Here is a 144,179-nt window from a genome sequence, read left to right as displayed (position 1 = left end):
GTCAGTCAAGCTTAGAGATTTCGGTTATGGAGAGGCATGATAACTTAAAGTGTAACTTTAAACATGATACGTTAGTAAGAAGTAACTATAATCAACTAGATTTACTGTAATACAAAATCGAGTTATCTTTTATGTCAGTAAAGATGTTATAAGTTTATTTCAGGGATCCTTACTTTCATTTCTCCAGCAACCCCCTGTATGAGGAACACTCAATGTGACAGGTTGGATTCCCATTAATTTGATGGTATTATTCCATCAAAGGCCCTTTGAAGTCTTCTTCATGCATTCATTCACAATTGTGATGATTCAAGATGGATAATTGCGTGAAAGACCTAGGGGTGAATTAATCCATTCTGGCCACCTAGTGGCCACCGTTTGATGGGCTCTGAACAGGCAAGACCTATCCTCCAGATACTGTATAGTTTCTTCATAGTAATAAGAGGTGGAAAAAGCACAGACGGTTCAATTGCATTTCCTATCAGGTTATTACCCTGTTTTCCGTTTTCTCTATACTTCTTTGTCCATAAAATAGCTTTGAAGACCAACTGAAATGTTGAAAGAAAAAAAAATCCCTCAGGACTGGAGTCCATGTAGGCCTATCTGGCTGTTTGGTGACATGATACAGTGCATTCAGGTATTCAGACCCCTTCGCTTTTTCCACATTTTGTTAAGTCACAGACTTATTCTTAAATGAAGAAGAAAATAAAATCCTTCACGCAATACCCAGTAATGATAACGTGAAAACAGCTTTTATGACATTTTTGGAAATTTCTTAAAAATAAAAAACAGAAATACCTTATTTACATAAGTATTCAGACCCTTTGATATGAGACTCGAACTTGAGCTCAGGTGCATCCTGTTTCCATTGATCATCCTTGGGATGTTTCTACAACTTGATTGAAATCCACCTGTGGTAAATTCAATTGATTGGTCATGATCTGCAAAGGCACATACCTGTCTATGTAAGGTCCCACAGTTGACAGTGCATGTCAGATCAAAAACCAAGCCATGAGGATGAAGGAATTGTCTGTAGAGCTCCAAAACAGGATTGTGTCAAGGCACAGATCTGGGGAAGGGTACCAAAAAAATATGGCATCATTGAAGGTCCCCAAGAACACAGTGGCCTCCATCATTCTTAAATGGAAGAAGTATGGAGCACCAATACTCTTCCTAGAGCTCGCCGCCAGGCCAAACTGAGCAATCAGGGGAGAAGGGCCTTGGTCAGGGAGGTGACCAAGAACCCGATGGTCACTCTGACAGAGCTCAAGGGTTCCTCTGTGGAGATGGGAAACAACCATCTCTGCAGCACTCCACCAATCAGGCTTTTATGGTAGAGTGGCCAGACAGAAGCCAATCCTCAGTAAAAGGCACATGACAGCCCGCTTAGAGTTTACCAAAAGGCACTTAAAGGACTCTTAGACCATTAAAAACAAGATTCTCTGGTCTGATGAAACCAAAATTGAACTCTTTGGCCTGAATACCAAGCATCACGTCTGGAGGAAACCTAGCACCATCCCTGCGGTGAAGCATGGTGGTGGCAGCATCATGCTGTGGGGGATGTTTTTCAGCGGCAGGAACTGGGAGACTAGTCAGGATCGAGGGAAAGATGAACGGAGCAAAGTGCAGAGAGATCCTTGATGAAAACCTGCTCCAGAGCGCTCAGGACCTCAGACTGAACCGAAGGTTCTTCTTCCAACAGGACAACGACTGTCACAAATGTAGCCGTGTTGAAGAGACCAAATCGCAGCGGGTATGTGCATACTCATAGTTTTTTTAATAAACAAAAGTAAAGCATCCACAGGGAAAAAACAATAAATGATACTCACGACAGCAACAGTTTTGCAGGCTATACAAACGCAGTGCAAAAACAACTACCCACAAACACAAAGACAAACACACCCTATTATATAGGACTCCCAATCAAAGGCAACTCAACACACCTGCCTTCAATTGGGAGTCCCATCCCAATTAACTATACATAGAAAACAAACCTAGAACCTATACCCACAACTAACTAACTAAACATAGAAATACATAAACACAGAGCAGTGCCCAAAACCCCCGGAATACATAAATAAAACGACCTACTACCTACACCACCCCAAACCATATAAAACAAATACCCTCTGCCACATCCTGACCAAACTCCAACAACAAATAACCCTTAACTGGTCAGGACGTGACAGTACCCCCCCCCCCCCCCCCCCCAAAGGTGCAGACCCCGGAATGCACCTAAAAGAAAAAACAAACCCCCAAACAAAAAATATCCCCCTAAACAATAAGGGAGGGAAGGGAGGGTGGCTGCCGTCAACGATGGCACTGTGCTACACCCTCCCTCCCCAACCCACCTGTCCTGGAGGTGGCTCAGGTGCAGGACGTGGACCTCGCTCCACCTTCGGCGTCGCCCACTTCGGTGGCGCCGATAGCTGCGCCGGGCAGATGGGCCACTCGGGCTGACCCTGGCAGACGGACCACTCGGGCTGGGCCGGAGGACATGCGGGCCACTCGGGCTGGACCGGAGGACAGGCGGGCCACTCGGGCTGGACCGGAGGACAGGCGGGCCACTCGGGCTGGGCCGGAGGACAGGCGGGCCACTCGGGCTGGGCCGGAGGACAGGCGGGCCACTCGGGCTGGGCCGGAGGACAGTCGGGCCACTCTGGCAGCTCCGGGCAGTCGGGCCGCTCTGGCAGCTCCGGGCAGTCGGGCCGCTCCGGCAGCTCCTGACTGGCGGGCGGCTCCGGCAGCTCCTGACTGGCGGGCAGCTCTGGCGACTCTTGACTGGCGGGCAGCTCCGGCGACTCTTGACTGGGGGGCAGCTCCGGCGACTCTTGACTGGCGGGCAGCTCCGGCGACTCTTGACTGGCGGGCAGCTCCGGCGACTCTTGACTGGCGGGCAGCTCCAGCGACTCTTGACTGGCGGGCAGCTCCGGTGACTCTTGACTGGCGGGCAGCTCTGGTGACTCTTGACTGGTAACCCTTAACTGGTCAGGACGTGACAACGACCCTATGTACACTTCCAGGATTGGCTTCGGGACAAATCTCTGAATGTTCTTGAGTGGCCCGGCCAGAGCCCGGACTTGAACCCGATCCAACATCTCTGGAGAGACCTGAAAATAGCTGTGCAGCGATGCTCCCCATCTAACCTGACAGAGCTTGAGAGGATCAGCAGAGCAGAATGGGAGAAACTCCCCAAATACAGGTTTGCCAAGCTTGTAGCGTCATATCCAAGAAGACTCGAGGCTGTAATCGCTGCCAAAGGGGCTTCAACAAAGTACTGTGTAAATGGTCTGAATACTTACGTAAATGTAATATAATTTTTTTTTTCAATAAAAACCTATTTTTGCTTTGTCAATATGGGGTATTTTGTATAGATTGATGAGGGGGAAAAACCTATTTAATCCAGTTTAGAATAAAGCTGTAATGTAACAAAATGTGTAAAAAGTCAACGAGGTCTGAATACTTTCCCAATGCACAGTAAATGGTAGCTTTTGTATGTCTCCAACTTCATTAATTAGCCAATAACATGGGCAGTGTGATGCCATTGAAAATAACATTAAAAACGTTGTTTCACTCCCCTGTTCCTCTGATTGTATTAAGCATAGCCCTTGTAGCTTTACTACTGTCAGAATTTCCATTAAACTGATTAAGTAGATATTCCCTTAACGGGGTATATAAATCTTAACTTAATCATGAATATGTTTTAATACAGTACAGTAATGACCATGTGTGATCTGTCACAACAAAGGCTCTGGTATTCTTCCCTCAAATGATTGATTACAGGAATGGCCACACGCATGAGCTTGTTTTTGCAATGGTAAAACAGTTTTATTTTGCTCTGCCAGACTTCAAAATACATTCCTTAGAATCCTCAACCTGAGTTGAAATCAGGACATCCAGAAACAAAGACAAATCTTTTGCACATGACATTTCCAGCATGGTGGGCATGTCCAACATAACAAATCCATACATTCTTCTTTCTGTCATCTCTGTTGTATATTTATTTGATTGGATTTGGTTGGATTTTGAAGGGTTGTGAATTGCACAGAACAATGTGTTTGGGGCTATTTGTGAGGCCTGCCTGTTCACAGAGAAGCAGCTGCTTCTCGAACTACTGGCACCGTCCCAATCTTGAAGTAGTTGATTTCCAGATGTTTCTTGGCGCTCTGACTTATGTAAGTAAAGAACACTTCACAGTGGGAGAAAGCATTTTCGAAGGTTGATCCAGTCTCAGTGCACCATTTACAAAGTTCTCCTTATAGTACATACAGCCTATTGTGGATCAACTCATTGCCCTCCCACCAACACTGCAATTTCTCAAGTATGGTGTTTATCTACCCACCACTCGCTGAATGTTTACACTTTCCAACACTGACCTCATAACCTCAAAATAAGTCGACATACTGTACAATGTCATGCCTTTTGCCTGGTGAAGACCCTCACCAATAGCAACTCAAATGAATTTGCTGCGTGAGTACGTTCTTACGGTGGGCCAGTCAATCTATGTTTTCTTGACGCATTTTGACAAGACTGAAAGAAAAATAACAACGCTTGCCGAAATCACTTGTACCTTGTCTGCTAAGACACAGCTGTGTAGGTTTGGTTGACACACCTGTCTAGACCTTATACTAGACTTGCAACCGCCCTGAACAGGTGTTGTCGCTTGACTTGGCTAAATGGCCACAGCTGTTTACTCTAACAACACCAGCCTGGGAGGAGCCCAGCCACGGATGACATCACTGGCTATATGTCTCTTCACACTTATTCACTACTTTCCTTCACTACAGACCTTAGAACAGAGCTGCCATGGAACAGCTTTTGCAATATAGAACTAAAATACTTATTCAGGGTTATGAGTCAATTGACTTCATTGATGAAAAGAAGTGCTCTAATTTAAAGAAATGAACAACGGTATGGTATTAATGGAATGAATCAACTCTGTTATAGAAACACCACCCAGGTATGGATGGTTCTTGTTTGATTGTTCTGCCATGTAATAATGGTAAATAGCCCACTAGAGGGCAATGGACATTGTATAACTATGCATAGACCAAAATGAAAGTAATTTAGACTGAAAGGTTACCACTGAGCAGTCCAGTCCACTATTTTCAAGTAATTGCATGTAACATAAAAAAAAATTCTCGTAATTTTCAGCGTTACCACATTCTTGTATGCGTTTAGTATACATTGTAGTATTTTTAAAGACCAAAAGCATCAACAAAATTGGTTTTACAATCTTACAAATGATCAAATGATACAAAACAACATGTCAGATCATCCTGGCTTCTTTATTTACATTTGTGCAAGGCCACGTCTGACGTCAGTCTCTTGGGAGAGTGACCCACATTCTTGCTAGGAGGATTCCAGCCACTTCCGACCACAGCAGAGCAGACATCACCCTCAACTAGCAGAGCTCTCCACTGTCACCTCTGGCCCTCTCTGCACTCTATTATCAGACAAACCTGGGTTCAGATAGGATTTGTTTCCTTCAAAATACTTTAGCTGTACTATAATGAGCTTGTCTGGTGCAGTGTAACCAATTGATTAATACAAAAAGTGCAAACCCTGTCCATCCGGCAACCCAGGCAGGCTCAAGCCAACATTCAAAGTATTTGAAGGGTTTCAAATACTATTTGAACCCAGGTATGTTACCAGCACACATTAGAATAGCCATTGGTGGCCCGGTTTAGTCAAGCAAGAGGACTTTCACTGACGTCCGTTATAGAAAGGAACTCTGGTTGTTTAACTGCAGAGAGAACAGCAACAACATACACATTCTAAACATCATGTCATTTTAAATCTTTATAAACACCACAAATCTTTCGAAACACCATAATCATGCACTTTCATTTGCTCCTGGTAAAATGTACACTACCGGTCACAAGTTTTAGAACACCTACTCATTCAAGGGTTTTTCTTTATTTTCACTATTTGCTACATTGTAGAATAATAGTGAAGACATCAAAACTATGAAATAACACATATGGAATCATGTAGTAACCAAAGAAATGTTAAATAAATCAAAATATATTTTAGATTCTTCAAAGTAGCAACCCTTTGCCTTAATGACAGCTTTGCACACTCTTGGCATTCTCTCAACCAGCTTCATGAGGTAGTCACCTGGAATGCATTTAATTAACAGGTGTGCCTTCTTAAAAGTTAATTTGTGTAATTTCTTTCCTTCTGAATGCGTTTGAGTCAATCAGTTGTGTTGTGACAAGGTAGAGGGGGTATACAGAAGATAGCCCTATTTGGTAAAAGACCAAGTCCATATTATGGCAAGGACAGCTCAAATAAGCAAAGAGAAACAACAGTCCATCGTACTTTAAGACATGAAGGTCAGTCAATATGGAAAATGTCAAGAACTTTGAAAGTTTCTTCAAGTGCAGTCGCAAAAACCATCAAGTGCTATGATGAAACTGGCTCTCATGAGAACCGCCACAGGAATGGAAGACCCAGAGTTACCTCTGCTGCAGAGTTACTAGCCTCAGAAATTGCAGCCCAAATAAATTCTTCACAGAGTTCAAGTAACAGACATCTCAATATCAACTGTTCAGGGGAGACTGTGTGAATCAGGCCTTCATGGTCAAAATGCTGCAAAGAAGCCACTACTAAAGGACACCAATAAGAAGAAGAGACTTGCTTGGGCCAAGAAACACAAGCAATGGACATTATGAACATTTTTTTTAACAGGACAATGACCCAGCACCTCCAGAATGTGTGAGGGCTATTTGACCAAGATGGAGAGTGATGGAGGGCTGCATCAGATGACCTGGCCTCCACAATCCCCCGACCTAAACCAATTGAGATGGTTTGGGATGAGTTGGACCGCAGAGTGAAGGAAAAGCAGCCAACAAGTGCTTAGCATATGTGGGAACTCCTTCAAGACTGTTAGAAAAGTATTCCAGGTGAAGCTGGTTGAGAGAATGCCAAGAGTGTGCAAAGTTGTCATCAAGGCAAAGGGTGGCTATTTGAACAATCTCAAATATAAAATATATTTTGATTTGTTTAACACTTTTTGGTTACTACGTGATTCTATGTGTATTATTTAATGGTTTAATTGTCTTCAATATTATTCTACAATGTAGAAAATAGTAAAAAAAATATATATATATTAAATGAGTAAGTCTTCTAAAACTTCTGACCAGTAGTGTATGTCATGAGCACTTCCTTGCAAATAGTTGTAAATCTCTCAGTTTAATAACTACATTGCTATGCAGTTATTTTGGGCTCCCGAGTGGCGCAGCAGTCTAAGGCACTACAGACCCTAGTTTGATTCCAGGCTGTATCACAACCAGCCATGATTGGGAGTCTCATAGGGCGGCGCACAATTGCCCCAGCGTTGTCCGGGTTAGGGTTTGGCCGGGGTAGGCCGTCATTGTAAAATAAGAATTTGTTCTTAACTGACTTGCCTAGTTAAAGAAAGGTTAAATAATAAATAAATGTAGTACTTTTGGAGAAACGCAACAGTCTGTGATTAAATAAAGCAGATGTTGGGTAAACAAAAACCGATACAGTAGTGATGTAACATGTTACTCTGTCTAAACACACAACTGGGTGGAATGTCTGTTTTGGCAGATATACATATTGAGGTATAACATATGCTTTTGGTTAACACTTTATTGGTATATTGCTTTATTACTGGTTGTAAGCATTTATTACCCTTTATAATGTGTTACTGGATGTGTTATGTCTCTTTGGTTAGAAGTGGAAGTGTGCTGAATACTTAGGTCATTTTCAGTTTTTTTTTAAATTCCAGTGAAGGCAATATCTGAAGTCTGATAAGCTATGATGTAATTCAGGAAATACCAAAGGGCAAGCCATTTGCACGTCATCTTGACTTGTATTGAACTATCATTCACAAAAAGGGGGGACACTTGCACAATTGCCATACTCCCCATAATTCATCTTGTTTTGAGTTATGCACAATACAACTATGTTGGTGATTTTCTGCCAAGTGGAGATTGACCCCATCTTGCATGATAAGGATTATCAGGTTTCATTAAATTTATTAGGTTTAGACAGAAATCCATGATTAGTAGACCCTACTGTCAGTCTGCTACTTAGTGGTGAATTATTATTACTGGATCATGGAATATCCATAGCGATGCATTGCTCTCTAACTATTTAAGTGATAATGCCCTCGAAGCCGGTGTTTGGAGGATATATTGGCCAACATATCCTCCAAACACCGGCTTCGAGGGCATTATCACTTTTATACAACGGGTTACCAACATATTCAAATAATTATTTGCATATTTTTTTATTTTTTTTAAATTTTGATACATTTTTTCATACTATTTCATCCTTCCACAAGATATAGTCCCAACACAAATCTAGGGTTGCTACTCAAGCCGGCTGGTCATTTGTTCTATCGGTTCGGTTACTAAAGACACGACCCTGTCGTTTTGTCTTTTTGCTCTGTATCTATGGACGCAAACTACAGCTAACTCTCAGTCACGTCAAAAGGTGTAGCCAGAATAACAGCAAAGTAGCTGCATTTGCATTTGTTTAAGCTGTTTTCTATTGACATTTATTTGGATACATCCTTAACAATGAGCTAATGAGAGCACCAACTGATCCGGACGACTGTGATCACGTTCTCCGTAGCCGATGAACAGGTCAACATTCACAAGGCTGCGGGGCCAATTAGTAAGTGTCTTCACTGACATTTTCAACCTCTCCCTGACCAAGTCTGTAATACCTACATGTTTCATGCAGACCACCATAGTCCTTGTGCTCAAGAAAGCAAAGGTAACCTGCCTAAATCACTACCACCTCATAGCACTCAAGTTTGTAGGTATAAAGTGCTTTGAAAGGCTGGTCATGGCTCACATCAACACCATCATCCCTGAAACCCCAGACCCACTCAATTCACATACCGCCCCAACAGATCCACAGATGACGCAATATCAATCCTACTCCACACTGCCCTTTCCAACCTGGACAAAAGGAACACCTATTTAAGAATGCTGTTCATTGACTACAGCTCAGCATTCAACACCATAGTGCCCACAAAGCTCATCACTAAGCTAAGACCCTGGCACTAAACATCTCTCTCTGCAACTGGATCCTGGACTTCCTGACGGGCCGCCTCCAGGTGGTAAGTGTAGGCAAGAACACATCTGCCACGCCAATCCTCAACACGGGGGCCCTCAGGGGTGCGTGCTTACTCTCCTCATGTACTTCCTGTTCACCCACAACTGCGTGACCAAGCACGACTCCAACACAATCATTAAGTTTGCTGACGTCACAATGGTGGTAGGCCTGATCATCGACAATGATGAGAGAGCCTATGGGGAGGAGGTCAGAAACCTGGCAGTGTGGTGCCAGGACAACAACCTCTCCCTCAACCCTTCAACGTCAGCAAGACAAAAGAGATGATCGTGGACTACAGGAAAAGGAGGGCCAAACACGCCCCCATTCACATCAACGGCATTGTAGTGGAGCGGGTCGAGAGTTTCAAGTTCCTTGGTGTCCACATCACCAACAAACTATCATGGTACAAACACACCAAGAATGTCATGAAGAGGGCATGACAATGCCTTTTCCCCCTCAGGAGACTGAAAAGACTTGGCATGGGTCCCAGATCCTCAAAAAGTTATACAGCTGCAGCATCGAGAGCATCCTGACTGGTTACAACACCGCCTGGCAACAGCTCGGCAACCGACCATAAGGCCCTACTGTACATCACTGGGGCCAAGCTTCCTGCCATCCAGAACCTACAGCGGTAAGAAAAAGTGAACCCTTTAGAATTACCTGAATTTCTGCATAAATGTGTCATAAAATTTGATCTGATCTTCATCTTAGTCACGACAATAGACAAACACAGTGTGCTTAAACTAATAACACACAAATTATTGTATTTTTCTTGTCTATATTGAATACATAATGTAAACATTCACAGTGTAGGTTGAAAAAAGCATGTGAGCCCCTAGGCTAATGGCTTTTCCAAAAGCTAATTGGAGTCAGGAGTCAGCTAACCTGGAGTCCAATCGATGAGATGAGATTGGAGATGTTGGTTAGAGCTGCCCTGCCCTATAAAAAAAGACTCACAAAATGTTTGCTTGCTATTCACAGAAGCATTGCCTGATGTGAACCATGCTTGAACAAAAGAGATCTCAGAAGACCTAAGATTAAGATTTTTTGACTTGCATAAAGCTGGAAAGGGTTGCAAAAGTATCTCTAAAAGCTTTGATGTTCATCAGTCCACGGTAAGACACACTGTCTATAAATGGAGAAAGTTCAGCACTGTTGCTACTCTCCCTAGGAGTGGCCGTCCTGCAAAGATGACTGCAAGAGCACAGTGCAGAATGCTCAATGAGGTTAAGAATAATCCTAAAGTGTCAGCTAAAGATTTAGAGAAATCTCTGGAATATGCTAACATCTCTGTTGGCGAGTCTATGATACATAAAACACTAAACAAGATTGGTGTTCATGGGAGGACACCACAGAAGAAGACACTGATGTCCAAAAGAAACATTGCTGCATGTCTGAAGTTCACAAAAGAGCAGCTGGATGTTCCACAGCACTTCTGGCAAAATATTCTGTGGAGAGATTAAACTAAAGTTGAGTTGTTTGCAGGGGTGAAAATCTGATATCAACTTTGGAGGGGACAATTACATGAAATTTTCTCAAGAGCAATTCCTGAGGGGGACACCAAAAGTAGTGCTGTAACACATAGCCTACTTTGTAATATGGTAAATGTATATTGAGGAACCAAAGAAATAAGGTGTTTGCCGTACTCCTAAATACCAGTACCCAAAACTACACAACTAATCACAACAGCAATACCATTGCCTTTAACAAATCTTAGTACAGTCACCAGTTTAAGTTGAGAGTGGGGGTATCCATGGCATTTTCCAATTATGTTCCTATTTTACAAGTCAAAAAAATTGAGAACCTTTCATAATGTTACCAAACAAAGACTCAACAAACTTACCTGAGACTCCCTGTCTCTGCCAGTCTGTCCCTGCATATCTGTCCCCAACTCTGCTGTCTGTGTGCCATCTGTTGCCTGCTCTGCCTAATGACATCATTGTGAAACATTTCCATTAGAATTTCATTTCTTTCTTATGAACATTTTATCAACTAGTCTTTGAGATATTAGGCTACTAGGGTTTTTACTATGCGTTTTGGTGTATTGAAAAATACTCTGGCTGGCTGGCTGGCTGGCTACACACACAGTGTGTAGGTTATTTACAGTAGGAGATGGGCTTCTATCATCTTCAATCATTCTAGTTGGGCTTCGATGTAAAAGGTAGCTAGCAAATGTGAAAAGGATTAAAATGACAAGAGTTGACAGCTGTATGAGTTCACCATTTACACAACATATGCTGCAACCTTTTGTAATTTTAATAGTTTCTTTCATATTGGCTGGCTTCCAAGAATAGCTGAATTTGCAAAGCTAGCGAGCACCAATTCAGTTTCAGTGGTGTTTGCTATAATCTTTGCTACCCGGGTTAAATAAAGGTGAAATAAAATAAATAAATAAAAGTTCCCTTGCGACAATTTAGCTTTTGCAACGAGACCATTAAATATATTTAAGACAATGGTAGAAGAGAGTGTAGTTCTGTTCAGTTTGGATATCAGTTTATCGCTAACCTTATCACAGGGACTTTGAAGCACTAACTTACATCATCTGCATGCTGATTCCATCTTTGACGACGCCACATAAATGGAATAGGTACTAGCTAGCTTAATAGTTAATATTTGCCCGCTAGCTCTGCATATTCAGCTAGTGTGTGTGCGCGATTGACTGGATTAACCTCACGTCAGTTACGTGCATTGAGTGCCTTTCAGACAGTAGATACGACCTCTCTGTTACCTAGCAAGCTAAGGAACAGGCAGTGGATCAAACCATTGTGAGGCAAAGGGTGGGGGGGTTGCAATCTTTTGAAACTTAAAAACGCGCTATTAAGTGTCTATAATCAGCACAATTGCTTTCATTGCGTATTATTAATATTATTTAAATTACATAGTTATGTTTCAGTGATATATTGGGGGGGACAAATCATATTTTTCCCAGGATGAGGGGGTCGTGTCCCCCCCGTTCCCCCCGGGATTTCCGCCGCTGGTTGTTTGGAAGGAACACACAACACTATGTGTGGAGATGTTACGTTCCCCAGTTTCTGTGTTGTTGTGGGTTTGTACGTGTGTATGTGTGTATTTCAGAAAATGGAATCCTGGATTCTAAGCAGCTGATTGGTCGGCCCCATCGATGATTGGAGCTATGAACTCTCCCTCTCGTCAGGGGAAACAGCTGTCTTCAATTACCAACTCCATCTCCAGCTGGATAAAAGCCAGCGTTCCTTTGTTAAAGGAGAGAGCTTCTTTGATGTCCTGTGTTGGTTGTTGCCCAATGACAGTTTTGTTGAAAGTATTTTGTAGTCACTACGTCTGAGGTATGTGTATAACAATAGGACTTAGTGGTTTTGATTATTGAAGTTGTTCACTTTAAGTTAGTAATAATTCTGTTTTTTGTTCCCATGGGGGAAGGGGAATGCACCATGGGAGTGTTTAGGCAAGAGGCCTGCGGGCATACATAACCTGTAGTATTTACTCTGTCTATGCACACTAGGTAAGACCTGGGCGGACCACCCCCTGTATTTTGGTTAGTGCACCAGGAGGTGTTAAAAGATTAGCTAAGGTAGGAGAGGGGACTCTAACTTCTACATTCTTTGCTTTGGTTCTGTCCAGACCCTTTTCCCCACATTACCGTGTTACGAATAGGCATACGTAACATGATGGGGGCTCATCCGGGATTATTAAATCCACAGGACCCTGCTGCTCTGAGCTCTCGGTGATTGAGGCGTGTTGGTAAGGTTGTGAGTTTGGATGACTTGTTTAGTTTACGTGTCTTCAGTAGGCTGCTGTGTACAAAATGGCTGTCCAAGTTTATTGAAGCGCCCCTGTTGATTGGTTGTGTAAAGTTGACCATTACGGACTCTTCGTCCCTGAGACAACCCTAAAGGCTGAGCTTTTGGTGCTAGTCGGGGAGGATTTAGTGAGAAAACAAACTTTCTCGTTGAAAGATGAGGGAGGCTTCAGGAGACGGGTAGATGGTGCAGAGGAAGGGGTTGCTCGTACCCCCTTTACATTGCCCCGATTTTACCCTTTATCTTCTGCTTCAGGTCGTTCAGACGGGACCGCTAGGCTAAAGGTGAGGCTGGCCCATTTGGAAATGGAGCAAAAAAAGAAAGAACATTAGACAGCTGGAGTTTGATTCAGAAATGAGGAAGATGGAAATAGAAGCCGACAAGGAGGTGAGGATCCGACAATTGGAACTAGACGCTGGCTCCAGTGCGACTCCACAACCTACCTGTCATCAAGCCCACTTCGAAGTGAGTAAAAATATTGCCTTAGTCCCTCCATTTCGGGAGTCGGAAGTTGATTCCTATTTCTCTGCTTGGAGCGTGTGGCCACTGCGCTGCATTGGCCACTTGCTTTGGCCGCTCCTGTTGCAATGGAAATGTAAGTTGCAACAGCAGTGTGAACGCTTATGTGATTCGGATATGCTGAAAGTTACCCTCTCAAATGGAACAGTTAGATAACGATCAAATGAATGATCTTATCCTATGATAAATAGTTTTCTCAATGTGTTTCAGGATGATCCAAGTGGCATGTCTATCTTGGAACATGCCGTGGGTGTGGGGAACGCTGCTCCTATACATCAGCATCCGTACCGGCTTAACGCTAAGGAAAGGGAGGTAATGAAAAGTGAGGTAGCTTATTTATTACAGAATGACATGGCAAAACCCAATAACTGTTCCTGGAGTTCCCCGTGTATTCTCGTTCCTAAGCCTGATGGTACGTCCCGCTTATGTATGGACTATTGTCGCCTAAACTCCGTTACAAAATCGGATTATTTTCCTCCACCTCGCTTAGATGACTGCATTGATAGAATTGGCTCTGCTGCTGACGTTAGATTTGCTAAAAGGTTATTGGCAGGTGCCTCAGACCTCTCGAGCTTCTGACATCTCGGCTTTCATTACACCTGATAACTTCGTACAATATACTGTGATGCCCTTTGGCATGTGTAATGCACCTGCTACTTTTCAGCGCCTTGTTAACATTGTGTTCGGATGTGCCAAATTGTACTGCTTACCTTCATGATGTGGTGATTCATTCGTCTACTTGGTCTGATCATATCGCCACCTTGAAGGGTGTTTCAGCGGTTGGAGAATGCTTCTTTAACCCTCAATTTGGCCACGTGTGAGTTTGGGAAGGCTACTGTGACTGACTTGGGGAAGCAGGTGGGTCGAGGTCAAGTGCACCCAATAACTGGCAGCAATTGTTGCTTTTCCTGTTCCCACAATTCGCCGCCAGTTGCACAGATTCCTGGGGATGGTAGGGTACTATTGTACGTTCTGTAAGAATTTTTCAACGGTAGTAGTTCCCCTTACATCTCTGCTTAGTCCCAAAGTACCATTTAAGTGGTCCCAGGAATGTAACTACGCTTTTGAGTCCGCCAAAGCGCTACTCTGTAGTGCTCCAGTGCTTGCCGCCCCCAACTTTGACAAACCTTTTAAGTTGAATGTAGATGCTAGTATAGTGGGGGTGGGTGCGGTTCTCTTGCAGGAAGATGAGGGAGTGGATCGGCCTGTCAGTTTCTTCTCCCTTAAGTTCAACTTGTCAGTCAAGGTACTCCACCATTGAACAAGAGACACTGGATTTATTGCTAGCCTTACAGTTTTGAGATGTATGTGGGCTCCAGTGCCTTGCCTGTTCTGGGCTTCACGGACCATAATCCTTTAGTGTTTCTTAGGCAAATGTACAATCAGAACAGCAGCCTTATGCAGTGGGCTCTGATTGTACAGGGATACAATTTACAGATTCACTATGTGAAGGGTTTGGCGAACGTGGTCGCCGACGCGCTATCACGGGTTTAGTAGCTGGGGGTGCGTGTTGGTTTTTGTTGCAAACTGGGAGATTGCACATTTTGGGGTGGGCGTGTTACATTCTCCAGTTTCTGTGTTGTGGGTTTGTATGTGTGTATTTCAGGAAATGGAATCCTGGATTCTAAGCAGCTGATTGGTCGGCCCCATTGATGATTGGAGCTCTGAACTCTCCCTCTCGTCAGGGGGAAACGGCTGTCTTCAATTACCAACTCCTTCTCCAGCTGGATAAAAGCCAGTGTTCCTTTGTTAGGAGGAGAGAGCTTTTTTGATGTCCTGTGTTGGTTGTTGCCCAATGACAGTTTTGTTGAAAGTATTTTGTAGCTGCTACGTCTGCGGTATGTGTATGCCAATAGGACTTAGTGGTTTTGATTATTGAAATTGTAAACTCAAATTAGTTTTATTTGACCAGGAAGGCCAGTTGAGAGCAAGTTCTCATTTACAACTGTGACCTGGCCAAGATAAAGCAAAGCAAAGCAGTGCGCCAAAAACAGCACAGAGTTACATGGGATAAACAAACGTACAGTCAATAACACAATAGAAAAAAAACACAATAGAAAATCTATATACAAATGTAGTAAGATTAGGGCGGTAAGGCAATACATAGGCCATAGTTGCAAAATAATTACAATTTAGCATTAACACTGGATTGATTGATGTGCAAAAATAAATAACAATTTGGGGAATGAGGTAGTTGGATGGGCTGTGTACAGGTGCAGTGATCGCTAAGATGCTCTGACAGCTGATGCTTAAAGTTATTGAGGGAGCTATAAGTCTCCAGCTTCAGTGCTTTTTGCAATTCGTTCCAGTCATTGGCAGCAGAGAACTGGAAGGAAAGGCAGCCAAAGAGGAGTTGGCTTTGGGGATGACCAGTGAAATATACCTGCTGGAGCCTGTGCTACGGGTGGGTGTTGCTATGGTGACCAGTGAGCTGAGATAAGGTGGGGCTTTACCTAGCAAAAACTTATAGATGACCTGGAGCCAGTGGGTTTGGTGACGAATATGAAGCGAGGGCCAGCCAACGAGAGCATACAGGTTGCAGTGGTGGGTAGTATATGGGGCTTTGGTGACAAAACGGATGGCACTGTGATAGACTACATCCAATTTTCGGAGTAGAGTGTTGGCGGCTATTTTGTAAATGACATCGCCGAAGTCAAGGATCGGTAGGATAGTTTGTTTTACGAGGATATGTTTAACCGCATGAGTGAAGGAGGCTTTTAATTTTGGATTGGAGATGCTTCATGTGAGTCTGGAAGGAGAGTTTAGTCTAACCTGACACCTAGAATATGTGGACAACTACAAATACCTAAGTCAGAACCGTCCAGAGAAGTGATGCTAGTCAGGCGGGTGGGTGCGGGCAGCGATCGGTTGAAAAGCATGCATTTAGTTTTACTAACATTAAGAGCAGTTGGAGGCCACGGAAGGAGTGTTTACTCTGTCTATGCACACCAGGTAAGACCTGGGCGGACCACTCCCTGTATTTTGATTAGTGCGCCAGGAGGTGCTAAAAGATTAGATAAGTAGTGGGTAGGTAGGAGAGGGGACTCTAACTTTTACTTTCTTTGCTTTAGTTCCGTACAGTCCCTTTTCCCCACATTACCGTGTTAAGGAAGAATAAATTCCCTGTAAACGCTATTTTTCTCTGCCTCTGTCATCCTTCCCCGCACCTACGATCACATACTGTTTTTCACTCCACAGGGAGTTGCGATGTAGCATTCCCTCCAAGAGGCGTACGTAATAGGAGAAAGAAAAAGCACATCAAAACCTCATCCCAACTGTAACGTATGGTGGAGGGAGCATCATGGTTTGGGGCTGCCTCAGGGCCTGGCCACTTTGGTATCATCGCTGGAAAAATTATTTCCCAAGTTTATGAAGACATTTTGCAGGAGAATGTAAGGCTTTCTGTCCGCCAATTGAAGATAAACAGAAGTTGGGTGACGCAACAGGACAATGACCCAAAACACAGAAATAAATCAACAGAAGAACGATGCCTTCTGGAGTGGCCCAGTCAGAGTCCTAACCTCAACCTGAATTAAAATGCTGTGGCATGACCTCAAGCGGTTCACACCAGACATCCTAAGAATATTGCTGAACCGGTTGAGTTTATTGCTGCCAAAGGAGGGTCAACCAGTTATTAAATCCAATTCACATACTTTTTCCACCCCACACTGTGAATGTTTAGTGTGTTCAATAAAGACAAACATATAATTGTTTCTGCGTTGTGACTTAAATGAAGATCAAATATTTGGAGCAATTTATGCAGAAATCAACTTAATGCCATACTTTTTCTTGCCACTGTATATACTAGGCGGTATCAGAGAAAGGCCCAAAAAAGGGTCAAAGACTCCGGTCACCCAAGTCATATACTGTTCTCTCTGCTACCACACGGCAAGCAGTACAGGAGCGCCAAGTCTAGGTCCAAAAGCTCCTTAACAGCTTCTACATCTAAGCCATAAGATTGCTGAACAATTAAAGTGCCACCAGGACTATTTGCATTTTTTTTAACACAATTTTCTTAACTGCATTGTTGGTTAAGGGCTTGTAAGTAAGCATTTCATACGATTTGTTTTGAGGCACGATTTCGCCTGGCATAGAAAATGTGCTTACTTGTCAGGACACTGTTGTTCAGAGCAGTTAGCCAGCAACACAGCTAACACAATCACTTCAAACTGAAGCTGGAAAGACTGCAAACTAGTTGCGCTTTGTTTCGTTCTACCTTTTTTCAATTGACATTTCTTTGTATATATCCATTAAAATGATGCCAGCTGGTTCATGATTTCGACTGGCTGAGAAACGCTGCCTGTCCAGTCCCGACTCCCGACACGTTCATTACAGCTGGAGATCCAATTTGAATATTGAAACAATGTTGCAAATGTCGGAGAGACCGACGGCAAGGTTAATACAAATCTCTGCTGTTAAACTAAATGTTAGTCTAAAAGAAATGTCTAGATCCTTTTTATAGTTGAAATCAAGGTTCTAAAGTGCCTCGCTATGGAGTTGATGACCGTGGATTGCGCAGTCAGATGAAACAGAGTAAATAGGCATTTTAAGTCATAGATTTAGCCGGTGGTAACTTGTGGAATAGACACCGGCTGGAATGGGGTTTTAACCATTCAGGATTAGACCCACCTGTTGTATAATTCTATATAGCTGTTTGATGAATACAAACACCAGGCCTTAGTTTGGAATGGGCAATATGTGTTCATCTATTGTTAACACTTTCTTAGGTTGAATCCTTTCTATGATTACCCTATTCATATTGAAGTACTTGTTACACATGGCTCATAAGGTGTTGAAAATGTAATTCTGATGCATTATGAAGATGGTATTCATATGTGTTACTGTAAAATTCAGCATACAATTTGAGGTTTGATTGTTTATTGCTAATCTGTCAGATATAATCTTTTTCCATCTCCACCTAAATCACTGTAAGAAGGTGTTGGACATTGCGGTCGCTACTTAGGAAAATAAAAGTGCTGTTCCACATTGGATTTAGGGAACAAACTTTAATTGCATTCATTACAAGAACAGTAAATCTACTTGTACATACTTTCTTAAACCCCTTGAAAACATCTTCAATATATCACTGAGCAGAATGTGTGTGGTTTAATGACGGGTCGCCACCGGCTACACAATATCAAAGTCAATATCAGCATGTGAAGTAGCTAGCTAGCTGTAAAATCGCCTAAACAAACTGCACTATAAATGTAGGAGTCTATCTCACCGAGTTCAATTTGCAGTTTGTCTCTGCTCAGAGTGAGTGCAGAATACGTTGCTATAGCAAGAACAGCCTTCCCATGTTTCCCACAGAGACACAGAGTGCATTGCGAGATGGTACTTGAGGGAGAAACTAAGTTCAATAATTTGGTACAATGTTTAGATTGAGCACACCTAACCAAAATACATATTTTGTCATGAAGATATAAACAGATGGATGTGTTCTAGACAAGTATGCCAATACCATCCTTTGACCGATTTGGCGATCTGGAGTGCAGGTAATTGTTTCAAAAGCATTAAGAAATGAGTGTGTTATGCCCCATTTCCAATGACGAAAAACCGTCTGGTATTGTATCTGCACTGTGCACATACTTGGCAGAGGTACTGTACATTTCAATCGTCTGCCAAGATGAAAAGAGCACCCCATGATTCCTGTAAATTATATGCAGCTGAGGGTGTACTATTGACCATACAGTATATGCTTGCTGACATGAAGACTACTGGAAACTGTCACAGGTGTCCTAGGTTTTTTTTTTACTGATTACTGGTGTCAGGTTTAGTTTTCCATCACTTCCCAAAAATGCTATGGAAAGAGTCTGCCGTGAAATAATGGGAAAAAAATACAGACTTATAGAACTGTGAACTTCCAATACTTTCTTATGTCGGTTTGCTTTATCATATAAACTCAGAAAAAAAAAGAAACGTCCTCTCACTGTCAACTGCGTTTATTTTCAGCAAACTTAACATGTGTAAATATTTGTATGAACATAACAAGATTCAACAACTGAGACACAAACTGAACAAGTTCCACAGACATGTGACTAACAGAAATAGAATAATGTGTCCCTGAACAAAGGGGGGTTAAAAGTAACAGTCTGTATCTGGTGTGGCCACCAGCTGCATTAAGTACTGCAGTGCATCTCCTCCTCATGGAGTGCACCAGATTTGCCAGTTCTTGCTTTGATATGTTACCCCACTCTTCCACCAAGGCACCTGCAAGTTCCCTGACATTTCTGGGGGGAATGGCCCTAGCCCTCACCCTCCAATCCAACAGGTCCCAAACGTGCTCAATGGGATTGAGATCCAGACTCTTCGCTGGTCATGGCAGAACACTGACATTCCTGTCTTGCAGGAAATTAAGCACAGAACGAGCAGTATGGCTGGTGGAATTGTCATGCTGGAGGGTCATGTCAGGATGAGCCTGCAGGAAGGGTACCACATGAGGAAGGAGGATGTCTTCCTTGTAACGCACAGCGTTGAGATTGCCTGCAATGACATCAAGCTCAGTCTGATGACGCTGTGACACATCGCCCCAGACCATGATGGACCCTCCACCTCCAAATCAATCCCGCTCCAGAGTACAGGTCTCGGTGTAACGCTCATTCCTTCGATGATAAACGCGAATCCGACCATCACCCCTGGTGAGACAAAACCACGACTCATCAGTGAAGAGCACTTTTTGCCAGTCCTGTCTGGTCCAGCGACGGTGGGTTTGTGCCCATAAGCAACGTTGTTGTCGGTGATGTCTGGTAAGGACCTGCCTTACAACAGGCCTACAAGCCCTCAGTCCAGCATTTCTCAGCCAGTTTGCGGACAGTCTGAGCACTGATGGAGGGAATGTGAATTCCTGGTGTAACTCGGGCAGTTGTTGTTACAATCCTGTACCTGTCCCACAGGTGTGATGTTCGGATGTACCGATCCTGTGCAGGTGTTGTTACACGTGGTCTGCCACTGCGAGGACGATCACCTGTCCATCCTGTCTCCCTGTAACACTGTCTTAGCAACCTCACAGTACGGACATTGCAATTTATTGCCCTGGCCACATCTGCAGTCCTCATGCCTCGTTGCAGCATGCCTAAGGCACGTTCGCGCAGATGAGCAGGGACCCTGGGCATCTTTCTTTTGGTGTTTTTCAGAGTCAGTAGAAAGGCCTCTTTAGTGTCCTAAGTTTTCATTACTGTGACCTTAATTGCCTACCGTCTGTAAGCTGTTAGAGTCTTAACGACCGTTCCACAGGTGCTTGTTCATTAATTGTTTATGGTTCATTGAACAAGCATGGAAGGCAGTGTTTAAACCCTTTACAATGAAGATCTGTGAAGTTATTTGGATTTTTACAAATTATCTTTGAAAGACAGGGTCCTGAAAAAGGGACGTTTCTTTTTTTTGTTGCTGAATTTAGCTGTGATACTAATTTCACAAATCGAGTCATCCAGAATATTTAAGAAATGCAGTGTTTTCTTTACTGTATGACTAACACACATTTTGAAATTGGTATTGGCAAGATTGGCAAGTTGTTTTATCATTATTCTAAAAATAATGATGCTGCGTATGACTATATCAAGCCACTGAGTGCCCAATCACAGTGAGGTAAAGTACTTAACTAAAAATACTTTTAAGTACTACTTAAGTTGTTTGTATGTGTCAGGGGACTCAAGCAGCAGGAGGGGTGAAGTCAGGCGCAGGAGACCAAGGTCCGTGAACACACGTTTAATAGGCAATAGTCCAAAAACTGCCAACAACATGTAGGCAGGGCAAAAATACAAATACAGAAAGAGCCCGAAAACAGGGCAGGGGCGCAGCCCAAAACACGCAGCCTTACATACACAAAAGGCAGAGGAAAATGCCTTAACCCTAACCAAACCAGACAAAAAACAATCACGCACAATACCCAAACCTAAACAGAGAGAGTAAATCCCCCCCCCACTAACGAACTAACATAATACAGGTGCACACAAAACCAGACCTAACCAAAAGAAAATGAAAAGAGGATCGGTGGCAGCTAGTAGGCTGGCGACGACGACCGCTGAGCGCCACCCGAACGAGCAGAGGCGCCACCTTCAGTCGACGTTGTGACAGTATGGGTATTTGTACTTTACTTTACTATTCATATTTTTGACAACTTTTACTTCACTACATTCTTAAAGAAAATAATGTACTTTTTACTCCATACATTTTCCCTGACACTCAAAAGTGTAGTACATTTTGAAGGTTTAGCATGACAGGAAAATGGTCCAATTCACGCACTTATCAAGAGAGCATCCCTGGTCGTCCCTACTGCCTCTGATCTGACGGACTCACTAAATACACATGCTTCATTTGTAAATAATGTCTGAGTGTTGGAGTGCGCCCCTTGGCTTTTGTAACACAATAGTCCCGTCTGGTTTGCTTAATATATGGAATTTGAAATTATTTTTACTTTTGATACTTAAGTATATTTTTGAAATTACATTTACTTTTTAAACTTAACCCTTGTGTTGTCTTAAGGGTCAAAAATAACCCAGCACTATGTTTAACAGCAGAGAAAACCCCTTAAATTATATTTTTTCAACTTGAAATTTGATTACTTTTCCTAGTGACCCCAACATTACAAAAAGTGAAACATCGCCTTTGTTCATATTTCCATGAAAGCAGTACACCACCAGGGTACAAAGATTGTCTTAGGGTCATTATGACCCGGCAGTTATAAAATCCTTTACACCCCACAAAAACCACACACACACACACACTCACACACGAGAAATTGAGATTGTGTGCTACTGATTGAACTCAGACAAAACTAAAACTTTCTTGTGCATGTGCAGCATCTCCCCTCCACGACCCCACACATGACTCAAGTTCACAGACAAAACATTTAAAAATTCGGACAAAATAAACATTTCTTGAAGGCATTGTTTACTAATGGGGAATGCAGTCAGAGGCTATAAAGTGCCCAACAGGTCGTATATCAGATTTTTTTCAGATGTCCAGGAGCAACAAGAGAACAATGATTTAGAAGAGGAGGTATCTGACGAAGATGGGGAATAATACAACCCAGAGCACAATGCATCATCTTCAGATGAAGAAGAAATCCCCCAAGCTGAAAGAGAGACATTTTTGGCAAAGAACAGCAAAATAACATGGTCATTGTCACCATATGACAACCAAATCAAATTTATTTATATAGCCGTTCTTACATCAGCTGATATCTCAAAGTGCTGTACAGAAACCCAGCCTAAAACCCCAAACAGCAAGCAATGCAGGTGTAGAAGCACGGTGGCTAGGAAAAACTCCCTAGAAAGGCCAAAACCTAGGAAGAAACCTAGAGAGGAACCAGGCTATGAGGGGTGGCCAGTCCTCTTCTGGCTGTGCCGGGTGGAGATTATAACAGCACATGGCCTAGATGTTCAAATGTTCATAAATTACCAGCATTGTCAAATAATAATAATCATAGTAGTTGTCGAGGGTGCAACAAGTCAGTAACACAAGAGTAAGTGTCAGTTGGCTTTTTCATAGCCGATCTTTGAGAGTATCTCTACCACTCCTGCTGTCTCTAGAGAGTTGAAAACAGCAGGTCTGGGACAGGTAGCACGTCCGGTGAATAGGTCAGGGTTCCAGCAGGTCTGGGACAACAGGTCTGGGACAGGTAGCACGTCCGGTGAACAGGTCAGGGTTCCATAGCTGCAGGCAGAACAGTTGGAACTGGAGCAGCAGCACGGCCAGGTGAACTGGGGACAGCAAGGAGTCATCAAGCCAGGTAGTCCTGAGGCATGGTCCTAGGGCTCAGGTCCCCCGAGAGAGAGAAAGAAAGAAAGAAAGAAAGAAAGAAAGAAAGAAAGAGAAAGAGAGAATTAGAGAGAGCATATTTAAATTCACACAGGACACCGGAAAAGACAAGAGAAATACTCCAGATGTGACAGACTGACCCTAGCCCCCCGACACATAAACTACTGCAGCATAAATACTGGAGGGTGAGACGAGGGGTCAGGAGACACTGTGGCCCCATCCGATGAAACCCCCGGACAGAGCCAAACAGGTAGGATATAACCCCACCCACTTTGCCAAAGCACAGCCTCCACACCACTGGAGGGATATCTCCAACCACCAACATACCATCCCGGGACAAGGCCGAGTATAGCCCACAAAGATCTCCGCCACGGCACAGCCCAAGGGGGGCGCCAACCCAGACAGGAATACCACGTCAGTGACACAACCCACTCAAGTGACGCACCCCTCCCAGGGACGGCATGGAAGAACACCAGTAAGCCAGTGACTCAGCCCCCGTAATAGGGGTAGAGGCAGAGAATCCCATTGGAAAGAGGGGAAACCGGCCAGGCAGAGACAACAAGGGCGGTTCGTTGCTCCAGCCTTTCCATTCACCTTCACACCCCTGGGCCAGACTACACTTAATCATAGGACCTACTGAAGAGATGTGTCTTCAGTAAAGACTTAAAGGTTGAGACTCAGTCTGCGTCTCTCACATTGGTAGGCAGACTATTCCATAAAAATGGAGCTTTATAGGAGAAAGCCCTGCCTCCAGCTGTATGCTTAGAAATTCTAGGAACAATTAGGAGGCCCGCGTCTTGTGACCGTAGTATACGTGTAGGTATGTACGGCAGGACCAAATCGGAAAGATAAGTAGGAGGAAGCCCATGTAATGCTTTGTAGGTTAGCAGTAAAACCTTGGAATCAGCCCTTGCCTTAACAGGAAGTTAAGTGTAGGGAGGCTAGCACTGGACTAATATGATCAAATTTTTTGGTTCTAGTCAGGATTCTAGGAGCCGTATTTAGCACTAACTGAAGTTTATTTAGTGCTTTATCCGGGTAGCCGGAAAGTAGAGCATTGCAGTAGTCCAACCTAGAAGTAACAAAGGCATGGATTAATTTTTCTGCGTCATTTTTGGACAGAAAGTTTCTGATTTTTGCAATGTTACGTAGATGGAAAAAAAGCTGTCCTTGAAACAGTCTTGATATGTTCTTCAAAAGAGAGATCAGGGTCCAGAGTAACGCCGAGGTCCTTCAGTTTTATTTGAGACGACTGTACAACCATCCAGATTAATTGTCAGATTCAACAGAAGATCTCTTTGTTTCTTGGGACCTAGAACAAGCATCTCTGTTTTGTCCGAGTTTAAGAGTAGAAAGTTTGCAGCCTTCCACTTCCTTATGTCTGAGACACAGGCTTCTAGTTAGGGCAATTTTGGGGCTTCACCATGTTTCATTGAAATGTACAGCTGTGTGTCGTCCGCATAGCAGTGAAATTTAACATTATGTTTTCGAATGACATCCCCAAGAGGTAAAATATATATATAGTGAAAACAATAGTGGTCCTAAAACGGAACCTTGAGGAACACCGAAATTTACAGTTGATTTGTCAGAGGACAAACCATTCACAGAGACAAACTGATATCTTTCCGACAGATAAGACCTAAACCAGGCCAGAACTTGTCCATGTAGACCAATTTGGGTTTCCAATCTCTCCAAAAGAATGTGGTGATCGATGGTATCAAAAGCAGCACTAAGATCTAGGAGCATGAGGACAGACGCAGAAACTCGGTCTGACGTCATTAAAAGGTCATTTACCACCTTCACAAGTGCAGTCTCAGTGCTATGATGGGGTCTAAAACCAGACTGAACCGTTTTGTGTACATTGTTTGTCTTCAGGGAGGCAGTGAGTTGCTGCGCAACAGCTTTTTCAAATTTTTTTGAGAGGAATGGAAGATTCGATATAGGCCGATAGTTTTTTATAATTTCTGGGTCAAGATTTGGCTTTTTCAAGAGAGGCTTTATTACTGCCACTTTTAGTGAGTTTGGTACACATCCGGTGGATAGAGAGCCGTTTATTATGTTCAACATAGGAGGGCCAAGCACAGAAAGCAGCTCTTTCAGTAGTTTAGTTGGAATAGGGTCCAGTATGCAGCTTGAAGTTTTAGAGGCCATGATTATTTTCATCATTGTGTCAAGAGATATAGTACTAAAACACTTTAGTGTCTCCCTTGATCCTAGGTCCTGGCAGGGTTGTGCAGACTCAGGACAACGGAGCTTTGGAGGAATACGCAGATTCAAAGAGGAGTCCGTAATTTGCTTTCTAATGATCATGATCTTTTCCTCAAAGAAGTTCATGAATTCATCACTGCTGAAGTGAGAGCCATCCTCTCTTGAGGAATGCTGCTTTTTAGTTAACTTTGCGACAGTATCAAAAATACATTTCGGATTGTTCTTATTTTCCTCAATTAAGTTGGAAAAATAGGATGATCGAGCAGCAGTGAGGGCTCTTCGATACTGCATGGTACTGTCTTTCCAAGCTAGTCGGAAGACATCCAGTTTGGTGTGGCGCCATTTCCGTTCCAATTTTCTGGAAGCTTGCTTCAGAGCTCGTGTATTTTCTGTATACCAGGGAGCTAGTTTCTTATGACAAATGTTTTTAGGGGTGCATCTGCATCTTGGGTATTGCGCAAGGTTAAATTGAGTTCCTCGGTTAGGTGGTTAACTGATTTTTGTCCTCTGACGTCCTTGGGTAGGCAGAGTCTGGAAGGGCATCAAGGAATCTTTGGGTTGTCTGAGAATTTATAGCACGACTTTTAATGCTTCTTGGTTGGGGTCTGAGCAGATTATTTGTTGCGATTGCGAACGTAATAAAATGGTCGTCCGATAGTCCAGGATTATGAGGAAAAACATTAAGATCCACAACATTTATTCCATGGGACAAAACTAGGTCCAGAGAATGACTGTGGCAGTGAGTAGGTCCAGCGACATGTTGGACAAAACCCACTGAGTCGATGATGGCTCCGAAAGCCTTTTGGAGTGGGTCTGTGGACTTTTCCATTGAATATTAAAGTCACCAAAAATTAGAATATTATCTGCGATGACTACAAGGTCCGATAGGAATTCAGGGAACTCAGTGAGGAACGCTGCATATGGCCCAGGAGGCCTGTAAACAGTAGCTATAAAAAGTGATTGAGTAGGCTGCATAGATTTCATGACTAGAAGCTCAAAAGACGAAAACGTCGTTGTTTTTCTTTTTTTGGTAAATTTAAATTTGCTATCATAAATGTTAGCAACACCTCCGCCTTTGCGGGATGCGCGGGGGATATGGTCACTAGTGTAACCAGGGGGTGAGGCCTCATTTAACACAGTAAATTAATCAGGCTTAAGCCATGTTTCAGTCAGGCCAATCACATCAAGATTATGATCAGTGATTAGTTCATTGACTATAACTGCCTTTGAAGTGAGGGATCTAACATTAAATAGTCCTATTTTGAGATGTGAGGTATCACAATCTCTTTCAATAATGGCAGGGATGGAGGAGGTCTTTATACTAGTGAGATTGCTAAAGCGAACACCGCCATCTTTAATTTTGCCCAACCTAGATCGAGGCACAGACACGGTCTCAATGGGGATAGCTGAGCTGACTACACTGACTGTGCTAGTGGCAGACTCCACTAAGCTGGCAGGCTGGCTAACAGCCTGCTGCCTGGCCTGCACCCTATTTCCTTGTGGAGCTAGGGGAGTTAGAGCCCTGTCTATATTCGTAGATAAGATGAGAGCACCCCTCCAGCTAGGATGGAGTCCGTCACTCCTCAACAGGCCAGGCTTGGTCCTGTTTGTGGGTGAGTCCCAGAAAGAGGGCCAATTATCTACAAATTCTATCTTTTGGGAGGGGCAGAAAACAGTTTTCAACCAGCGATTGAGTTGTGAGACTCTGCTGTAGAGCTCATCACTCCCCCTAACTGGGAGGGGGCCAGAGACAATTACTTGATGCCGACACATCTTTCTAGCTGATTTACACGCTGAAGCTACAGTATGTTGCGCTTGGTGACCTCTGACTGTTTCATCCTAACATCATTGGTGCCGACGTGGATAACAATATCTCTATACTCGCCAGTTTTAGCTTTAGCCAGCACCATCTTTAAATTAGCCTTAACGTCGGTAGCCCTGCCCCCTGGTAAACAGTGTATGATCGCTGGATGATTCGTTTTTAGTCTAATACTGCGGGTAATGGAGTCGCCAATGACTAGGGTTTTCAATTTGTCAGAGCTAATGGTGAGAGGCTTCGGCGTCTCAGACCCCATAACGGGAGGAGTAGAGACCAGAGAAGTTTCGGCCTCCGACTCCGACTCGCTTAATGGGGAGAACCGGTTGGAAGTTTCTGTCGGCTGAATAAGCGACACTGGTTGAGCATTCCTACAGCGTTTCCCTCCAGAAGCCATGAGAAAGTTGTCCGGCTGCGGGGACTGTGCGAGGGGGTTTATACTAACGTTACTATCTGTACTTACTGGTGGCACAGACGCTGTTTCATCCTTTCCTACACTGAAATTGCCCTTGCCTAACGATTGCGTCTGAAGCTGGGCATGTAGCACAGCTATCCTCGCCGTAAGGTGATCGTTCTCCTGTATATTATAAGGACAACGACTGCAATTAGAAGGCATCGTGTTAATGTTACTTAGCTTCGGCTGTTTGAAGTCCTTACGAACCATGTCCAGATAAAACCTCCGGGGTGAAAAAGTTGAACGAAAAACGTTGAGTGAGGGGAAAACTAAAAATATACAGTAATGAAAAAGTAAAAACCGTGAAGTAGTCAGGTAGCAAAGTAAGATCGGCAACAAAACGCACAGCAGCACGTAAACAAGTCTGCAAGTTGTGACCGGAAACAGGGCAGGATGGCAGCACAAAATTTCATAAGGATGACCCAGGGCCCACAAGACATGCAGTTGCCCATGCCCAGGACATCGCCTCAACATTCCACATGTTCATCACACCAGCCATTGAAAAAATCATCCTGGAGATGACAAATTTGGAGGGTTTCCGTAAATATGGAGACAACTGGAAAAGGATGGAGGAGATTGACCTGCGTGCCTACATAGGGCTGCTAATCTTAGCGGGTGTGTATAGGTCCCGAGGCCACATGTAGTCTCTGGGATGCAGAGTGGAAGGGCGATTTTCTGTGCCACGATGCCACTGAAAGTCTTTCACACTTTCTCAAGAATGCTATGATTTGATAACCGTGAGTCAAGACCTGCAGCTGGGGCAGGCAAGAGGAGGAGATGCCAATTCTGCCTCCAAAAGAAGGACTGTAAAACAAATACTATGTGCTGCACATGTGAGAAATACATCTGCAAAGTCCATCCACACCCACTTGTATACTGTCCTACATGTGCTAATTAGAGTTGATTGATTTATGTTCTTCACGTTTTAGTTTTTTATCTATTATCTTATTTTATTCTTATTTATAGTTGTTGTTTATACACCTTGTGGGTGGGGGCAATGGTTAAAAAAATGGGAGAAGACTAGTATTTTGTAGTTGAATTCCTCATTGTACAGTATATAAGAATATATCACTATGTTGCCAAAAAAAGTTTGACTTTTGTTTCCCTTCAATAAAATGCATTCAAAACTACTTTCTGCACATTTCTGCTACTTAATTAGGCTATACAAGTGCTATCTCTTGCTAAAAAAATTATGTTTACACCTATGCAGTACCTTTAGCAATAATAATAATAAACCTCTACTTTAGTAAATATAACAATTATGACAGGTGTGTTGTAATAAAAATGAGTGGTGTCCACTGATTAAATGCAGTCTTTCTGCGTTGTGAAGAGGGAAAACCCAGATATTCACAAAGTTTGTGATGAATGACAGGTTGTTTCTTCATGCTAAATAGATTTGGGGTTTAGAATTCAATGAAGCTGCTTTATTTTAGGGGTTTAGTGAAGGCGGGTCATTTTTTACCCTTAGGACAAGGGGAGTATACAGAATGTTAAGACTACACAAGGGTTAAGTATGTCTGAATCCAAATAGACTTTTACTCAAGTAGTATTTTACTGGGTGACTTTCATTTTTACTTGAGTCATTTTCTATGAAGGTACGTATCTTTACTTTTACTCAAGTATGACAATTGGCTACTTTTTTCACCAATGTCCAATCCTGACTTGGCCATTTACAGGTGCATTTTAGTGAATCTCACTACGCAAATTTGACTTCATTTCCTGAATTTACCTAAGCAGGGCATAAGAAACCATCACTGTTGGTTTCCGATCAGAAGTACTACCAGCTCCTGCAATGTGTAAAAACTGAGGAATGGCTAAAACAGTTTGAAAGTTGCAGAATCCCTCTTTAAAAAGCAATTTAAAGAATGTCAGACCGCTTATACCAGAGAGCACAAAATGGGATTGAGAATGAGAGACCACCTTCAATATTCTTACCTCATATCTATTCCCCTTGACAATGTCTGTCTGCTTCATGTCTGTGTTAACTTAACATTTAACCCAGAAGATACATATCCACGGTATCCATTTAAACACCATAACCACAGAAGACACACTCCAGAAAGAATCTGTAAATGGAGACTATGTCAAATCATTTGAGGAAAATGTTATTAACATGCGGATTAATAGCAAAGACCTCTCGGTGACCCATAATGAAAATGGATTCCTCTTCACCTTTGAAGATTAGGTTCTAATAGGACATGATCCCGCTGGCTGACGTCAAAATCAAACTCCAGTCCAATTGTGTGGATAGTGTCCCTAGCAACGGTGATCAACAACAGAATCACAATAGGAGTAAAGCTAGTACAGTCAAAGATGGAGCCAAGAACTTGATCCCAATAGTGTTACAAAAATAACACATTCTTGGAAACACTTGGGAATAGTTGAGAGGTGAGTCATGCTTTTATCGCATATCACTTTTCACTGGAAATGTCCTCTGGTCTGGCAAACAAATGCTAACTCCCTCCTCTATTACTACCACATGTACTTGATCAATGTGAGGATTCATTATAGCATGGAAACTGGCTAACTGGAAGTGGCCTAAGTGCTATCACATTATTTAATTGACCATGTATGATCAGTGTTCAATTTAATTTAACAACACAAAAATAACAGAGAACTTTACATTTGATATTTAAACTATACATAATTATTCAATGGAATTAGCTTTTCTGTATCCCACCCGGGGGTTAATCAGTTTAGTCAGGTAGAACGCGTGACAACCGTGTCAGTAACATTGACAGTGCTCATTGGTTTTAAAGTTACCATGACACTGTGACGGCAGAGACGAAATGGGATTCATAACAGATTCATAACAGCTCCAGTAAGAGCACTGCCTTTTATGATCTTCCTTATAAACTAGATGCTGTTTACAAAGATAATGACAACACCCACTGGAGGTCGAGCCTGACTTGTTTCTTTTGATCATATTGTAAACTGGTCTCAACTTCTGTCACAGGTATCATATTCAGATAGTGTTTCTAGGATTATCATCAGTCCCCCCCTGACAGTACAGCTCAATAAGATGACAGGTGGTGAAACATGGTTAGACCCTATTTTTGAGTCAGTGCTGATTTCTATCAAAATGCTTCAAACATTTTCTGTGATATTATACATCATTCTGTGTATTTTTTTCAGTATAAGTTAGCGTTTATATGCAGTTAAGTTTCTTTTTTGAGTCAATTGGCATTCAAGAGCCCAAAGGCAGTTACAGTATGTTGTTTTTACATAAATCGTCAAATCTTATTAGAGGTTTTGATTGAATAGGGCCCTTGGTATTTTCTGTGTAGGTTTCTCGGTCTGTCTCTGACGGGTTGTTAAGTGGGAGCTCTTAGAAACCAGGACCTGCTTCTCAGAAAGGGTTTCACTGGACACAACACAGACAATTGGCTGTATTGAGGCTCACAGTGCCACGATTGAGAGTGCTAAGCCTATTTCTCAGACACTGCTCCTATTTACATGAGTCCCGCATGTGCCGGATAAACCCATTAATTTCCCATAAAGCACATGCACCACAATTTATACTCAGTCATTAACATGATGTCCATATAAAGATCCAGGAAACTCTGTTCAGGAACCTGTGTTGAGACACTGACTCAACTGAAGTCTAAAAAAGCTCTAATGTTCTACAGCATTTTATTGAATTTACATTCCATTTGGCAGACTTATAGTTTGTATTTTATTTACAAATCACAGATTTTATAAGCCACAATATTCATATTTGTTTGAATAAACCTCCTTGATTGCAGAGACTGTGTGGTTTGGATGAGAAGCATCTGTTTGATCACTATGACGCAGAAACACATGAACCCCAAAATCCTGATGTGTCTCCTGCAGCCTTATAGACCCTGACTCCCAGCAGAAGCCAAGGGGACTGCACATTAGTCTGGTACAATGCATTAGCACTAATGGGATAGCTGGGCTAGGGAGTGTGGCTTTAAAACAGCTCTTTATAAATGTCAGCTCTGTTCTTTAATGTGAAGTATCATTCAGGGGTGGGGGGGCTCCCATTACTGCCACTGAATAACAGGACTCCTGCTGGTTTAATGGGGCTAGCCTTTCATTAGCGTAGCATTCAAGATACTGTTCACATGGAATCCAAGCAAACAGGCATCTATTTGATGGCGTCAACAGAAAGAAACTGAAACTTTGCTAACCAGTTTTAAGACTAGTGTTGTTGGTAAATAATCCATAATGAGTCCATGTTTACAACCAATCAGAGAGCTAAAGTTGTTTTGTTGTTTTTACACACGGTATACTCAGAGGACCTATATTCAGACTCATAAGTGGCAAGCAGGGCTCAGTGGTAGTCTTGGTAAACTCATTATTATCAATCTTTACCCTTCTCTCAGATGTACTGTACAAGACCCCTGGTAGAAAGTACTACGGCGTTGGGGTTGATATTTTAATTTCAATGTATTATCTAGATACTGAGATGACATTGTCATCAAGTCTATTACTATTGTGTTTATTATTCATAATATCAATATTATATTCACACTTTTACAGTTGAATCAGAGTATTCTATTAATTTTAAAAGCTTTTTGAACGCTAATGTGGGTATATTGCACTGATAAAAGGTTTACCTCCCTTTCGCTTTTCTGCTTTTTATTTGAGTTCTTTCCACTTTTTGTCTAGTAAACCAGTCCACTGTATATTTTTAGGAACTATCTTCCATTTCAATGACATTTCAAGATGGGCATATCTAGCTGGTCCACATTAAATACTTACCCATCCAGGCTACTGCCATTTTTTTCACGCTTTTAATCTGCATATTTTATATTATTTTACAAGCATTTCGCTACACCCACAATAACATATACTAAACACGTGTATGTGTCCAATAAAAATATGATTTGATTTGATATGCACTGAATTAACTTCTCAACCAGACCATCCTAGACAGCTTCTATCTCAGAGTTGATGATGTTTCCACATTGTAAGCTTTGCTCATAAATTACGTTTTATGAGTTTCAAAATCAGGAACAAGTTTATAGGCATCAATATGAAGTTTGGTATTCTCTTTTTATTTCATCAGATGGCCTGCTGGGCTAATACTTAGGGAGAGGTAGGCAGTAGGCAGGCCAGCCACTTGGTCTTAGTTGACTGCCTTGTTTTTTTACTTCTTTATAGTAGTTTGTATTTATGAACATCAAGACATCTCTAAACATTGTTGAGTAAGTGCAGAGCACCTCAATGAAACACACAAACTGTATTTGATCATGTATAACTTATTTTACATTGAAACCTACTGACATGAGGATGGTCATTGAAACCTACTGACATGAGGATGGTCATTGAAACCTGCTGACATGAGGATGGTCATTGAAACCTGCTGACATGAGGATGGTCATTGAAACCTACTGACTTGAGGATGGTCATTGAAACCTGCTGACATGAGGATGGTCATTGAAACCTACTGACAAAATTAATCAAATAAGAATCAATGTGGCTTATAATGAGATATGTATTTAAGATTCCCTTGAGCTCCTTAGGTCTGTAAACGTTAACCACTGACTTATTTATTGTTAATTTGTTAAAGCAAAAAACAAATGTTGCTCTCAGAATACAAGTACAAGGTAATGCAGTTTACCCTTTCCATGCCCTGTAGTAAAAGCAGACAACGAATGGTCATCTTCAGGAGTACAGGCCTGGGAACAAATCATTTGGTTTGTTTTTAGTTAATATTTCTGAGTCCTATTAGATTAAATTAAATCAAAATAAGTGGAAAATGTATTAGATCAATGATGGACAGCAACAATTTGATACATACTGTATCTCAAATACTTTTGCCTTTCTGATACACATTTTGTTAACTGTAAATAGCATAGAATATGTCTGTGTTTCCTATAAGTGCTCATTTCCACCACCTCCAGTGTGGCAGTCTACCCGTCCTAGTTCATTTTTATTTGCGCAATGCAATCTGAGCCTGTGTGATATGCAACATATGTTTGATGTGCAAGCTTTGCCTTCTGTTGTTAACTATGAGACTGTTTTCCTTCCCCAAACCGCATGTCTGAAACATAATTATTTTACCACAGTCAGCATAACCCTAACCATACAATAACCTTTGTGAATGGATCTTATTTTACTAGTTTTGCATATCACTCCCAGTTCAGTCATAAGCACTGGACCTGTTTCTGTGATTCTACAGTAGAACACAGTCTGTCGAAGTAAAAAATTGTCTGGCTAATTAAAGCCAACAAACACAAGCCAGACATGGGCACTTGACCTAGGTCCAGTTATATAACAAGAAAGTCTCTAACATTTTGCACAGACAGAATCACTCTCCCTATAGTCACAATAACAATATACAGTCCCATAACTAATGTACGTTACAGCGCTCAATTGCAAAGCACTTTTGGACTTTGTGTACTCGTATAACCACAGCCTTAAATGAACAAGTGGTTCATCAGACAATGTGACTATAAAAACCCTGGAGTGCAGTGATAGGAAACCATATTAGGCAGTGATTTGGAAGAATCCATATGGAGACTCCTGCCAGCTGGGGAGAGAGAAGAGGCTACTTGGAGAGAGCAAAGCTCTTTTACAGTCACACTCATATCAAGTTTTGCCTATACTGTATGTTCTGCTGACATATACCTAGAAAGCAGCAATAGAGTACACTCTTAGAAAAAAGGTCCTATCTAGAACCTCCTGTCCCCATAGGAGAACCCTTTGAAGAACCATCATTGGTTCAAGGTAAAACCTTTTTGGGTTCCATGTAGAACCCTTTCCACAGAGGGTTCTACATGGAACCCAAAAGGGTTCTAGCTGAAACCAAAACAGGTTCTACCTAAAACCAAAAAGGGTTCTCCTACGTGGACAGTTGAATAAACCTTTTGGAACCTTTTTTTCTAAGAGTGTTGCATTGAAATGTATGTATCTCACCCTGTGTTGAAGTTGGGGTTGTCTGTGTAACTCCAGACTGTGCTAGCCCATCTAGCTAAAGCCGACAATAACGGATTGATTTGTAGGGTCAATATTAGTCTCCAAACCCCTTGAAAAACAAAACAATCCATACCCCCTCAGGAACGTAATTCTTCAGGCTTATAAAGTTGTGTTTAAGAGTTGTATTGGCCAGCCTCATAAAACATGTTATATGACTGAACATCACCTTATTCCCAATATGTCTGAAAGGCAGAAGATGGGTGCATATCAACCCAAACATATGGCTTAGTAGCTGGAGAACAAAAAAAGGGTCTGCACCCAGGTTTACAAAATGATTATGGAAGTCCAAAACTATAAAATGGCTGCCAATGCCTACCATGCATTACCCAGATGTCCCGGGTAGGTGCCACACACGAGTAGTGAATTTATTCCCAACCTAAAGGTATGCTACAGTATGTAAGTTTAGTTGTGTATTCAATGCACAATGAATCTAAAGAATCCTGTGAAGTGTGGGAGTGGACGGACTTCCTCCTACTTCTCGCCAGTTGTGATTTTGGGCAGCTCCATGGTAAGAAGTGCAAAAACACTGTGCTATCCCAGAGCTCGAATAAATGACATTACTAAGCTGCTCCCGAATGTACTACGCCAGGACATGGACATCAATTCTATCGTAGTCCATGTGGGTTTTAATGACATTATGAAGGGCAGCTCTGAACAGTTGAAACTGGATTTTAAAGAGCTGACTGCTTCTCTGCTAGGCACTAATAAAAGACCCATCATATCTGGCACGCTTATAGGGAAGGACATTCAACAAGCACAGCACTTACTTTTTTCAATCTTGTCACTGGCTTTGAGTAAAGCCAGTGTGCTCAAAGCCAGTGTGTCTTTGTATGCGGATGACTCAACAGTATACACGTCAGCTACTACAGCGGGTGAAATGACTGCAACTCTTAACAAAGAACTGCAGTTAGTTTCAAAATGGGTGGCACGGAATAAATTAGTCCTAAATATTTCAAAAACTAAAAGCATTGTATTTGGGACAAATCATTCACTAAACCCTAAACCTCAATTAAATCTTGTAATGAATAATGTGGAAATTGAGCAAGTTGAAGTGACTAAACTGCTTGGAGCAACCCAGGATTGTAAACTGTAATGGTCAAAACATGTTGACACAACAATAGCTAAGATGGGGAGAAGTCTGTCCATAATAAAGTGTTGCCCTGTCTTAACAACACTATCAACAAGGCAGATCCTACAGGCCCTAGTTTTGTCGCACCTGGACTACTGTTCAGTCGTGTGGTCAGGTGTCACAAAGAGGGACCTCGGAGAATTACAACTGGCTCAGAACAGGGCATGTCACGTATCTCAAGGAGCAGGAAACGGGTGAGTCAGGCGCAGGAGACAAAATGTCCGTAGAATATATATTTAATAATGTCCAGAGTGAATACAACGACTAGGCAGGGTGCAAACCACAACCAAGAGGGAGAACAGCTCCAAACTCAAAAAATACACGGGGCGCAGCCCGGCAACCCTCTAGCCTATCAAAAATGTTGTGTAAATAAAACACATAGGAAGAATCATCCAGCCCTTAACCTCAACGTAACACAGAACAATCCCGCACAAATCCCAAACAAGAAACAGACAAACTAAATACTCTCCCACTAATTACAAACAAGGAACAGGTGCGTACTAAACAGACGTAACCAACAGACACATGAAACATGGATCGGTGGCAGCTAGTAGGCTGGAGACGACGACCGCCGAGCGCCGCCCGACCGGGGAGTGGCGCCACCTTCTGTGGACGTTGTGACAGGGCAGCACGGCTGGCCCTTGAATGTACACGGTGAGCTAACATTAATAATATGCATGTAAATCTCTCATGGCTCAAAGTGGAGAAGAGATTGACTTCATCACTACTTGTTTTTGTAAGAAATGTTGACATGCTGAATGCACCGAGGTGTCTGTTTAAACTACTGGCACACAGCTCGGAAATCCATTCATACCCCACAAGACATGTCACCAGAGGTTTCTTCACAATCCCCAAGTCAAGAACAGACTATGAGAGGCACACAGTACTATATAGATCCATGACTACATGGAACTCTATTCCACATCAGGTAACTGATGCAAGAAGTAGAAGCAGCTTTAAAAAACTGAGAAAATACACCTTATGGAACAGCGGAGACTGTGAAGAGACACACACACACACACACACACACACACACACACACACACACACACACACACACACACACACACACACACACACACACACACACACACACACACACACACACACACACACACACACACACACACACACACACACACACACACACACACACACACACACACGGAATAGACACGCTAGCACACACACTACACATACGTACATTATAATATTGTTGTATGGTGGTTTTATACATTGTTTATTGTAGATATGTAGTGGTGTGATAATGTTATATATGATGTACTGTTTTATATTTTGTTTTATGTATGATGCAAGTGCCTTAATGTGTTTGGACCCCAGGAAGAGTAGCTGCTGCCTTGGCAGCAGCTAAGGGGGATCCCTTATAAATACAAATACAAAGATTCAATTTTCTAAACACAGGTTTATCATATAATATGAGTAGGGACATCCTCTGAAGAATACTACTCCACCTGAAAATAATCATTTATAATAGCACAATGATAGGATGGACACTAAAATACATCAACTTCGGCATGAGCGACATTGGCCCATTTACAACAAAGCATAACAGTTTACAATTGATTGTTCATAGACAATACATCTGTGTCACAATGTAAAATAAAAAAATGTCTGGTATGCTTGGCAGGAGGCCAATTACATACACACCAGGAGTGATGGTGAGTTCAGACAAACGCTTCAGTTCCACCACGGTGTTGACTGCTTTGAAGGTCCAGCGCTGAGCCACTGTGAAAGAACTCATTGCTCTTCTCATTGAATACACATGTAACCACTGGAGCCAAGTTATGGCTTGATGAAAGGTATAGCTTCCTAGACCTATTGCCCTGATTGGAAAGGTCACGGCAGGCATTGATGACATTATATGGTTTTGCACAATAAGTCGATTTATCAGTAATATTTAAAACAGGCTGAACCTGAGCTTACAGAGGTAACATCTAATTTTGAATCGGTCTCTGGAAAAGATGTACCAAGCTGTCAGATGTTGTCACTTGTTAATTATTATGCAACTAATAGACAATCCACTCACATGTTTACCCCTGCTTCCTCCTCCTATCTCCGGGGGTCACATGTGTATCCAATGGAATTCCAACTGGAATGAAGGCTCTATTTTCCATGTCTGGCTGAAGGGAAGGTTTTCCAAAAGGGGAGAGGATTAAATTCGGAGCCATAGTGGAAAGAATTAAATAGCAAATACAATTATGAGGACTTCCAAAAATTGCTGGAAAGAGGCTTAAGTGCATGTATCCACTTAATACCCAATGTTTAGTACTGTCAGATTAAATGACTCGGGCCATGCTTTTGAGATGAAACACATTGTTCTGAAATGATCTATTGTTTGTTATTCCATTTGCAGTCTAACTTCCAGGTATTACTAAAGTATTTACATTTTTGGTTGGACAAACTACTAGACTAGATAGACTAGAAAATAAGCTTATAGGCATATTAACAATGACACAGTTGAAGTCAGAAGTTTACATACACTTACGTTGGAGTCATTAAAACTCATTTTTCAACCACTCAACAAATTTCTTGTTAACAAACTATAGTTTTGGCAAGTCGGTTAGGACGTCTACTTTGTGCATGACACAAGTAATTCTTCCAACAATTGTTTACAGACAGATTATTTCACTTATAATTCACTGTATCACAATTCCAGTGGGTCGGAAGTTTACAAACAATTAATACAATTGACTGTGGCTTTAACCTGTTATGGATAGGGGGCAGTATTTTCACGGCCGGATAAAAAACGTACCCGATTTAATCTGATTATTACTCCTGCCCAGAAACTAGAATATGCATATAATTATTAGCTTTGGATAGAAAACACTCCAAAGTTTCCAAAACTGTTTGAATGGTGTCTGTGAGTATAACAGAACTCATTTGGCAGGCCAAAACCTGAGAAGATTCCTTACAGGAAGTGCCCTCTCTGACCATTTCTTGGCCTTCTACACTCTCTTTATTGAAAACTGAGGATCTCTGCTGTAACGTGACACTTCCTACAGCTCCCATAGGCTCTCAGAAGGCGGCAAAACACTGAATGATGTCTTTGCAGGCCCTGGCTGAAAAACAGTAGCGCATTTGGATAGTGGTTGATCAGAGAACAGAGACTGGAGGCACGTGCACGAGGCGACACCATGTTTTTATTCTTTCATCTTTGAACGAAAACAACGACTCCCGGTCGGAATATTATCGCTTTTTTACAAGAAAAATCGCATAAAAATTGATTTTAAACAGCGGTTGACATGCTTCGAACTACGGTAATGGAATATTTAGATTTTTTTGTCACGAAACGCGTCGGGCGCGTAACCCTTCGTCACCCTTCGGATAGTGTCTTGAACGCACGAACAAAACGCCGCTATTTGAATATAACTACGGATTATTTGGAACCAAACCAACATTTGTTATTGAAGTAGAAGTCCCGGGAGTGCATTCTGACGAAGAACAGCAAAGGTAATCCAATTTTTCTTATAGTAAATCTGAGTTTGGTGAGGGTCAAACTTGGTGGGTGTCAAAATAGCTAGCCTGTGATGGCGAGCTATCTACTCAGAATATTGCAAAATGTGCTTTCACCGAAAAGCTATTTTAAAATCGGACACCTCGATTAAATAAAGGAGTTCTGATTCTATAATTCTTAAAATAATTGTTATGTTTTTTGTGAACGTTTATCGTGAGTAATTTAGTAAATGCACCGGAAGTGTTCGGTGGGAATGCTAGTTCTGAACGTCACATGCTATTGTAAAAAGCTGTTTTTTTATATAAATATGAACTTGATTGAACAAAACATGCATGTATTGTATAACATAATGTCCTAGGCGTGTCATCTGATGAAGATCATCAAAGGTTAGTGCTGCATTTAGCTGTGGTTTTGTTTTTTGTGACATTATATGCTAGCTTGAAAAATGGGTGTCTGATTATTTATGGCTGGGTACTCTGCTGACATAATCTAATGTTTTGCTTTCGCTGTAAAGCCTTTTTGAAATCGGACAGTGTGGTTAGATAAAGGAGAGTATTGTCTTTAAAATGGTGTAAAATAGTCATATGTTTGAAAAATTGAAGTTTTGGGATTTTTGAGGAATTTGTAATTCGCGCCACGCCTATCATTGGATATTGGAGCAGGTGTTCCGCTAGCGGAACGTCTAGATGTAAGAGGTTTTAAACAGCTTGGAAAATTACAGAAAATTATGCCACAGCTTTAGAAGCTTCTGATAGGCTAATTGACATCAGTTGAGTCAATTGGAGCTGTACCTGTGGATGGATTTCAAGGCCTACCTTCAAACTCAGTGCATCTTTGCTTGACATCATGGGAAAATCAAAAGAAATCAGCCAAGACCTCAGAAAAAAACTGTAGACCTCCACAAGTCTGGTTCATCCTTGGGAGCAATTTCCAAATGCCTGAAGGTACCACGTTAATCTGTACAAAAAATAGTACGCAAGTATAAACACCATGGGACAACACAGCCGTCATACCGCTCAGGAAGGAGACGCATTCTGTCCCCTAGAGATGAACGTACTGTGGTGCGAAAAGTGCAAATCAATCCCAGAACAACAGCAAAGGACCTTGTGAAGATGCTGTATGAAACAGGTACAAAAGTATCTATATCCACAGTAAAACGAGTCCTATATCGACATAACCTGAAAGGCCGCTCAGCAAGGAAGAAGCCACTGCTCCAAAACCACCATAAAAAAGCCAGACTACGGTTTGCAACTGCACATGGGGACAAAGGTCGTACTTTTTGGAGAAATGTCCTCTGGTCTGATGAAACAAAAATAGAACTGTTTGGCCATAATGACCATCGTTCGGTTTGGAGGAAAAAGGGGGAGGCTTGCAAGCCGAAGAACACCATCCCAACCGTGAAGCACGGGGGTTGCAGCATCATGTTGTGGGGGTGCTTTGGTGCAGGAGGGACTGGTGCACTTCACAAAAAAGATAGCATCATGAGGATGGAAATTATGTGGATATATTGAAGCAACACCTCAAGACATCAGTCAGGAAGTTAAAGCTTGGTAGCAAATGGGTCTTCCAAATGGACAATGACCCCAAGCATACTTCCAAAGTTGTGGCAAAATAGTTTAATGACAACAAAGTCAAGGTATTGGAGTAGCCATCACAAAGCCCTGACCTCAATCCTATGGAAAATGTGTGGGCAGAACAGAAAAAGCGTGTGCGAGCAAGGAGGCCTACAAACCTGACTCAGTTACACCAGCTCTGTCAGGAGGAATGGGCCAAAATTCACCCAACTGGGAAGCTTGTTGAAGGCTACCCGAAACGTTTGACCCAAGTTAAACAATTTAAAGGCAATGCTACCAAATACTAATTGAGTGCATGTAAACTTCTGACCCACTGGGAATGTGATGAAAGAAATACAAGTTTAAATAAATCATTCTCTCTACTATTATTCTGACATTTTACATTCTTAAAATAAAGTGGTGATCCTAACTGACCTAAGACAGGGAATTGTTACTAGGATTAAATGTCAGGAAATGTGAAAAAATGAGTTTAAATGTATTTGGCTAAGGTGTATGTAAACGTCCGACTTCAACTGTATATGAGGTTTGAGTGGAGACAGAACCAGAGAGAGTTGCATTGCTGAGTAGCTTGTGATTCTGAAATGGTATTAACAATATGTTTCATTAAACAAAATAGTTGTATTTTATTGTAAGAAAACCCCAATGAGACAAGGGTTGATTTAGACATTTAAATTGAGAGAAGGTTGAAGTCGAGTCAAATCATTGTCTCATCATTCTGGGGTCACCCACATAGACGTCAGCAGGATTATCAAAAGGACAGAGGGAAAGTATTGTTGAGGGAAGCTTATAGAGATGATTAGCAGCCACATGCCACCAACAGAGTGGTTGACTAGAGCAGACCACATCAGGCATCACGCCTGGGCTCCCCTTTCTACTATCCAAACACATTTGATAAAGCTGGCATTGTGGTCACCAAATCATTGAACCAGGGGGGTCAATGCAACATTTAAATGTCTCTTTTGTTTTTCAAATGACTACTTTCATAAATAAGCCATTATAAATGCTTATAAATGTTTATTCATGACAGTTATTGTAAAGTGTTAACAAAATCTGAACATCCTTATATGCAGCATTGAAATCACTGTAGAGATTTTTTTAAAGGCTCTTTAAGTTTGCATCTGATACAATTATTAAAGTTATAGTCAAATTAATGGATTAGACATTGGGGAATTGATTGGAGATGCATAACAGCTGTGTTCAACACTGTATGTTGTTTTCCTGGCAACGCAGTTTGGCTCTATCCCATCGAAGCCCCTCTGGGATTGCATGTCTACAGATAAGTCAAGAATGTAAACAAGTCATAAATGCATCTACAAACACATTCCAGGCTCTCCAGTAAAACTTTACAAGTAACGAAGCGACAGCCCAGTCTTACGTAACATTTTAATGAGGCCCACAGCAGGGGATAATACTATGGGTTTCACTAAGTAATTCACCTTTATATTCCCACACTTCTGTAGGATTTTTTTCACAACAGGGCATTTGGATAAACCCATAGCCTAGTTTTTCCAGAACATTTTAATCCAGATCAAAATGATCTGAGTTCATTACATTTACATCATATCCAGAGCGATTTACAGTGAGTGCATTCATCTTCAGATAGCTAGGTGGGACAACCACATATCACAGTCATTGTAAGTACATTTTTCTTCAATAAAGTAGCTGTCAGCAAAGTCAGAGCTAGTAAGTGCGAGTGTTAGTTCACGAAATACTTATTATATTCCTTTTTTTTTAACAGGAGAAATATGTTTCTAATAAGGATATTATTTGTTATATTGGATCTCCGATTCAGAGTTTTCCTTTCCTTTAGTCTAAAAGGTAAAAAAGGCCTAACACTTAAAGCTAGTTTATAGGGTAATACATCCACAGTAATGACTTTGATAACATAAGCTTCACTGATACTGGCCTAATTCCTCTATAAAATAAGACCAATTCGGAGTCACAAACAAAGGGACACTGAATTATACGCAGGTGGTTGGGATCATCTCGCATGTATCATAAATCTCCTTTCAATAGTCCAGACCTCACTCTATGGGCTTTCATTACTTAAAGTAAACACGCTTTCGACATAAGGTTATCTTTTGCATCTTTGTTTTCCACATTTTAATCAAAACTGTCTGTAATCTGGGACATGCACCAGTAAGCAATTACAGAGATTTGGACTGAACTGTAGTGAGAAGTCTGGATCTGAAGGGCATGTCGTTTTTTTACAAAACATGCAAGACCCTATTTATTAAAGCAATGCATGTTTGTTTTTTTACTTTCATTTACCAACCACATAATGCATCTTAGAATTGAATGCCATGAAAAGTAAAATATTTACATGCCAATGGATAATGAATCAGAATAATCAATAACAAGTATATTTGATTAACTTAATCTGTAGCCTAGAGTGCTTTTAGCAATAAACAGTGGTAAACATGATTATGAGTAGTAACCACAAACACCTTCATTAGGCAAGCGTTAAAGCAGAACTCTGTTTTTGAGCTTGGTGGGTTTTATTGTTTGGCATATAGCTAAGAAAAATAATTTATAGACATGTGCTCCAGTCAGACGTTTGCATAAGTGATGCATACCAGATACGTTGTCCTTTCATGTCCTCAAAAATAAATAACTTGGCCAAGGGGGTGGGAGTCGATGCAAGTTTTTATTTACATTTCAGTTGTTTTTTGTACTGTACAAAACACCTCTCTTCACAATATAATTGCAAACTAGGAAAAAACACAGATCAGAATTGGGAACATCCATTAACTGTATAGCAGTAGAAAGTGGTTTCATCAGTTTAGAACAGTTAATCTTGGAAATGATCTGGAAAAGTTGAACATTCAACACTTGCTTATGAAACCACAAACATTTTTGCTCTTGCACCATATGCAAATTGCATTATGGGGATGTTTAAAACTGTTAAATGAAACTACAGATTAAATATCAAAGTCACAAAATACAACATATTTTTCAATCATCCAAACTAAGTTGGAAATTAATCTACAGTATAAAGAATACAGACAGTCAACAAAGTGAACATTAAAAGGCCCACACTCCTTAAACATGTATTAAACATGTGTTTGATGTATTCACATTTAACAAGAATATCCAAAAGATGGCATACTCATAAAACAGCAATCGTAATACAAAAGTCACAAAAATATATAATGTATAACTAAGAGCTACCGTTTTGTCATATTTTCAACAAACAATATGAACCAGGAAATGTATATATCATGTACACATCGAAAAGGCATATATAGTCAATACATTTTTTAAACATTGCACATAAGAGAAGCTACATCTGGGGAACAAAGGAAAGACATGCTAATATCTGTAAAAACTTTAGTTGGAGAAAAATCAAGAACAAAACGCTGATACGTGCTGAGGTTTTAACACATCTCACCTCAACAAGGCCTTATTGAACAGCAAACAGAAGAAAGAAAACACATGCTCTCAGATTCACAGGACTTTCAAATTAACGTGCATTTCACAATCCTAGGAGTAATTTAAAAAGAATCAAATTAAAAATCAAGATGTACACTTCGTTCGTGATTTCACAGATTGAGTGGATTCTCACTTGTTTTTCTTCAGTTAATTTATCACATTGTAAGTACACAACAATACGAAAACAGTACATTCTTTTCTTTCATTATTCAGACACAAAATATAAACATAGAACCCAACAGCTTGTCCATTTATTGCACACAATAGGTTCACCAAAAATATTTGGGCACTTTAAGTTTCAACAAACAGCAGCATTTCTTTATGAAAAAGGTATATGAATACAAACAGAAACAAACACACGCAAAACACAAGCTTACTTAAGCGCTAAAATGCTCAATAGTGTGAAAAAATAAAATGACTACAGATTTTAAATTGTGCAGCTTGAAGCTATGCAAGGTCCTATATAAAGGCTATAGTTTCTCCAACGCACATGATACAGTGTCTATCGAAGTGAAAATTACATTTCCTGTGAACAATATTTCAATAGCATGGGGAAACCAAGCATGATTACCTCATTACTTTATAATGTCAACAGCAACGATAGATTAAAATGGTAGATACGCCAACCCCCAAAGGGATTGGGAACATTTGGTCCAATAGGAGACCTTGATTGTTACCCAGACATAGGGTGGTTAGGCTAAATGCCACATCTTTTAGGAAAGGTTGATTGGATGGCACGAGACAATCATAAGTCAAATCTCTGAGCACCCACTCTATGATTAGAAAACATACTTTACTTCTCTGAGCCCAAGATATGCACTGGATAAGAGCATCTGCTAAAATGACAAAACAAAATAATAACAGATTCATCACGTTAAATATCATCAAATTCCTATTTTCCTAGTAATATTTTTAATGTTACCATCAGAGTTTGCAATCTACTTTGCATTTCATTGGCACGCAAAAGTCCTTTTTTGTTTTTTTGCAGGACGACCAAGATTAATGAATTGATAAGGACTACACTTAATGAACAAATAAATATCAGTAGCATTTAATCAAAGGAGTATCACCACCTTATTATAAAGGCATGGTGATGTGCAACTGACTAGTGATGGCTCAATATAACAGGTGTCCAAGCTAGGGCAAGATTTCTGTTGAAAAGCAGTGACAAAGAAAATGTACCTGAAAATCTCAAGGTGAACCGAAAACACTATGAAGATGAAAATATCTATCGATCACACTTAAATGATACAAAGCAATGTCATGTTGGCCATGTTATTGAAGACCTCTCCTGGCTCCATATACACAGAATTACAAAACTAAACTCAAAGTAAAAGCAAGGCACCCAGCTATAAATTCTAATGTGCTGACCACTTGATTAGTACAACGTTAGTCCGAAGAATGTCACTCACATTCATGTCCAATGTAAACGGTCTGTGTAAAGTTAGGTAGAAATATTCCTACCAACACATGCTCCACCAAATGCAACATGGTCTCATTGTATGTCAAAAAAGTGACATTGAAGCATAGTAGTTATATGTCACCAAAGTTGACATATTAGTTATAAGTCACCTACGGTGACGTATTACTTCTACCTCACTGACATTTCTTATTTTATTTAACCACTAATTATAGTGAGACTCGTTTTTTTTGTCACACAGCTGACATATTACAATTATGTCAGTATAGAGATTTCCATCACACAAGAACTGCTAGGGACAAGTATTTCTAATGAAATAGGTCTGACAAATTAACTACACTTTAACTTCACATTTGAACTTAGCCTAGCTCTTCCAGATATCGGAAAGCACAGCCGCTGCAGTGCGTCTCTCTTGATGATTTAACGACTGACTTCACATATGAAATGCTGCCATGCCTTTGTGACCCGACCTTTGAGAGTCAAAGCCACAGTAGATACCTAAATTATGAACAACACCCAATACAAGTCAAGTGTAGTAGCTACAGTTCATTCATATTGCGCGTAAAGAAAGAGACAATGAGAGCTCTATAATGCAATTTCAAGTTTTCAAATAATATATATATATTTTCTTAAGGTTTAAATGTACTGTGTTCCTATTCACGAAGGAATACATACACACCGCTCACATAAATCACGACAAAATCCAACGTAGCAGTCTATTATCAAATAATATTTAGTAACACTAACAGTTTGCCTGAAGCGACGGCACTCAAGAAGTAACACAGCGTCTATCATATGAACTATCATTATGCAAAAAACAATAATCCAATAAGTAAGGAAAGAAACTACTTGTCACTGTTAGCAAAGTTAAGACCTCTAATTCTAGTGGTGCTCGTTAAAGAAGGGCAATCTCAGGCACTTTCCAAAGTCAGGGCTTTGGATTGGAAGGGGGAACGAGTGGGACAATTAGGAAGTGACGGTCACTCAATCGTAATGGAAGCCAGCTCTTTGATGTGGGCGTTCTCCTCCTCCGAGCTGTCCGGGGAGCTGTTACTGCCATTTGTCTTTGGCTCCTCTGACATGTTTTCGTCCTTCAAGGATAAAGGGTCCAGGGGGAAGGTGCTGCTCTCGCAATTCTGGGTGGAGGAGACCTGGGAGATGACCGGCATCTGGACAGACGAATTGTTGCCTTCAAAGCCGTGCTCCACCAGCTCGTACTGCCCCAGAGTCTCCTCCTCCTGCACTTGGCTCAGGTAGTCGGGCATGAGGAAATCACTGGGACCATGTGGAGACATAAGACGGTAGAAAGCTGTTGATGAAAGTGTCTCTAAACCTCCTATATGAAGTAGACTACACAGTAAATATGGTTGAAGTTAAAGCCAAAATGAAAAACGTATGGAAATCGGTACATTTTCTTGAAAAATAATACGGTGACAGATCTTTATGTGAGGGCTGTGTGAGGCCTGTGATCTGTTTTTTGAGAATCAAACTGGATCGCCAAAGAATTTTCCATACACTGTTATGATCTCAGGCATAGACATTATACTATAACATTTTAAAAAGTAAATGGCCCATTTGAGCCCTACCAACCTGTGAGGGCTTGAGTTTGATTAAGAAGTGGAAAAGTCTAGAATATATGAGCACATGTCTGCTTTATGTATAAGTACGTTAAGTACTATGAGCTATACATTTTAATAAAAGCCTTTAAACTGAGTGAAATTCCTATATGGAAAAGAAAAATTAATTCTGACAGAAATAGGTTATGTAATTTATCCAAATTGTTGCGAGACGCAAGGATTAAAAGCCCGTAGCACGTATAATTTGATACTGTATGTTTCCCAATGGCAAGCAACTAAGATAACAGCATGGAATGGTTCAATTAAGAAAATGGACAACAAAATACACAATAGTAACTCATGTAATAATCTATGCTACATTACCCTTGAGCTAAGACATATATATATATATATATATATATATATATATATATATATATATATATATATATATATATTGCCGACTATATAGGGATTTTGAGGAAAGTGGCCAAAGACTGCTTTGAACCACATATTCAGCCTGACTGATATGTGTTGTACTGTAAGTTTCACGGTATGCTCAGTTTGCAACAGTTAGTTGGGCCTGTTTAATGAACCAATTCTGAAAAGCTTGAAATAGCATATCTCCCTGAACATGGCCACTATGGGAGATTTATTTGTATTTTTTCCTTATTTCCCGTGTTACATTAAGCTGATTAAATGAAGGGACAACACCCCGGGACTCCTCACCTGCTCTGGAAGTAGTTTGCTAGTTCAGATGCCTCATGGTTCAGACTCCGCAGGTGTACAATTAAATTGCCAGAGTTGGTAAACATGGCGCCGCACGTTTTGCACTCGTAAATCCGGGGCTTGCGGATTATGTGGCGGGACACCCTCATGTGGTGCTTATATTCGCCGAAGGACGTGAATGTGGCACTACAAATCTGGCACCGGAAACAGCGTTTACCTTCGTGCTTCAGCCGGTGCATCTTTAGGGAGTAGGCCCGTGTGAACTTTTTCCCACAGCGATCACACTGGAAGGGCTTAATGCCTGTTGAAAAAGGGATGAAAAGAAAGATGACTTGTGTCGCACATTAGAATCACTACAATAGATTAACTATTAATTCTGCATTAAGATGTTGATTTTTAGAATTGTCAATGTTAAAACTATCACAAAACAAAAAAAGATGTCAGTGTTAAAAATGTATCACAAAAATATTAAGTGTGAGTGTTAAAAATAGATGTGTACAATGTCAGTGTAATAGCTACAGAAACAGGTAGTAATCATCATTGTATGACCTACAGTATAGTATGCATGCACACCAAAGAAACTGTGACAGAGGCATCCAGTCTCCAATGTCCCACATGGTTCATTGAAACACATGGGTCGCAACTAGGGATGCACGATATATCGGTGAACATATCGGAATCGGACGATATTAGTTAAAAATGCCAACATCGGTATTGGCCCGATGTCTAGTTTAAACGCTGATGTGCAAAACCGATGTCAAAGCTGATGTGTATACCTATATAGCATAGGTACATGACGTAATGACGCCACGCAAAATTTTGCACAACACAGCATTCCTAACCTAGCCCACAATGTCTGCTGTGTGGATCGAGCAGTCAACAAGTTGAGCACTCGTTTGAAAGAGTAATAACATTTCAGCGAGACAACTCAAAGGCGAAATCCATTAACACCAAGATAATGGAATTAATTTCCCTTGACAATCAACTGTTCTCTGTCATGGGTGATGTTGGCTTTCGCGACTGGTCGAGCACCGGTACACACTACCAAGTGTGCTATCGGAGTTACACAGTAATAGCGTCACTGCTATTATCTTCATGACATACTATGGAATGCCGTTTGGGTCTTTGCGTGTCAAAAAAGATACACGTCAAATAACACTGTTTGACAAGAACACTATTTGACACATCAAATAACACAGCCCCATTATAGAATGTTGTGTGTTCTGAATGTGCACGTGCAAGCCAAGCGCCACCACTACTATCAGTAGCACAGTCAAAGCTGTACAAAAAAGTCAGCAAACAAGCAAACACCGGCCACGAACGATGTGTTTACAATACCTCGTTGGTAATAAAGCATTATTTGTTCGACCGCAACTTCTGGGGTAGCTAGCTAGCTTTAGCTTGGTACCTAGCTTGCACCAATACAACCAGCCTGAAGAAAATGACCAGTAGAAACTGCAGTCATTTTCATTATTCTTAGCAATGATTTAGGAATCCTTGTGAGTAAGTATTAGCTAGGTTGCCACTTGTGGTTCGCTTATTGAAATTGAACTTCAGTTCGTGAAAATAAATAGTAGCTAGCTAGCTACTTAACCCTGTTGCCCAAAGCTAACGTTATAAGCAGCCAGCTAGCTTCATCTGGCTAGTGAGGCTCGACCGGACTGGGTTATGTGTTGTGAAGCTAGCCACAATAAGGATTAGGCACAATAGTGGAATTAGCAGTTTGCCTTCAAAATAAAAGTACCTCTTTGAAAGTGATGCAGAAGGTTACAATTGGTGGAATCATGCCATATTTAGAGTAGATAATGTTAAACAAGGTTGAAATGTGAAGCAATGAAATGGGGTATCAGTATACTCGGTGACACCCACAGAACACAACTGTGAAGAGTTTACTAAATATTAACGTTGTAGCTCTTATCGTGGGACTGTGACTGTATGAAATCACCTCCCCAGTCATCCTATTGTGTGTATTGACATTCATATTGCACTGTACAGCTTTACCTAAGGATTGGGGCTCAATGAAATGGGGTATCAGTCTACTCAATACCAAAGATATATTTTCCCGACGTCCTCCTCAGAGTTATCAGACTCCAAAACATCTTTGCAGTATTGTTTTTCCTTTGGAATAGTGCTCAAAAACATGAGCTGGAGCAAACCCAGAAAAATGTGTTTGTGTGGAGGTGCTAACTAACGGAAAATAAACTATAAACTATCAAAATAAAGAGAAATCGCACACTCCATATATAAACTCCCAGAAATGTATTGGGTATTCACCAACATTTCGGCATCACTGTGCCTTCTTCAGGGAATTGTCATGAATGCTTGAACCAGGTTATGTAGACAAACAGTGCAATTGGTGCAACCAATGACAATAGTGAGGGGTGTGTCATAATGATTAAGTTAATTAGAATGAATTAATGAAACTGTTAAAAAAAACAATAGTTTATGGCATATCAAATATATTAGGCTATTGTTATCATATAGAAACAATTAAATATTGTACATAATATTAGCATCAACACAAATTATTGTTTAATTCAATTTCACTTATTTAATTGTTTGGTATTTCATTTCAGATTTGTTACATGTAATCTTTTGGTTCAACCTTAATGTATAATAAGCATCAACAGGGGGAACATATTAGGTGTATGCTGATAAGCTGTAGAAAGAATATATCAATTTTTAAAACTTGTTCATAACAGAAAGAATAGTTCATAAGGGCCTGAGATCAAAGTCAATACTCAGACCACTAGGGGTCAATGTTTTTAGAGAGGATATCCAGTAAGCCTCCCTTAGTAGTAGTAGGATCTCCATGTTACCTCCTCTCCTTGGTAGAGCAACATGCTCAATGCATGTGTACTTGAGGGAGGAGATTGGATGGTTAGCTTCAGCAAAGTGAGCTGCTACTGGATAGTCAATGTTCTTACACCTGATTGAGCTGCGGTGTTCAGCTATGCGTCGTTTTAATTGTCTTTTCGTTTGTCCTACATAGGCTTTTCCACATGAACAGGTGATGAGATAGATTACTCCCTTGGTCTTGCATGAGGTGATACCCTTAACAGGGATTTTTCGACCTGTATGTGGGTGTCTGAAGAAGGATGTTTTTACAGTGCTATTTGCACTGTGCGCATGAGCCACATTTGTAGTTCCCATTTGGAATAGGTGTCAAGAGTGTCTGTGTGGGCTCAGGGGGCATGTCAGATGCACATAGATTGACAATAAATGTGGCTCAATTCACAGTTGTTTCAGAGTCCCGCAATAAGAGCTACGGTGCTAATGTTCTCTGGGTGTCACTGAGTAGACTGATACCCCATGTCATTCATCCACAATGAATAGGTAAGGCTGTACAGTGAAATAAGTATGCCCCCAATGCAATTCTAAAGTATAATACATCCAGTGTGATTTCAACAGATTTTGTCAAATTAACAAATTATTGTCTTTTTACTGATTTTATATAACAACATTCCAACCTCGTTTAGCATGATCTATTCAATTATGGCATAATTCTACTATTTATATTCATTTGCATCACTGTCAATGACATACTTTTATTTTGAAGGCTAACCGCAAAGTCCACTATTGTGGCTAATCCTTATTGTGGCTAGCTTCACATAGATGGGTCCGACCACCACTAATCAAATAAGAACTGTCTTATAAATTAGGGTTATTTTAGATGACACCTAGCTATATAGTTACCTAGCTAACTATAGCTACTGAAACAGATTGTCATGTTGCTATGTTTTTGGGGAAGAACATAGTTTGCATCCATGAGCTAGCTAGCTTTTTTTTATGACCAGCACTGTAGGTACGCGAGACAACTTTACCAGCATCATAACATATGTATCGATGAATCGTTGTGACATATGAAATACGAGTGATAGTGTAATCAATGAGTAATAACTACGGAAAAAATGTATGAGCGCTTTAAATTATTATGTGACGTGCAGTCATATTCAGGTCCTGATTGGTCAACAAGCTTACAAATAGTGTTATTTGACGTGTATCTTTTTTGACGTGCAAAGAACCAAACGGCGTTCCATAGAAATCCTGGTTGAGAATGAAACGACTGAACAAATGAACAAGGAAACAGCACAGCAAGTGAAAGAAATAGGTTTTGATTATGTTTAAATGGTAATGGGGACATACGTAAATGCCAACAAAATAACTTTTTGGTCATTGTGGTGTGTTTGTGTTTGTGTAACCTTTATTTACCTAGGCAAGTCAGTAAAGAACAAATTCTTATTTACAATGACGGCCTACCCCGGCCAAACCCGGACGACGCTGGGCCAACTGTGCACCGCCCTATGGGACTCCCAATCACAGCTTGGATTCGAACCAGGGACTGTAGTGACGCCTCTTGCACTGAGATGCAGTGCCGTAGACCGCTGCGTCCATGTGTGTGTTTTAACTATTTAACTGTACTAGAATGCTTAAAAGGCCGCTAAAGTTTTTTATATCGGCATCGGGTTTTTTGGCAAAGAAAATATCGGTATCGGCAAAAAATGTCATATAGGTGCATTACTAGTCGCAACAAGCATTTCTGAGCTGATCGGACCAGGGGTACAATATGAAGGGCAAAAAGGGCTTCTGTTGATTCAGTTATTTATGGCCCTCATAAACGTGCCACGACTTTAAGATTAACACTGACTTTTTTCAATGAGAAATATAAAAATACATTGACAGCTCTATGAGGCATACGTTGACGAGAACTTCCAATGAAGCTCCTTTCGCAGAGCCAGGGTAAGTTCATTTAAGCAGACGTGAACTGCATTACTTTTAACTGCATACAATACAACACTATGGGTCGAGCTTAAATGGCCCTGAAGAAAAAGACTTGGGCCCCATGAAGTCTTTTCACCCAGATAGTCAGCCCTACTCTATGGTATATTTCACTGGCCAGTTCAGAATAATAATAATACCACACAGGAGCTACGATAGTGAGCTACGGTAGTGAAAAACCTCTGGACACAGCTGCAAGGCAGAGAGCACTCCCCCTCCCCTCTTGCTTTGATGGATTACTCCATTATACCAATTTCATAATTGGGTCTAGTGGATGTGTGTATTGGCAGGGGGATAGAACCCCAATGAATACAATGGTGGTCTTCTTGATAGATGTGAGCAGTGTGTCTGAAGTTTGGAGTACCAAAGACCATTATCCCATTATATGTTGGGACACAATGTGGAGTCATTGCCTGCAGCCTATAGTTAGTGACCTTCCACATGCTGTAACCGTACATGGCTACACAAATGGGACTGTCCACATGCAAGCCTGATTACTTTTGGACAACTACTAACTGGCTTTATAGACAACTTAAAAGTAGGCATTCTCTACCACTGAGAACATCATGCTTCAAGCTTATAGCAGATATTAATGGGACATTACACTCCAAAATCAAACTTGTTGTATCAAGGGCTGGAAAAGGTGAAACAGCAACACCCAATCTCATTGAACTTAGCACTGCTTGTTTGTGATGGTAAAGAGTCAAGTTGAGATTTGTGTCGATATTTGGTTGACATAATTTCCTGTTATAATGTTCCACTGTCATCAAGCACGAGTTTGGGTATGTGTGCACTTGATGAGTGTGTTTTTCCGATGTCAGCCGAAGCGGGAGACACTAAGCCCCAAGTGTTTCCAAAATCAATGTTCCCTGGAATGCCCTTCATCCTTCTACACAGTGTGCCATGAGTCAAACCATTAACGAGCCATTCATACCATTAATCTCCGGCTCCTATCATCGGGTGAATAGAGGACGCATGGAACTACTGTAGAGGGCAATGTAAATACAGTACAAGTCACATGAGCTACTTTCCAGATGGGTACCTATGACATAAACAGATAGGACATAACAGATACCTGCTAGAGGTCGCAGAGCAGCAGTTAGTCTACACAGCCCTGTTCAACTGCATAGTGGCTGTGTGGAAATACCTACCAGAGTGGATGAGCATATGCTGCTTCAAGTTCTGTATGCGGGTGAATCGGACGCCACACGTGGGGCACTGGAAAGGTCTGTCAGGCCCGTTAGTGCCAGGGCGGGTTGAAGGGCTTATGTATAAGTGGTAAGGGTACTGGAGGCTTTCTAATCTGAAACAAGAAAGAGGATGTGGTGCTTCAGTGAGGTAGACATAAATGTGGTAGACCTTGGGGTGTCAGATCAAAACCTTCCTTTAGCTTCATCATAATAACATCAAGACCTCAAGGTTTCCATACCAGTTGGAAGGCAAAATGGAACATCTTACATAAATGCAAGATTAGCTTGAACAAAAGAAAATCAAGGTTATCAAACCTTCCAAATAAATGGAGTTGAAAACCAGGGAAGGTGATCATGATATTTCCACTTACATTTAAAAAATATAAGTCTTCAACCATTCATATTGTTACCTTTCATCATCCTCAGCATGACCTCCAGCATTGGATGTACTTTGTATTGAAGGCAACCCTTCTGTGACTCCTTCATCTATCGAACCTATGCCAAAACAAAGAAGAAATATAATTTCCACCAGTTACTAGCTCTTTCTCAGTCTGATTTCCATAAGACATGGTTCGGGATCGACCCCATACACAGATCCAATGCAAAGACTGAATAGCTTTAAAGTGGCAATCCGCAGTTGAAACAAAGCGTTCTCCCCGCCACTGTTTGGGAAAACAGCTGAGGAATGGGGCCGGAGAAACATAGCCACTCAAATTCATAGACAGAGCTATCGATGCAAGGACTGACCATCCATGATATCAAAATTATAGTTTTAAACATGTTTTAAGGCTATACAGTGTTTGTTTATATTTAGGCCTTTGTTACTTTGAGTAAAACAAGATTATATTTCAGGTTCTGATGTGGTACGACAGTTGAACAAATCTCATGAGGCAATTATAGGTTATATTCTTCAAGAATCAATGGGTAGACCTAAATAACATTAATTTATAAGCAAAAAAAGTATGTAGCAACTGCAGATTAGCCCTTTAAATTTAGAGGGAAATTACACTCCCAAAAAGTGTAAAGAGAAAAAAAGTTGGTGATCTTGTATTGAGATAAGTCCACATCCTACGTCATCCGTTATGTAGACCCAGCTACATGACGCAATCCAAAATTAACGGAAAATATATGCACACCAGATTCTGTGCTTAGGCCTGGCTCTTCCATTATTTTGGGGTCGAGGCATATAGCTATATCTACACAACTGTTGGCATGTGTTGCAGACTGAGCTTGACACAAGACTACTGTTGAGGTCTGAAAACATCTGACAAACTGACTTTGGAGTGTTTTGTCCACTCACGTGACACCCATACCTATGGAGGAGGACTGCGGACTGATGAGGAGGTCCTCCTGGACCTGTTCGCTGCAGGGCACTGTCTGCTGGTCGCTCAGAGAACTCTGGGAAGCGCTGACGGGCTGCGACAACGTCTCCTGGACCTCCTCGTCACTCAGCCTCTCCACCTTCACGCGCACATCCTCCTCGGGGCCCGCCAGCGACAGTGGCGCCTTAATAGAGCTTTCACAGGCCAGGAAGTCACTCAGCCGGCGGCTCACCTCCGAGGGCCCTGCCTGGTCTAGACGGCGTGGGCTCTCGGGAAGCTTGGGCTGCTTATCCGGGTGGAACCTCCGGTCGATACCGAAGGGGAAGGTCCACGGGAAGGCCAGGGAAGAGTCCACGGGCTGGGTGGCGGTCTCCGAGAAGGAGGAGGGTGATGGGTTGGGCATCTGCGGCGAGGTGATCTGTGAGGTGCATTTGAGTGGGCTCTCTGGGGACATCATGATAAAGCTCTTACGTTTGCGGCGCGACTCGCGACACACAGGGATGTTCCTCTCCATCACACTGCAGTCAGAAGATACAGGCGACAGGCTGCTGTCCAACGGCGTCAAAGCGCAGTGGGAGGAAGCGCTCTCGCCAAGAGCCGACTCCTGCGGTTTCTCCTGCCCCATACTCCCGGCGCTCCAGAGGATGCTGGACTTCATGAATTCTGAGCATGTGCTCGCCACGACGAACATCTGCATGTAACTGGCAGCGGCTAAAACGTCGATGATGTTCTCCGTGCTGATGGAGAGGGTGGAAGTGTAGGCGTACTCCAAAAGAGGGGTGAAGCCGCTCACCGTGACGTGGTGCAAGTCCAACACAAACTTGTCCTCCTCCTCAGGCCTGCCCACTAGTTTGGAGCGGAAGAACTCGCTGCAGCAGGCCAGCACCACCTTGTGCGCCAGAAACAACTTGTCCTGCACCCGGATGGTGACGTCGCAGAGGTGGCCCTCGTTGCGCAGGGCGTTTAGCTTTTCCAGCATCTCTTGACTGTGCGTGGGGGAACTGTGGATAAAGGTTTTGACCCCCATCTTTGTCTTAACGTACTTGCTCTGGAGGGCGTTCACCTACAGGAAGAATGGAAAATTAGCCTACAATGGTTGGCCTACATTGGGCCTTTGCTATAAAGTCAATGTAATGTTTGTAATTCCCTATCCTTATGGATGTTAAACAGTGGCTATACTAAAATAAAAAATAAAAACCTGAATATAAATCCAGTGATGGTATTGAAAAAAACTGCCACCGTGTAGTAAACCTACACTGTCAGATGATAGGATTAGAGGAGCTCAGTTTAACCTAAGTAACCACACAGACAGACAACTTAAACAAAGTGTTAACAGACAACAGTCAGTATTGTCTGGGGTGACTTTCATTTGGCCTCACAACATGGACTTAACAGAGTGGCAAAAGAAATGCACAAACAAAAACAGCGATGAAGGAGTGCAGAGCCAAGAGAAACATCCCTCTTGACATTTGGAAACCCACTGAAACGCAGATTAATTTCAGGTCTGTCAACCTCAAGTTGCATCCAAAAAAATTGAATATATAAATGTGCTACTAGCATAAACTAATGTGGATATTTAAAGCCAGAGACCATGTATTTACAGGTCTTGCAATGTTTTAGAGAGAAGATAAACAAATCTCTAAACAAACTTAACCTAACACCAAACAATCTGCATTTTTCATTGTTGATGGTTGAGGACAACTGAAGTGCTGCTTACATTATCCTACACTCCAACGAAAACCTAAAGCCCAAATTGTTCAAACAAATAATGTCATTGTGTAAAAGCATATCATTTTAACCTAAAAGATTCAGTTTGGTTTCATCCAAGAAATGACTAGGAAAGAGAGCAGGCAGCGAGGGAGGTAGTGAGAGGGTGGAGGGAGGTAGAGAGTGGTAGACAAGCGTGGAGGATAAAATGGCAAGTTATGTAACAATAATAAAAGCAAATGCATCATGGTGAAAGACAACTTCATGTGGAGTCCACTACAGCAGGTATTCCCAACCTGGGCAATGCCGTTGGGGGTACGCCAAAGAAAAACGTGATTCACATTTATTGATTTTTTTTAAATTAAAAAATTTAAATTAAAAAACACATTTTCACATTTTCAGTACATTTATATTTTCCAACCGGGCTATACATTTGGGTGTTTTTTTTCCCTCGCCTGAGTAGCCTCGTTTCACTACCAAAAATACAATTAAACCATCTAGTGTTCAGTGAAATAACAACACAATGTCAAATACAGGTAGCCTAGTCAAACAATTGACATCCAATCATATTAACCATTACTCTCGCGGGAAACCTTCACTCTTGCGCAGATATTTAGAAACGAAACATGACAATTTGAAAAATAAGCCACGGGAGTTTTTTGAGCGAGAATAAAGACGACTTTCGAGTAGTAAGACATATATAAAAGTAAGACATGCACAAAAGCAACAGATACCATTAATAAAAAGGGGCTAGAAGCGTCTTATATGGTGAGCTACAGAGTGGCTAGGACAGGCAAGCCCCATACTATTGTGGAGGACTTAATTCTTCCTGCTGCCACGGATATGGCTGGGACAATGCTGGGGGAAAAGGACCAAAAAACTATACATACAATGTCTTTATCAAACAACACTGTTTCACGACGCATCAGTGACATGGCAGGAGATGTTTTGAAACAATTACTGCTTCACATACAAGCCAGTGAATTCTATGTGTTACAGCTGGATGAGTCAACAGACATGGCGGGCCTGGCACAGCTCCTGGTATATGTCCGTTACATTTTTTGGGGGGGTCAATTAAGGAAGATATCCTCTTCTGCAAACCACTGGAAACCAGGACAACCTGAGAGGATATTTTTAAAGTACTGGACAGCTTTGTGACATCAAATGGACTTTGGTGGTCAAGATGTGTTGGTACCTGTACTGATGGCGCAAAAGCCATGACAGGGAGACATAGTGGAGTGGTAACGTGTGTGCAAGCAGTTGCTCCTGACGCCACTTGGGTAACACTGCAGCATCCACCGAGAGGCTCTTGCTGCCAAGGGAATGCCTGACAGTTTGAAAGACGTTGTGGACACTACAGTAAAAATGGTTAACTTTGTTAAAGCAAGGCCCCTGAACTCTCGTGTATTTTCTGCATTATGCAATGATACGGGCAGCGACCGTGTAACGCTTTTACAACATACAGAAGTGCGCTGGTTATCAAGGGGCAAAGTATTGACACTTTCTTTAAATTGAGAGACGAGCTTAAAGTTTTCTTGACTGACCATAATTTTCACATCTGACCGCTTGCATGGTGACGAGTTTCTAACACGACTGGCCTATCTGGGTGATGTTTTTTCTCGCCTGAATGATCTGAATCTAGGATTACAGGGACTCTCCGCAACTATATTCAATGTGCGGGACAAAATTGAGGCTATGATTAAGAAGTGGGAGCTCTTTTCTGTCTGCATTAACAAGGACAACACACAGGTCTTTCCATCATTGTATGATTTTTTGGTGTGCAAATGAACTCAAGTTTACGGACAATGTCAAATGTGATATAGCGAAGCACCTGAGTGAGCTGGGTGCGCAATTACGCATGTACCTTCTTGACACGGATGACAGACAACTGGATTCATTATCCCTTTCATGCCCTGCCTCCAGTTCACTTACCGATATCTGAACATGAGAGCCTCATCGAAATTGCAACAAGTGGTTCTGTGAAAATTGAATTTAAATCAGAAGCCACTGCCAGATTTCTGGATAGGGCGGCACTCAGAGTTTCTTGCCTTGGCAAATCACGCTGTTAAGACATTGATACCCTTTGCTACCACATACCTATGTGTCATAACGTTGGCCTGAGGTGGGGAGGTTTATGACCCCCATAAATACCTTTCCCCTTTTTCCTCTCTCTACTCTACCGATGTGACTATGTCAACAGACATGGGTGAACAGACATGGGTTGTAAACTATGAAACACAGCCCTCTCTCCCAATCCTATATAAGCCCCTTGATGAAAATGTAACTTTCTGTTCCGAGGACGTTAGGGCGACGGTCCTACATTAAAAGGGCTCAGATAACCTAACGAAATCAGCATCGAAATTCAACGTGAAGATGACGGTCAACACGCCGAAAGGATGAATTTCAACTATACCAGCCAGAAAATAGCATGAGCTTAAAAGTATGGCAACTTGGTATGAACTTTGAACTCTTATTCACTCCAGAAGTGATACCTCCTAGCCGTTGAGTTAGCAGCAGTTGCTGTAAACGTGGGCTAGGAAAGGACGGACGACGTATCCATTCTACCATGCTCCAGTTCACCACTAGACAGTCTTCAGAGGACCAGAGATCCATGCTGGACAATCCGGCCTCCCATCTACGACCAACCGATCGAAGCGCAGCTCAGAGTAAATATTTATTGCATTTTCCTTTTCTAAATGGCCGGTAATTTAGAATGCATAAGATACTGTATTTACGATAGCACAGCTTCTCCCTTTGTTCCTCAGTCTTCCCACTCTTTCACTCAACCCCCCCACCCTTTTCTTTGTGTAACCAGCCACTATATCGGCTCCGTTCACCAGGTCCATCAATGTATGATTCATTCTGTGTATATGTAATTTTATTTATTTTTATTTTACCTTTATTTAACCAGGTAGGCATGTTGAGAACAAGTTCTCATTTACAATTGCGACCTGGCCAAGATAAAGAAAAGCAGTTCGACACATACAACAACACAGAGTTACACATGGAGTAAAACAAACATACAGTCAATAATACAGTAGAAAAATAAGTCTATATACAATGTGAGCAAATGAGGTGAGATAAGGGAGGTAAAGGCAAAAAAGGCCATGGTGGCAAAGTAAATACAATATAGCAATTCTGTTTGATTAGTTAGGTATTTAGTAAATAAATAATTAAACCAAATTTTGTATTGCTGATTCAACTTGTTAGCCAGGGTTCATGAAGATAACCAAGAATTTACAACTTTCAGATGAGACTAAATAAAGTGACGATTAAATATTGACTTCTATTGAGGTAAAAGATTACCAGGTCTTTAAGAGTTTATTCGGAAGATAACAGTTCTATAAACATTATTTCGTGGTGCCCCAACTTTCTAGTTAATTACATTAACCTGATTAGCTTAATCAGGTAATATTAATTACAGAGAAATTATTTTATAGAGTAGCACGTCATATCACTTAATCCGCCATAGCCAAAGACACGACATATGTGAGAGTGGATTCTTGGCCCTCACTAGCATGAAAACTAAATAGAAGCACAGACTGTGTGTGGAAAATGATTTAAGACAGACTCTCCAATACAACCCAACATTGCATAGTTATGTGCATCCTTTCAAGCATATCCTTCTCATTAACCTGTGGTGAGTTATTCACCATTTTTGATGAAGAAATAAGGTTTTATATGTAAAATGGCTAAATAAAGAGCAGATTTTTTATGATTATATGTGCCCTGGTCCTATAAGAGCTCTTTGTCACTTCCCAGGAGCTGGGTTGTGACAAAAACTCACTCATTCTTATGTTTAATAAATGTATTGTACATTGTGTGTGTTGCAGGCTTACAACGATGGCAAGAAGCAACATTTGAGAGTGCGCTGACCCTGGTGCTAGAGGGGGTACGCAGCTGGAGGTTGAATGTTTGAAGGGGTACAAGACTATAAAACGTTTGGGAACCACTGCACTACAGGATGCAGTGCAGCTGCCCGTCTCCCTCTCTCAGACATGTGGCTGCTCTGAGGCATGAGATTTTCCATCAAACAAAACTCTCTCCTGAAGGGGCTCTCTTTGGGAGAGCTTGCTGCCCTCACTAAGAAAAAAAGAGGAGGAAATACTCCCAAGCTGTTGTCCCAATAAAGGCAACGCAAATTAGGCTTGCACCACTGATTTTAGCTGCAGTGGATGAGAGGAGTGTGGGTTGTTGTCTACCTTTCAAAATCATACTCACTTGATTCTAAGTTTGGGCTAATCTAATTCAAAACCCGACTCGAACATTGACAGGTTTGAACTTTCAACAACTCGCCTAACGTTTTTCCAGGTGAAGGGTCCATAAATAGCCCAACATAATGCACTGTTGAAACAGAACAAAATCGAAGTCTCAAGCTAAACAAATATTGACGAGTAGCTAGGCCTAGTAGCCTACATTAAGAAATACATTTTGAGAACGTTATTCCTACTTGAACTGTCTCCACTAACTTTCTTGAGATTGCATCATCATACTGATGAAAGCAGCTAACTACGTTGTTAGCTGCTGCAATTAACTTCTTAGTTCTTACAAATCAAATCAGGTGTAAGTGCAACATCAACTAGCTAGCTAACAGAGGTCGTCCAAAATTGGGACAGGCATTATGTTTACAGGCAAAGGGGGCGGGGACTCAACTGAACCCAGTATTTTCGCTTGTAAACAACAGTGCTTTGCATGCTGCAAGTAACACGTTGCGAGCTAGCTAGTTGGTTAGCGAACAAGCTACTTAGCTAACAAAGAAAGCTATGTAAAGGTAAAACAAAGAGCAACTGTAGTTAGCTGCCTATAAACATTTACAAAGGCTTCGACAAGCAACCAGCTAATTAAGTAAACTAGCTAGCTGGCTAGCTAATGTAACGTTAATGAAAACGTTTCACTTGACCGGCTAGCAAACTGCACATACACCAATCTTCAACACTTAGCTAGCTACCAGTTTTCAGAGATCGAGTTACTGACCATGCAACGAAATATACCTTCAGTAGATAGAACAGTGTATGATTCGGTCTGTTGTTCGACTTGATCGGCCTCGGGTTGTGGAGTCAAATGAGGCCGATGTAAACACACCACAGCTGTGCGTGGACAGCACAAAGCAGCCTAGCTTGCAAGCAGTCTGTTATCGGTGCCGATTTAGCCCCGTTCTTTGGAATTCCTTGTGTTTGGGAAACATTCGTTGGCCAAACACAGATAAATTTGAGATTATCATTAATACTTGGAGCGGTCGATAGCTCAAGCTGTTTTTAAAAGGTTTACAAAACGTAAATGTTAGTACCGTTTCGTTGAGGTTCTTTAGCTAGCCTCCCTGTGCTAATCCTTTTTGCACTTTGTGTCCCATAATGCAACGCGCAGTAGGCAATGTCTGATTTGGTAAAGATCATGTCTGACGGATCTCAATTTTTTTTATTTTACTAGTCAAGTCAGTTAATTAAGAACAAATTCTTATTTACAATGGCAGCCTATGAGGGTTACCTGCCTTGTTCAGGGGCAGAACGACAGATTTTTACCTTGTCAGCTCTTCGGTTACTGGCCCAACGCTCTAACCACTAGGCTACCTGCCGCCCCTCAAGCAATTAATGCAGTTAAATATGCTTGTTGTAATCACGGGGTAGAAAAGTGTCAGGTTCTTTTCGAGCAGGTTTGAGCAGACAGTATGAAGTACAGACCAAACCGGCAATTTTACAACATAAGGCAAGGTTACATTTTAGTTCTTATTTCAGTTACAGTGGCCTTTCTATGGCTTAGGAGCACGTTTGAAACCAATACTAGTAAAACATTTCAACGAGAACCAAAAAGGGGACTCGGGAGGTGATGCAGTTTGGAAGGCAGGTGTCGATTTTCTGTACAAAAAAAATTACTCTCACAAGCCTCAGTAGCCATGCCTCTGGACTGCATCACTTCCTGTGTGCTGCCTCCTGGAAGCCAAAAACAAAATAAAAGGGGTTTAAATACGCAATTTAGATCACATGATTAGTTAACTATCCAATGGGAGCTCTCATTGGTTTGTTTTAACCACTTTCACCCAATGCCTGTGCTTTTGTGGCGCTGGATCAGGACTATTGCTCTCACTTCTGCACCAAATGGATCGTTCCCATATTAGGCCTACACCTCTCTATCTGACTAGTTATTTTGGCGGCTGCGGTGGGATGGCCATGTTGGAGCTTGGCTATTAGCATTTTGAGTTTGGTGTGAATGCGAGAACACTCAGATTGAGGGCACAATGGTGTAAGTACTACTGAATTACTATTCATCACTACTACACAATTTCTACACATACCTAATGGTTTTACTACTTGATTGCTATTGAGATGTGTAGTAAACCAGTAGTGATTTATGTAGTAATGAGTGATAAATTGGGACGTTTCACTACTGGTGAACACTACATATTTCCTACTCAAATCACCAAAGAATTATTCCTTAATGACTACTGTGGAACCACTGAGGGGATCTACTACTTAAAACCCACACATTCCTATACATTTTCTATTGAATTACTACACAATGCTTACACATGACTGCTGAATGCCTACTCAATCCGATTGAATTACTACTGCTATCAATGTGTGTAGTGATGTGTAACTGCTGATCACTATTGAATTGCTTCTGATCCTTTTACATTTTCTACATAAACCCTTTTGAAAACTGACACATTTACTGTTTTCCTATTCAAAATTCACATCTTATTTCACTACTGCGTCACTACAAGACTAGTGCACATGTTATTTCCTCAAGTTTCTAACTGTAGTTATATAATCAAACAATAAATAATAAGCTTTTATAAACTTAATAGCATTTAAAAAAAATATTTAATCAAATTAATTACATATAAAATTACATATTTATTATCAGGAATCAAGGTGAGACCCAAGTGCAGACCATGTGAAGTAACGGTGTTTATTGTAACACCAGGGGCGGGCAAATGACAGGTCAAGGCAGGCAGGCTCAGGGTCAGGCAGTGTTCAGTAATCCAGAATGGGACCAAAGGTACAGGACAGCAGGCAGGGTCTGGGACGGGCAGAGTGGTTAGGCAGGCGGGTACAAGTGCAGGACAGGCAAGGGTCAAAAACCAGGAGGAAGGGAAAAATAGAGGCAGGGAAAAAGACAGGAGCTGACAGGACGAACGCTGGTAAGCTTGACAAACAAGACGAAGTGGCAAAAGACAAACAGAAAACACAGGTATAAGTACACAGGATAATGGGGAAGATGGGCGACACCTGGAGGGCGGTGGAGACAAGCACAAAGACAGGTGAAAGATCAGGGCGTGACAATTTATACTTTTTTATTAATCCCTTTGACGCCTTGTCTTTATTCAGCTTTGACTTAACTACAGTGCATTCGTAAAGTATTCAGACCCCTTGACTTTTTCCACGTTGTTATGTTGCAGCCTTAAATTATGTTTTTTCCTCAATCTACACACTGTACCCCATAATGACAAAGTGAAAACAGCTTTTTAGATTTTTTTTGCAAATGTATTAAAACAGAAATACCTGATTTACATAAGTATTCAGACACTTTGCTATGAGACTCGAAATTGAGCTCAGTTTCATCCTGTTTCCATTTATTATCCTTGAGATGTTTCTCCAACTTTATTGGAGTCCACCTGTGGTAAATTCAATTGATTTGAAATTATTTGGAAAGGCACACCTGTCTATATAAGGTCCCACAGTTGACAGTGCATGTCAGAGCATGCCATGAGGTCGAAGGAATTGTCCGTAGAGCTCTGAGACAGGATTGTGTCGAGGCACAGATCTGGGGAAGGGTACCAAAACATTTCTGCAGCATTGAAGTTCCCCAAGAATACAGTGGCCTCCATCATTCTTAAATGGAAGAAGTTTGGAGCCACCAAGACTCTTCCTAGAGCTGGCCGCCCAGCCAAATCGGGGGAGAAGGGCTGTCATGACGTTGGCCTGTGGGTAAGGTTTATGACCCCCCCCCCCCCATAAATACCTTTCTCCCTTCCCCTCTCTGACCCTACTGAAGGACTTGAATAGCCTGTGTTAAATATAGAGAGTCTGGGAACATCAAACAAATGGGGAAAAGGAACCATATTTTGGTAATAAAACCAGTTGGAAATATGCTTTGGAACGTAATGAGTATGGATTTCATTTCAGTTGTCATCTGAGACATTATGACTGATGACAGGACGACATAAACTGTACCTGGGAAAGTATCCACCCTCTAGTTATCAGAGTCACATGGAATTGTTATGCAATTGAAATGTTTGATATTGAAATTGTTTGTTAGGAGATTAAATGTAATTTTAGCTTCCAAATGAGAGAATTGGGTTTTCATAAGGAAAGTGCCCTGCTTGATCAGTGGCCCAACCCTGTGAAGAGACAGGGGTTATAAACGATGAAACACCTCCCTCCCCCTCTCCACTATATAAGCCTTTGACGAAAAGATAACCAGGTGGTTCCAGTACGGGAGGTCTGCAGCCTCTACGTTAGAAGGACACACATGTCAAGGACAGAACTAAGCCAACCTCGGCGTGAGCTATGGTATGAACTGGTATGAACTACAGAAGTGCTACTTCCTAGCCGTTGAGTTTGCAGCGGCCGCTGTAGACGGGGGCTAGGAAAGGACGGACGACGGATCCAGTCTAACAGACGGACGACGATACCACCACGTATCCAATTTACCACCAGAGACATTCTTCTGAGTTTACAGGAAGATCTGTTGGCCAACCCGGCCAGCATCTACGACCAATCTACCGAAGCGCAGCTCAGAGTAAATATTTATTGCATTTTCCTTTTCCAAATGGGCGGTAATTTAGAATGCATAAGATAATGTATTTACGATAGCATAGCTGCTGTTTCTGTGTTCCTAAATCTTCCCGCTCTTTCATTCAAGCCCAACCCCCTTTCCTTTGTGTAACCAGCTTTCATACAGGTTCCGTTCACCAGGGGTGAATTCTGTATGACATCATTGTATTCTGTGTATTTGTAATTCTGTGTGATTAGTTAGGTATTTAGTAAATAAATAATTAAACCCAATTTTGTATTGCTGATTCAACTTGTTAGCCAGGGTTCGTGAAGATAGCCAAGAATTTACAACTTTCATTATGAGACTGAAAATAAGATAAGGGTTAATAGTGACTGCTACCGATGTAAAGTATTACTAAGTATTTTAAGAGTTTATTCGGAAGATAACGGCTCTATAAACGTTCTTCCGTGGTGCCCCGACTTTCTAGTTAATTACATTTACATGATTAGCTTAATCAGGTAATATTAATTAGAGAAAGAATTTTATAGGTTAGCATGTCATATCACTTAATCCGGCATAGCCAAAGACACGACAGGGCCTTGGTCAGGGAGGTGACCAAGAACCTGACAGAGCTCCAGAGTTCCTCTGTGGAGACAGGAGAACCTTCCAGAAGGACAACCATCTCTGCAGCACTCCACCAATCAGGTCTTTATGGTAGAGTGGCCAGATGGAAGGCACATGACAGCTCGCTTGGAGTTTGCCAAAAGGCACCTAAAGGACTCTGACCATGAGAAACAAGATTCTCTGGTCTGACGAAACCAAGATTTAACTCTTTGGCCTGAATGACAAGCATCACGTCTGGAGGAAACCTTCACCTCCCTACGGTGAAGCATGGTGGTGGCAGAATCATGCTGTGGGGATGGTTTTCAGTGTGTGCATCCTTTCAAGCACAAAGTAGGAAACAACACAGAGCGAGAAACTGAAAAACAGCTTCTATCTCAAGGCCTTCAAGACTGTTAGGTAGCCATCACTAGCCGGCTACCACCCGGCTACTCAACCCTGCACCTTACAGGCTGTGGCCCTATATACATAGACATGGAATCACTGGCCACTTTAATAAATGGAACACTAGTCACTTTAATAACGTTTACATATTTTTCATTACTCATCTCATGTATATACTGTATTCTATGCCGCTCCGACATTGCTCCATATATTTATATATTCTTAATATATTAATTTATATATTAATTTATATATTCTTAATATTCTTAGATGTGTGTATTGTGTGTACTGTTGTGAAATTGTTAGATATTACTTGTTTGATATTACTGCACTGTTGGAGCTAGAAACACAAGCATTTCGCTATACCCACAATAACATCTGCTAAACATGTATGTGACAATACAATTTGATTTGAACAACCAACTACTTCTGGTTTTGTCTTCTGTGGTCATGTGCACAGGAATCCACGAGCTCTACTGATCACTATTTAAAAGCCTGTGTAGTGAAGCTGTAGTGTTTTGACTACTTATTTACTACCAACATCAAGTAGTAAAAATCTCTACCTGATTACTACTGGAAACACTACTGTTTTCCTACTGAACACTACTTGTGTATCTTGAGTAGTGCATAAAATACACATTTACTACACAATTCCTACAAGTCGCTACATAGTCACTACTGCACAAATAGTTGTGTAGTCATTCAGTAGTACTTTTTCATGAGGGGAGGCCCAGGCTTTTGTGGCGCAGGGAGTAGTGTTTGCACCTTTGCATCGCAGGATTCATGGATCAAGCCCCTGTTACAGCTCACTCTCACTCTCCACATTGTCCTGTTACAGTTTAAGATTTTTCATAAACTGTAGGTGGCTTTGACAGGGTTTGCAGCTCCCTGCATGTAAGGCCCTTAACCAGTAGCCCAACTGGGACTTGAACACGGGTCTCTGTCAGTCCAACACCTTAACACCAAGAGGTCCAAACCCGTTGAAGAGGTTGCTTTGTAGCTTACTAGGCCACTAGTAACACTACTTTTCTTACCCTATCGTATTATGTAGTCAACCCACTGGGCACAAACATCAATTCAACCTCTATTTCATGTTGGTTCAACGTAATTTCATTGAAATTACATGGAAACAACATTGATTCAACCAGTGTGCCCAGTGGGAAGCCTATTAGCATCCCGTTGAATTGCCCTAAGAATACATGAGCAGAATCCATGAGCTGTGCCCAAAAAACATTGTGTGGAAATGACAATGGAATTTTTTTTGCGTTTGATTTGTCATGTATCCAAAGCAATTTGCTATATTTTCTGCAGGCATAGCTGCAGGTTAATCTCTGAATATGTTATTGTTATACTGTGGTCAAGAGTCTGCAGACACAGTTCTGGACCATTCTAGTGGATTATACTGGAGATAGTCCATTAGCCTCTGAATTCTTCTGTTTGGATGAGGATCATGCTGTCAAATAGCTCCTTTCATATTAGCTACGGTACCTCAAAGCTAACTGATCAAGATGTTTTCATGTAATACAATGAGCCCATAAATGCTAGCCAGATGAACAGAAATTATGGACCAAGGATAATTTAAAACGTACTTTCATTGTCTGATGTGTATGTCTGTCATAGTGTATAAAGGATTGGATACAGGCGCAGGAATTCGTAATGGGGTGTTTTAATACTCCACCCAAAAATACAACATGCCATAAAAGGCACAGGGACGAAGCCCAAAACAAACATGTATACAAAAACATAGGGATGTAACCCAAACAAAAGAGCGAGGTAAAACCTCTAATAAATACACGGGACGAGACCCGTAATAACTAATGCACAACAATACACAGGACAAGACCCGTAATAACAGGTGCACAATACACGCAGCACGAAAGCCGAAATAAAGCACAGGTACTCGCAGACCAACGGACATGGGAACAATAACCAACAACACAACGGTAAAGAGGGCACATATATACAATTACTAATCAGGGGAAATGGAATCAGGTGTGCGTAATGAGACAGTTCAGTGACGCCTAGAGGCCGGTGACGTACAGTTGGGGAAAAAAGTATTTGATCCCCTGCTGATTTTGTACGTTTGCCCACTGATAAAGAAAGGATCAGTCTATAATTTTAATGGTAGGTTTATTTGAACAGTGAGAGACAGAATAACAACAAAAATATTCAGAAAAACGCATGTCAAAAATGTTATAAATTGATTTGCATTTTAATGAGGGAAATAAGTATTTGACCCCCTCTCAATCAGAAAGATTTCTGGCTCCCAGGTGTCTTTTATACAGGTAACAAGCTGAGATTAGGAGCACACTCGTAAAGGGAGTGCTCCTAACCGCAGCTTGTTACCTGTAAAAAAGACACCTGTCCACAGAAGCAATCAATCAATCAGATTCCAAACTCTCCACCATGGCCAAGACCAAAGAGCTCTTCAAGGATGTCAGGGACAAGATTGTAGACCTACACAAGGCTGGAATGGGCTACAAGACCATCGCCAAGCAGCTTGGTGAGAAGGTGACAACATTTGGTGCGATTATTCGCAAATGGAAGAAACACAAAAGAACTGTCAATATCCCTCGGCCTGGGGCTCCATGCAAGATCTCACCTCGTGGGGTTGCAATGATCATGAGAATGGTGAGGAATCAGCCCAGAACTACACGGGAGGATCTTGTCAATGATCTCAATGCAACTGGGACCATAGTCACCAAGAAAACAATTGGTAACACATTACGCTGTGAAGGACTGAAATCCTGCAGCGCCCACAAGGTCCCCTGCTCAAGAATACATATACATGCCCGTCTGAAGTTTGCCAATGAACATCTGAATGATTCAGAGGACAACTGGTGAAAGTGTTGTGGTCAGATGAGACCAAAATGGAGCTCTTTGGCATCAACTCAACTCGCCGTGTTTGGAGGAGGAGGAATGCTGCCTATGACCCCAAGAACACCATCTCCACCGTCAAACATGGAGGTGGAAACATTATGCTTTGAGGGTGTTTTTCTGCTAAGGGAACAGGACAACTTCACCGCATCAAAGGGACGATGGACGGGGCCATGTACCGTCAAATCTTGGGTGAGAACATCCTTCCCTCAGCCAGGGCATTGAAAATGGGTTGTGGATGGACATTCCAGCATGACAATGACCCAAAACACACGGCCAAGGCAACAAAGGAGAGGCTCAAGAAGAAGCACATTAAGGTCCTGGAGTGGCCTAGCCAATCTCCAGACCTTAATCCCATAGAAAATCTGCGGAGGGAGCTGAAGGTTCGAGTTGCCAAACATTAGCCTCGAAACCTTAATGACTTGGAGAAGATCTGCAAAGAGGAGTGGGACAAAATCCCTCCTGAGATGTGTGCAAACTTGGTGGCCAACTACAAGAAACATCTGACCTTTGTGATTGCCAACAAGGGTTTTGCCACCAAGTACTAAGTCATGTTTTGCAGAGGGGTCAAATACTTATTTCCCTCATTAAAATGCAAATCATTTTATAACATTTTTGACATGTTTTTCTGGATTTTTTTGTTATTGTCTCTCGCTGTTCAAATAAACCTACCATTAAAATTATAGACTGATAATTTCTTTGTAAGTGGGCAAACATACAAAATCAGCAGGGGATCAAATACCTTTTACCCCCACTGTAGATCTCCGGAACTGGTGCACAGAAAGAGCAGCAGTACCGGGGGAATCCGTGACAATGCCCATCTAATGAGAAGATTGTTCAATGTGTGTAGTTTGCACATATTTTTATTCTCTGTGTTTAACCAGCAGACTGCAGTGGAAGGAGAAGCAGGCCTGATGTAGGCCAAACATGGCTAAAGTGGTTCTTTAACTTTCCAAACGGGTAAAAACGAGACAACTCAATGCTTACAGCATATAGTAAAATGTGATGTATTTTACCATTTTATTGTAGACATAAATCTCAAAGACAGCAGCATCTGAAAATGTTATAATTTCATGTCCAAGGTAAAAACTTTACAAAAATAAATAGCTTTAAAAAAGGAAGCAACAATAATAATATAGTATGGTCCTTCACTGAAGGTATATCATATTTTGCCTTTGTTGTTTTATGACATACAAAACTGGAATGAGAAATCAAACATATAGACATTTGACAAACAATAGAGCATTCTTCGCATTATGAATAATAACATTTTAAACACAACTAGGAAATTATTACAAAGGAGTTGTTCTTTATGCAAATAGATCATATTTTTGATGCACCATAACATACCATTTTACACATGTTTATAATGAATTTGGTTGTACTTCCAATTCTCTGTAGCCATAGAATTCCTTTAAAACACTACATAAAAAGGTACAGAACAGAGCAAAAGTCCCCTGTTACACTTTTGCCTCAGATCAGATTCCTGACCATTGTCTATGCTAAACAAAATTTTACACAAAGAAAGTGTAAACTCAAACTAAAGTTTATTTTTATAAACACTAAAATGTCTGGTTCATTCTTACTACTAACTATGCTGGTTGCTTTTTTGTTACAAAGTACATTCTTCTATTTAGTGTCTGTCAACGTCTAATCTCAGAAGCCCAGAACTAAAATCGTAATTGCGCCAGATTATGTTACGTAGTCTGTCCATGAGAGATTAGTCAATAGCAGACCTAATCACCTGTATGATTATGGGAGAATTTACATTTTCATCTGTAAGCATATCAGTACCACATATCATTAATCAATAAGATAGCAGATAGATTAGATTTTCTTTTCTTCGTTTTTTTTCCATTTTTTTGTTGTTGTTTTTTGACAGGCAGTAAACACAATCTCACATTTAGAAAATATATTTTTTTCAAAGGAAATGAAACAAAAGAGCAAACCACAAATAAAGTATCCTCAAGCAAGGTATTTTACAAAGTGTTCCATATTGTGTACCTAAACAAATGCTTACACAAACCCCTTTTACTCTAAATAATAAGCACTAAGTAGTTGTCTTGCAATGATAATGTCACATGTTATGGTACGAATAATGTCACATGTTATGGTACAAATAGTATGCCTTTAGACTAACTTTATTAGCCCAGTTCATTTATTGGCTCTGAGTCTCTGACTGTATAGTTCTGGGTGAAATGCTGGAAAATTGAGGTATATTTAACCGCAATGGTGTTTGTCAGTAGGTTTTCTGCAAAGTGATAGCTTTTAGGAGAGAATAATAATTTGCACACAGTACCTTTGTCTATTTTATCAAAACATGTACATCCTGAGGTAGATCTCTATTGGTTGAAACTTCTCTAGTGGTTGTAAAACAAAGTCACAGGCCAGTGCCCTGAAACCTGTCCGGGTTAGTTAGTGCACTCTTCATTTCCAAACTAGGGTTTCCCTGCTTTTCTCTAAAGCACGGTCGGGTCGGAGTGGTTAAGGGTCCACTACACTACCCCTACCAAAGTTCTCTATCTTCATGTCTCCTCGCTAGCACATTTGGTAAACACACTCTCCCGACACTGGCGCGGGTTGCTTGTTGGTGTCACACTTCTCCGACTCGACAGTCTTGCCGGTGTAGTCTATACAGACAACACTGCGTCGGCGTTCCCCCTGGCCACAAGTTTGTGAACAGGACGACCAAGGCCCCATTTGCCAGATGGGGCACGGCAGATCAGCACAGGGTCTGATATCTGTGGGTTTCAGGTCCTTATCGCAGGTATTGGAATGGAAACCAGCGTTGTCTCTGCATTCGACGTTCCTTCGGGACCACCCAGAGCCGCAACTCTTGGAGCACTCTGACCATTCGCCCAAACGCCACTGGGGCACACCAAAAGCCTGGATCATATGCAACGAAGCCTTTCTCTCTTTGGATTTAATGAAATACACATCTTTTGGGATAAAGAATGTGTATTTGACCTTGGGTGCAGATGCCTCCCCAGCAGTGGCCAGCAACTGGATGGTGATGGCCTCCCTCAGTTGTCTGAAGCTTTGGATTCTCTCTAAGGTGGTGGATGAGCCACTGTACTTCAGCACAGCCCCGAGAACAGGGATATCCTGCTCCACCGTGGACACAGAGAAGTTACCATTCAGTATGTAGCCACCGCTCTCTCGCTTGATCGCCAGGTAGTTTCCATCGTGTTTGATGTTTCTATGGCTGCGCTGTTTGATGTCAATATTGGTTGCCCCGACAGGAATGGTCACAATGTCGCTATATCCGTAACTGAAAGAAAAAGGCAAATGTTTCATTACAGCTGTAATCACATCAGCAGCACAAAAGACTATCAACCAATAATACTTTCTAAATATGACTATTATTTAGTCTGGATCATAATAAGATAATAGCTAAGACATTATATTAGGGTCATACATGCTTGTTACCAGAAATGTAATTGGAATATTTAGGTGTACTCACGTGGCTTTGTTGTATGAACCAGTGATCTTCCTGCAACTGAGGCCATTCCCACCACACAAGCCACACTTGTCAAGCCTCTTGTTGGAGCCGATCTCTTTGTCACAGCCCGCCTTGACACATTGGCCTTGTACACAGACAGACGTAGTGTCGGGACCACATGTGGTGCCGTCGACAACCTATGGACCACAAATGCAAAGTTGAAGTTTCAATTTACTTAACACTGTGATTCACCAATCAGTGAAGGCAAGCTGTAAAATATTTATTTACAGTGACCAACTTTCTACAGATGAATTTTAGTCAACATACCTTGGCTTCAAAGACTTTGAATTCACTGCTGCCTTTGGCCCGGCAGAAGAGTTTACACCTGTCTCGGGGCGACACACCAGCGTACTTTGGAATCCATTGCTTCATGTTCCCCAGAATGTCCAGATAGTTGAAGCTGTTGTACTTCTCACACTGCTGCTCTCTAAAACTCTTCGCTAAGGTTGGAGAAAATGACAAAGCAAAATAAAATCCATCGAACTAATATCAAAGCAGAGACATTTATTGAAAAACCTAGGTTAAAAACATCACTATAGCTCACGACCATATAAAAAAAGTGAAATTCTATAGTGCAAGTACCTAGACAAAATATGGCTTACCATCATTATCCTCACACGCCTGGGTGTTGCAAGACTGGTACTGAACTCTCTGGCCCTCGCAGTATTTGCCGCCGTTCTGGGGCACGGGATCTGTGCACTCCCTGTAGGAGAACTCCACACCCCCCCCACATGTCCTGGAGCACTGTTGCCATGGTCCCCAAGCGCCCCAGCCGCCATCCACAACCACCTGTGGTAAAGCCAAAACGTAACAGATTGAGTACTGAGTGACATGATAACATGAGCCGTCCAACTCAACCACAGTCTAGGCTGAGGCATCAGCGTCTCTTGGCATGCCATGACTTGGGTAAATCTGTCCGTCAGTGTGGCACGCTTCTGCTGTCTCCCACATTCCTGCCCTGTGTGTCACCACTTGCAGAACCCGTGGCGCCCTTGGCAATACTAAACTGTGTGTGTGTGTGTTCATGTGTGTGTTTTCACAAGCTTTAATTATTGGGTGAGCAAAAAGTATATTTACTGCCAGCATGTCAGTTTATAAATCAAATTTACTCTCAAAAGTACGGTCTTCCTTACAACGCAGGATAAATGAATACACATACAGTATAGTAACTAACAAGGCATTCTGAGCCAGCATTTGTGTCAAAATGCAAGACCAAGTATGGGAGATTTATTTTCTCCCCCCTTTTCTGAGAAAAACTAGGGCTTACCTTTGGCTGCGTGACTTCGTGGGCTGCCATGCATGCACCGTGCAGACAGCTCTTGTTGGTGGCGCACGTGGTGCCATCCGCCCAGTGGAGGCTGCCGTTTTTGGTGGTGCAGTGGGGCTTGCCCTCCTCCCGGCACCACAGCTGGCTGCAGACGTCACTGTCAGAGGTGTTGGGGCAGTGCACAAACTCCTCCCCAAACATCTGCTGGCACTGGCGGTCGAGGCTGTATGTGGTGCCTGGAAGTACACTGGGTAACGGTAAGATACTCTCCGGTGGATCCAAGAGGCAGTCGCCTGTGATTCAACACACAAGAGTTCTGTTAAAAAAAATCTGAAGGTTGTATAATGTGAAGATTTGAAAGTGACAGAAGCTGACTTTGTTGGAGTCCTCATACAGTCACATTCTGAACAGTTGGTGAAGCTTCTCAAACCCATGATCACCTAAACTCAGCAAGAAAAGAAACATCCTCTCACCTTCAACTGCGTTTATTTTCAGCAAACTTAACATGTGTAAATATATGTATGAACATAAGATTCAACAACTAAGACATAAACTAAACAAGTTCCAAAGACGTGTGACTAACAGAAATGGAATAATGTGTCCCTGAACAAAGGGAAGGTCAAAATCAAAAGTAACAGTCTGTATCTGGTGTGGCCACCAGCTGCATTAAGTTCTGCAGTGCATCTCCTCCTCATGGACTGCACCAGATTTGCCAGTTCTTGCTGTGAGATGTTTACCCCTCTCTTCCACCAAGGCACCTGCAAGTTCCCTGACATTTCTGAGGGGAACGGCCCTAGCCCTCACCCTCCAATCCAACAGGTCCCAGACGTGCTCAATGGGATTGAGATCCAGGCTCTTCGCTGGTCATGGCAGAACACTGACATTCCTGTCTTGCAGGAAATCAAGCACAGAACGAGCAGTATGGCTGGTGGCATTGTCATGCTGGAGGGTCATGTCAGGATGAGCCTGCAGGAAGGGTACCACATGAGGGAGGAGGATGTCTTCCCTGTAACACACAGCGTAGATTCCCTGCAATGACAACAAGCTCAGTCCGATGATGCTGTGACACACCGTCCAAGACCATGACGGACCCTCCACCTCCAAATCGATCCCGCTCCAGAGTACAGGCCTCAGTTTAACGCTCATTCATTCAACAATAAACGCGAGTCCGACCATCACCCCTAGTGAGACAAAACCGCGACTCGTCAGTGAAGGGAACTTTTTGCCAGTTCTGTCTGGTCCAGTGACGGTGGGTTTGTGCCCATAGGCGTCGTTGTTGCCAGTGAGGTCTGGTGAGGACCTGCCTTACAACAGGTCAACAAGCCCTCAGTCCAGCCTCTCTCAGCCTATTGAGGACAGTCTGAGCACTGATGGAGGGATTGTGCGTTCCTGGTGTAACTCGGGCAGTTGTTGCCATCCTGTACCTGTCCCGCAGGTGTGATGTTCGGATATACCAATCCTGTGCAGGTGTTGTTACACGTGGTCTGCCACTGCGAGGACGATCAGCTGTCCATCCTGTCTCCGTGTAGTGCTGTCTTAGGCATCTCACAGTACGGACATTGCAATTTATATTACCCTGGCCACATCTGTAGTCCTCATGCCTCCTTGCAGCAGGCCTAAGGCACGTTCACGCAGATGAGCAGGGACCCTGGGCATCTTTCTTTTGGTGTTTTTCCAGAGTCAGTAGAAAGGCCTCTTTAGTGTCTTAAGTTTTCATAACTGTGACCTTAATTGCCTACTGTCTGTAATCTGTTAGTGTCTTAACGACCGTTTCACAGGTGCATGTTCATTAATTGTTTATGGTTCATTGAACAAGCATGGGAAACGGTGTTTAAACCCTTTGCAATGAAGATCTGTGAAGTTATTTGGATTTTTACGAATTATCTTTGAAAGACAGGGTCCTGAAAAAGGGACGCTTCTTTTTTTGCTGAGCTTATTTGGAGAAATGTTCAATGAGCTTTAGTGTGATGTTGTTCTTGACCCAGTGATCAGACCACATTCTTAGCCACATAACTCTCTTTGGAATCACTGACTAACTGATAAAGAACATATTTGCTTGTAACAGCTGTTACTTTTTGCTCGTGAGAACCGAAACCTTCTCTGTATGTATGACTCAGAGGAAAGGAAGGTCCTGATTAAATGTTACAAATAATATACATTTTTTCAAATAAACACATTGCCATTCACTCCCAAATTCAAGTAGTAACCACAAACAACCTGGCAGCCAATCTCTAATTTCCTTATGACATCTCCAATGTACAGTGCATTCGGTATTCAGACCCTTTGACTTTTCACATTTTGTTATGTTACAGCCTTATTCTAAAATTGATTAAATTGTTGTTTTTCTCAGAAATCTATGCACAATACCCCATAATGACAAAGCAAAAACTGATTTTTAGACATTTCTAAAAAGGCCATACCGTAAAGGCCTGATTGGTGGAGTGCTGCAGAGATGGTTGTCCTTCTGGAAGGTTCTCCCCATCTCCACAGAGGAACTCTGGAGCTCTGTCAGAGTGTCACCTCCCTGACCAAGGCCCTTCTCCCCCGATTGCTCAGTTTGGCCGGGCGGCCAGCACTAGGAAGAGTCTTGGTGGTTCCAAACTTCTTCCATTTAAGAATGATGGAGGCCACTGTGTTCTTGGGGAACTTCAATTCTGCAGAAATGTTTTGGTACCCTTCCCCAGATCTGTGCCTCGACAAAATCCTGTCTCTGAGCTCTACGGGCAATTCCTTCAACCTCATGGTTTGGTTTTTGCTCGGACATACACTGTCAACTGTGCATGTGTCAACTGTGTGTGCCTTTCCAAATCATGTCAATCAATTGAATTTACCACAGGTGGACTCCAATCAAGATGTAGAAACATCAAGGATGATCAATGGAAACAGGATGCACCTGAGCTCAATTTCGAGTCTCATAGCAAAGCGTCTGAATACTTATGTAAATAAGGTATCTGTTTTTTATATTTCATAACTTTGCAAGCATTTCTAAAAACCTGTTTTCGTTTTGTCATTATGGGGTATTATGTGTAGATTGATGAGGATTTTTTGAATAAGTCTGTAATGTAACAAAATGTGGAATAATCAAGGGGTCTGAATACCTGAATGCACCGTATCTCCATATTGAGATTTTTTGGTGCAACTGCAGAGAGTCTTTTGCATATAAACAAACCTGAAGTGAGAAATGAGGTAACATTGTGAGCACTTGTGAAGCCCGCAGGCTTTCTAACTTGTTATAAGCATTATGAGCCTCCTGGAAGAGTATTTGAGGCCATATTTAGTTTAATTGGGTAGATATTGTAAAAGAAAATACAGAAGTGAAAACTGGGCCCTCATAACAGAGTGGTTTAACCTAGACGGCTCTAGTAAAAAGAGAAGGCTCTAGTAAAAAGAGAAGGCTCTAGTAAAAACAGAAGGCTCTAGTAAAAAGAGAAGGCTCTAGTAAAAAGAGAAGGCTCTAGTAAAAAGAGAAGGCTCTAGTAAAAAGAGAAGGCTCTAGTAAAAAGAGAAGGCTCTAGTAAAAAGAGAAGGCTCTAGTAAAAACAGAAGGCTCTAGTAAAAACAGAAGGCTCTAGTAAAAAGAGAAGGCTCTAGTAAAAATGGGGCTATCAGCAACTGCTGAGTTTTAAAATATATATCGGATTTCATTCACGTCCAGCCTTCTGACCTCAACACACAGTATTCAGATATTGTGAAATATATGCAGTTGAATAAAACAAGTACAATAGTTGTAAAAAAGTATTGTAATATCAAATCAATTAATAACGTTTCATTGAAAATAAACACTTTCTAACACTTTCCTCATAGAAAAGTGTTACCAAATAAGTTTTATTTGCCTACATCAGAGTTGTCAGTGTTGTTTGTCAGCATGACATACCGTGTCCGTTGTCAAAGAACTCTGTGACGTAGAGAGCGCTGCAAGGGGACCAGGGGAAAGTCTTGTTAAGGTGAACAAACAGAGGGGCCATCATGTGATGGCCGCCTAGATTCCCAAACATCCTTTCGCAATTCTTGGAGTCGTCGTGAGGCATACTCAGCACATGGCCTAAAGGAGAACAATACTGTATCAGTATTCAGTACCAATCATGGGACGAAAGAGGCACCCTGAAAACCCATTCAAATTAAAGTTGAACTATTTAAGGTATGCTATGGAAGTAAAGTTACTAATAGTTTACATCTACATTAGGCTTGGGGGTTGACTATCTTATCAAGTTCTTATCTCCTTAAACCACACAATTATTAGTTGTAGGCTAAACAAACTTTTGCATAATCTTTCGGCTCATGGGCGTGCCCCTTTCTGTCCAAATTAAGTTATTTGTGGACAATATTTCTGTGCATATAGAGGAACATTTTTTGACAAGAGGCTAAATGTATGTAGACCTTTAGTATCTTTATATATGGTCGCTATAGAAGTTTGAGAATGTTGGATTTTTTTAATGCCCAAGTCATACCAAGTTCATGGGCAGCAGTGAAGGCTGCTTGAAGTCCATTGTCTTCAATGACAGAGCAACTCCTTTTTGGATCGCACATGGTTCCCACATCAGCAACCCCCAGGGTGTCACAACTCTGATGTCCACAAATATCCTGGAAGACAGACAGCAGCGGTTTCAAACAGTGAATCTTTAGACAGCATTTCTATTTGTCTCTGGTTGTTTTTTTTCTCAATGTTTCCATTATAAAATGAAGCAAATAAATATTCAGAAGCAGATCTATGACATGGGGAAAGTAATGGTGTGGTATCAGAGATATATTTAAACAACATGCCTTTCCCTTCACATGTCAGGCTGGCTCTCTTTGACTGAGATACATGTTTCCTGGGGAATATGACCCAAACCACAAGACACAACCGTACACGATTCAAAGGACATCTGGACTTAGAGCGACATACTGAATTCAACTCAGCATATGTACACCTTGTTTTGCAGAAGCATCACTCACTGGAGACCGCATCTGCAAACTACTTCCAATTTAAGTCTCAAGTTTTTGGTTTATCTTATGACAAGACATGTGGCACACATTCTTTGGCAGGTCAAATTCAGGGCAGCAACATCACACCCATACTCTGGCCATTTTAAGGGATGTCATCGTCACTCAAGGCTGATTTGTAACCATTCTAAAAATAGCTCATAGGAGAGCCTTCAGCCCTATAGGTTTGAAAGCTCATCCGATCTGATTCATTGACACAGGCAATTGTATTTCATTAGAGATCACGTAATAAAATATGACATTATTTCATTAACTCTCCAAACCATATGGTAATATGGTTATGGAATAAGTGGTTGGGGAGATCCTGTGACATTAATGTAATGTGTAAAAGTATACATATTGGGCAGGCAGTGCTCACCTCTCGGGTGAAAAGCAGAGCAGTGTCGTAGTGCTCAGGATGCCTCTGGCTGGCCGGGTTGAACTGTTGTTGCCAGGCACAGAAATTACGCAGAGCGACTCCCCCGTTATTGGAGAGTGACGGTCCAACCTCCTCGTCTTCCACCACCACCATTTTCACCACCACCATGTGGACAGGGTTCTTGATACTGGGATGTTTGTAAAGCTGGGCAGCCACAGAGACCAAGGTCAGGATATAGTGCTGGATCAAGGGAGGACAACAGGCAGTTAGATATTAGAGAGGCTGTCAAGGCAACACTTGGTGATGATTTAAGCTAAAATCCTAAAATTAAGCGAGTGAAATAACAGCGAGACTGGAATTAAACACATACAGTACCAATCAAAAGTTTGGACACACCTACTCATTCCAGGTTCTCTTTATTTGTACTATTATTCTACAATGTAGAAAATAGTAAAAAAATAAAGAAAACCCCTGGAATGAGTAGGTGTCCAAACCTTTGATTGGTACTGTATACAAAAAAAGGAAGCATCCTTAATGTTAAATGCTCTTTATCATTTGCATGACCCCAACATTGTTTAATGGTGATGCTCATAGCTAAGTCATAAAGAATGCGGAACGAAATTACTGCCAAAGCATAAGTCTCCTGCCTGACTTTATCAGATGTTTCCCAATCCCATCATTAATCTCTATGAATTTGTACTTTTTAAATGATCTCATTACTCCAACTTAGTTTACACCATGCATATCAGATAAATAGCAAGTGTGGAGAGCCTAGTCTTGCATAACAGAGCAGAAACATTTGTTGCTGCACCCAAAATATAACCTAGAATTATTTCAATTGAAACAGAAATGAGTTTTTCTTCTTTAAAGCATTTGATTGTGGGTGTTTCCGCATTGGGAGTTGGATTGATTTTAAACCGTGAACTAGCCTGTTAAGAAAACTTCCCACTGGGCACAGATATCGGTTCAATGTCTAGTTTTGATTTACATTTGGTTGAGTTGTCAACTAACAGTGAATTAAACGTGAAATCAACAGCAAATGTCACCATGTCATTGGATTTAGGTTAAAAGTTGCGTGGAAAAAAATAGGAAATGCCCTTACATTGACTTTGTGTTAATTCACTCCGTTTTCCACGTTAATTCAATCACATTGATTGATTTTTGGGGGGTTTAAATTATGTGGAAACAACTTTGATTCAACCAGTTTTTGTGCGCAAAAACGTGTCATTGCAATTATAGTGTTGTAAATGATCAATATAGAATTTGGTGACAGTAAGGCACTTTCATTTTTGTTAAATGCAATCAAATATGTGACTCAGCATGGGCTATATTACTCGAATATATCCTACCTTTATCTCATCTCCATAGAAATGTGTCATCGACGTGTCTGCAACCACCAGCGTCTCAATAAATCGTGGTGCTGATACAAAGCGTTTCCCTCGTAATTGTCTCTCAGAATATTTTTTCTCATGCAGAAAACGTTCGTTGTCTGCTTTTACATTACTCTCCTCCCTCAGTTGATCAAAGACAGCTAAAGTGTGATTTGGTGCTTCTGTGGGCGTCCTTCTTTTGATAAAATGTAACTGTTCAGTGGACCTCTCCCTTCTCCCTGAGCCGAGCACTTTGGGCTCAATTAAATACTCATCCCCGTCTGTAACAAACGATCCAAGGATGCCATAACAGATACTGACCGCAACAACAGAATCTTGGTTGGAGTCCACAGTCCCCGAGTAAAAACAGCTCCTCAAATCTCTTTCCATCTCCTCAGTCTTGTTTATCAAGTTGTGAAAGTCAGTTTCAGTTTCAGTGTGTCTCCCTTGGGCACCTGAGGCGCTGCGTAAAGTGTGGATATCTTTTGCTTTGATGCGTTGAATTGTCAGTGTAGGAGATAAGAAACTGTTATCCGGGCTTAAATTCAAAGTGAAATCGCGGCCAAAGGCACTGAGTCTAAACCTCGGCTGTTCTTCACTTCGTTTCCAAAAACGACCGCTGCTTCTTCCATTTATCCTGACAGGTACAATTTCCTCGGATTCAAACAATTTCGAAAGTGATTTGTCTATTACGCACAGAACTAGTAAAACGAAACACCGTTTTGAACACATCTTCTGCAATGGAAATTGCACTCAAAAAGCTATTAAAACAAAGACAAGCTTTCAACCGAAATTCCGGACCAAGCCCATACGCAGCTGGACTCGTCAATTGATAGTGTCTGTAGTCTGTAGAAAATCTTGAGTCTCTGCTATTTTTAGTCTTAGCGACCTCTTAACTAAAATATTTTTTCATCAATATAATGTAACAAAAATCCAATGCTGTATAGTCAGTCTGTGTCGAGAATGTCTGTTATTTTTAGTTTAATTGTGTGATCTTCATTGCTATTATAGCGGAGCTAAAATACTGTTCTACCACTCGGCAGCACCACTGAATACTAGGAGTAGCGGAGGTATTTATACTTTCTTGTCTTCCCTGGACAGAAGAGGATTGTTTTTTATATCACTCGTTGCCTCAAATTCTCCTCCCACTCGTACCTCATGAGAAACTCTTGGATTCAACGGATCCAATGAGAATAGACCAACACCCCCCGTCTGAAATAGCTGCAGTTTGACAACCCTGCAACTAATATTAACTCGGCATAGGCCTACAGCACATGACGCTTCAACTTGGACACCCATACTATAATTTAAGGGCTCGGTCAGTTATTTCTGAACTTTGAGTGACTGCCAGTGCAGTGACCCCCAAGTGACTCCCATAAGTAGGCTATATCATATCCATCACGACCATGGTCCTCATCAGTCGAATAAACCAATGATAAAGGGATATCATGGAATACATTAGAGAATTCTCTTTAAGAGATAGTCAAAACTGTAATATAATGTAACAAATGAACGCTGATATTACGTTGGGCTCATAAGCTTCGAGGTGGCATTGGCAAAGAGACATGTTAGCGCTACATACAAAGTCGGTTATTTTAGGTAAGGTTATGAGGAAGCATTTCAACCACAAGGTGGTAGTATTTGATTACAAAATAATGACATGCCTTTTACGCGAGGGAATGACCAGAGATGCGCACTCTACTGCAGGCGCAACAGGTGTCGCTCTTTTTTAAGCTATAGCATATGTACTGCACACTGGAACAGGATAGAGCAACGTTGTTGGAAATATTATTAGGCTATTTCTGAATCAATCTTGGGTGTACTTGCATTACGCATGGAGTTTGAACTGTTAGGTCATTAAGCCTAGTTACCCTGTACGATAATTCGTTTGTAAAATATTATAGTTTAATTAATCGATTAGTTATGCCGGATTAAGTCATATTAGTTTCACCTGAATCTATAACTCACACTGTACAATTGGTCTGAAGATTTTTTTTTTAAACCAAAACTGTACTTTTGTGGTAGGTGATGAGTGTTCAACCTATTGCGTCAGAGACGCACTTTTGGTTCCGATAGTGGGACGAGACAGTTCAGCTCTTGCCACATGTGATAATAATATTTAGAGCGCTACAAGTGGCTGCGGTTTAAAGCATAAACCAAAGGGGTAGACTATGTTCAACGAGCTTTTCCCAGCACCTCCCCGAATTTCCGTTGACAGTTCTCAGTGTTTATGAACATGACTCCAGAGTCAAACTCACAAAGTCCAAAGAGCAGGCTGGGCTCAATAGTCTGGTTAAAGATGGGAATCGATCACATCTTTTGGTCTTTCATCCTTTGAGGACGCTCAACTGCGCTCTGTGACACAGCGCACTGGATTATCAACTTCACATGCAGACGTGGTATCACCAAGGACAGTGGCGGATTTATCGATAAATAATCGTTTTTGTATTACAAAGATGTCTATGTTTATTGGCTCACTGTTTATTTTTATGGATGTCCTATTATATGCTAAATTGAATTATTGCATGGAAATAGATTTTTGCGTACCTGTTCGATTAGATCATCAACATTTGGAAAGACATACTATTCGACAGACGGAGGGGAGAATGAATGACCAGCTAGTTGTTTTTAAAATTACTGCTTTCAGGCAAGAATGTTATCTAAACCTTTTACCGGATTCTACATTTATTGCGCACAACATCACTCCTCACAGCGGCTCCTTAGCATCAACTTCCTCTGCAACCACAGACCTGAACCACTGCTTCTACTCTGGTGATGTCAATGCAGACCAGGAATCGTATGCTGCGCTGAGCCTGTGCAAAGGCTTACAAGGTGCCTTTTCTTACCAGGGCATGGAATATTTCATCAATCCACTTGGGAGCGAAAGGGCCGGAGGAGGACATACAGTGAATACTGAGAGAAGAACCCATGTCATACGCCGCCGGGGACGCGACAGAGACTCCAGCGGCAATTCCACCACGAACAGATGTGGAGTAGAACCTGGTTTCACCCAAAAACTTTCAGGGTCTTTTGAGAAATATAAACGCATGAAAGGACTGGAGATGGACAGCCTGACTGAAACTGTATTGAAGAGCCTGGGTAGATCCAAAAGGTTTGCCTCCATCCCTAGGTTTGTGGAGGTTCTTGTCGTGGCTGATGAGTCTATGGCCAAATTCCACGGGGACGACTTGAAACATTACCTGTTGACCCTGATGTCTGTTGCTGCAAGGCTTTACAAGCACCCCAGCATCATGAACTCCATAAACATAGTGGTAGTGGGCTTCATGGTGATCAACGAAACAGAGAAAGGACCCAAGGTTTCCACCAATGCTGCCCTCACTCTGCGCAGTTTCTGTTCTTGGCAGAAAAATGTAAACAAATACAATGACAAGCACCCTGAATACTGGGACACTGCAATCCTATTCACCAAACAGGTAAGGTGTGGTGAGCTGCAGCCAGGTGTCAATGTTTGCTTGCAGATTAGCTTCCATGCAATCATCAGTTATTTCAATTTTTTATTATTATCTCATTGTCACCCAATACATTATCTCCAAATGCAATACTAAATGCTCTTTTATAGACACATCCCTGTGTGTTACATGCAGCCCGATAATGCTGAGACAAGGTAGGGTTTGGGTGTCAATTCCTTTTCAGTTAAGGAAGTAAATTAAAATTCCACTTCCAATTCCAATTTTTACTCTATGCATCTCTACGAGAAAAAAAATGAAAACATTGCTTGCAACTGCACAGCTGAAAAGCAACACATCTGTCTTCACATCTTAAAAGTCCACCTCCTTTTTCCTATCATGAATCACATTGCAAAACATTTAGCATAAAGGCCCCCACAATCGTGATCACTGAGCCAAAAAACATGCTCATGGAACAAAATTAACCATATGAACAACGACTGTAGCACATCTTTCAGAATGTGTGTCTAGCCAGTCACCTATTTTTCCATCCCAACAAATCAAATCAAATTTATTTATATAGCCCTTCTTACATCAGCTGATATGTCAAAGTGCTGTACAGAAACCCAGCCTAAAACCCCAAACAGCAAGCAATGCAGGTGTAGAAGCACGGTGGCTAGGAAAAACTCCCTAGAAAGGCCAAAACCTAGGAAGAAACCTAGAGAGAAACCAGGCTATGAGGGGTGGCCAGTCCTCTTCTGGCTGTGCCGGGTGGAGATTATAACAGCACATGGCCTAGATGTTCAAATGTTCATAAATGACCAGCATTGTCAAATAATAATAATCATAGTAGTTGTCGAGGGTGCAACAAATCAGTAACACAAGAGTAAGTATCAGTTGGCTTTTTCATAGCCGATCTTTGAGAGTATCTCGACTCCTCCTGCTGTCTCTAGAGAGTTGAAAACAGCAGGTCTGGGACAAGTAGCACGTCCGGTGAATAGGTCAGGGTTCCAGCAGGTCTGGGACAACAGGTCTGGGACAGGTAGCACGTCCGGTGAACAGGTCAGGGTTCCATAGCTGCAGGCAGAACAGTTGGAACTGGAGCAGCAGCACGGCCAGGTGAACTGGGGACAGCAAGGAGTCATCAAGCCAGGTAGTCCTGAGGCATGGTCCTAGGGCTCAGGTCCTCCGAGAGAGAGAAAGAAAGAAAGAGAAAGAGAGAATTAGAGAGAGCATATTTAAATTCACACAGGACACCGGAAAAGACAAGAGAAATACTCCAGATGTGACAGACTGACCCTAGCCCCCCGACACATAAACTACTGCAGCATAAATACTGGAGGCTGAGACAGGAGGGGTCAGGAGACACTGTGGCACCATCCGATGAAACCCCCGGACAGAGCCAAACAGGTAGGATATAACCCCACCCACTTTGCCAAAGCACAGCCTCCACACCACTGTAGGGATATCTCCAACCACCAACATACCATCCCGGGACAAGGCCGAGTATAGCCCACAAAGATCTCCGCCACGGCACAGCCCAAGGGGGGGCACCAACCCTGACAGGAAGACCACGTCCAACCATAGAGATAGATAGAGAACTCAGCTTTATATCTGTGCCATTATAGCGTCTGTGACAGCATGGGCAGCGCCATTGAGGCTACAACCCATAGGAATCCCCACCCATTTGACTACTTTGACTACTTTAAATTGGCGGAAGCAGTGGCAATTTTAGCATGTACATTTTGGTGGGACAAAGTGAAAAAACTGTATACATGCCAGCAAAGCCACTACACAACACAACACTAAACAATACATTAATTGCACTATAACGGTGACAAACGGTGCCCACAAACTGTTAGGGCCTACATAAAGCTGTCTCAACAGCAGAGTCCCAACATCTTACCACTGCTACACCTGGCTATCAGCGGAGGCTTTTCTGGCAGCGAAACACTTCATTCAGCCTTATTTAATGCCTTAAAAAAAATATACAGTACCAGTCAAAAGTTTGGACACACCTACTCATTCAAGGGTTTTTCTTTATCTTTACTATTTTCTACATTGTAGAACAATAGTGAAGACATCACAACTATGAAATAACACATATGGAATCATGTAGTAACTAAAAAAAGTGTTAAACAAATTCTTCAAAGTAGCCACACTTTGTCTTGATGATAACTTTGGCCACTCTTGGCATTCTCTCAAGACAGTGTCACCAGCAATGCAATCCCACACCATCATACCTCCTCCTCCATGCTTCACGGTGAGAACCACAGATGCAGAGATCATCCGTTCACCTACTCTGCATCTCACAAAGACACAGCAGTTGGAACCAAAAATCTCAAATTTGCCCTTATCAAACCAAAGGACAGATTTCCACCAGTCTAATGTCCAATGCTCATGTTTCTTGGCCCAAGCAAGTCTCTTCTTATTAATTGTGTCCTTTAGTAGTGGTTTCTTTGCAGCAATTCAACCATGAAGGCCTGATTCACGTAGTCTCCTCTGAACAGTTGATGTTGAGATGTGTCTGTTACTTGAACTCTGTGACGCATTTATTTGGGCTGCAATTTCTGAGGCTGGTAACTGTAATGAACTTATCCTCTGCAGCAGAGGTAACTCTGAGTCTTCCTTTCCTGTGGCGGTCCTCATGACAGCCAGTTTCATCATAGCGCTTGATGGTTTTTGCGACTGCTCTTGAAGAAACGTTCAAAGTTCTTGACATTTTCCAGATTGACTGACCTTCATGTCTTAAAATAATGATGGACTGTCGTTTCTCTTTGCTTATTTGAGCTGTTTTTGCCATATTATGGACTCGGTCTTTTACCAAATAGGCTATCTTCTGTATACCACCCCTACCTTGTCACAACACAACTGATTGGCTCAAACGGATTAAGAAGGAAAGAAATTCCACAAATTGACTTTTAACAAGGTACCCCTGTTAATTCAGAACATGGGCCATTCTTACATTATTCTCCCTGTACACCAAGTCAGAACCAAAGGATAAATTAAGGGGGCATATAAGCAGACAATGAAAGCTTTTACAATATTCGATGATGACATTTCTCTAAAACAGGCTATAGGCTATATGTGCACCAGCAACAGCTAACAGCTTACTACACAACATACACTTAGTATTACTTTCTTAGCTACAGTAGACATATCTCTCTGGTACTGTATATTACATATTTTATGCAGCAGCATACAATCATTTTCGGACAAACCTTGTTGTGCTGTGCTCACTTGAACAGGAAGGTGGCGTGGCGGTCGTTCTTGGGCAAGTTTTGTCATCAAACTTTGTCATAAAAGTCTGGCATTCTCTGGATTGATGGTGCTTTCAATGGGAAGTCGAGGAAAAACAAGGTTGAATCATGATGACGTCAGTGATCTTCAGGTCGAAGCTCTAAATGAGGCCTGAGTTCTCGACTTGCAATTCCGAGTTGGATGACCGTTCAAAGCGTATTTTCTCAGTCGGAGCTTGTTTTATTTCAAGTTCCTAGTTGTCTTCAACGCACTGAAGTCAGATTTCCCAGTTCTGAGATTCCTGTTGTTTTGAGCGCGTCAGAAGTCATGCTGGATTAACAGCATGGCCAATGTTGAATGTTTATCCTTTTAAGCTTGGAAAGGAGACCCTTAAACCCAGACTTGGGACCACACACCCATTCCACTGAATAGCAGGCTAGTGATTGCTTTGCAATGCTTGCAGTTATCCACTGATTCCTTCCAAACCACTCATTGTTGAATTTGCAATTTCCAACTTGTTGTGTAATGTTTATGGCAATGGCCGATGAGCACCTATACATTTTATCTATAATTTCTCTTAATTATTTCTCTTCGTATGACAATGATTGAAAAGGATTTGCCAGTAGATTGTCGACATGATTCATGATGATGACTGCTAGCTAAGATTTTGAAAGTATGATGTTGACATGATCAGTCCAATCAAAGCTACTGTAGATAAAACATGATTTGATGTCAAGCTGATATGTGACACGTATTATTAATGCCAAAATAACATGCAAAACAGGTGGGGCTCGAAACAAATGACGGGTCGCCACTGGGCGGAAGCACGGTGGAAGCCCTCAATTGCACTGCCCATGCTAAAACTGCCTTTTGGCCACTAGAGGCCTCTATCATTCTTTATACAACGGGTGGGTCTAATCCTGAATGCTGATTGGTTAAAACAGCATTCCAGCTGGTGTCTATTCCACAAATTGCCACAGGCTAAATCTATGAGTTAAAATGCCTATTTACTCTGTTTCATCTGGCTGCCTACTGTCTCATCAGCCCAGCCAGGCAATTTATAAACTTGATCTCCACTATAAAAAGCATATAGACATTATCTCACATTTATTTTAGACTAACGTTTCGTTTTCAACAGCAGAGATTTGTATAAACCTTGCTGTTTGTCTCTCCAACATTTACAACATTGTTTCAATATTAAAATTCGATCTCCTGCTGTCCCATAGTAATGAACGTGTCGGGACGACACAGACAGGCATGCAGTGTTTCTCAGCTAGTCGAAATCATGAATCAACTGGCATCATTTTTATGGATATATATACAAAAAAAATGGATAGAAAAAAGTTAAAACGAAATGCAGCTAATTTGCAGTCTTTCCAGCTTCAGTTTGACGCGATCGTGTTACTGTAGCTGTGTTGTTGGCTAGCTCCTCTGAACAACAGTGTCCTGATGAGTGAGCACATTTTCTATGCCAGGCGAAATCCCCCTCATTAGCTCATTGTTATGGATGTATCCAAATAAATGTCACTAGAAAACAGCTTAAACCAATGCAAATGCAGCTACTTTGCTGTTATTCTGGCTGCACTTTTTGACGTGACTGTAAATTAGCCATAGTTGGCTAGCTAGCAAGCAAGAGATAAGAACGTTGCCAGCCAGTATGGCGATGGAACATTTAAAACAAACGACTGTCCATAGATACAGAACAAAAAGACTGAACGACTGGGTCGCGTCTCTAGCAACCATGGATTTGTGTCGGGACTATATCTTGTGGAAGGATGAAATGGTATGAATAAATTAATCCAAATAATGTTTTTAATGAAAATATGTAAATGATTTGAATATGTTGGTAACACGTATAAAAGTGATAATGCCCTCAAAGCCGGTGTTTGGAGGATATATTGGCACGGTTTCCCGGCGTTAGACTTTGTCTCGGGCCTAACAACACCTGTGCCAATATATTCTCCAAACAGCGGATTCTCGGGCGTTAGCACTCAACGATGATCCCAACCCATGTTAGCACCATGCCACTGAGTTTAGAAATGCCACAGGTAGATCAGGCCAGGCAGGGGTTTCACTAGCTCTGGTCCAGGAATTCAGCACAGCTTGCTAATGGAAGGCTCAGCATTTGCACTAACGCCTGGACCAGAGCTAGGATTTGACACACTCCAATGGTGGAATGGGAAGTATCCATTTCTCTGTGATGATCCACTCACTTCCAGCTGTGAGCCTTTAGTCCTGCCTCTCAGCCTGGATTCAGCCAGTCTGTCTGTTTTCCATTAAGCCTTGCTTGGCTGGGAGCAATCTAATGCATTGGTTCTCTTCGAGTGCATAACACTTAATTCTGAGACTGAATCTGTCCAACTGTGATCAAAGTGGTGTAAAATGATCCCACTTATATGGTGAAGATGCCTTGACCTATACCATTACCTTGAAGTGTGTTTATTCACTTTATTGGGGGAGGGGGTTATTTAATTTAATATCATAGGCTAGAGGTATGGTGTTAATGTGCTTGTATGAACAATGTAGTTATATCAGATAATAATTCTCAGACTCAAATCAAATAAGCTTGTGTTTGAAAGCATTGTACAATGGTCAAGTACAATACATTTTTAACAGTTCCATTGTCAGCTCGACCTCTTGGCACGTGGCAGTGTAATTGTTCTTCTCTGACAGCTGTAACATTCCCTAAGCATCTTGTGGATTAAAGGGTTAGTTCACTGGGCCAGATTGAGAGAGGGAGAGAGATATAAAAAAAAATGGGCCTAACCAGAACAATGGACCGGATTGTTAGTGTTTTCTGTTTAAATATCTACTAAAAGATGGTGGATATGCAATGAAATAACAACACACACACACACAAGACAAATTAAATTACACACCTACACACATTGTCCAGATGATTACATGTAATTTGTTTCCTGCAACAGGACTTGTGTGGAGCCACTACCTGTGACACCTTAGGCATGGCAGACGTGGGCACTATGTGTGATCCCAAGAGAAGCTGCTCTGTCATCGAGGATGACGGTCTCCCTTCGGCCTTCACCACTGCTCATGAATTGGGTGAGTGAAGATCACTCTAACTTGTGTATTATCGGTATCTACCAGAACACTCTTAGAAAAAAGGGTTCCAAAAGGGTTCTTCGGCTATCCCCATAGGAGAGCCATTTTGGGTTCCAGGTAGAACCCTTTTGGGTTCCATGTAGAACCCTCTGTGGAAAGGGTTCTACATGGATCCAAAAAGTGATCTACCTGGCACCAAAAGGGTTTTACCAAGAACCAAAAGTGGTTCTTCAAAGGGTTCTCCTATAGACCAAATCAGAATGTGTATAAACAAAGCTGTTCTTTTAGTTCCAGGTTGTGAGCGTCGTAAAGCTAGACTGAATAACGCATAGGAAACAATATGCAGACCATTGGGGACTATCTAATGAATAATGGATATACTCAATTTTCTAAAATGTTTCTAAAATCATCAACACTACTCTCTTGTTATTAACCCATGCATGTCCATAACGGAAATGTAACATTTAATTTGGTACACTTGCCATCTGAGCTTACTGATCGACAAAATCTAATTTCCGCCAAAGCGTTTGTCTACAATGTCAGTTTTTATTGTACTATGACATAGACTGACCAGGTGAATTCAGGTGAAAGCTAAGATCCCTTATTGATGTCACTTGGTGTATCCACTTCAATCAGTGTAGATGAAGGGGAGGAAATCGGTTAAAGAAGGATTTTTAAGAACTGCAACGCTGCTGGGTTTCTCATGCTCAACAGTTTACCATGTGTATCAAGAATGGTCCACCACCCAAAGGACATCCAGCCAACTTGACACAACTATGGGTCAGCAACCTTGAACACTTTTTACACCTTGTAAAGTCCATGCTTCGATAAATTGAGGATGTTCTGAGGGCAAAAGGGGGTGCAACTTAATATTAGGAAGGTGTGTATATACAGTGCATTCGGAAAGTATTCAGACACCTTGACTTTTTACACATTTTGTTACGTTACAGCCTTATTCTAAAATGTATTAAATTAATGTTTTTCCTCATCAATCGAAACACAATACCCCATAATGACAAAACAAAAACAGGTTTTTGGAAATGTTTGCAAATGTATAAATAATTCAAAATGGAAATATCACATTTACATAAGTATTCAAACCCTTTACTCAGTACTTTGTGGAAGCACATTTGGCAGCAATTACAGCCTTGAGTCTTCTTGGGTATGATGCTTCAAGCTTGGCACACCTGTATTTGGGGGACTTTCTCCCATTTTTCTCTGCAGATCCTCTCAAGCTCTGTCAGGTTGGATGGGGAGCGTTGCTGCACAGCTATTTTCAGGTCTCTCCAGAGATGTATGATCGAGTTCAAGTCTGGATTCTGGCTGGGCCACTCAAGCACATTCAGAAACTTGTCCCGAAGCCACTCCTGCGTTGTCTTGTCTGGGTGCTTAGGGTTGTTGTCCTGTTGTAAGGTGAACCTTCTCACCAGTCTGAGGTCCAGAGTGCTGTGGAGCAGGTTTTCATCAAGGATCTCTCTGTACTTTGCTCCGTTCATCTTTCGCCAAATCCTGACTAGACTCCCAGTCCCTGCTGCTGAAAACATCCCCACAGCAAGATGCTACCACCGCCATGCTTCACCGTAAGGATAGTGCACGGTTTCTCCAGACGTGACGCCTGGCATTCAGGCCATAGAGTTCAATCTTGGTTTCATCAGACCAGAGAATCTTGTTTCTCATGGTCTGAGAGTCTTTAGGTGCCTTTTGGCAAACTCCAAACAGGCTGTCATGTGCCTTTTACTGAGGAATGGCTTCCGTCTGGCCACTCTACCATAAAAGCTTGATTGGTGGTGTGCTGCAGAGATGGTTGTCCTTCTGGAAGGTTCTCCCATCTCCACAGAGGAACTCTGGAGCTCTCAGAGTGACCACCGGGTTCTTGGTCATCTCCCTGACCAAGGCCCTTCTTTCCCGATTGCTCAGTTTGGCCTGGCGACCAGCTCTAGGAAGAGTCTTGGTGGTTCCAAACTTCTTCCATTTAAGATTGATGGAGGCCACTGTGTTCTTGGGGACCTCAATGCTGCAGACATTTTTTGGTGCCCTTACCCAGATCTGTGCCTCAAGACAATTCTTTCGACCTCATGGCTTTTTTTCTGACATGCACAGTCAACTGTGGGACCTTATATAGACAGGTGTGTGCCTTTCCAAATCATGTCCAATTAATTGAATTTACCACAGGTGGACTCCAATCAAGTTGTAGAAACATCTCACGGATGATCAATGGAAACAGGATGCACCTGAGCTCAATGTGGAAAAAGTCATGGGGTCTGAATACTTTCCGAAGGCACCGTATCTACTGTATAAACAATATCTAAAGCAATCCTCACACACCCACACACACTCCTAGAGTACATTATACAGTATAAGCAAATCCAATATAAGTCAATGGAGAGTGAGACCTGCTACATTATTCTCCCTCTTTCTCTCCATCTCTCACAAGCACACATGTGACATACGAACACGCTTGCACACCCATGTGTGCACACAGACACACACACACCAACAAACAACACCGGGTGGGAAAGCCAAACCATTCTGAATGTATCTACAAATACAGATCTTTGAAGCTAATCTTAGTTAGTCTGATGTCATAACTGGTTTCATTGATTTGTGGAAACTGTAGAATTGTTATTTTTACCCTTTTGCTGTGGAATAAGTGTGGGTCGTTCATATTATGAATGTAATCACTTTTGGACTGCACCCTTTTTGATTTGAATGACACCTTCCAAATATGTCTGCACATTGTAGAAGGGGTCAGAACATGCACAAAGATGACTCATTTCGCATACCCCACCCTCCCATGAGACATCCATTCACACCCGTGTGTGTGTGAAAATCTGTGGTATTTGTGTACACGTGTGCTTTTGAGAGAGGGAGAGAAAGAGGGAGAATGCTGTAGCAGGCCTCATTCTCCATTGACTTACAATGGAATTTCTTATACTGTATAATATACTCTAGGAGTGTGTGTGTGAGAGACAGTGTGTGGATTTATTTTATATTGTTTTATATAAGGTTCGGACCATCTATATACCAACAATTATTAAGATTAGAACATGTTTAAAATCTGAGAAAGAGGAAAAACACTGTAAAATGACTCACTCTACAGTGACTCTGCTTATAATACTGCATATACTCAAATAGGGGTGCTTATATTTGTCCTGTTTTACTGCATGTACAAGAGGGTAACTTGTACACGTGTGTTTTTTATACATTCCAACTCCCCCTGTGATACCTTTGGAGAGTGGGGTCACGGTCAGGGATCAGCCATTTTTGACCGTGCTTCATTGCCTTGCTGAAGGGCAGATCGACAGATCTTTCACCTTGTTGGCTTGGGGTTTCAAACTAGTAACTTTTTGGTTATTGACTAGGCTACCTGGCCCTCTATTTTTATATATTGGTCCAGGCAATTTAATACCAAAGGGTATTAAGATCTGAGCATTTGAACATGTTCCATTTGTGAAAATAGCGACAATTTTACTGGCCCCCTACCATACTGTCAATTACATTATACAATACTGATTTCTAAATACAGAATAGAGCCATGCAGAGAACCAACCATACACAGAACTCGGTATTTACAAACCAGAATTAAATTGACTTGCTATTGTGACATCGTGGTGATTTGATCTTTGGGGACAGCCAAAGAACCTTTACTGGTTCTAGATAGCCTGTGAAGACTAAATAATAAAAACAATAATAATAATAAAATATTTATTTTATATAGCGCTTTTCAATACAAGTAGAATCAAAGTCGCTTCAAAAACAAAACAAACAAAAACATTTACAAAACAAATGTAGGGATCTGGCAGTTCTTGGGTGTTCGTCTCCCACAGCTTTAGATGATAGGAGGTTCATAATGTAGTAGCTTGAGAGGAGGGAGCATAGATGGAACAGCCAGGCAGGGAGGTAGAGACATCTGACAAACAGACCACGGAGCTCTTCATCAGGCACCTCATCGTCTTCGATGTTCACAGCTAATAAATAATATGTCAATGCCCAAATAGACTTGTATGTTGATTATGTTAATGCCAGAGTGAACTTGTAGGCATTATGCATGTCTTGAACAAAAGATGATAGGTGTTGATGATGTCATTTGGTCATCCCCACGTGCATCATTTGATTACCATTTCTAATCTGTCAGACATGGAATGGGGAACAAAGGACTAAGGCCTGTTGAAAACTCTTGAACTTTTCTCGCCTTCTTCCTTTGATCCAATGAAATGGGTGTCATTCTGTCCAACGGTCTCGTTACCACTGAAGCCATTTTTGTCAAGGCTGGTATTATTAATGAGACAAGTGACAGTTACGATCAAGTGTTTTCAGTCATCCATGTGGGGCTGTGAAGGGAGTAAAGCCTGAAAACACATGGGGAAGTAATAGCAGATGTGAGGCCCCATTGAGAGGCACTGGTTTAAGGTGCACACGTCTATTAACTAATTATACAATTTCCTTTCAAAAAGGACCCTGTCATATTTTACATCCATTTGTGAAGTCGTAATTTCCGTGTGGGATGTGATGACTTGGTACTGAGGACTTTGTTTCCAACAACATCTAACTGTTTTCTTTTTTTTCCCCATCAAAGAAAATTGTTATTTTACTTCTACTGTCTGTGAGTATTATACTTCATAATCTATGACAGCATTGGGAAAAGTGGTTGGTTTGATATTGGGAGTGGAATGGATGGAGTTCAAGTGACTACATGACATTTCACAACATAGTGTATAATATACATACTAGCCCTACAATAGTATGTAGACTATATGAGTTTGAAGAGATGGGGGATCAAACATTAGTCACAAGTGTCCTGCCATGAACAGTTGCAGTGAAGAATTCGTATTTATTATGGATCCCCATTAGCTGCTGAATGCAGCACCTGCTCTTCCTGGGGTCTGGCAAAATTAAGGTAGTTATACAATTTCAAAAACATTCTAATACATTCAGAACAGATTTCACAACACACTAAGTGTGTGCCCCTCAGGCCTCTACTCCACTACCACATATCTACAACACAAAATCCAGGTGTAAGTGTTTGTATAGTGTGTATGTTATCATGTGTGTGTGTACATGTGTCTGTGCCTATGTTTGTGTTGCTTCACAGTCCCTGCTGTTCCATAAGATGTGTTTCTATCTGTTTTTTAAATTTGATTCTACTGCTTGCATCTGTTACCTGTTGTGGAATAGAGTTCCATGTAGTCATGGCTCTATGTAGTACTGTGCGCCTCCCATAGTCTGCTCTGGACTTGGGTACTGTGAAGAGACCTCTGGTGGCATGTCTTGTGGGGTATGCATGGGTGTCCAAGCTGTGTGCCAGTAGTTCAAACAGACAGCTCGGTGCATTCAACATGTCAATACCTCTCACAAATATAAGTAGTGATGAAGTCAATCTCTCCTCCACTTTGAGCCAGGAGAGATTTACATGCATATTACTGATGTTTTCTCTCTGTGTAAGTCCAAGGGCCAGCCGTGCTGCCCTGTTCTGAGCCAATTGCAACTTTCCTAAGTTCCTCTTTGTGGCAACTGACCACACGACTGAACAGCAGTCCAGGTGCGACAAAACTAGAGCCTGTAGAACCTGCCTTGTTGATAGTGCTGTTAAGAAGGTAGAGTAGCACTTTATTATGGACAGACTTCTCCCCAGACTTCTGTTGTATCAATATGTTTTGACCATTACAGTTACTCCAACCAGTTTAGTCACTTCAACTTGCTACATTTCCACATGATTTATTACAAGATGTAGTTGAGGTTTAGTGTTTAGTGAATGATTTGTCCCAAATACAAAGTTTTTAGTTTTTGAAATATTTAGGAATAACTTGTTCCGTGCCACCCATTCTGAAGCTGACTGCAGCTCTTTGTTAAGTGTTGCAGTCATTTCAATCGCTGTAGTGGCTGACGTGTATAGTGTTGAGTCATCCGCATACATAGACACACTGGCTTTACTCAGTAAAGATTGAAAAAAGTAAGTGGCCTAGACAGCTTCCCTGGGGAATTCCTGATTTGACCTGGATTATGTTGAAGAGGGTTCCATTGAAGAACACCCTATGTGTTCTGTTAGACAGGTAGCTCTTTATCCAAAATATAGTAGGGGATGTAAAGCCATTCCAGCAGCAGACTATGATCGATAATTTCAAAATCCTCACTGAAGTCTAACAAAACACAATCTTTTTATCATCAATTTCTCTCAGGCAATCATCAGTCATTTGTGTAAGTGCTGCGCTTATTGAATGTCCTTTCCTATAAGTGTGCTGAAAGTCTGTTGTCAATTTATTTACTATAAAACAGCATTGTATCTGGTCAAAAAAAAAATCCAAAACATTTCTAAGGATTGTTAACTGGCTGATTGGTTGGCTATTTGAGCCAGTAAAGGGGGCTTTACTATTCTTAGGTAGCGGAATGACTTTTGCTTCCCTCCGGGTCTGAGGGCCCACACTTTCTAGTAGGCAAAAATGTTAAAACTGGCAAATAGGAGTGGCAATATTGTCCGCTATTATCCTCAGTAATTTTCCATCCAAGTTGTCAGACCCCGGTGGCTTGTCATTGTTGATACACAACAATGATTTTTTACTTCTTCCACACTCACTTTACAGAATAAAAAATGACAATGCGTGTCTTTCATAATTTGGTCAGATATACTTGTGTAGTGTCAGCGTTTGTTGCTGGCTTGTCATGCCTAAATTTGCTAATCTTGCCAATGAAAAATTCATTAAAGTAGTAGGCAATATTAGTCGGTTTTGGGATGAATGAGCCATCTGATTCAATGAATGATGGAGCTGAGTTGCCTTTTTTCAAAAAATGTCATTGAATGTGCTCCAAAGTTTTTTACTGCCATTCTTTACGTCATTTGTCTTTGTTTCATAGTGTAGTTTCTTCTTCTTTTTATTAAATTTAGTTACATGATTTCTCAATTTGCAGTACGTTTGCCAATCGGTTGTGCAGGCAGACTTATTTGCCATTCATTTTTCCTCATCCATCTCAACCATACAATTTTTCAATTCCTCATCAATCCACCAGGATTTAACAGTTTTTACTTTTTACAGTCATTTTCTTAATGGGTGCATGCTTATTAGTAACTGGGATAAGCAATTTCATAAATGTGTCAAGTGCAGCGTCTGTTTGCTTCTCATTACACACCATGGACCAACAAATATTTTTGTTCATCAACAACATAGGAATCGCTACAAAACTTATTGTATGACCTCTTATAACCTATATATTAGTCCCAGCCTTTGGAACTTTGGTTTTCCTAGATATGGCTACTATATTGTGATCACTACATCTGATGGATCTAGATACTGCTTTCAAGCACATTTCTCCAGCATTAGTAATGATGTGATCAATACATGTTGATTTAAATATTGACTGGCTTTCGTCAAGCTGCCCACTCAAGAAAAATCTTCAAACTGTAACCAGTGCCTGCAACCTGGTTCAGGTTATCAGTCAACCTTACAGTTTGAAGCTTTTTCTTGAGTGGGCAGCTTGACGAAAGCCAGTCAATATTTAAATCACCCAGAAACTATACCTCTCTGTTGATATCACATACATTATCAAGCATTTCACACATGTTATCAAGATACTGACTGTTAGCACTTGGTGGTCTATAGCAGCTTCCCACAAGAATGGACTTTAGATGAGGCAGATGAGCCTGTAGCTATATTACTTCATAAGTATTTAACATGAGGTCCTCTCTAAGCTTTACAGGAATGTGGTTCTGAATATAAACAGCATCACCCCCACCACTGGCATTTCTGTATTTTCTTAAATGTTATAACCTTGTATTGCTACCACTGTATCATCAAAGGTATAATCTAAGTGAGTTTCAGAGATAGTCAGAATATAAATGTCATCTGTTTCTAGCAAGTTATTCATTTAATGAACCTTGTTAACGTGGGCTATTTTGAGCACTTTTGTAGGGATGCTTGCTTGTTTTCCTTGCTTTTCTGGGAAACTTAGCAGAAGTAGATATTGTCATGTTATTTATGTTAATGCAGGGTGAGCTGCACACAGTGGACCTCCTACTAGGCCACACCGCCTCAATGCTAACACTAGAAGACTAGTGAACCTCCTTGAGTCTCCTTGTTCTCGTCCCAATGAATCTGTGATTATGTTCCACTGTCAGCGGTCTTCATTACAAACATAAGCAAATGGTACTAGGCCAGGCTAGCACCGTGAGCTACAGCAGGCTGAGCAAAACAAATGGACATAGCAAACTTAATAAAAGGTGGAAATATCTGCAAACAAACCACCGCTCGACAGTAGCAAGGTCTCAATGGCTTGTTGAGCAGAGATGTAATTTTTCCTCTTATTTAAATCATCCTCTAATTAGTACATGGGTGTCAAACTCATTCCATGGAGGGCCAAGTGTCTGCGGGTTTTTGTTTTTTCCTTTCAATTAAGACATAAACAACCAGGTGAGGGGAGTTCCTTTCTAATTAGTGTCCATATTTAATCAATCAAGTACAATGGAGGAGCAAAAACCCGCAGACCCTCTGCCTGCGGGTTTTTGACACGTGAATTAAAACATTATTGGAGTTGGTTGATGATGATTGACACTGATTCAAATTATGATGATGATGATGAGATGATGATGAAATGAACCTAGTACCCCCAAACCAATATTCAATTTTTTCAGATTTTATAGTCGTCCTGGTCATATTTCCTCCTTGTGCTTTTTTTTCTGTCCTTCAGGCCATGTTTTCAACATGCCCCATGACAATGTGAATGCCTGCAAGGAGGTGTTTGGGAAGCTCAAGGACAACCACATGATGTCCCCCACGCTGATCCAGATCGACCGTGCCAACCCCTGGTCTGTGTGCAGCGCAGCCATCATTACAGACTTCCTGGACAGAGGCCACGGTCAGTCAGCCACTCAGCTCGGTCTCTGTCAATTGCAGCTGTCGTGCATGTGCGTGTGTGTGTGAGTTCTGCCTGTGTAAATTGTAGCTGTCATACGAATGTATATACTCTATTTCCCCCCCCCTTTGAAAAAGATCAGACTTTGTTCTCAACCTTGCAACAAATCTAAACAGTTCTCACTATTGGAGTTCTTAAACGAGGTCATGCAATTAGCAGTAATAGCACTGGAGTTCATGGGCCTCTCATTCCCAATACTGTCTCTGTTCAACGTCTGCATTAGCTGACTGACGTATAAAGAGTTCCAACGCTTGTTTAATGTTGCACAGGTTTTTTGCACAGGTATTTGAACTTATTTGGGCTGGAAAATATGATTATGTAATGGTTTACAAATCTTGAAAAATACTCTGATTAAGAGGAGTGAAGACTGCTTTGTTCAACTGCAAGGGAATGTTGAATAACAGTGCAGAGATATTGCTTCCTACGACAACACCTGTCACTCTTGAGCAGATATAAACCATAAAAATTGTCTTCAGCCTGGCTGGCTTTGCACGGCTGATATCTTGACACTGTGGTTGTTTTCTTAAAAAGGGGACTGTCTTCTGGATCAGCCCCAAAAACTGCTGGCTCTGCCCGAAAGCCTCCCAGGCACCAACTACAGCCTCCACCGCCAGTGTGAGCTGGCCTTCGGTACGGGCTCCAAGCCCTGTCCCTACATGCAGCACTGCTCCAAGCTGTGGTGCACGGGCAAGGCCAGAGGCCAGCTGGTCTGTCAGACACGTCATTTCCCCTGGGCCGATGGCACCAGCTGTGGCAACAGTAAGCTCTGTTTCCAAGGGGTGTGCACCGACAAGAACAACACCACTAAGACCAAGGTGAGCACACTCACTGTCAGTGTTCTGATCTGCTTAGTTATTACTATTGATGTAGATGTTGATAGAGACTGATCTCACAATGAATACAATGATTTCACAATCTAACAACAATGAAACATCTATATCTTAATAACAATATGTACTGGAACCTCTATTTCTAAATGTATACTAGAATGTAACTATAGGTTCTACATGTCATTTAGACTGCAGGTTCTAAATGTATGTGGTTCTCCTACAGGTGGACGGTGGATGGGGGAGGTGGGGTGTGTATGGGTCATGTTCCAGAACCTGTGGAGGAGGAGTTCAGCTTGCCAAAAGAGATTGTAACAACCCTGTTCCAGAATATGGGGGGAAATACTGCAAAGGACTCCGTGTGAAGTATCGCTCCTGCAATTTGGACGTCTGCCCAGAATCAGGTAGAACTCATTGTGAAGTTTTAAATAATCCTTAATGAAATGATTTTGGAAACTGGAAGCATTTTGCTTCTTTACCACAAGAAATAAGATTTGCTCACATGCTAATATGTAAAAATATGCTAAATGGAACCTGAGTGTGAAACAAATGTCCCACTTTAAAATTACAATTTGACGTGTTAAAGAAAGACACAAGTCCTTGATAAAGCTTATATAAAAGCTTCCGAAATCATTCATAAGTAAATGTTATGTTATATGAACAGTCGCAAAAGGTAATGTCACATTTGGCAAAGTACCAGATGTAATCAACATGTTTCAGTGCACCTGTCCGACAATAAAACATCTTATTCGTTTACTTTTTATGTCAAGCGGGTATGTAGTGCTCATGAAGACTTTATGTATGTCCTATAAAGCCTTTATACATTGCTTCATTAAAGGATGACCCACATTTTTTTGTATAGATGTGTACTCGTATGGATCCACGTTACTAATAAGCATACAATCCATAGGCAAAAGCTTCCGTGAGGAGCAGTGCGAGGCGTTCAACGGATTCAGCCTCAACACCAATAGGCTCTCAGCGTCTGTGGTGTGGGTCCCCAAATATTCTGGAGTGTCACCCAAGGACAAGTGCAAGCTCATCTGCAGGGCCAATGGAACAGGCTACTTCTATGTCCTTGCTCCAAAGGTGAGTACCTGCAGACTGCAGTAGCAACCTGCAGAAGAATGTTGAGAAAGGCTGTTGAGAAATAAACTTCTCCTGACCTGCAGTAACAGATTGCACCAACAAACAACAAACGGTAACACTTTACTTGACACCCAGTGTCATAACACGTTATGACACGGTCATAACCATGTCATAATATGTCATAACAGCTGACATAACTTGTCATAACCTGTCATAATATGGTCATAACACTGTCATGACACGTATATTTACACCTGTTGTGACATATATTTAGTTATGTAATGGCTGGTTATGACACTTACATAAGAGTTTCAAAACCCACATTTAATCAAATTAGTTTGTTCCCCTGCCAAGAGGTTTCCTTTCGTTTAAAGTTTGTTTCTTAAATCCTTTGTTGTTGTTGTAATGAATTCTTAACAGTCATGTTTTTTCATCATATTTTAAATAACTCGTAGAAAATAGACTTTATGACAATGTCATGAAGCATTATGACCATCCTGTGTCACTTTACTTGGACTAAGAAAATACACTTTATGACACTGTCATGAAGCATTATGACTATACTGTGTCACTTTACTTGATCAAAGAAAATACACTTTATGACACTGTCAAGAAGCATTATGACCGTCATAATCATATAAGCCAGATAGGCCTATCACGTACATGCCCTTATATCAGTCATCAGTCACAAACAGGGTGTCTTGTCTTGCTCCTGAAATCTGCTCCTGCATTCATCCCAGTCAACAACAACAGAGCATTGGGGTCGGTGCATGTCTGACAATGATATTTTAAAAATGATATTATATAACCATAAGCATACTGTTGACACATAGGCTATGGTGTAAGGTAATGGTAGGTTTTGTGGGTTTTGACACTCTTATGTAGGTGTCATAACCAGACATAAAATAAAACAATATATGGTCACAACAGGTGTAAATATATGTCATGACAGTGTTATGACCATGTTATGACAGGTTATGACAAGTTATGTCAGCTGTAAGGACATATTATGACATGGTTATGACCGTGCCATAATGTGTTATGACACTGGGTGTCAAGTGAAGTGTTACCCAACAAACACTGTCTTACATTTGGTGATCTAATGACAGGTGGCACTGTCAATGAAGAGTTAAGCGCAATGTTGTAGGCTACAACCATCGTAACCAAACTAAGGCATAAGTCATGTTTTGTGTGAAGAAGAATGCCAGTCAGAAGCTTGATTACAGTATCTAGCTCTGATATAGGGAGGTGTAGAGTGAGAGAGAACCGAGGTACCAGTCACGGCAAAGAGAGAGAGAGAAAGAGAGAGAATGTGTGAGAGAGAGAATGTGAGAGAGAGAGAGAGAGAGAGAGAGAGAGAGAGAGAGAGAGAGAGAGAGAGAGAGAGAGAGAGAGAGAGAGAGAGAGAGAGAGAGAGAGAGAGAGAGAGAGAGAGAGGAGAGAGAGAGAGAGAGAAACAGCAGGCAGAGACTGTGTCGTTTACAGCTGTTGTATGTCGGCAAGTATTTACACAGCCAACCAACCAACCAAGCAGTGAAACAAGCTTTTATATCAATACATACCAGACCTCTCTTTCCCTTTGAGCACTCTGATATTTGTATTGCTTGTTTGCTGTGCTGTCCTTAGATGGTCCAGATAGTTGCTGGATAGAAAGTGTGGATCCATTTGTGGTCTTTTAGCCATTTGCCACCTGATTCTTTGAATTAGGAAATTATTTTATAAAGACATAAAAAGTATTTTGTTGTAATTGTAACCCTAATGTTGCAATCATCCTTGAGAAGAGACTTAAAGGCCCAGTGCAGTCAACATTATATTTTTACATTGTTTTATATCAGCTGATAAAACTAACACTGTAAAAGTGTGAAAATAATTGCTCAGTGTTATTTCCTGATAGTTGCTGGTTGAAAATGCGATCTAATCAGCAGGTTTGCATTGGCGGGAGTTTCGGCTTTCCATGGTGACATCACCATGCAATAAATTGGTTAATAGACCAATAACAAAGAGAGTTCCAAACCTCCCTGCCAATAACAGCTGGTATTCAGTTTTCCCATCCCCACTTAGACCACTCCAAAACAGTCCTAGCAAATTGCTAAAAAGAGACTTTTGCCCATTTTAGTGGAAATCTGTTACAGTAAGGTCCTTAATTGTTAAGCAGAAATGATTTGATATTGCTATAAAAGGGCTGCATTGGTCCTTTAAAGGGGCAATGTCGTATTTTGAGACAGTCTTGAATCTGCAAAGAAGCCAGTAGGCTACATTTTTGTCTGATTTTCTGTGTGCTAATAGGCATAATAATGATAATGCTACATTTTATTTTGTAAAGTGGTTCCATGCATCATACAACACTATTTCCAGTTACATTTTTGGCGCATTGTGTTACAGACCATTTTTTGACTTGAGCTTTCAGACAAGTAAATAATATTTTCCAAAGGACAAGTTCATGTCAAGCCCTGCACGCACACCCACACACACACACACACACACACACACACACACACACACACACACACACACACACACACACACACACACACACACACACACACACACACACGCGCGCGCGCCCGCTTCCTCTCACTCTCACTAATATATTTCTCAAAATCTACTCACACCTACAGGTTGTTGATGGAACACCCTGTTCTCCCGACACCTCTGCAGTGTGTGTCCAAGGGAAATGTATCAAGGCGGGCTGTGACAGCAAGCTCAGCTCCAATAAGAAGTATGACAAGTGTGGTGTGTGTGGAGGGGACAACCAAAGCTGCAAGAAAGTGTCCGGATTGTTCACCAAACCCATGTAAGTGACCAGCACACAGTATGCTGTTCTCAATGTATACAAGAATCTCCTACTTTATGTCACCATACTTTATGTCATCATACTTTGTCACCATACTTTATGTCATCATACTTTGTCACCATACTTTATGTCATCATACTTTATGCCACCATACTTTGTCATTATAATTTATGTCATCATACTTTATGCCAACCATACTTTATGTCATCATACTTTTTTTCATCATACTTTGTCATCATACTTTGTCATCATACTTTATGTCATCATAATTTGTGCCATCATACATTATGCCACCATACTTTATGCCACCATGCCACCATACTTTATGTCATCATAATTTGTGTCATCATACTTTATGCCACCATACTTTATGTCATCATACTTTATGCCACCATACTTTATGTCATCATACTTTGTGTCATCATACTTTATGCCACCATACTTTGTCATCATACTTTATGTCATCATACTTTGTGGCATCATACTTTATGCCACCATACTTTATGCCACCATACTTTATGTCATCATACTTTGTGTCATCATACTTTATGTCATCATAATTTGTGTCATCATAATTTGTGTCATCATACTTTGTGCCACCATACTTTATGCCACCATACTTTATGTCATCATACTTTATGTCATCATAATTTGTGTCATCATACTTTGTGTCATCATACTTTTGTCATCATACTTTATGTCACCATAATTTGTGTCACCATACTTTATGTCACCGTACTTTATGTCACCATACTTTATGTCGCCATACTTTTTTCAGACATGGCTACAACTTTGTGGTGATGTTGCCTGTGGGAGCGTCCAACATCGACATCCGACAGCGTGGCTACAGGGCCTTGGTTAACGACGACAACTACCTAGCGGTGAAGAACCGACACGGCAAATACCTTCTGAACGGGAACTACGTGGTGTCAGCGGTGGAGCGGGACATCATTGTGAAGGGCAGCCTGCTGCGCTACAGCGGCACCACTAGTGCTGTGGAGATCCTCCAGGCCACCAGGCCTCTCCAGGAAGCCCTGACCGTGGAGGTCCTCTCGGTGGGGAAGATGACCCCGCCCCGGGTCCGATACTCCTTCTACCTGGCTCGGGAGCACCACAAGGAGGAGAAGATCTTGAAGAAAGTGGGGAGGAGCCACTCACAGAACAGCGTCCTGATGGACAGCAACAAGGTGGAGCTGAAGGGGCCGTCGCACAAGTCCAGGCTCCCGAACATGTGGTCGACGGGGGCATGGGAAGAGTGCACAGTGACCTGTGGGAACGGGCTCCAGAGTAGACGGGTTCAGTGTACGGACCCAGAGGGCAAAACAGCCACGGACTGTGACAGCTTACAGAGGCCGGCTGCCACCAGGGTATGTGGGGACCCCTGTCCCATGTGGGACATAGGCCAGTGGTCGTCATGCTCCAAGACATGCGGGAGGGGCTTCAAACGGCGGCCGCTGCGTTGCACCACTCAGACTGGCATGCACCTACCCAGAGAGCACTGCGCTGGTATGAAGAAGCCACAGGAACTAGATTTCTGCACAGTGCAGCCGTGTTAGAGAAGTTCTATGCCTGCTGACTCTTTGTGTTGTTCCAGTGATGCTCTTGAAAAGAAAACCCATTCGCTGTCCTATAAGGTTCTGACGGACTCCCATAGTGCATGGCATTGGTGTGGAGGACTGTGATGACAAAATGGTATTTGAAACAGCTAAGGGAAAGAAAGTGGTAGAGGTACAAACTGTGGGACCATTTCAGTTGAGTTGGAGTTACTGGCTGTGTCCAAATACTAGTACTTGTGTCCTAAGTAGTAGGGTTTTTGAGTATGCGAAAATATAACGTTTTATTGTATGTGAAATTTCAATTATTGAGTGTTTTTAATGCCAGGATGCCATACTTCTTTCGACTTTTGATATAATATGAATTCACTGCACACTATTGAAGAAGATTCTCGTGTTTATTAGATCCATGTGAGTTTGACAACAGCTGATCAGAAAAGGGGAACGGCTGTACCAAAATAAACGAAAGGCGGGGACAACCCAGCTATGCATTAGATGACACCATCTTGGTATGGAGGAGCCTTGTATGTTGATATTTGTTCATTACTGCATACATTTTACTAAACAGTATGTTCTAAATAGTATGCAGTACGGTTACTACATAGCTTATTATTTTAGTTGGCAGTAGGCAACAACCATTTTTGACACAGCCACAGCCAGTCTACCTCTAGTGAGACAAAGAGTAAAACACACATGCACACACAGTGCTGGTCTAGGTACAGTCCATATAGGTCTATAGACTATTTACTGTATATGACACAAGAGACTCAATCAACTTCAAATCAGTCACTGGATTATCATTGGAGCAGGATGTTTGTTATCTTGATTTACTGACATCTGAAGTTCACCATCCCCATTTTTCCAATAATAATCTTAATGAAATGTGAAGTGCAGTACTGTATCTGCAAAATATAAGACATGTTTCGTCCATGCACTAGTTTCAAATTATATTTTGGTATTTACAATGGAATTGTATTATTAATATTGTTAATTGTTAATGTATTAGGTACATTGACATAAGTTCAATATAAAAAACAACAACATTTTTGTCAAAAATTACAATTGTAATCTAAAACAATTTGAAAAGGTCTTGTTAAAAACCCTACAATATGCCTTTATCAGTTTCCATGATTAAACAGTTAGTAATAGTAATATTTCTCATATGATGATAATGAAAACTTGTTAATGAAATATCCTATACACTTGAAAAGATTACCAGCAATAGGCAATTATCAAACCAATTAGGAATCGATTTTAATCAATTCGGTGATAAAATAAAGCTTTAAATTTGGCCAAACAATTAAATATTTTGAGAGAAACAAACCATATATATACTGCTCAAAAAAATAAAGGGAACACTTAAACAACACAATGTAACTCCAAGTCAGTCACACTTCTGTGAAATCAAACTGTCCACTTAGGAAGCAACACTGATTGACAATAAATTTCACATGCTGTTGTGCAAATGGAATAGACAACAGGTGGAAATTATAGGCAATTAGCAAGACACCCCCAATAAAGGAGTGGTTCTGCAGGTGGTAACCACAGACCACTTCTCAGTTCCTATGGTTCCTGGCTGATGTTTTGGTCACTTTTGAATGCTGGCGGTGCTTTCACTCTAGTGGTAGCATGAGATGGAGTCTACAACCCACACAAGTGGCTCAGGTAGTGCAGCTCATCCAGGATGGCACATCAATGCGAGCTGTGGCAAGAAGGATTGCTGTGTCTGCCAGCGTAGTGTCCAGAGCATGGAGGCGCTATCAGGAGACAGGCCAGTACATCAGGAGACGTGGAGGAGGCCGTAGGAGGGCAACAACCCAGCAGCAGGACCGCTACCTCCGCCTTTGTGCAAGGAGGAGCACTGCCAGAGCCCTGCAAAATTACCTCCAGCAGGCCACAAATGTGCATGTGTCTGCTCAAACGGTCAGAAACAGACTCCATGAGGGTGGTATGATGGCCCGACGTCCACAGGTGGGGGTTGTGCTTACAGCCCAACACCGTGCAGGACGTTTGGCATTTGCCAGAGAACACCAAGATTGGCAAATTCGCCACTGGCGCCCTGTGCTCTTCACAGATGAAAGCAGGTTCACACTGAGCACATGTGACAGACGTGACAGTCTGGAGACGCCGTGGAGAACGTTCTGCTGCCTGCAACATCCTCCAGCATGACCGGTTTGGCGGTGGGTCAGTCATGGTGTGGGGTGGCATTTCTTTGGGGGGCCGCACAGCACTCCATGTGCTCGCCAGAGGTAGCCTGACTGCCATTAGGTACCGAGATGAGATCCTCAGACCCCTTGTGAGACCATATACTGGTGCGGTTGGCCCTGGGTTCCTCCTAATGCAAGACAATGCTAGACCTCATGTGGCTGGAGTGTGTCAGCAGTTCCTGCAAGAGGAAGACATTGATGCTATGGACTGGCCCGCCCGTTCCCCAGACCTGAATCCAATTGAGCACATCTGGGACATCATGTCTCGCTCCATCCACCAACGCCACGTTGCACCACAGACTGTCCAGGAGTTGGCGGATGCTTTAGTCCAGGTCTGGGAGGAGATCCCTCAGGAGACCATCCGCCACCTCATCAGGAGCATGCCCAGGCGTTGTAGGGAGGTCATACAGGCACGTGGAGGCCACACACACTACTGAGCCTCATTTTGACTTGTTTTATGGACATCACATCAAAGTTGGATCAGCCTGTAGTGTGGTTTTCCACTTTAATTTTGAGTGTGACTCCAAATCCAGACCTCCATGGGTTGATAAATTGGATTTCCATTGATTATTTTTGTGTGATTTTGTTGTCAGCACATTCAACTATGTAAAGATAAAAGTATTTAATAAGATTATTTCATTCATTCACATCTAGGATGTGTTATTTTAGTGTTCCCTTTATTTTTTTGAGCAGTGTATAAACATCAAATGTACTGTATGTACTGTATAACTAATGATTTGTTTCAAGAAACAATATACTTGTATTGTGCAATGCATCATTTTCCTCTTAATGTTGTGTCTGGAACAGTGCAAATTTCACAAAGCTCAGATTTTATTCATGTTTTCGCCAAAGAGATGAGGATACTGAATTAGAGGAGACCCTTAGTACTGCAAGAGACAAATCTCAGATTCACTACATGAACTTGACATAGCATTGCTTTCTTACCTCCAGCAGTAGAGTGGATACTGCTATTCTTCCTTGTCCCCTTTTGCATGGTCATTTGAGAATTTGAGTTTCCATTAAATACTATTAGTTACAGTGTGTTCAGTTCAGCTATTTCAATGCAATGCTGGCAAATTATAATAGGAACGCTGCAAGACCATGTCACATCATTAGTGATGCAATTTCTGATACTTTGTCCTCTCTACTGACTTTTCTAATAAAGCCTGTGTTATTGACATTATATGTAATAATAATTGTTTTATTGCAATGCATAGGAAAGTGACAAAAGGCATTTTGTTTTGCTCTACATTCCATTCAGACCCACTGTAAATAAGGGTACCTACCTAGCAGAGAGAATCCACTCCCATGATACAATTCTGTTGTCTATTTTGACAGTCTTGGTTCAGTCTTGTCTCCATCTTTTAGATGGCTCCTGTATTCTTTGGAATTGTAGCTATTTCATTTTCTTTTGCATCATGTACAGCAAAAGACTTGTTCTTTCGTCATCTGCATTTGTATACTATGTATACATTCATCTGTGCACAAATAAATAACATGTGAATATTGTGTTCTTTGTGTTTTGGTCACATGTGTTTAATGTCAATGATGTGGAGACCAGTAGTCAGATGATTCCCCCTTACGAAAATTACTGAACTATCCCTTGACTTTTGAGTTGGTCATTGGTTGCTACTACTCCCTTCCGGGGAGTTGTCCAATTTGGTCGTTATAAAGTAGTAATGGAATGTTGAGGCCCGGAACTTTGAATCAGCATTGAACAATGTTGTGTGGTAGTTGTGTGTTTGCTGGCTAGCTACTGTATGTAGGCCTGCAACCTATCTTAGATTTGCCAAAACGTTGACAGATGTGTGGAAGTCGTTGGCTAGGCTCTTTAACTGTAATAACACATACTCATAAGACCACAATCTGTAAGGGATAGTTCAGTAATTTTTCACATTTAGATATTTGTTTCCCTACCATGAAAGCAGTCTATGGACAAGGAAACACATATCTTTTTTAGTTTTTTATTATTATTATTTTTTAACACGTTTTTCTCCCCAATTTTGTGGTATCCAATTGGTAGTTACAGTCTTGCCTTATTGCTGCAACTCCCGTACGGACTCGGGAGAGGCGAAGGTCAAGAGCCGTGCATCCTCTGAAACACAACCCAACCAAGCCGCACTGCTTCTTGACAGAATGCCCACTTAACCCGGAAGCCAGCCGCACCAATGTGTTGGAGGAAACACCGTGCACCTGGCGACCGTGTCAGCGTGCACTGCGCTCGGCCCGCTACAGGAGTCGCTAGTGCGCGATGGGACAAGGACATCCCTGCCGGCCAAACGCTCCCCTAACCCGAACGACACTGGGCCAATTGTGCGCCGCCCCATGGGCCTCCCAGTCGTGGCCGGCTGCTACAGAGCCTGGACTCGAACCCAGAATCTCTAGTGGCACAGCTAGCTGCGATGCAGTGCCTTACACCCCTGCGCCACTAAGGAAACACATATCTAAATACATAAAATCACTGAACTATCCCTTTAACTAAACTGTTTAGAATGCCAAAGATAAACATGATGAGGCGCAAACTGCTTTGCTTTTCAGTCTAGATCCCCAAGTGATGATGCAGCCAAAGAGGCACCTCACCACAGCCTATCTCCAGCACATCCACCTCATTCAGTCACTGTGGAATTTGCTGATTCAAGTGTTCTGGCTTCCCTGGAACAACAGTCACAGACCCACTACATCATGCCGGGTAATCCAGGTCTATTGTTGGGGAGAGCTAGGCAGTCTCCCACATTCATTGGGTATTTTGAGAGCACTTCCGACGACGGGTCCTGACCACTCTCGTTACCCAAAAACACTGACCGAGTAACTTTCACAATTACATGTTATCATATGCATTTGATTGTCATTATACAATGGATAGTTCTGGTCCTGGCTAACACATCAACACTTACAACTCCCCCTCGCCTTGACAATACAGAAACCCTATCCACGGCTTCACTTGATTATGTCATTTTTTTAAATAGACTTTATTTGCCAGGTTAAAAAACACATACACATACATACATTTTAAAAACGTGACAGGGATATCACAAAAAAGTCAGAGGCATGTACAGTGGGGGAAAAAAGTATTTGATCCCCTGCTGATTTTGTACGTTTGCCCACTTACAAAGAAATGATCAGTCTATAATTTTAATAGTAGGTTTATTTGAACAGTGAGAGACAGAATAACAACAAAAAAATCCAGAAAAACACATGTCAAAAATGTTATAAAATGATTTGCATTTTAATGAGGGAAATAAGTATTTGACCCCTCTGCAAAACATGACATAGTACTTGGTGGCAAAACCCTTGTTGGCAATCACAGAGGTCAGACGTTTCTTGTAGTTGGCCACCAGGTTTGCACACATCTCAGGAGGGATTTTGTCCCACTCCTCTTTGCAGATCTTCTCCAAGTCATTAAGGTTTCGAGGTTGACGTTTGGCAACTCGAACCTTCCGCTCCCTCCACAGATTTTCTATGGGATTAAGGTCTGGAGACTGGCTAGGCCACTCCAGGACCTTAATGTGCTTCTTCTTGAGCCACTCCTTTGTTGCCTTGGCCGTGTGTTTTGGGTCATTGTCATGCTGGAATACCCATCCACGACCCGTTTTCAATGCCCTGGCTGAGGGAAGGAGGTTCTCACCCAAGATTTGATGGTACATGGCCCCGTCCATCGTCCCTTTGATGCGGTGAAGTTGTCCTGTCCCCTTAGCAGAAAAACACCCCCAAAGCATAATGTTTCCACCTCCATGTTTGACGGTGGAGATGGTGTTCTTGGGGTCATAGGCAGCATTCCTCCTCCTCCAAACACAGCAAGTTGAGTTGATGTCAAAGAGCTCTATTTTGGTCTCATCTGACCACAACACTTTCACCAGTTGTCCTCTGAATCATTCAGATTGGCAAACTTCAGACGGGCATGTATATGTATTCTTGAGCAGGGGGACCCTGCAGGATTTCAGTCCTTCACGGCGTGGTGTGTTACCAATTGTTTTCTTGGTGACTGTGGTCCCAGCTGCCTTGAGATCATTGACAAGATCCTCCCGTGTTGTTCTGGGCTGATTCCTCACCGTTCTCATGATCATTGCAACTCCACGAGGTGAGATCTTGCATGGAGCCCCAGGCCGAGGGATATTGACAGTTCTTTTGTTTCTTCCATTTGCAAATAATCGCACCAAATGTTGTCACCTTCTCACCAAGCTGCTTGGCGATGGTCTTGTAGCCCATTCCAGCCTTGTATAGGTCTACAATCTTGTCCCTGACATCCTTGGTCTTGGCCATGGTGGAGAGTTTGAAATCTGACTGATTGATTGCTTCTGTGGACAGGTGTCTTTTTTACAGGTAACAAGCTGCAGTTAAGAGCACTCCCTTTAAGAGTGTGCTCCTAATCTCAGCTCGTTACCTGTATAAAAGACACCTGGGAGCCAGAAATCTTTCTGATTGAGAGGGGGTCAAATACTTATTTCTCTCATTAAAATGCAAATCAATTTATAACATTTCTGACATGCGTTTTTCTGGATATTTTTGTTGTTATTCTGTCTCTCACTGTTCAAATAAACCTACCATTAAAATTATAGACTGATCCTTTCTTTGTCAGTGGGCAAACGTACAAAATCAGCAGGGGATCAAATACTTTTTTCCCCCCACTGTATTGTGCATAAACAAAAAGTATTTGACGGAGATGGAGATTGAAAAGTCTCTAGTAGTTGGTTCCAGATGATGGAAAGGGAGTTGAGGCCGTTGGATGGAAAGGCAGTGTAGCTTGAGTGGAGGGGGCATTGATGGTACGTTGATGGCCGGGGAGAAACAAAGAGTCTGACAAACAGGCCTGGAGTGCTTCTTCAGTGCACCGCACCTGCTTCTCCGACGTTGAAATGTTATTACATTTATACATTTATTTATGTTATACTTACCCTACCTTACTCTTAAAGTAATGGTTAAGCGATTTTGCATATTTAGATATTTGTTTCTTTACATTGAATGCAGTCTATGGACAAGGAGTGACTGCAATCCATATTTGAATATGTAAAATCACTAAAGTATTTGTTTTATTATTACTACCACATCACAGTTTGTTACTAAAAAACGGATAGAAGGGCTGGTTGTAGAATTGCAAAAGGTCTTCTCGCCCGTATATGAGAAAAAGACACAAATATATGGTATAGTTTGCATGTATTTCCATCTCAGTTGGTAAGAGGGTAATTCCTATGAAGTATTGCCCTCTCGTTTCCATCACCCAAACTGGCCCGCTCTGTGATCTTTTATGACGTTATCAAAGTAGGAATTTGTGGAATACTTAAACAGGTTCTATAGAGGGAAATGAGCCTGTAAGAAAAATATACACACTTTATATCACGCCACATACAAAATAAACTGGTCTCAGATCTCTCCTGGCTCTTGTCCATTTTCCTCCTTCATGTGTGTTTAAATGTCAAGGTTTAGCCACGGTGGTCGGCTAATTGTTTCCATTTCAATAAAAGTTTAACTAATAAAATCTCCCCTACCCAGAATGACATGGTGAGTAGCAGGCCACAGTCAACGAGCTATGCATAAACTGTTTCTTTGCTTTCAAATATTAATAGTAACTCAAAACAAGACAAGTGGCGCTCAAAGAAATGACCTTTTCCATCCTTTTCCACAGAAACCTGTTGAAGGTAGTTTGATGTATTGGGATGTTTTTGGTGCTTGTTGCACAGGTTGAGAAAAAGGAAAGACTTATCTAAACATACCACCAGTTTAGTTTTTTTATTTATTATTTCTTTCAGTCCACACAAATCCATCTTTTGAGTTCAGCTGAAAGGGTATTAACCCAACTACTACCGCATAATGTGTGAGGATAATTTCTGTCTGGAAGTCCCATTATGCGCTTGACATAACGGTGCAATGGATGACACATGGACACAACAAGTACCAGAAAAGACTTCCCCCCACTCATTTCCCCCTTTTCTCTACGTGGATGGCTGAGTGCCCCTTCAGTCTCTTCTGATGGGGCAAACAACCTCAAAGGGTTAATATTTTCCGGTCCTTTGGAACCATTGAGCCCTCATTAAGTTGGCCTTTACAATGGCTGAGCCACTTAGATAACCTTGGAAATCAATATGACCAGCGTTGCAGAATTAAATGCATTTAGAAGGCCATGCACAACAGACAGATTAGCAAATCTAAGAATGTATTTTAGTTTCAAGAGAGGTCATTTCAGCTCATAGATGTAGTGTTTTTTACATTGGATAAAAGTAAAGACTCAGAGCTAGAAAATGGTATATCATACACTACAGTTGAGGAACAATGGGAAAGTAATTCTGCTTTGAAAGTTGATAAACTTGTAACCTCACTTTTGAGAAAATACCCTTGAATGTTTTGATAAATCTACTGGAGAGCTCTTCTTTGTTTTCACCCATTCAGCATTGTTCACACCCTCTTAAGCCTTAGCCCCACCCATCTCTTTAAGGGTTCACAATTGAGGCCATGTACTACAGAGCAACTCTTGATGCACACTTTTGTAAAGAGTTTATGTGAAGAAATTTGAGCATATTATCTTCATATTAGGAGCATTTCTCCATCGAATATACTCTTAGCTCTCATAAGGATTTATTTTTATGGGTAATTTATTATTTATTTATTTAACAACAAAATGTTGCAAGACTAAAGGCTGGTTTATACTATGTCTATCAACAGTTGTTGCAGTGACATCATTGTCAGGTGCGTCGTAAAAAGTGGACCAAGGCGCAGCGGGTATCGTGCTCATCTTCCTTTTCATTTGGATAAAAGTAAACACTTAACAAAAATAACCAACAACGACGACGAAAACAGTCCTGTAAGGCTACACAGCTATACACGGAACAACTACCCACAAACACAGTGACAAAAACCCCCTACTTAAATATGGCCTCCAATTAGAAGCAACGAAGAACAGCTGCTTCCAATTGAAGGCCAAACCAAACCTGAACATAGAAATAGACTAAATAGACATTCAAACATAGAAATAGACAACATAGAACATTACCCAAAAACCCAAGACACATAAATCAAACACACCCCTGTCACATCCTGACCAACTAATATAACAAAATGACCACTTACTGGTCAGGACGTGACAATCATGAACATTCTATTGTTGTCCGACATCAAACTTGTCATTGTCGTTATGAAAAAGTATAAACACAAAAACTACAGGCTCCATGACATCATCAGCCTGGTGGTCCAAAATAGCATAACTAGTGTATTTTAACACCAACAAACCCACCTGTTTAAAAATGAATTTAGTGTATGTCAAATCTAGCAAACCAGGCAACTAAAAGCAACTTTCTAAACAACGTTTTGGTTCGTTTCTAGCTTGTTAGCTAGCTAGCTAATGTTAAGTTAGCTGGCTAGCCAGTTCAAATAATGACCATATCATATAGCTGACAACGTCTTCACTTTAGCTCATTTGTTTTCATTATTATAGGAACATAAACTCACAACACAGTCATTATTTACAAGGTAATGGCAAGCCAATTACAGAAAAAAGCAGGGCATTCTACAGCAGAATTTTAGAACTTGGACACTGTCTCATTGGCCTAATGTTATATCCTAATTTGACTTTGGTGCAGGTCATGTTCTTCCCATTACTGTCTCTGGTAAACACATACTATATCAAATAAAATCGAAGTGTATTTGTCACATGAACAGAATACAGAAGGTGTAGTGAAATGGTTACTTGCATAGTGGAGTATTTTGTTTAGACATGTAGCCAGCTAGCTAGCTAGCTAAACAATGAACCACTATCGAAGGCAATAAGCTAAAACACAGTGGTAGAAATCCCAGGCTAAAAGAAACACATAAAGGAAGGATTACTGAAGGATTACCCCTTAACAGTGTGAGATGTTTTCCGTACTGTCGGCCCCCGTTTGTCAGGGGCTCCAGACAAGTTGTTACTCGTGAAAAATGGAGGTTGGGATGGACCACAGGCCACAGTCATGAGAAAATACTCCATGGACTCCATTGGAAAGAAAGAGAGAGAGAGAGAGAGAGAGAGAGAGACAGAGACAGAGACAGAGAGAGAGAGAACTCGTGTTTACATCTTCACTGACATGCAGATAAGCCAAGTGTGCTATGCTCCACACATCTAAAATGGGACTAAGTGAAATTCTGATCACTTGTGGTGCGAAGATCCAATTTCTGGAGATTATGTGGCGATCAAGAGTTGCCAGAGTCAGTGGTGGTGAGGTCAATGTGTTCAGTGATTTATTTATTTGTTTACTCTAATACCATAAGCCCCTGGGCGAGATACAGAATGTGCCGAGTTCAAAAGAGACATAAACAACTGCAGCTCATCTCACTGGCGCCTGTGTCATCAGCTCCACATCTTGACTTGGGTCAACGTGGAGCCAAAATGGAGGACCACTTTGTATGAATCAAAGACTGTGTGGTTAAAACATTCAGAGAATCAATAACTCTTTGGATGACACACTTGAGTATGCAGAACTGAGTGTGCGTACTTGAGACGTCTCTCAGCAGTATATTTGTGCTGCCTTACCCCTGCAGTGATCTTGTTTTGAAGTTCATTAGCTAACAGATGGTGTACCACAAGAAACAATGATATTGTGTCATTCCAAACATTACCCCAACGTTATATTCCATTTTGTGTGATTCAAGTGTTTTCCCCTGCTGCGCTGCTTCTCCATGTAGCCCGCTCATGCGCACACGGAAAAGTATCTTGCTCTACACAGAGACCTATCGCTAGAGTCACACAAAATGGAATATAGTGTTGTGAATAAAGTTCGGAATGACACAATTTTATGTGTACAACATCTTAAGACCTGCATCACTATACTCAGAGAATTGCCATTTCAAAAAAAGGATGTATTTGGGTGTTTTTGCAGCCTTTGTTCATGTTTTATCTCTGCCCCTATAACTGCTGAACGAGCATGAGGAAGTAATTGGTGGGGTTTCTCAAAAACAAGTGAGATTGCAAAACAATTGTCTGGACACTTCTATAACATGCCACTTACATCAAAATAGAGATTTGGTACAAATAAAGGTAACTTCTCCTTTAATATGCTTGTACTTAATGCTACTGTAATAATGTTCCCATGCAAACCAAAGCCTGACATTTGATTTGAAAAGCTCATGACAGAAGCGGAAATACAACTGGCAGGCATATTGCTGTGTTCATCAAATGTCCTGACAGGGCCCATAAACAACACCCAGCTGGGCTAAATTAGGTTCCCAGAAATCTTGGGACTCTCCCAAAAAATATATAAATTGTGCAGCACAGCTATAGCAGCTTTGCTCTCGTAATTACGGCACTACAGTCAAAATGACAGCCATCATTCAACATTGTATCTGGCTAAATACATGTCACGTCACCGAAAAGCCTGTCCTGAGTTGAACTGAGCTGAACATTTCTGCATTGTACGTTGAGTCAGCATCAGTGGGCATACATCCAAAAGAAAAGCTGACAGACTTTCAAAGTTAAGAGGTTAGCTGTTATTCTGAAAATGTACATTGTCTCTAATAAATTCCACAACCTTTCTTAAAACAGCATTGTTCACTTGCCACATCCATTTTTGGACTTTTAAATTAATGATATACTGTATAGCCATTCATCAGCTGTTTACCAAAACAAGTGGTGGGGCAGCCAGTTTGTTGTTTTTTGATTCGCAGGAATGAGGAACCAGTCTAGCTCTTTCATACTCACCCCCTCAACACACACATTCACTCCCCACTCTAAAAAGCACCTGTTCAACTCCACTATTTAAGTGGATACGTACATTCACAATTACAATTACAATGACAAAAGTTATACATCTCTACAGATACAGGTATTACGCCAAGAGAGGAAGATTTATTTCGTTCTTTATGCCACTGTAAGTTCCCCTGGAGTAGTTTCAACACCACAGAGAAGACCTACAGCTCAGCATTAGGGAGAAAGAACAGTCTCACATTGCCTTCTTATTCCTCTGGATATTTTTTTTTTTTAATGAGGACATAAATAGGGATTTTCCAGGGTTAAAGTAGATTTAGGTTGCTATGGTGAAAACGTATGGTGCACATCAAAATAAGGGCAGGGCTAAACTCCAGTGTTGGGAACTCTAGAAGGCAAAGCAACACCAGGGCGTAATGAAAAGCAGTGGGCTACAAGTGGTGAGGTCACTGGCTCGCTCACATCTCCATGGTGACCTTCTCATCTGAATAATCGGACTATACCCTGACGTAACATGAAAACGTAAAGCCAATGTCCATTTTTGGTTGATATTTAATTGAGTTGAAACATTGGTTTACAGTATTTTTGCCTGGTGACTGTCTATCTGAAGGAGCTCTTATTCTCCTTTTCAGGTTGGTTGAAAGGTGACGGCTACTTTCACAAAGTCTACCAGAATGTGTATGATACCATACAAGTTTAAACCAATAGTAATTGAGGAGTAAATCAAATCAAATCAACTGTTTTTCGTCACATGCTTGGTAAACAACAGGTGTAGACTAACAGCAACATGCTTACTTACAGGCCCTTCCCAACAATGCAGTGAGAAATAATAGAAAAATGATTAAAAAAATTAAAACAGGTGGAATAAATACACAATGAGTAACGATAACTTGACTATATACTGTACATACTATGGTTAGAAAAGACATGTCTGAGATTGCATAAAGGCTGGATACCTACCAAGGACCAGATGTTGCTTTGGAAAGGATTTCAACATGCCACAGAGATCACTCACATGACCCTATTAGTGACATGATGAATAGGTATTTGGTAGGTATTCTTTCCAAACAGGTAACAATAAAGAAGATGGATCATTTCTGATTAGTCAAGAACAATTGTAACAGAGCCATTGTGTGTGAAAGTAACTTATTTCCCCACTTTCCACTGTCCGCCTCCAAACCAATTAGAATGAAGAAGAAGAAGAAACAAGACATTGATCTTTCCAACTGGGAGTGCCAAGGTCTATGGTTATGTTGTGCAATATCTCCCCTTTATTGTTCCAACCAATCTGTCAGTAAAAGGTGTACTTGCTGATGATTCCCATGACATGTATCTACAGTATCCATTCAAATCCACAACATCAAAGAAGTGAAACAGAAGGAAAAAACTGTTATGCCAAAACTGTTGCAACTGATATGATTTAAACCAGATGGAACATTACGATTTTATAAAGAGGGATCAGACAGCCTATGTGCACAATTACATCACTGAGCATGCAAAGGCCTATACAAACAGGAAGAATTTTCACTCAACAGACTTTACTGTATTCTTATACAAGTTTGAACTGGTCATCACTGCTATGGACCTTTCCACTCCTTAGTTCAGAGATGATAACATGTAAGAAGACACACACCATTAACGTATAATAAGTTGACTTCTAAGTAGTCATCTCACATGTCTCTAACACTTCCTATGCCTTTCATTTAGCTCTGAAAGAAACATTATTGGTACATGGATCTTAGAAAGACGTTGGTTGCATTCCAAATGGCACCCTGTTCCCTACACAGTAAAGTGCACTACTTTTGACCAGAGCCCTATCGCATAAAAAAGTAGTGCACTACATATGGAATAGGGTGCCATTTGGGATGCAGGTAATTTTGAGGATGGTCTTGATATAGATTAGTGTATTCTGATAAAATGAACTGGCAGTTATAGGAGTTGCTACAGAGAGTGTGTCTATTGGCTTTGCCTTTGGCTACAAAAGTTGAGGATAACTACAATCATGTGAGTACTGCCATTTGATGTGGCCATGCTGAAGACGTGAACAATGAGAGTTTCACTTGCCTGCAAAACTTTGCCCAATTTCAACGGTTGCTTGCCTTCACATAACAAAGATCGCCTTTTGTTATCTTACGGAGATGGAACCAATGGATGGCAGGAATCTACCAGCCATGCCAAAGGACTTTGATTATTTCTACTGCCCTCTGTGATGCTTTGCTGTAGCATGTCCTCGTTTAAAAAAAAAAATACACTCCACTCACAGACACACACACTAACAAACACACATCCTATTTTCAATAAGGAGTACACACAAGGTATCTCAAACTGACTCTGGTTGATGGCTTTGTAAAACATACAAAGCGAGAGAGAGGGGGAGGGAGAGAGAGAGACAGAGATGTTTCAGCCCTATAAAGGCCTGTTGATGTGCTCGGTTATTATCGGTGAATCACAGCAGAGGTAGACAGTATGGGTTTAATCTTAATTTTCTGTGTTTGCTTAACGAGTTTACAGTAGAGTGATTTCTCTCCCCTCCTCCGCATTCACTGGGCCACTCAGAGGGAATCTCTGTTTGGGGGAGGATAGTTTTACAGACAGTCAGCCAGGCAGAATGGAAGCAATTTGCTAGGATGAAAGTAATGAGATGTTCAATGCTGTTTTCAATCTCGGAGTGATTTCAACAATGTATGTGCCTGTGGGGGCTTAATGCAGTAGGCTGAGGGATGTGCAGTGAACTGTCTCTGCCCACTGGTTCACCCCGTTCTCTCTGTCTCTCTGTCCACTGAATCACACTGTGGTGTTCTGCAGACCTGGGTCCAAATAGTATTTGAAATCTTTCATATACTTTAGCTGTGCTTGATTGGTGCGATTGTCCCAAAAGTGCAACACTACCTATCTGGTGCTCCAGGTAGGCTCAGTCAAACACTCAAAGTATCTGAAGGAATATACTATTTGAAACCGAGTTCTGTGGTATAATGGTGAAATTATAATGCTGCATTTGATCACTGTATGCAAAAACGAAGTATCACTTCTGATTTCTGTGTAAAGGAATAAAAGTGATTTTTACATCACTGAATCTTTTTTTTATGGTTATGGTCATGCACTATGCACATAATAGTACTGCACTACACTGTGAACGTCCTCTTAAATATGTCAACATTGTGGTTTTAAGTGGAGAAAATATGTGGTCAGTCATATTCCCAAGGGGCAGTAAAACAGTTTTGTAATGGGTGTTCTCATGCTATTCATATGTTTGTTTTCAAAGTGACGACATTGGATAAAAGACTTTGAGTTCAAAATATATGAAACACTATACAGTCATACTGGCGACCTGATCTTATGTTTGACAAGGTATTGGATTTCACATGATGAGAGAACGATGATGTAATGTAACAGCGGACTTCGAATACAGCCAAAACACCCCATCCATCATTGCCAGTCTTTAAAGTATCAACGTGCCACACACTGTACTATTTTTTGATTTACTGAGGGTTCAAAAAGAACGGCTCCGAAGATTATAACAAAATGATGACTATTGGGATATATTATTTTCCAAGTTATAGATGCTTAAGGGATGATTATGTCTATGCTGTTTAATGACATACGTAGTCCTTTTGATCTCAATTCAGTTGAATTGGTTGTAGCTTTCAAATCACAATATTGCTGACGTTGATGCTGCAACACTGCTCACTGGCAAATATTGACTTTTTGGTTTGAAATACCAACATTTCTACATCGACTTTGTCAAAGCATTTTGTCAAAATGTACCGACTCTTTAGGAACATCAAACATGTAAAACCTTGTGAAAAACCTGGTTCAATGGAAACAATCAAAGGAGTTCCTTTCATATAGCCTTTCCTTTGTTTGAGGGTCCTTAACTCTTGGTAACCTGCAGATTTAGATCAGCTGCATGTTCTCTCTCTCTCTCTGGACAGTAGATCCAGATAGAGAAAGAACATCTGGTCTCTCCTACACACTTTGCTACAAATTGCTGATCAAAACAGCAATGGGTGTGTTACGTCTGAGCATATCCTTGTTCCGCTCAAGCTTGTAGGTTTAAACAGAATGGCCATTTTTCATTTAGTGTTTTCTGCAAATAATGTGAAATTAAGGTTTGCTGTCACCTGTTTTATTAGAAGGTAGAGAAAGCAAGTGATAGATAAGCTAAAACTATGGCCCGTGGCTAAATATCTGTGAGTGGGTTGTGTGCAGTATATCCCTGTCTTTCAACAGGTACTTAATACAAAATACCACAAACGGTGCCAAGTTCCTCTCCAGAAGATATACTGTCCCTTCTCAGGTGTAGGGAACCTCTCATCAGTCAGTTAATAGTAAATGAGCTCAAGCTTCCTTTGCATGTCTTAAAGGAGTTATTCTCTTGCTTCCTGGTGCTAACATAATGCTGCGGCAGACATGGTTGTCAATATGCTCTACAAATGTTTATGTGGCGGGCTGGACCACAGTGGGCCAGGTGAGGATGGTAATTCTAGCTTATTCAATCCTTGAGGTACTAAAACAGCAGAGAGGTTTAAACGCTACATAAACATGGAGGCAGACAGTTTGAATTAGATGTGTATGTGGTGTCATGGTGGTGGTTCGGATTACCCACTCCCTCATCATTCCAAATGGATTCTGTAATATATCACTGTCAGTTTAATCCATTGTATTTAAATCAGAGACAAACCACTTCATACAAGATAGTATTTGGCTTGAGCCTGCCTGGGGTGCAGATGGGGGTGGGGTCTGCACTTTTGGGACTATTCCATTGGTTACATTGCGCCAGACAAGCTCAGTCAAGCACGGCAAGCATACTTCTATGATTTTAAATACAATTTGAACTCAGGTCTGGCAGTCGGTTCCTTTTCACTGTCACTATGAGGATGTACACAGGGAGGACATAAGTTGAGCTACTCAGGGTTCCGTTGCCTTAGTGTGTTGTCAGCAATACCGTCCAAAGTCAGGTTGTCTTGATCCCACTCAAGCCTTTTAGACTTCTAAATGCTAACATGATGGATTCCCATCTCCTGTTATTTTCACTGCCTGCAAGAATTTGACAGTCTCTCATGTGGACGCTGGAAAGGGACTCCCAGAAACTAACACCTCATTCCAAACACATTACATTTTCAGCTGTCAGGGGCCATTATTCCATTATGATGATGATAGACGAATATCATCCAGAGAATCGCTTCCAAATAAATCACTCATATAGTAGAGTTAATAAGGATAAATAATGAATAGGAAAAAAACTAATAATACATTTTGTTTTTCACATTGGGAAAAAGTTAAATGAATAAACGATCTAAAAAACATGCCATTAAACTGATTCTGTTTGCTCATATGTATGTTTTTTTTTATTTAACTAGGCAAGTCAGTTAAGAACAAATTCTCATTTACAATGACAGACTCCCAGGGAACAGTGGGTTAACTGCCTTGTTCAGGGGCAAAACGACAGGCTTTTAATATGTCAACTTGGGGAGTCGATCCAGCAACCTTTCAGTCACTGGCCCAATGCTCTAACCACTAGGCTACCTGCCACCCCATGAAATTTGACCACACAGTGATTTAATAGACCTGACCTTGAGGACCCACTAATCAACTAGCTTTACAAAAACAAGAACTGCAGCAAACTGTTAACCTCTGACATATGATATTATTTGGGGAATACTACAATGTGAATGCAAACACATTTGTAGTGCATAACATGCTATGGCAGGCCTACAGAGTTTCCACACTACACTGTACAGAACATATCTGAAAACCGTGCATGACCGCAGGGGTTAGTCTGACAAGGATACGTGTGGCTCGCCTTACCCATTCTTCTTTACAGGCATATGCTACAGTCGACTTCATCGTCATCATCACTTTTTGGGGGGAGGGTAAAATTCTACAATTAAAAAAATACAAACAAAGCCTAGAGGATAACACATCATCATAATAATAATCCTCATTTTCAGTCACAGCCTCATCATGCAAATAAAAGTCTGTTCTTAATGTATTTACCTGTAAAAACATGGTCAATAAATATAGATCATCAGGAGTGATTATGATACCAAACTACATGGTGTTATCTACTGAGTTGGAGACTGAAAACAATCCAAATATCCTAATCCAGTGACCAGGCAATGCAAAAGCAACAGGCCGCTAGCTCTGCCTGCAGTCCTTTACCTTGCATTGCTTCAACAAGGCCAGATGCTTCCTGGAACGTCAGCAGATTAAAGCAGCCGGAGAGACAGGCTGTCAGTCCTCATCAGTGAAGAGCCCCACAAACCACAGAGTTCTTCTGCGTAGGAACACAGGACAGACCTTCCCCTAGCACTCAGGGCCAGCCAGGGGACTGCAGTTAGACCAGGGAGAGGCTCAGGCCTTCCCCTAGCACTCAGGGCCAGCCAGGGGACTGCAGTTAGACCAGGGAGAGGCTCAGGCCTTCCCCTAGCACTCAGGGCCAGCCAGGGGACTGCAGTTAGACCAGGGAGAGGCTCAGGCCTTCCCCTAGCACTCAGGGCCAGACAGAGGACTGCAGTTAGACCAGGGAGCGACTCAGACCTTCCCCTAGCACTCAGGGTCAACCAGGGGACTGCGGTTAGACCAGGGAGAGGCTCAGACATGAAAACTCTCTCCTTATGGAGATGGGAAGTAAGAGATGTTGTATCTGGGACAGTTAGCGGAGATGTTTTGTACTGCCATTGCCAACATCAGACTGCGCCAAACGTCCAATGTAGTGTAGCTGTAAGGGTGTAGAATGGGTTTTGTCAAACAGAGAGGTAGACCAATGACAATAGATATTGAGTGTTCAGGATGAAGTGAACATGGGAGAAAGCCAACCCATTCTCACTTGGAATCTGCCTGGTAAGAATAAAGTCATGCTAAGTCAAATAATCAGATAATAATAAATAAGGCAGACAAGTTGAACATCAGTCCACAGTTGAGTTGAATTATATGTTGAAAGGTTTGATGCATACATGAGCTTGCCAAAGCATACAGTAATATAGTGTAAGAGGATAGCTTATTACATATGGGCTACCCCTGGGCTGACATAAATCACAATGTCTTAGTTTATATTGAAACTCATCGAACCAGATAAAGCAAGCCAAAGACATCACTACAAACAGCCAACAGCTTTATTGGAGGTCTAGGAATACGTTACTTCTATGTATTAGAGTATAACAACCCCCCCCCCCCCCCCCCCCCCCCCCCCCCCACACACACAAAAAAAAGGAAATCTTAGCTTTAGTGTGTTTGTGTGTGTGTCCCGGTTCCCAAGCGCTCCAAGGTAACCTGCCTAAATGTCTACCGCCATTTAACACTCACATCTGTAATTATGAAGTGCTTTAAAAGGCTGGTCATGACACAAATCAACACCATCATCCCAAAAAACCTAGACCCACTCCATTCACATACCACCTCAGAGATTTAGCAGAGTGGTGCCAGTACAACAACCTCTCCCTCAACGTCAGTTAGACCAAGGAGCTCATCATGGGCTATAGGAGAGCACGCCCCCATCCACATCAACGGAGTTGTTGTGACGCTACCTGTATTTGACATTGTGTTGTTATTTCGCTGAACACTAGAAGGTTTCATTTTATTTTTGATAGTGAAACGCGGATACTCAGGCGAGAAAAAAACCTCACCCCCATTGGAGAACATGTACTGTTTGAAAATGTGAAGATGTTTTAAATATTTATTTTAAACAATTAAAAAAATATATATATATTCAATTTGAATCACATTTTTATTTGGGATACCCCTGACGGCATTGCGCGTACCCCCGGGGTACACCTGTATTCACAGCTTGGGAATACCTGCTGATAAAAGTCATGAAAATGTTGTTAAAAGTCAACGAGAAGTCATCGAAAATGTGTATGAACCCTTAACAGTGAACAATCAGAGGTCTCTACAGCATACTGTAATTCGTGAATTTCGGTGAACAAAATCTAATGGACCATCTTGGAAAAATGCACTTATTTTATCCCAAGTCAAGCACTGATTATCTATCCTGATGCCTAATCACTTTTACCCTGCCTTCATGTACTAGTCTACCCACAAAGACCTCGTACCTCTGCACATTGATCTGGTCAGGGGAGCAGCTTTCACTGCCCCCCCCCCCCACACACACACACACACATTCAGAAATTGTATTTTGTCCCCCCTAGTTTTATCATTGCACTGTGATACAAAACGCGGCTCGGGTGTGCTTTAGGACCATGCGGACACCTCAGAGTGGTTGGGTAGGCTGCTTTCCGGTTTCAGCCGGCTGGATTTAGGACCACACAGACATCACAGTGCGTGCAGACAGACTGTGTGAAGGCAAAGCTTCTGAAAGGCTGGCGTATAGTACCAGCACGGGTGAGATGAACAGAGGCAGCTGCTGTGTGAGTTACACTTATTCTCTGAGTTGTAAAAGCAAGCAGAGCAAAAATTGGCTACTCTTTAGTTGACTGATCTAGCTGGCAAGGTAACTGCTGTTTGACAGAAACACAAATATTTACTCCCAGTGCTGAGCTAGTAGTGTAACTGACATGTTACGTTAGCTAATGTTTCATCCCCTCTCGACTGAAGTGGATGAACTACTAGCAGGTAGTTAGCTAACAAGTAGCTACCACAGCCACTTCAACTCTAGCTAGCTTCTAGCTATCTGTCAGGTAGCAGTATCTAACAGCTGTTGTGTGTATGGAAATGTTTTGTAGGCTTCATTTTGTCCCATTTCAACAGAAGTCAATTTGATGATGTATCATTGTATCATTAGCTAGCAGAGCTAGCCAAACGTTTGCTAACGTTAGCTAGCTAGCTCACTAACTTTAGCAATTGTTTTGCCTCAATCACACTAGACTTGAGTCAAACAATGAAACCAGCGGCCAAACATCTAAAGATTGATATTCCGACATTTTATCAGCACAATTGTCACATGTATTCCCTCTCTGGCCTCTAGGTTACCAGGCTGCTCATTATGGCGCACACCTGTCACTATCGTTACGCGCACCTGCGCATCATCAGACTCACCTGGACTCCATCACCTCCCTGATTACCATCCCTATATATGTCACTCCCTTTGGTTCCTTCCGAAGGTGTTATTGTTTCTGTTTCAGTTTCATGTCTGCGTTGTTTGTATTTCTTTTGTATTATGGTGTGTTTATTCATCAAAACACTCACTCCCTGAACTTGCTTCCTGACTCTCAGCGCACATCGTTACAACAATGTGAGTTTTTATTAGTCAGTATAGCAATGTAACGTTATTGATCTGTCGGTTTCCCTAGCTAATTCCCTACTATTCACACTGACACGGTATAAACAGCTCTACAGGCTTCACTGTCATGGTGCACCGTCAGTACACAACACAGGGAAGACCAGTCTGTGACAGAGCTGAGGTCAGGCAGCCAGGGAAGACCAGTCTGTGACAGAGCTGAGGTCAGGCAGCCAGGGAAGACCAGTCTGTGACAGAGCTGAGGTCAGGCAGCCAGGGAAGACCAGTCTGTGACAGAGCTGAGGTCAGGCAGCCAGGGAAGACCAGTCTATGACAGAGCTGAGGTCAGGCAGCCAGGGAAGACCAGTCTGTGACAGAGCTGAGGTGAATTTTTGCAGATAAAACACTTTATTCTCTCAGTGCAACAAACACTGGACAAGCAAGAATCTTCAAAGATTTAAACTATTTCAAGGCAGTCTGACAAACCTCTAAAGTTGATTTCCAAACTGTATCAAGGGATGATAGAGGTTTTTCCCAATAACACACATCAGAAAATGTGAGGAAGACCTAGGAGACGCTATTGATGATGAATGGATACAGATGTTAGAATATCCCATGTTCCTATAATCTCAAACATAAATTACTGAAGTTTAAGACAATCATAGAACGTACTATATACCAGCGAAGCTGAATCATGCACACAGAAATGTAATTATTCGGCTGGAGGTGTAAAACACAAAAGGGGACACATTTGCAAACGTTATGGTCTCATGAAGGCTGGCTGAATTCTACAAATTCTCCCTTCTCCCTGTTTTTGTTTGCTTGGAAATGTTGATACTGGAGACTGTTATCAGAAAAAAACTGTAACCTAGTGGGTAAGAAATGCATTGCCATTAATTGGAAGGTTGTTTATACTCCCACAATGGATGGAAGAAATGTCAAGTTATGTACACTGTATCACTAGATTAGATGTTTTACAAGATTAAAGGTATACTGTCTAACTTTCATAAGGTCTGGATGGCTTAAATGTAATATATGGAATACAGTACAACAAAAGGAGTCTGTATTGAAAACATAACCACATCAGGGGACATACCTTTTCAGGCAATCCCTAGCTGCTGGGCTGCTCAGTCCTGGCCCTGGGGGTCTGCCATACTGTTGGTTGACACTCTGTTCGTGGCCTAACACACCTGAAACCAATAATGAATGTTTCACTAAGACCCTAAAGCTGAGTGGGGTGTGTTGAGTTGGGGCGCTGCAGGGCCGTGGACCCCAAGGGACAGGACGGGTGACCCAGCTATATTGTATGCAAGTAACAAGAGCTCTACAGTACTATTAGGCCTATGAAATGAATTATATGGAGGGTGTACTGTTTCTGTGTGTTAATGTGTAGGGGTATGTGTGTTTTTCAACAATTTGTTTTTTTTCCAAACCTTTCCTTGAGACATAAAAAAAGATTGGAAGTAAGTTGTGTTGGGGAGGGAGTTGAGTTATTGACTAGATTGTTGGGGTTGGGCATGTAGGCAGCTAGGGCTTGCTGGGCGGTCTGGCTGAAATTTGATATACTTAATTAATAATTAAAGACAATCAAAAGATTAGTCTTTACTTTATTTGTAAGAGTTGTTCATTTATTAGGCTATTGGTTAAAGGTGCAAAACAATATTAATTATTGAATTATCATTGATCTAGTTCAGTCTTATCAATCACTTAAACATATTTAATAATGATCTCTTACCTAGCTTGATGACTGGGCATTTTTGCTTACTTTATGTTGTTCTAAATAGAGACGGCTAGAAGGGCCATGGGTCATATTAGATTGTGTCACGTCCTGGCCAGTATAAGGGTTAATTGTTATTGTAGTTTGGTCAGGACGTGGCAGAGGGTATTTGTTTTATGTGGTTCAGGGTGGTGTGTTAGTTAGGAGGGTGTTTGATTTATTATTTCCGGGTTTTGAGTTATGGTCTATGTTTATGTATTTCTATGTGTAGTCTAGTGAGTGTGTTTCTATGTTGAGTTAATTGGGGTGGACTTCCAATTGAAGGCAGCTGTTTGGTGTTGCCTTTGATTGGAAGTCCTATATTAGTTGGGTGTGTTTGTCTTGTATTTGTGGGAGATTGTTTTTGCATTGCGTGTTTTTTGTGAGCCTGCAAAACTGTCATTTGTCGTGCTTATTGTTTTCTTGTTTTTCGTGTTCAACGTTCTTTAATAAATTAAGAAAATGAACGTCAACTCTACTGCGTATTGGTCCACACTTTCAGACGACGATTTCGCTATATCATCGGATGATGAAGAAAATCGTGACAGATTGTGTAGAAATGCAAGAAATTAGCATTAGATGCCCCCCAAAAAATGGGAGGACCCTCAGACCAGCCACCAAGTTATGTCCCCGCCACTTCTAAAACCAAAGTTGCGCCCCTGGATCTGGTACTGGTACACACACCTATTTTATTTTAATATTATAAATGTTTAACTCTGCATCGTTGGGAAGGGCTCGTGAGCAAGCATTTCACGGTAAAGTCTACACCAGTTGTATTCGGCGCATGTTACAAATACAATTTGATTTGATGTGTGTGTGTGTGCATTCTCTCTGGTTGCCTCAGTGGGGTCTTTACTCCACAGTGTGAGAGTTGCTGCACAGACAGAGCTAAGAGTGGCAGGGGATGGTTGGCTTCCAAGCCGTGTCTCCTGAGCTGTGGGTGTGATGGACGCTACAGCAGAAGTGCAAAGGGCTCTGGTTACTCCCTACTCCCTCAGCTGCTTCACAGTTTTGACAAGCTTGCTCTCTCTCTAGACCGTGAAACCCTAACTTCCTTCTCTCCATTGGCCCACAGGAGAAAAACATAGGCTCTCAAGTAAGATAGCAATCCTCTATCATACAAAACTGTCAATACTTTTGTCGCATAAGAGCAAATTAACAGAAAGACAATGCCAGATACTAGCAAGCCAATAAGACCACAAAACACATTACGAAACACAATTCATACTACTCCACTATTACATCCCTTACAATAACTAAACGTTTCCAAATATGTGATGTTGAGCCAGGCAATTCAATTTGAGTTAAAGAACTTGGGGCCCCCTCCATCAACCCACTAGAGTGAGATAATAATTTATCAATCTGCCCTCATTGGCAGTCTCTGTCCAACAATGCATTAGGTTAATTGGTCGAAATGGGTAAATAGTTCCATTAGACCCACAGGGGAGGCATTTCTCAGGCTGCCTAATCCAGGAGTGACAGGGCAAATGACTCACGTCCTGAAAGGGGGTCCCAGTGGTGCTGTTAACATCATCATTACAGTTGCCAATGCTTAGTGTTTCAGCCCTTTGGTTCTGTAAGCATGTCCAACCTCTGCTCTGTTTATATGGGACATGAGGAGTTACCTTGTTGTTTGCAGAGAGATATTCCTAATAGTACTGTAGGGTAGTCATATATCGGTATGAGCAAACTGATATATTCTATAGGCCTATTTGCTTGACGTTTGTAAATATATAAATCGATGCTAAAAACAAGAAATCAATACGTCAAAAGTACAAGAGTTTCTCAAACGTTTCTCTTGAGCAAATGTTTACAGTAACCTGCACAGATACAAGACAAAAACCAGACGAGAGAGGGGAGTTACAATCCTGTGAGAAGTAGAGATTAGGGGGAGAGAGGGCGTGAGAGGAGTAGAGTCTCCTGCTGTCTCACTGTTTCCAATGGGCTTCATTCATCATCCTGAGATTCCACATGCACAACACGTTAGTCGTGGAAATGCAGCCATGTCCGGACAGATCTTGATGGATTACCTACATACTTCAGATCTGCTCCAAACTGAGACAATGCTGTGAACCCCAGCAGACCTGGGTTCAAAGACTATTTAAAATCTTTCAAATACAACCATTTTTTGGGGTTGTATTGCACCGCAAACTATTACTCTCTCGCGGGAAAGTATTTGAACCCAGGACTGCTCACCGGCAGTTGTGCTTCACTCAAAGTGTGAGAAACTCTCTGGACACACCCTAAATACACTGTTTCAGTAGGAATGTAGGTGTGCCATTAGAAAATACAGTTCTGAGATTCTATTATGGTGGTATTCTGTATTCTACTAAGCAACTAACCCATCATTGTGCCTCATCATAGGCTACCACACACAAAGATCCCTACAATCACAACGTCTTTTAGTCAACATGTTCAATCAATCAAATCTTGACCAACAAAGTGCTGTTTACGCAAGAGTTTGACAGACATGTGCTTGTGTTATCCAACAAGCTTTTTACATGCCTGCAAGCACCACTTAAGTTCTCTATAATAACAGTCAAGAGCTGTCATTACAATGGGCACTCAAGATCATGTGCTGTGAAAATCACAAGGGTGTGTGTTAACATACCTGCAAGTAACAATTGCAACTCGCAATAACCCACTGGGCACACCACGTCATTTCAACATGGAAATCTGGGTAATACTTGGTTGAGACTCAACCTTTATTCACCCACTCAAAAAGACAGCCAGATGTTTGTTGAATTCCAGAAGTGTGATCACTATGCTTTCAACCATCTAAAAGCACAACCAGATTCCAATGGGGGAAAAAGTCAGATATGTGGTTTAGTTGTCATCTAAATGTATTATGATTGCACTTTCAACTATTTAAAAGCACAAAAAAGTTGAACTGGGAATACAATGTCAGATATTTTGTATTTACAGTGCATTCAGATACCTTTACTTTTTCCAAAAGGCACAAAGACTATTAGTTCATGAGAATCCAGATTCTCTGGTCTGATGAAACCAAGATTGAACTCTTTTGCCTGAATGCCAAACATCACTTCTGGAGGAAACCTGGCACCATCCCTACGATGAAGCATGGTGGTGGCAGTATCATGCTGTGGGGATATTTTTCCGCGGCAGGAACTAGGAGACTAGTCAGGATCAAGGGCAAAGATGAACGGAGCAACGTACATAAAGATCCTTGATGAAAACCTGCTCCAGAGCGCTCAGGACCTCAGACTCGGGCGAAGGTTCACCTTCCAACAGGATAACGACCCTAAGCACACAGCCAAGACAACGCAGGAGTGACTTCTGACCAGTCTCAATGTCCTTGAGTGGCCCAGCCAGCTCCCGGACTTGAACCCAATCGAACATCTCTGGAGAGAACTGAAAATATCGGTGCAGCGACGCTCCCCATCCAACTTGACAGAGCTTGAGAGGATCTACAAGATTAATGGGAGAAACACCCCAAATACAGGTGTACCAAGCCTGTAGCGTCATACCCAAGAACACTCGAGGCTGTAATCGCTACCAAAGGTGCTTCAACATAGTAACGGGATATTTCAGTTTTTTTTATATATAAATTTGCTGCAATTTATAAAATCCTGTTTTTGCTTTGTCATGGGGTATTGTGTGTAGACTGATGAGGGAAAAAAACAATGTAATCAATTTTAAAATAAGGCTGTAATGTAACAAAATCTGAATATTTTCCGAATGCTGTGTAAGTGGGGGCATAACACCACTCATGACAAGGCATGGAAGGAGGTTAAAAAGCCATGAATCAGTTTGAATGTGATTACACAACAAGGAAATGAGCTGTATCAGCACCTCATTAGCAGATGTGTCATGCCCACTGAAACTGATGGGGAAGGGGGAGAGGGGCTGGGGGCATGTGCCCCATAAAAACAAACATTTTAGGACATAAATATACACTACCATTCAAAGGTTTGGGGTCACTTAGAAATGTCCTTGTTTTTTAAAGAAAAGCAAATTTGTCCATTAAAATAACATCAAATTGATCAGAAATACAGTGTAGACATTGTTAATGTTGTACATTTTTATTTGACCTTTATTTAACCAGGTAGGCTAGTTGAGAACAAGTTCTCATTTACAACTGCGACCTGGCCAAGAAAAAGCAAAGCAGTTCGACAAATACAGAGTTACATATGGAATAAACAAACATACAGTAGAAGTCTATATACAGTGTGCAAATGAGGTAGGATAAGGGAGGTAAGGCAATAAATAGGCCATGGTGGCGAAGTAATGACTTTTGTGGCTGGAAACAGCAGATTTTCTATGGAATATCTACATAGGCATACATAGGCCCATTATCAGCAACCATCACTCCTGTGACGAGCTTGTGTTTAGAGGTAGGTGAAGGAGTCAAGCGCAGGAGAGCAGAGATGCGTTATTTAATAGGCAAGTCCACAAACACACAGGTCAGGTACAATACCAAAATAAAACGCCCTTGACAGAGAAACCATTACTCACGGAAGGAGGGGGGGGGGGGAAGGCTCCTAAACACACACAGCATAATACGTGAAAACAAATAAGGCACACCCTTAACATGAATAATCCCGCACAAACCTAGGCAGGCAAAAGGGGTAATTATACACACAGAAATTAAGGCAAATGAAACCAGGTGTGAAAGAACCACAGACAAAACAAACGGAAAAGGATCGGTGATGGCTAGTAGGCCGGCGCCGCCGACGAACAGGGAGAGGAACCACCTTCGGTGGAAGTCGTGACAACTCCTGTGTTCCAATGGCACGTTGTTAGCTAATCCAAGTTTATAATTTTAAAAAGGCTAATTGATCATTATAAAACCGTTTTGCAATTATGTTAGCACAGCTAAACACTGTGGTGCTAATTAAAGAAGCAATAAAACTGTACTTCTTTAGACTAGTTGATTATCTGGAGCATCAGCATTTGTGGGTTCAATTACAGGTTCAAAATGGTCAGAAACAAAGAACTTTCTTCTGAAACTCAGTCTATTCTTGTTCTGAGAAATGAAGGCTATTCCATGCGAGAAATTGCCAAGAAACTGAAGATCTCATACAACGCTGTGTACTACTCCCTTCACAGAACTGCGCAAACTGGCTCTAACCAGCATAGAAATAGGAGTGGGAGGCCCCGGTACACAACTGAGCAAGAGGACAAGTACATTAGAGTGTCTAGTTTGAGAAATAGACGCCTCACAAGTCCTCAACTGGCAGCTTCATTATATAGTACCCGCAAAACACCAGTCTCAATGTCAGACGACTCCGGGATGCTGGCCTTCTAGGCAGAGTTCCTCTGTCCAGTGTCTGTTCATCTTAATCTTTTCTTTTTATTGGCCAGTCTGAGACATGGCTTTTTCTTTGCAACTCTGACCTGGGTGGACTGCTGAATGTTGAGCTGGCTCGCTCGGTCGACTGGTGGAAGGGTATTCTCCGCTAGTGGAAGGCAATGCCTCTCGGGCATGTTGAAGACTGCGAAGAACCTCTTCCATGGCCGTCCCCACTTGAGCCAGCTGGTCATGGTGTTTACGAAGTAGGTATCCCTGGTCATCGACCGTCTGGGAGATGCCCTGATTTCCAGCTTCTTTCATTTGGTGAGGCAGTATTCTGTAACATAGACGCTGGTAGTCGAGAAGCAGGTGGTAAGTTTAATATAACAACGAACATGGAACGATACAATGTAGGAGTAGCGTCTAGACATGAACAAACAGAAACAAAACTGCCTGGGGAAGGAACCTAAGGGAGTGCCAGATAAAGGGGAGGTAATGAGTGAGGTAATGGAGAACAGGTGTGCTTGATGATGACGCACAGGTGCGTGAAATGATGAAAGCCAAGTGCGCGTAATGATGATTCCCAGGACCGGTGGTTAGTAAACTGGCGACGTCGAACACCGGAGGGGAGGAGAGGGAGTAGACGTGACAATAAAGACTTCAATGTTCAAGTCATTCTGAATACACTGTAATATTGTCACATGCAGTATTTTTCACATTTTGCATGTAAACTTCATGTTTTTCCATTAAATCAGATAGGGGTCAAAAATATGAATAGTTATTAGACTGTAGGATAACTTTTTTTGCCGCACATGTGCTCCAAATAAGCTTGACACCGATGACATCATACCAGTTTGTCTGTGTGGTCTTATGTTGCATACCATAAGGTTCCAGCAAGGTTCTGCCCAAGAGCAAAGGAGTGCCAGTCACTTCATCAGATGGAGAAAGAAATACAGTATAGAAATATATTTTCTGTAAAATATATTTCCTGTGTTAAATTGTGTTAGTTCACCGTTTAGTCACTTCACCCATACCTACATGTACAAATTACCTCTAACCTGTACCCCCACACACTGACTCGGTACCGGTACCCCCTGTATTACATTTACATTACATTGCCTTCCCTGTGGCTCAGTTGGTAGAGCATGGTGTGTGCAACGCCAGGGTTGTGGGTTCAATTCCCACGGGGGGCCAGTACAAAAAAATGCATGAAATGTATGCATTCACTACTGTAAGTCGTTCTGGATAAGAGCGTCTGCTAAATGACTAAAATGTAAAAAATAACCCCTGTATATAGCCATCTTTTTGTATTACTTTTATAATTTTTTACTGTAGTTTATTTGGTAAATATTTTCATAACTCTTCTTGAACTGCACTGTTGGTTAAGGGCTTGTAAGTAAGCATTTCACGGTAAGGTCTACACTTGTTGTATTCGGCGCATTTGACAAATAAAGTTTGATTTGATTTGTTTATATCGCTTCTCAGGTCAATGTCTTGGAAATCTTACACAATTCATGTTTCATGTGAGTATGACTTCCTCGAATTTGTGCAGACGAGAATGTGGCCTTTGTGTCTGGACATTATCCAAACATACATGTGTGACCCCACCTGGTACCCATTACAAGCCTTAAACCCAAACATTGATTCATAATTGGGTAGGAACTAATGCCTGGCATAACCAGTTCAGTTTATAAACAGCAGGGGAGAGCTAAGCGATCAGGTTTTATTGCTAACACCTGCCCCTTATGTGCCAGAGGTGCACTAAAGCACAACACAACTAACCTGTGAAATGTGAGCCCTGTTGTGGCAACTATGTTACGACTCTGATAGCTCAGCTCCTCATTTGTGAGTAGAATTATTGTAAAGTACAGTAGGTTATTTTTTCTTCTCAATAAAAATTGAATATACCAAATTGACCTACTCTAATCAACTGGTAAACATTATATTATACATGATAGTACATTCATGTACTTTGGCAATTGCAATATAATTACATAGTAATTAAGTTGAGTGGTTTTTGTTATTAAATACTGCATATATCAATGGAATAGGGACTGTCCATATACAAATGGGGACTGTCCTCAACCAAAGTACAGTACTATGTAACTAGCCTGACGACTGACACTAAATTCGTCCACTGCTCTGTTGCTCGCTACATACTTTAGTTTGAGACTGCCATCTTTGAAGTTGTTTGTGGTGACAAGGGCCACGAGGGGCGTTGTACAAAACAAAGTCATCAGCGATTGGATAGTCTAACCAATCAGAGCATCAAAGCCAATGATGAATTTTCAAACTGCCACTTTACCCACGTGTGTTTTGGCTCTGGCCCAACCCATAGTTTTCTGGACCTATCAGACATCCCTGAATGTGTTCGCAATTCAGTGCAGGGGAGGTACTCAGATCCAGACTCATTGCAGAGAGGAAACAAATGTTTGTGGGTGTGGCATAGCATTTTGCGAGAGCAAGGAGTCTGGGTAGCCAGGCAACTATCTCACAACATGTTCATTCAAAACTGTTACAGTACTGAAGTGTTACCCAATTACCATACCATGCACATTCAGTTATTGGTCACATACACATATTTAGCAGATGTTATTGCGGGTGTAGCTAAATGCTTGTGTTCGTAGCTCTAACAGTGCAGTAGTATCTAACAATTCACAACAATACACACAAATCTAAAAGTAAAAGAATGGAATTAAGAAATATATAAGTATTAGGACGAGCAATGTCGGAGTGGCATTAACTAAAATCCAATAGAATAGAATACAGTATATACATATGAAATGAGTAAAGCAGTATGTAAACATTATTATAGTGACTAGTGTTCCATTATTAAAGTGACCAGTGATTCCATGTCTAAGAGAACCTCTTCCAACAAATCTCCCTATGGTAACAGGGAGACAGTACTTCTACTGCCAGAAGTGGGAGGCTAAAGGAAGGTAAAATAAATCATAGCTTGAGGCGAGAAAATTATTAAACAGAACAGACAATGAGAGATTGTGTGTGAGATTGATCCCAATTGCAAGCCTCAGCATACCTTTGGTGTTCAGTCAACAGTGAGAGCTCAGAATCCCACTGAGGCTGAGAGGAAAGAGAAAAAAGGCTTTGGTTTCAAACAGTTTGTTAAAGGACGGCTAGAGAATACACAACCTCCCTGATTAACCAAGACAAGAGTTGGTTTAGTCTCTATTGTCCCGCTATGGTTCTATAACGCTACAAAGCTTTAGTCTCTAGGTTTGAAGTCCTGAAATCATCTAAGCACAACATCAAAACCAGAACCATGTTTACAGAAGCACATTGCAATACAAATTCCAGGAGAATCGTTTGGTACAGTATGGTTATGTGAATATCAAATTGTATTTGTCACATGCGCCGAATACAACAGGTATAATTATTGACAAATTTACATAAAAAAATGATTGCCTCACCATGGTCGTTGCTTTCAAAATGTTGGCTAAGATCAAATCAATTTTTATTTGTCACATGGGCCGAATACAACCTTACCGTGAAATGCTTACTTTACAAGCCCTTAACCAACAATGCAGTTCAAGAAATAGAGTTGAGTAAATGTTTACTAAATAAACTAAAGTAAAAATATAAATAAAAAGTAACACAATAAAATAACAATAATTAGGCTATATACGGGGGGTACCGGTACTGAGTCAATGTGCGGGGATACAGGTTAGTCAAGGTAATTTGTACATGTAGGTAGGGGTAAAGTGACTATGCATAGATAATAAATAAAGTGTAAAAACAAAGGGGGGGATGTCAATGTAAATAGTCAGAGTGGCCATTTTGATGAATTGTTCAGCAGTCTTATGTATTGGGGGTGGAAGCTGTTAAGGAGCCTTTTGGACCTAATCTTGGTCCTCCGGTATCGCTTGTCATGCGTTAGCAGAGAAAACAGTCTATGACCTGGGTGACTGGAGTATTTGACAATTTTTTGGGCCTTCCTCTGACACTGCCTAGTATATAGGTCCTGGATGACAGGAAGCTTGGCCCCAGTGATGTACTAGGCCGTACGCACTACCCTCTGTAGCGCCTTACGGTCAGATGCCAAGCAGTTGCCATACTAGGCGGTGATGCAACCGGTCAGGATGCTCTCGATGGTGCAGCTGTAGAACCGTTTGAGGATATGGGGACCCATGACAAATCTTTTCAGTCTCCTGAAGGGGAAAAGGCATTGCCGTGCCCTCTTCACGACTGTCTTGGTGTGTTTGGACCATGATAGTTTGTTAGTGATGTGGATAACAAGGAACTTGAAACTCTCGACCCGCTCCACTACAGCCCTGTCAATGTTAATGGGGGCCTGTTCGGCCCTCCTTTTCCTGTAGTCCACAATCAGCACCTTTTGTCTTGATCACATTGAGGGACAGGTTGTTGTCCTGGCACCACACTGCCAGGTTTCTGACCTCCTCCCTATAGGCTGTCTCATCGTTGGTGGTGATCAGGCCTACCACCGTTGTGTCGTCAGCAAACTTAATGATGGTGTTGGAGTCATGCTTGGCCATGCAGTCGTGGGTGAACAGGGAGTACAGGAGGGGACTAAGCACACACCCCTGAGAGGCCACAGTGTTGAGGATCAGCATGGCAGATGTGTTGTTGCCTACCCTTACCACCTGGGGGTGGCCCGTCAGGAAGTCCAGGATCCAGTTGCAGAGGGAGGGGTTTAGTCCCAGGGTCCTTAGCTTAGTGATAAGCTTTGTGGGCACTATGGTGTTGAACACTGAGCTGTAGTCAATGAACAGCATTCTCACATAGGTGTTCTTTTGTCCAGATAGGAAAGGGCAGTGTGGAGTGTGATTAACATTGCATCATCTATGGATCTGTTGGGGCGGTATGCGAATTGGAGTGGGTCTAGGGTTTCCGGGATGATGGTGTTGATGCCATGACCAGCCTTTCAAAGCACTTCATGGCTACCGACGTGATTGCCACGGGGCGGTATTCATTTTGTCAGGTTACCTTCGCTTTCTTGGGCACATGGACTATGGTGGTCTGCTTGAAACATGTAGGTATTACAGACTCTGTCAGGGAGAGGTTAAAAATATCAGTGAAGACACTTGCCAGTGTTGCTTGCCTCGAAGCGAGCATAAAAGGCATTTATCTTGTCTGGTAGGCTCGCGTCACTGAGCAGCTTGCGACTGGGTTTTCCTTTGTAGTCTGTAATAGTTTGCAAGCCCTGCCACATCCAATAAGCATCAGAGCCGGTGTAGTAGGATTCAATCTTAGTTCGTCTGAGGGCATAGTGGGATTTCTTATAAGCGTCCGGATTAGTGTCCCGCTCCTTGAAAGCAGCAGCTCTAGCATTTAGCTCAGTGCGGATGTTGCCTGTAATCCATGGCTTCTGGTTGGGATATGTACGCACGGTCACTGTGGGGACGACATCGTCAATGTTTTTGATGAAGCCGGTGATTGAGGTGGTATACTCCTCAATGCCATTGGATGAATCCCGTAACATATTCCAGTCTGTGCTAGCAAAACAGTCCTGTAGCATAGCATCTGTGTCATCTGACCACTTCTGTATTGAGCGAGTCACTCGTAGTTACAGCTTTAGTTTTTGCTTGTAAGCAGGAATCAGGAGCATATAATTATGGTCAGATTTGCCAAATGCATTGCGAGGGAGGGAGATCTTTGTATGTCTCTGTGCGTGGAGTAAAGGTGGTCTAGAGTTTTCTTTCCTCTGGTTGCACATGTGACATGCTGGTAAAATTACAGTCCCCGGCCACTAGGAGTGCCGCTTCTGGATGAGCATTTTCTTGTTTGCTTATGGCCTTACACAGCTCGTTGAGTGCGGTCTTAGTGCCAACATCGGTTTGTGGTGGTAAATAGACGGCTACAAATAATATAGATGAAAACTCTCTTGGTAGATAGTGTGGTCTAGAACTTATCATGAGGTACTCTACCTCAGGCGAGCAATACCTCGAGACTTCTTTAATATTAGGCATCACGCACCAGCTGTTATTGACAAATAGACACCCACCTCTCGTCTTACCAGACGTAGCTGTTCTGTCCTACCGATGCACGAAAAACCCAGCCAGTTCTATATTATCTGTGTCGTTGTTCAGTCACGACTCGGTGAAATATAAGGTATTACAGTTTTTAATGTCCCATTGGTAGGATAATCTCGAACGGAGATCATACAGCAACACTTGGCCCATACATCAATGACAAAACTTCTGTTATTGTATTTGAGTGTTACCTGAGTGTGGGCAAGTTTGGGATGTTCCATCCCATTAGTTTGAAAAGCTTCAACTTACATTTCTCAAAATGACAGTCCTGAGAATGAGAAATGGTGTCCTGGAGCGGCTCCAGAGGGAGTGTTGTTTCAGGCTGGCGAAATCTTACTGTACTGTGAAATGACGTACTGGGGTGTACATGCCAGATAGGTTACTGGTGGCCATACTGTTAAAAACATTCACATAAATGGAGGCTCAATCAACAAATTTGGAGCCAAGACAATACTGACAAATGTTCAATGTTCCATGATGCCCAAGTGATTTATCAAACCTGCTGAGCTGTTTATTTTAAATATAGGAATCTGAAATGTGTTTTGAAAGAGATCAGAGGCCTTTGAAGATGATTTCATTACCATTGGAATTTGTTCAAAGTAAACGAGGATTCGAGGAATTGTTAGGCCCTCACTTGCTGTACTCCACTGATTCACATGTGACACACCGGCCTTGTTTACTTGAAACTCCCAGCTTGTACTGTATCTCTGTTTTTCTTATCAATTATTTTCCACTTCCTCTCTCCTCTGCGAATGTGTACCAGATCCACTGTCTGAGCCAAACAATGTTCCATACAGAAATTAGAGATTAGTTTGGCCTCCAAAGACTGCACTGCAGTGTACTGTTACTTACATCCGCATATGCCGGTCAAAAGTATTGCATACAGACCACTTTACTTTTTCCACATTTTGTTATGCTACTGCCTTTTTCTAAAATGGACTAAATTGTTTTTTTTCCCCTCATCAATCTACACACAATACCCCATAATGATAAAGCAAAAACAGGTTTTTAGACATTTTTGCTAATTTATTAAAAAGAGAAAAACAGAATACTACATTTACATAAGTATTCAGACCCTTTGTTGAAGCACCTTTGGCAGCAATTAAAGCCTTGACTTTTCTTGGGTATGATGCTACAAGCTTGGCACATCTGTATTTCAGGATTTTCATCTCTCCAGAGATGTTAGATCGGTGTTTTGGCTGGGCCACTCAAGGACATTCAGAGACTTGTCCTGAAGCCACTCCTGCGTTGTCTTGGCTGTGTGCTTAGGGTCATTGTCTTGTTGGAAGGTGAACCTTACATTTCAGTCATTTAGCAGATGCTCTTATCCAGAGCGACTTACATTGCATAGATTTCATAAATTTTTCTTTCTTCCGTACTGGTCCCCCGTGGGAATCGAACCCACAACCCTGGCGTTGCAAACACCATGCTCTACCAACTGAGCCACACGGGACCTTCACCCCAGTCTGATGACCTGAGAGTTCTGGAGCAGGTTTCAATCAACAATCTCTCTGTACTTTGCTTCGTTCATCTTTCCCTCGATCCTGACTAGTCTACCAGTCCCTGCTGCTGAAAAACATCCCCACTGCATGATGCTGCCACCACCATGCTTCACCGTAGGGATGGTGCCAGGTTTCCTCCAGACGTGACACTAGACCAGAGAATCTTGGTTCTCATGGTCTGAGAGTCTTTTAGGTGCCTTTTGGCAAACTCCAAGCAGGCTGTCATGTGCCTTTTACTGAGAAGCAGCTTCCATCTGGTCACTCTACCATAAAGGCCTGATTGGTGGAGTGCTGCAGAGATGGTTGTCCTTCTGGAAGGTTCTTGCATCTCCACAGGGGAACTCTGGAGCTCTGTCAGAGTGACCACCAGGTTCTTGGACACCTCCCTGACCAAGGCCCTTCTCCCCTGATTTCTCAGTTTGGCCGAGCAGCCAGCTCTAGGAAGAGTCTTGGTGGTTACAAACTTCTTCCATTTAAGAATAATGGAGGCCACTGTGTTCTTGGGGACCTTCAATGATGCAGAAATGTTTTGGTACCCTTCCCCAGATCTGTGCCTCGACACAATCCTATCTCGGAGCTCTACTGACAATTCCTTCGACCTCATGGCTTGGTTTTTGCTCTGACATGCACTGTCAACTGTGGGTCCTTAGACAGCTGTGTGCCTTTCCAAATCATGTCCAATAAATTGAATTTATCACAGGTGGACTCCAATCTAGTTGTAGAAACATCTCAAGGATGATCAACGGAAATAGGATGTACTTGAGCTCAATTTCGAGTCTCATTGCAAAGGGTCTGAATACTTATGTAAATAAGCTATTTCTGTTTTTTTACAAACCTCTTTTCACTTTGTCATTATGGTGTACTGTTTGTAGATTGATGAGGGAAAAAATTATTTAATCCATTTTAGAATAAGGCTGTAACGTAACAAAATGTGGAAAAAGTCAAGGGTCTGAATACTTTCCGAATGCACCGTATGTACAACCAGAATATGATGTGTTGGAGGTCCTGAATTCAAATCTAAAAAACAGTTAATGACTCCCCAAAATAAACTTTAGTAACACTTTATTTTAGGTAAACATGTTTAACCTTCAAAATTAGGTTTACAGGCACAAGGAAAATATGAGTTATTATGTCATAATACACTCACTGCCAACAAAAAGCCTTTCCCATTTTGCAGTTGTGGATGAGGTCATGAGTAAATGTAGTGGGGCATTAACTAATTGAATATGAACACCTATGAACCAGATGTTTAAAAAAACACCCACATAGCATTATAATAAAATGTGTTTAACTGCGTTGCAACACAGTAGTAATATAATACTTTTGATGTGTCAATTTCCATTAGTTTCAATTTCAACCGTGGAAAGTATCTGCTATCCATTGTCAAAGGGTTTACCTGAGTGCACTAGAAATGCTACACTAAGACATGCAAGAAATGTACCATGGATATGTATGTCTGAAGACATTTTAGATGCTCGCATAATTCTGTGTCATATTACTTCACTTTTACAACAAAAGTCTATTTAACCTAAAAAAAAGTATGATGACCAGATGAAGTAGGTATTCTAAAAAATGGCCTGTCATTACTATTCCATGTTCACGCTGTGGTTTTACTGTGAGTATTTCCTGTGTAATAGCTTAGAATGTAATTAAAATGTCTCATTCAATAACTGTGACAAGCTGCAGAATGTACTATTTCATCCTGTGAATTAAATAAAATGTATCAAATTATAGTAATATGTTCTTACCCAATTGATTGGGTTACACCCAACCAATATGCATTGCTCAAATGTGATCTAATAACAGATCCCTTGTGTTTGATATGACTCTCCAAGCTGATGTGAGAGACTTTTCCTATTCCTTTCCCATTGGATAATATACTTGAGGGTTAGGCTCTGTTAACATTCAAATACCCTTTTTCCCCAAAGTATTAAAAGTGTGCTGTTGAACAACAATCAGCATGCAACGAAAGTTAGATTTTCCTCCAACATACAATATGTGATAATATAAAACACATAAAAGACAAAATACTGGTGATCTTTTTATAAAATAGACGCCATCAAACTCAACCTGACTACCAAAATGTGAAGATAATGCACTCTCTCGCTCCATTCAGATTTAAATACACAGTCACATTCATATTCACTTAAAATCTCTCTCGCTCTCTCTCAAACATTGTAACAGTACGAGTGGAAATGTACAGTATATTATTCAAAATAGCAAAGATCCAACTGAGGTTACAAACTTGTATCAGGAAACAGATGCTTATGCTTACTGGTTGGAGTTATTTTCCACCAAACCCAGAAAAACACGGCCATGCCAACTCTTCTGCTCTGCTCAGTGAAATACAATGATTTCACTCCTGCCCATTGCATGCCAGTCTATTTAGCTGTTCTGAGAAATCATTCTGTGGTGTAGTCAGCTGTTAGCCTGTTAGGGGTGCGTGACTGAGGGGTAGCAGAGAATTGGATGAGACGTACAAAGCTGCACTCTATGGTGCTTGACACTGCCAAGTCAATGCAGCCAAGTTAGAATTCCGGCAGCTACAAGAGAAATGACAAAGGAGATGAGACGACCCTCCCTCTACAGACCACCATGGGCCATTACAACAGGTCATCTAGTAATTTGGGGAGGGCAGGAACATAATTCTATTTGGATAAAAAACACAAAGAGCCTTCTTTTAGGGATTAGAATTGTATACATTGATTCAATTGTAGAAACATAGTGAGGAAGAGCTTACATTAGCTTTCTAAATGTATGCCTTGGAATCACATAT

General features: G+C 41.6%; 3 protein-coding genes and 2 long non-coding RNA genes across 10 annotated transcripts; 3 read left to right on the top strand and 2 right to left on the bottom strand.

The window, feature by feature from the left end:
• Positions 1-43,385: 43,385 nt before the first annotated feature.
• Positions 43,386-62,385, bottom strand: LOC106580932 (zinc finger and BTB domain-containing protein 44). Of its 5 annotated transcripts, none has more exons than XM_014162492.3 (6): positions 61,867-62,379; positions 55,177-56,248; positions 54,274-54,358; positions 53,825-53,976; positions 47,895-48,195; positions 43,386-46,884 (listed from the first exon to the last, which is right to left on the bottom strand). In XM_014162492.3, exons 1-6 carry the CDS (start codon positions 61,867-61,869, stop codon positions 46,590-46,592), a joined length of 1,908 nt encoding a protein of 635 aa, XP_014017967.1. In that variant the 5' UTR covers positions 61,870-62,379; the 3' UTR covers positions 43,386-46,589. The 5 variants fall into 5 exon arrangements, with proteins under 5 accessions (XP_014017967.1, XP_014017969.1, XP_014017968.1 ...); XM_014162494.3 differs by having other exon boundaries at positions 62,180-62,379; XM_014162493.3 differs by having other exon boundaries at positions 61,884-62,378.
• On the top strand, positions 59,100-65,897 carry LOC145862434 (uncharacterized). Its single transcript, XR_014381895.1, has 2 exons — positions 59,100-59,558; positions 60,726-65,897. It is a non-coding gene; the product is annotated as an uncharacterized LOC145862434 (long non-coding RNA).
• Positions 65,898-70,472: 4,575 nt separating this feature from the next.
• LOC106580931 (A disintegrin and metalloproteinase with thrombospondin motifs 8) lies at positions 70,473-82,063 on the bottom strand. 2 transcript variants are annotated; one of them, XM_014162490.3, is made up of 9 exons: positions 80,949-82,063; positions 79,600-79,839; positions 78,707-78,839; positions 78,133-78,300; positions 74,259-74,551; positions 73,594-73,780; positions 73,259-73,431; positions 72,953-73,128; positions 70,473-72,760 (listed from the first exon to the last, which is right to left on the bottom strand). In XM_014162490.3, exons 1-9 carry the CDS (start codon positions 81,699-81,701, stop codon positions 72,028-72,030), a joined length of 2,856 nt encoding a protein of 951 aa, XP_014017965.1. In that variant the 5' UTR covers positions 81,702-82,063; the 3' UTR covers positions 70,473-72,027. The 2 variants fall into 2 exon arrangements, with proteins under 2 accessions (XP_014017965.1, XP_014017966.1); XM_014162491.3 differs by having other exon boundaries at positions 81,291-82,063.
• An 886-nt stretch (positions 82,064-82,949) lies between these two features.
• LOC106580930 (A disintegrin and metalloproteinase with thrombospondin motifs 15) lies at positions 82,950-109,553 on the top strand. Its single transcript, XM_014162489.3, has 8 exons — positions 82,950-84,403; positions 90,544-90,676; positions 99,353-99,520; positions 100,109-100,392; positions 100,631-100,808; positions 101,315-101,490; positions 104,109-104,284; positions 105,063-109,553. The coding sequence occupies exons 1-8, from the start codon at positions 83,426-83,428 to the stop codon at positions 105,838-105,840; spliced, it is 2,871 nt and encodes a 956-aa protein (XP_014017964.1). The 5' UTR covers positions 82,950-83,425; the 3' UTR covers positions 105,841-109,553.
• Positions 109,554-125,979: 16,426 nt separating this feature from the next.
• LOC145862433 (uncharacterized) lies at positions 125,980-129,112 on the top strand. The gene is made up of 2 exons (XR_014381894.1): positions 125,980-126,074; positions 126,632-129,112. It is a non-coding gene; the product is annotated as an uncharacterized LOC145862433 (long non-coding RNA).
• Positions 129,113-144,179: the final 15,067 nt, after the last annotated feature.

This window comes from Salmo salar, chromosome 20 (genome assembly GCF_965601325.2).
Source record: "Salmo salar chromosome 20, fSalSal1, whole genome shotgun sequence".
Lineage (NCBI taxonomy): Eukaryota > Metazoa > Chordata > Actinopteri > Salmoniformes > Salmonidae > Salmo > Salmo salar.
Note: the sequence above shows the minus strand (reverse complement) of the source record. Positions and strands in the feature narration are given on the sequence as shown.

Bases quoted from the DNA above. Each gene is read 5' to 3' on its own strand.
- LOC106580930 (XM_014162489.3), top strand. From the start codon at position 83,426: ATGTCTATGTTTATTGGCTCACTGTTTATTTTTATGGATGTCCTATTA. The intron at 84,404-90,543 runs GTAAGGTGTGGT...TTCCTGCAACAG, and splicing joins CAATCCTATTCACCAAACAG to GACTTGTGTGGAGCCACTAC. The intron at 99,521-100,108 runs GTCAGTCAGCCA...TTTCTTAAAAAG, and splicing joins CTTCCTGGACAGAGGCCACG to GGGACTGTCTTCTGGATCAG.
- LOC106580931 (XM_014162490.3), bottom strand. From the start codon at position 81,701: ATGTGTTCAAAACGGTGTTTCGTTTTACTAGTTCTGTGCGTAATAGAC. The intron at 73,432-73,593 runs GTAAGCCATATT...CTCCAACCTTAG, and splicing joins GGCGTGTGAGGATAATGATG to CGAAGAGTTTTAGAGAGCAG. The intron at 73,129-73,258 runs GTATGTTGACTA...TGTGGTCCATAG, and splicing joins TCAAAGTCTTTGAAGCCAAG to GTTGTCGACGGCACCACATG.
- LOC106580932 (XM_014162492.3), bottom strand. The intron at 54,359-55,176 runs GTATGGGTGTCA...GTTTTGGCATAG, and splicing joins TCCGCAGTCCTCCTCCATAG to GTTCGATAGATGAAGGAGTC. The intron at 48,196-53,824 runs GTAGGTATTTCC...CTTTTTCAACAG, and splicing joins GCATATGCTCATCCACTCTG to GCATTAAGCCCTTCCAGTGT.